A 142,484-nucleotide genomic window follows, 5' to 3' on the forward strand; every position below is an offset into this window, starting at 1 on the left:
TATTTGATACTATCAAGGACTCGCTTCAAGTTTTCTCCTTTCGCAACATTGCGTTTTCTTGGCTTCATAGTTTCTATAATGTTGCCTTTATTATCCCTACTGCTTCACCCTGTGCCTCCTCTTTCTCTTTGATTCATAACTCTCTCTGCATTCTTGTTCCTGGCAATTTGAACCTGTCTGAAGTTTATTTGTAAGTATGTTTCTTGAATCTATAGTTCTAGCCTCATGTAGAATCACCTGCAAGGCAGTCCTTCCCTTACTTGACCTCTTGGCACTGGCCATTCTCTCTTTAAACTCCCCTTTGCATTCTTGGTTTTGATGCTCTGTCTCTGGCTGATACTTCTCAAACTCTTTCATAAGCCCCTGTTCCTCTGCTTAGCCCTTAAATCTTGGTGTTCCCCAGGGTCTAGACTCTCTCCCAGACTAGTCCAGGCTACTCCCATTCCTTGATCTGCCACCCACATGCCAGTGACTCCCAGATGGATTTCTCTCATCTAAACCTCCCTTGTGCTCCAGCCTCATACATAATGCTGGCTACTGGACAACTCCACCTATCAATCCTGTTCTCCCAGAATGGAACTATGCATCTTTCCCACCGTCTACCTGGACATGCAGTCCAGAATGCTGTTAATTACTATAGATTCCAGTAGAAGGAACTTTCTCAGACTTGTCATTGCTCTCCTTAATATCCTCAATAGATCTCTGTCACCTTCGGAATGAAATCCACAAATCTTTTGCATAGCATAGAGGACCTTTCATGATCTTTCCTCTATTTCTCCAGCTTCTTTTCTCTCTACTGCCTACCTTGAACTATATTCCAGACATAGAGAACAACTTGTCCTTCCTTGAGTATACAGAGGTGGCTATCCCTGCCTGGCTTTCTTACCTGACCCCCTACCTTCATTTGCTGGTAAATTTCAAAATGTCCTTTAAAAGATCTCAGAGTTCAGTTATGACTAATTTCTAGGAAGCCTACTCTGACCTCTCAGACTGTTAGACTCTTTGCCTTACAGTGTCTGTTGTCTTTACTGGTTTCCATATAGGTCTGTCCAACCCAACTGTGACCTTAGATGGTAGAGACCTTGTCTTATTTCTTTGTGAAACCCCTACACCTAGCAAAGCATCGGATACATAGTAGGTACTTTGTTAGTGTTTAATAAATGAATGACATCCTCACTTTGATTTTGTCTAACATTTCCTGGAACTTAAGATGGTGAAAGCATGTTCCTGTTTATCCTTTCAACTCTCCTGTCCTCTCCTAGCTTTTCCTATCAGTGAGAACTAGATTCCCAGGCTTGAAATCTGTCAAGTTTGACTCTTCTTTTGTCTCTTATTTAGACATCAGTCTCTTCACTTATTTCTTCAAAATGCTGGCTACACTGTTCATTACATGCCGCCATCTTAGGCTAGATCATCATCTCTTGCTTGAACACTACAGATGGATACTATTTTTGAATTCATTGTACTAAAAGTAAGAGATTCTGTCTAGTAATTTCTGGATTTGAGGTCTTTAGGATCTATTGCAGCTAACTTCTCAGACTGACACCGTAATGTTGATTGTCCCTTCCCATCCCATTTACTCTGTCATTACATGTCAGCATAAATGCTGTAATCCAGTCAGGTGATACTCCATGTGGCTTCGTGAATCCTTTTCCTACTGAAAAGCCATTGCTTGTATTCTTCCTTCTCCTTTCCAGCTATTCAAACTCTGCCTCTCCTTCAGAGCCCAGTTTAGGTTCCACCTCTTTGCTAATAAGATTTTCCTCAAGACTACTTGCCATTTTATTTCCCTGAAGGTCTTTTAGTATTTATATTCTGTCCCCATTCATTGTGACGCTTAATCATCCACTTGCCTTGTTTTGTTGACAGATGTATGAACGTAGAGTGAGGATTTCTTGAGGCCAGGAATGTGTCTTATCCTTCCTTTTGTATCCTTCTCAGTACCTGAGATAGCACTTTGCACACACTGGGCAGTCAATGAATACGTGGGGGGTTCCTGTAGTCATCTTTGAGGCTCTGTAGCCAGAGCATTCATTCTCATAGGACTGTGCTCAATGGATAGACTGAGGATGGTCTGGGGCTGAGTGATTTAGCTCAGGGTTAAGGTTGGGGCAATTCCACTGCCTTGTAAATAGATACAGCTTTAAGTTGAAATTGTTTCCAGGCTGTTAGGGGATACTTACCTAATGTCAAGGTAATTTTTAGGGAATTTTTACCTAATGTTAAGGGTGTTATATAATGTGAAGATTAACTTTTAGTTAATCACTCAGTTTTAAAGATGATCACATTTTCACTTTACATGTGATACCTTACAGACAAGTGAAAGTCAAAGTTGTTTTCATTATCTGGTGGGCTCTTACAGATCCTCACTTAGCTCTTTTTTTTTTTTATCTTGTCTTTAGGCTTTAATGACGGATGAAACAATATCCAATGTGCCAATCCTTATCTTGGGTAACAAAATTGACAGGACAGATGCAATCAGTGAAGAAAAGCTACGTGAGATATTTGGGCTTTATGGACAGACCACAGGAAAGGTAAGAAAATCTTCAGGGGCCATATTGTAAAGGAAATGCACGGCTTTTGAAACATTTATGTTTTGCTGTCTAAATTTTACTTTTCTTTCAAAAGTGTACCTGGGCTCAGGATTTGTTTTACTCTAGGTAATTGTAAACTCTCTGAAGGCAGAAGCATGTTCTTTCTTTAACCATTTTCCAATGAGATACATTCCTTGGGTATTTGAGGGTGAAGGGAATGGTAGAAAAGGCAAACTTAACTATTTTAAGACTTTTCTGACTGTCTTTCAAATCTGATTCTGGGAAATCTCTTCTGAAAGAGCCCTTCTTAGCTAGAAATCTTTTTTTTTTTCCCCACTGGAGATTTCAGGTTATGAAGAAGAGTGATCATTTCTATCACTTTCCAAGCGTTGAAATCAAAGCACTGATTATCCTCAGTGCTCCTTGCTGAGATCAGTATCACTGTTGTCCCATTTTGAAGATGGGGAAACTCTGAGAGTGGTTTGTTCAGGTCTACATAGCAAGTTGGTGGATAAAACCAGGAATAGAACCTGAGTCTTCCAGATGAGTAGGTTATGCTATCTCCAGTTGGAAGGGGAACTCTGTTGCAGAAAAGTGTACTCATGAGAGAGAAGAGCTAGATCAGCTATAATTAATTATGAATCCTGGTCTTTTCAGCTTGGGTTTTGGCATATTTAATTTTTGAAATTTTCCTTTTCTGGGATCTCTGATAACTTTCTGACTTTTTTACTTGGTTCTTTAGTCTTTCTTCTTCTTGGTTATCTGTTTTCTTTCTAGAAATGCTGCCTTTAATTCACTTAGTTTCCCCTCTTCTGCGTGATTGTTACACACACATGAATTCTTAATTTCCTTGATGTAACCTGTTATTAGTGTCTATTTCTGAATGCTTGTGTTAATGAGAATGTCCTTATTTCCAAAAAGTCCCAGACGCTTTTTGTCCATCAAAGAGCATGCTGGTTCTCTGGGTCCCAGTGGCCTTTTTCTTGGTTTGCTGCCATAACTTTCCAGATGAATGTTGACGTGTTCAAAGCAAATGCTCTTCTCAGAGAGAGAGAGGCTGGGAATGAGAGACTGTGCTGTTTATTCTATCCTGAAAGCATGAAGCCCTGGGGAAGTCATCTGTATGGCCTTGACCACATTTCCATGATTAATCCCTACTTAGATTTGCTTTTGAGGAATGGAGAAAGTGAGAGATGCTAACAGGCGTTACTTGGTTTTGTCTCCCTTAGGGAAACGTGACCCTGAAGGAGCTGAACGCTCGCCCCATGGAAGTGTTCATGTGCAGTGTGCTCAAGAGGCAAGGCTACGGCGAGGGCTTCCGCTGGCTCTCCCAGTATATTGACTGATGTTTGGACAGTGAAAATAAAAGAGTTTTACTTCTCTGGACTGATCCTATTCACAGCTTCCTCATGAACTTTTCTAATAGAACAAGGAAAGCTCTCCAACCATGTCTGGCGTTGAGAAGCCAAGAGTCTCTGTCAGCTCTCTCATCGCCCAGTGGTGACATGTGCTCTTCTCCACACTATTGGGAGGTAACGCTGCCCCACGTGCTGGTGCAGGTCAGCATCCCGGGACTTGGAAGCTGGCAGGATTTGCCGGGTAAAGCTGTGTGCCGTCATGGGGCACCTGAAAAGAAAAACACGTCTCACCACTGTGGTTGATTTCAAAAGAAAGTGATTCTATTTTTTAAAGGTATTGTTAACATAATTGGTGTCCCTCCTAACTTTTTGAGTTCACAATTTACTTGGTCCAGAGTTTTCTATTCTTTTTTTTTTAAATCTAGTGAATGCCATTTAGATACTTCATAAAATTATGCACAAATACATCTTGGAGGGCAGAGCTCAGCCGAGTGAACTTACTCCTGTTGAGTTAGCAGGTAGGTGAGAGAAGCGCCCGTCTCTCACTGCCTTGTAGTAGGCGGGATCACCTTGTGCACAGAGAACAGGAAACGGCAGAGCCCTGGCCGCACGTTTGCGGCAGGTTTCCACTGGGGAGCTAGGGTCATTCCTCATCACGGACTGTACAACAGATTGTTCACTGCGGAGGAGTTAATTGTAGAGTGGGTTATTGTTATTATTTTTACTTATAGAGTTACAGATTTCTGCCAGTCTTTGCTTTTATACTGTTGTGAAATTTCATTGCTTTCTAGCACCTTTTTCATTTTTGGTTATAAAAAGTGACTTTCGCCTCATAAAATTGAGAACATCTGTCACGTTGTCATACACTGCAGGTATGTCTCAATTACTTTTGCACAGATTCTAGGGGAATATTTTCTGAATAGGCAAGTCACACAAGACAAAGTTAACAGCTTAAGAGCTCTTAATTCTGTGAGTTGAGAACTTAAAAATCTGGTATTGTAGCATTTGCGTGAATCTAGGAAAGATTTACTCATTGGGCTTTAAAATTTCCACTTGCAGAATTTGGTCTCTTTATTGGACTGTTCATGAGCTCTGTCTTTTGATCAGTTATCAGTTTTTTTGGTGTTTAAAGTAAAGGTTAACATCTGTAGCTTTTCCAGATTTTTTTTTTTTTTGGTATGAAATTGCCTTTCTCCATTCCAGAAATCAGCTGGGGAAACTCTAATCCAAGAACTTTGTGTGGAGCTGTTCCTTTTGAGCCCAGCATCCCTTATTGTCAGTAAGCACCCCAGCATCCCCCGTAGTGTGATGAGGACTATTTTTATAGCATTCCATTTTCTTAATGCCACGAATGAAATTGGATTTTCATGATCTTAACCAATATTCTACCCTTGTGCTAAAAGATGAAGGGATAGGAGATGGTCTTAAGATAGGAGAGTATCTTCATTTTTTTTTCCTTTAATGACAGATTAAAAGTTTCCTCAAAATTGAAAGTGATAATGATGATGCTTATTTACAGAGGATTGAACTAAATTCAGTGGATTCTTGCTTCTAATGTGAGGGTGGGGAAAGTGTGGATAACATATTCCAGGAATGAGAGTATCATTCTTTAGTTGGATTTCTGCTTGTGAGTCTGCAGTACTGACCTGTTGGGAAAGCATACTTTTTTTTTACAGGTACCAAATGCAGAGGCTCAATGAAGTATAAATCTGGGAAGAGCATGCCTGTCATTTATTAGCAAGCATAGCTGGATTAAGACACAATGGTTGTTGTGTTGGAAAGGGGTTAAAGCCTTAAGTGAACAAATCTAGCCAATGGGGAATGAACTAGGTAGTTAACTTGCATACTTTTAATTTCCTTTGGCTAAAGGTAACCCATACTTCTCTATCCAGAGACATGAGAAGTATGATTGCTTCAGTGTTAGTTTTCCTATTTTTGTTTTTGTTTTCCTATTTGTCCCTAATCACTTTGTAGCAAGCGAGAAAACTATGGATTCTAGACAGGGCACCTTTTTGTGAAAGTGGCTTATTTTGGCTACTGGAGAAAGAGGGGATTGAAAAGTCAAGTGGCACCAGTCTATTCCTTGCCCCAAAGAAAACACTGTTCCTGTAGTAAGATAGTGGAAAGAAGCTGCTGTGAGGAGCTTGGCTCCTAACAGTGAGGATCAGAGCTTTGTACAGGAACTCCCATGAATTGAGACTTTTCATTCTGTTTTATCAGAGTGCATATATGTCCTATTTCAGGAAAAGTAAAACAGTCATTTACAAAAGAAAGTCAGTCTGTATCCTTAGCATTTTAATAAAAAGTTAAAACAAACTTGCTATCTTGCTCCTCTGTGTGTGTGTGTGTGTGTGTTGGTTTGTTCTGAATTTGAACATACTATGACATTTGTTGTGGGTGGGGGTGGGGGGGAAGTTCTTTCCTACTTATGGGAAGAAATATTTACAATGGATGTGATAGACTTAAGTTTTGCTGCCAGGAAAAAAAAAAAAAGGCTAGGCCAGTTCATACATTGCACTAGGAGTAATAAATTTTGTACTGTCTGAGAGCCTTGGAGCTTGCGGTGGTCCCAGGTTTGGTGCTCATCTCTGCAACAGGATAGACATGGCAGACTTTTGAACAAAATCTCATATTGACGTGCTAGCAAGGACTGGGTCCAGTTTAGCTGTGATGAGTTTTGTATAAAACTCATGATTTTATACAAAATTGGAGAGATTCAGTGCAATGCTGTATTTGGCAAAATAGGGGAAGGAGTGAAACCTGTGCTTGTGCATTTGCTAGGCTTGCAGGAAGCCTTGCTTTTAGAAAACCCAAATGAGGTTCTAAAACTAAGGAACTAGGACAAATAGATTGGGAAGCAAAATGGAACAGTTTCTTTTTGACTGAGTATTAAAATGATTGGAGGCATCTTATGATTGAAACGAATGTCCCTCTTGCTATGAAATGATGCCATGGGTTCTGTGTTTGTGTGGGTTGGTCTGTGTTTGTATGGGTTGCTTTGTGTTCCATTTGGAGTGAAACAGGAGAATTAAAGGCTGGATCAATGAGCCCAGCACTCAAGAGGTGTCACCTTGGCTGTTGGCTGTGACTTGGGACTCTCTACTGTGATGCCGTAAACACACACAAATCTGACGCAAGACAGTTCATGCTGGAGGCTTGAGCGTCATTAAGGAAGAATCACTGGACTTGAGGGAGACACTCTTGAGGGAGACACTCTTAATTGCTATGAAGTTGGGATAGCTAAGAGATTTTAGTGTGATCAAGCCATCTTATGTGTTACAGAACCAAAAGAAGACGGTGCCTGCTCTGGGAAGACTGCTAATTTCACTCCTGCCTCACTATACTGGATCATCATTTCCCTTTCTCAAACAGGTTTATGTCCCTGGGAGCATTGCGAGCATTATCCTGTTAGTTTTATTCAAAAGTTTGAGGCAGAAAGGTTATATAATTTAAGTAGTAATTGAATATTTTTTCATTAATGCTGACATAAATATGTACTAAAATAATCTCATTGAAAATTAATGTGCATTTTAGTGATATAAACAGACCTTTGTAGAATTTCTTGCTTGTGGTGACTGCTTTGGGGATAGCCTGAAGCCCCCCAAAGACATAATTGTTCATGCTCCTCTGTCCTTAGGGATACTCCTTTAGAAAAGTAGGGACGTGTGTGTTAGCTTAGATCAGGGATGGCAGACCATAGTTCATGGTCCACATCTGGGCTGCTGCCTGTGTTTGTATGGCCTGTGAGAAAAAAAAGAATGCTGTTTAGTGACGTGAAAATTATATGAAATTCAAATTTCATTGTCTATAAATAAAGTTTTATTGGAACACAGCCACCCCATTCCTTTAGCTTTTGCACGCTATAGCTGCAAAATATTTCAGACAAGAATGTATGGTCTGCAAAACCTGAACTATTTACACTCTGGTCCTTTACAGGAAAAGCTTTTCGCCCCTGACCTAGATATATCCTGGGTGGTTGTTAGAAATGTCATTATGTGAAATGTGCATACTGCAAAATATAGAGTTGTATGATTAAAAACTTTGACTTCAGCTACTGTTCCTCATAGTCACTTTTTTTTTTATTTTGTTTATTGCAGTAACATTGGTTTATAACACTAAAAATTTCAGGTGTACATCATTGTACTTCTATTTCTGCATAGATTACATCATGTTCACCACCAAAATACTAATTACAACCCATCACCACACACATGTACCGAATTATCCCTTTCACCCTCCTCCCTCCCCCCTTCTCCTCTGGTAACCACCAATCCAATCTCTGTCCCTATGTGTTTGTTTATTGTTGTTATCTACTACTTAATGAAGGAAATAATACGGTATTTGACCTTCTCCCTCTGACTTATTTCACTTTGCATTATACCCTCAATGTCCATCCATGTTGTCACAAATGGCTGGATTTCATCGTCTCATAGTCACTTTTTTTTTTTTTTTTTTTTTTTTGTGAGGAGATCAGCCCTGAGCTAACATCCGCCAATCCTCCTCTTTTTTTTTTTTTGCTGAGGAAGACGGCCCTGGGCTAACATCTGTGCCTATCTTCCTCCACTTTATATGGGACGCCGCCACAGCATGGCTTACCAAGCAGTGCGTCGGTGCGCGCCCGGGATCCGAACCAGTGAACCCCGGGCCGCCGCAGCGGAGCGCGCGCACTTAACCGCTTGCGCCACCGGGCCGGCCCCTCATAGTCACTTTTAAAGGGCACTTTTATATTGAGCAAATCCAGCTTCCATGAGATTTGCGTGGTGGGCTTTGGCATCAAAAGGCCCGCGAGGTAATCTTGTGAACTCCATGTCCCCTAGTGGATTGCTGTAGGTTTTTCTTTCAACATTTCAAAATACTGAATCGGCCAAGGATTTCCTTGCCCGTATTATCCTAGGAGTCAGAGGCCAAATCGCCTAGACCTGGGCAGATGCTGACAGGTCCTGTCATGGCCTGGGCAAGCCTAGGCAAGTCAGCGCTCATTTCTGTTCCCTTTCCCGCAGCCCAACAAGCGGAGAAGAGACTAGGTTCCGAGGGACACTCCCCACCCCCACCCCCACCCCCCCCCCCCCGGTCCCATCTCCCGGTAAAGCCACACGCCTGTCACTCTGGCGTGTTCTCCGGGTCTGCTTTGCCCTCTACATTGGCGCACAGGTGTCCTGCACCGGGGCGGGGAAGGGGGGGGAAATCAGCCTCAGCAGCCAATCAGGACTCGGCCCCAAGTCCAGCCAATCGGGCCCGGCCACTTGGGGCTTAGCCAATCCGGCCCGACAAGGAAGACCTGCGTCAGGGCTTGCGCCTCTCGCTTCCAGCTCTGGGTGGCGCTGCGTGCGGTCAGCGAGTCTCCCGGGGTCCTCGCTCGCCCCCTCGTTCTCCGCGAAGCCCCTGGTGCACCGTCCCGAAGGCCATGGGGCGGCAGTGGGGGCCCGCCATGAGGGCAGCTGAGCAGGCGGGCTGCGTGGTGAGCGCCTCCCGGGCGGGGCTGCCGGAGGCGGACTCGTGGAGCTGCAGCGGGGTGATCCTGAGCCGCAGTCCGGGCCTGGTGCTGTGCCACGGGGGCATCTTCACGCCCTTCCTGCGGGCCGGCAGCGGGGCGCTGACTGCGGCCGGCGCCGCCTTCCTGCCCGGCGACAGTTGCGGCGACGACCTGCGCCTGCACGTGCAGTGGGGTCCAACGGCCGCGAGTCCCGCAGGCCGCGCGGAGCGGGGCCGCCCCGGGCTGTGCACGCCCCAGTGCGCCGGCCTGGAGCCCGGCCCGCCGGCGCGGCCCCGCGGGCGGCCCCTGCAGCCCCCGCGCCCCGCCGAGCTGCTGCTGCTGTTGAGCTGCCCGGCCTTCCGGGCCCACTTCGCGCGCCTCTTCGGGGGCGAGGCGGCCGAGCAGTGGCACTTCGCGAGTGCGGCGCCGGACGACGAGGTGTCGGAGGACGAGGAGGAGGATCAGCTGAGAGCGCTGGGCTGGTTCGCGCTGCTGAGCGTGCGGCCGGGTCCGGAGGAGGAGGCGGAGGAGCGCGGGCCGGCCATGGCCGTGGCGCCGCTCGGGGCCGTGCCCAAGGGCGCGCCGCTGCTGGCCTGCGGCTCCCCGTTCGGGGCCTTCTGCCCGGACATCTTTCTCAACACGCTCAGCCGCGGCGTGCTCAGCAACGCGGCCGGCCCGCTGCTGCTCACCGACGCGCGCTGCCTGCCGGGCACCGAGGGCGGCGGCGTGTTCGCGGCGCGACCCCCGGGGGCTCTGGTGGCGCTGGTGGCGGCGCCCCTCTGCTGGAAGGCCCGCGAGTGGGTGGGCCTCACGCTGCTCTGCGCCGCCGCCCCTCTCCTCCGCGCCGCCCGAGCCGCGCTCGGCCGCCTGCACCCCGGCGCCGCTGCCCTGGCCGCCCTCCTGCCGCCCGAGATGGGCGCCCCGTGGGGCATGCCCCTCCGAGACCCGGGGCCCCCGTGGGCAGCTGCGGCTGCGATGGTGGAGTGCGGCACTGTGTGGGGCTCCGGGGTGGCCGTGGCGCCCCGCCTCGTGGTGACCTGCCGGCATGTGGCTCCTCGGAAGGCAGCCAGGGTTCTGGTGCGCTTCACCACCCCCAAGTAAGGCCCGCAAGGTTGTCCCCACTCTACCTCCTCTCCAGGTCTCAGGTCTCAGGTCTCAGGTCATAATTCTGAGGATTAAGGGGGCCTTCTAGCGTCACGCTGGTGCTTTGGTGGTGTAGTGTGTGTAGAGACCTGGGACCCTCCCCTCATCCTTGGCACCCAGAATCCCAGTGTAGGGGGCTCTGGGCCGCCTGGCAGGGGATGAATGGGGCATGGGCAAGATATCAAGCAACTCTGGATTTGAGCACTCTGGGGCGTCCCAGCATCCCCTACTGGGCACCTTGGAGCTCTCCCTGCCATTCTGAATTCCTTCTGGGCGGCTTGTCTGTCTCATAGCCCTGCACCCGCACACCACTGACCCTTTGAATGGAAACCTCCTAACCCTGCCCTCTCTCCCCTGAAACGTAGTGAGGTCCCAGGGGCCCAAGATGCTACCCTCTTGGGGTAATGAGAGGGGCCTGTTACTCATACTTGATTTATCTCTTAGATCTTAACCAGAGCTTCCCTTCTGGATCAAAATTACTGATGTGGGTTTCCACCTAATTAGAATGTGGGAGTAGGGCCCCGGCAGAGAGAGAGAGATATTTTGAACAATATTTGGGTGATCCTGGCAGCCAGGTTGGGACTTCAGACAGTCATCTGTTCCTTCTCTGTAGGGAAAAGCACTCTTGCCTCCTTTACTTCCACTTGCTTTGACAGTGGGGACAGTGACCTACGTGTTCTTTCTGTTTTCTCTGTAGTCCCAGGTGCTTAATTTAGCCCAGAGCAAAGCACCTTGGTGTTAATGCCTGATGTTCTCCTGTACCTGGCTCAAGCCAGCCTCGCAGCCCAGGCCTTTCCAAATCTCTCTACTGAATTTCTAAGGTTAATCCAGCCCGGCTTTGCCGTAGAGGTCCACACTGGCAGCCCACAGGACAGCCGTGACTTTACAGAGAAGACTGATGATGAGAATTTCCCTATGTGTGTGGCCCCCAAATCCTTAACCTACTCCTGCCCCCCCCTCCCCACACACATACTCTTGCTTCTAGGGAAACCACCAGCTCTGCTGGAAGCTACCCCTGCAGAGTGTGTAGCAGGAAGCCCTGTGTGATCTTGGGCAAGTCACTTAATCTGTCTAAGCTGCCTCCCCATGAGTTGACATGTAAAGTCTTGAAGCACATAGTAAGAGCTATAGAAGTGCTAGCTTTTATGTAAACAGGGATCCAGAGGGATGAAATCATACCCACCAACTGACAGGATTGTGGGTATCAAATGAGGCAGTGAAGGAAAATACTGGAAATGTTTGCCCTGGCTCCTACAACTTACTCTGTGACCTTGAGAAAGTTACTCAACCTCTCTGGGCCTCAAATGCACCATCTAAAATGGAGATAATACCAGTACCCAGTTCATAGGGCTGCTGTGAGGACCGAATGGAATGATGTCCACAGAGCATTAACACCAGGCCTGGCTCACAGTGCTCACTAGGTGGCAGGGGTCTACGATCATGCTGAGGTGCAGGCAGCTTTACGTAGAAGGACTCTACAGGTAGGTGGTAAAGCATGTTTGGGAATAACACAGAATGGTTAAGTGACATGCCCTGAGTTGCTGCCTGGTAGGTTTCAGGGCTGACACCAAGTCCATGACTTACTGTCACTCATCTCCTTGCTTCCTCCCAGCACTAAAGGGTCAGAAAGCTAGCCTGTCATTTTGCTTCCCTTGTTCCCAGGAGTGCCATGATCTGGGGACGTGTGGTGTTTGCTACCCAGGAGACATCTCCGTATGATATAGCAGTGGTGAGCCTGGAGGAAGACCTAGATGGTGTCCCGAAGCCTGTGCCCACTGAGCATTTCCATGAAGGTAAAGGACAAAGAGGCCCTCTGGTGTGGGGTGGGGCTCGGGAAGGAAGGTCAGTGTGGGGCACTCCAACCCTGCAGATCAGGGGCCAGTCCCCCAGACCAGCTCCCTTCCTGGTCTGGATTCCTCTGGATTAATTCCTCTGGATTAATGAGTCAGGGTGGCATCAGGCTGGCGTGAAATCATCTGGTTACAGTGCCTGGGCTGCTCTTGGAGGCCTCCCTGCTCGTGCCCAGCATGCCCAAGGGCCTGGGGGGCAGGTGGAAGGTCCAGAGAAGGGTAAGGCACGCCTCTCTCCTGAAGCCCTGCAGCAGTGTAGTCTGGAGATGCTGAGCCTTGGGGGCTCCTTATAACACTGCAGACTGGCCAGAAAGGTGTTGTACCCTCGAGGCCCCAATGACATAATTTGAGTAGAAGGCTCTGTGATGCTGCCACAGGAGTAACAAGGGGTCTCACTCTGTGGATGCAGGGTGATATAATGACAAAGAGTACAAGCTCTCTGAGTTGGCATCTCTTCTGCCACTCACTGGCCCTGTGTCCTTGGACAGGTAATATAACGTTCCCTGCCTCAGCTTCCACATCCGTAAAGTGGGGAAAATGCTCCCTCTCCTGGGCATTGTGGGGTGTGGGTGAGATGTTGCCTGTAAAGCACTTGGCTCCATGCCCCGTGCATTCAAAGTACTTGCTAAAGGAAGATGGTGGCCACTTTGTAGTTGTCATCACCATTTTTTTTTTCACCAAGAGACTTCTTAGTCCCAGCAGGAGATAGGTATTAATTCCACAAACATTTATTGAGCACCTGGCTAGGTGTAAGAACCCTAAAAAGTGGCTGCCCAGTCCAGCAGGGAAGTGAAGGCTGGAGAACAGCCTGATGCTGAGGAGAAGTGACTGGGCAGGTGCAGTGCTGGGAGCTCAGGGGGGGTCCTGGCCTCTTCCCGTGGGGACCTGGGGAAGGCTCTCTGGAGGCAGGAGTATCTGAGCAGAAACTCGAAGGACAGAGAGAGTTTAGAACATTGGAGAGGGCAGGGACGGGTCGGGGAATGTGAGTCCTGCCGGACGAAGGGGCTCCCCAGCCTCACCCTCTTTCCCTCCCTGGCAGGCGAGGCTGTCAGTGTGGTGGGCTTCGGCGTCTTCGGCCAGGCTTGTGGGCCCTCAGTGACCACAGGCATCCTGTCAGCTGTGGTGCAGGTGGATGACACACCGGTGATGCTGCAGACCACGTGTGCTGTGCACGGCGGCTCCAGCGGGGGACCCCTCTTCTCCACCTGCTCAGGGGACCTCCTGGGTAACCAGCTCCTTGGCCCTCTCCCAGCTTCCCCTTGCCAGAGCCTCAGTCTCATCTTGTGATGCTCGGTGTCCAGCCCTGAGTGCCACCTCTCTCTGGAAAGAGGTGGTCCTTATGCCCAGGAGGGAGGTAGCCAAGGTTTTCAGGCTGTTTTGCTCCTGAGGGGGGAAAGGGAAGGATGCTGAGCTGGGAGGGAAGAGATCTGGGTTCTGGTCCCTTCTCTGCCACTAAGCTACTGCATGACCTTAGGTAAGTCACTTAATCTCATTTGATCTGTGACACTCAGGAGCTGGATTAATCAAAGGGTCACAAACTCAAAAGTCTACGGAGGCTGGGCAGGTAAAGTGAATGAATGAGTGATTGAAGACAACAGGAAGTAGAGGGTCAAGCGTGAACTGGGGTGAACACCACTCAGCGCCAGCACACTGTTGCCTCATTATGAAGGAATGTGGGCCTCGCGCTGGCTGATTCTCTAATTTGTCACCGGAAGCTGTGAACCTTTTCTATTTTTCTTTTAATATGTAGTTGTTAAATCTTAACATTTTTACATTTTGGTAACTAATTCAGATTTTTCTTTTTTTTTTTTAAATCTGTCTGTTAAAAAAAAGCGCCAACCATGAGTCCATATGAATACCTCCAGTTGTAGTCCAGCACACAGAGTTGATGTGAGCTTCCCCTTCTCTTATTTCTGACTGCTTCCTCCCAAAGTGAGAGACCTTGCTCTTGCTGGCTACAATAGATTTACTTATTTCTTCAACCGTAGTATACAAATAAAGTCAACTATGACTTTTTAAAGTATATGTACAGATAAGTGGATACAGAAATAAATATAGATTTGTGTGTATGTATGAGTTAGGGTGTGTGTGCATATATATATATATGTAATATATATAGTGTATATATATGTATCCTAGCTCTGCTGAGAAGGGCTAGAAGCAGTAACACCCCAGCTGCAATGAACACACCAAGAGCCCAGATCTTGGTTTCTAAGTGCTATTCTCTAATGAAAGGAACCAGGAACTGGTTGATTCCAGGACTGGGAGAGGGAAAATCCAAGAGGAGCCTGGAGCACCTTGTGGTGCTGGAAAGGAAGGAAATGCTAACAACAAGAACAAAATGATGGGCATATCAAATGTTGAGAGAACCAAGAGACAATTAGAAGGAGCTCCCATTGGAACAACTTGAGCCACAAAACAAACAATAGTATTGGATTATAACCCCCCCAAAAAGAAAGACTATCCATGAGTCCACATTGATATAAATAAGTAACCAAATCAATTTAAAAATGGAGACAAGTGACAGCTCTTCCTTACAGATTTCCAATTAGTAATTTTAAAAGAAATGAGGGAAAGAGAAGCTCACTATTAGGAAACCACAGGAGGATCTACTGATGGATACTAAAACCGGTTGGCAAAGTTTAAGTAGAAACAGGATATTTGCATAACTCTAAAATATTTAGCACTTTACAAAGGGGAAAATAGTAAATCCACAGTGGAGACACCTTGCAGATAGCACCTTAGCCAAGTGATCAAAGTTAACATCACAAGTAATGCCTACAGACCTCACACCCCTGCTGATACGATGCCCTGAGAAGGACGCGTCACCTCCATGGTGTTCTCAATAATATATAACCTCAGTCTTATCACGAGGAAACATCAGGCAGACCCAAATGGAGGGACATTCTACAGAATAACTGACCTGTATTCTTCACGGTCTCAAGGCCATGAGAGAGAAGGAAAGACTAAGGAACTGAGCTGGATTGGAGGAGACTTAGGAGACGTGGCAACTGAATGCCATGTGGGATCCTGGGACAGAAAAAGAGTTAATGGAAACACTGGTGAAATCCAAATGAGTCCTGTACTTTAGTTAATACCATTATATGAAGGTTAATTTCTTGGTTTTGATAAGTGTTTTATGGTGACATAAAATATTAACGTAAGGGAAAACTGGATGAAGGATATACAGGAACTTTTGGCAAGGCTTCTGTAAGCCTAAAATTGTCTCAAAAAATACATACATACAGATGTACTAAGCAGGCCAAACAAAACTTGTCTGTGAGTCTGATTCATTTATTCGTTCCCTAGACAAGTGTTTGTTGAGTGCCTCCTCTGTGCCAGGCACTCTCCTAGGTCCTGAGGAGGCTGCATGAACAAGACAGCAAAGTCCTGCCCTCATGGAGCTGACACTAATTGGAGAGAAAGATAATGAAATACCGTCACATGCCACATAACGACGTTTCGGTTATGCGTATACAACTGTGTTCCAGTAAGATTAGTACCATATAGCCTAGGTGTGTAATAGGCTATACCATCTAGGTTTGTTCTGTGATGTTCGCACAATGACGAAATCGCCAAACGATGCATTTCTTAGAACGTATCCTCGTCATTAAGCAGCACACAACTGTAAGTGAAACATAGTGTGTTAGATATTGATAATGTTAAGGAGAAAGTAAAGCTGGGAAGGCGACCAGGGTGTGGGTAGCCGGTGTCCACGAAGGGAAGCCTAGCGTCAGTCACTCGGAGGGGCCTTCAAGCCCCCCACAGCCGTAGGGCCTCCAGGATGGAGGTGGGCCTCCTTTCCCATCCGTCTGTCTGTCCCCTGGCTCATGCCCTCTTTTCCTCTCTGACTCCTCAATAGGCATTGTCGCCAGCAACACCCGGGACAATAACACAGGGGCCACCTACCCCCACCTGAACTTCAGCATCCCCATCACAGTGCTCCAACCAGCCCTGCAGAAGTACAGTCAGACAGGCGACCTGGGCGGCTTCCTCGAGCTGGACCGTGCGACTGAGCCGGTGAGGGTGGTGTGGCGGCTGCAACGGCCCCTGGCAGAGGCACCGAGGAGCAAGCTCTGAGGCTGTGTCACCCCTCTGGAGGGAAGAGCAACCCGTTTATGCCATGGGAAGTGCTGAGGCTGGCAGCGTCAGGATCCTGACTCGGCACACCCCAGCTGGGCCGCCTCCCCATCACCCCACCGTGGTCAGCTCCGGAGTCGGGATCGAACTTCTCTTCAGCCCCATGGGTCTCCAGCTTGCCAGCCGGTTTTGGGGTGCTTTCTGGAGCCCCCACCTCTCTCTGCCCCCGGCACTAGGCTCAGCTGTGTTATTTCCCCTCTGGGGAGCCCAGTACAGTTGCACATCAGCCCTGGTGCTGACAGACAGATGCTGGCTGGAAGGCAAGCCCAGCTCTGGTTTTGCATCTGTTCACTGTCTCCTGACGGCCACAGGCCACGTAGAGCCGCTGCTTCACGGAGGCCTTGGCTTCTCTCTGCTCTTAAGTCAGAATTGGGCTGACAGAGCCCTGGGACTTCCTCAGGAAGCTTTGGCAGAGAGGCTCTGCTCTGAGGGCCAGAGACGAAAGGAAATGAGCATCTTCCTGTTCTGCTAGACCTACGGGGAGGTGGAATCCCTGAAAGTCAGGACTCCTGGGTCTCTGTATGTCAGATGTTGCTGACCTACAGGGGCATTCTGACAGTGCCTTAATTTTCCAGCCCATAAAATGGGCCTCAGGAACCTTGGGAGGTAGACTGTGGTTGGGGTTTGGGAATAAACAGGACCTATAGGAGGACCTCTATTCGTCTATAGATCAGATTCTTTTTTTTTTTTTAATGAATTTATTTATTTTTTTTGTGAGGAAGATCAGCCCTGAGCTAACATCCATGCCAACCCTCCTCTTTTTGCTGAGGAAGACTGGCCCTGGGCTAACATCCGTTCCGATCTTCCTCCCCATTATATGGGATGCCGCCACAGCATGGCCTGACATGCGGTGTGTCGGTGCACACCCGGGATCCGAACCCGGGCCACCAGCAGCAGAGCGTGAGCCCTTAACCACTACGCCATGGGGCTGGCCTCTAGATCAGATTCTTTTTTCTCTTCTTTTTTTGGGGAGTTGAATTGGGAATAGGAAAGTGCCAGGCACAGAAATACACCTTTTCTGTCCTGCTGTCTCGTCGGGCTTTGATCTCACTGGATATTCTGGTCCAGACGTCCTCATAGCTGGTCATGGCACCAGTCAGCACTGGGTGGGGCTTGCAGATCCCACAAGGTGGTGGTCTTAGCCTGGCAGCCAGTGTTTACAGAGTGCTGGATGTGCCAAGGCCTATGCTGGGCCCCGGGGTGGGTGGGAGTTGGGAAGTTCAAAGGCAGCCCCTGGGAGCCAAGACCAACCTTGCCAGTGAGGAGCATGCACTGTGTGCCTACGGCCCTACACATGCAGGACCTCAAGAAATGACTGTTAAATCATTGACAGGTTGGATGCCATTTAGGGGATGACTGGGCCGCTAATTCTAAGCAGAGAGAATTGCTGGGAGTACCTTGTTTCTAACATTTATTTGTGGAGTGCCAGCTCTGGGCAACCATAGAACACTCCTGTGATGGTGGTTCTCCCCTTTATGGATGAGGAATGGGTCCAGAGGGCCGTGTTATCTTGAGAGAAATCCCATAGTAAATTAATGGAGGCAAGGGGTGAAGGCTGAGGTCTAACTTTGCTGGAGTGGGAGAGGGAGGGTTTATTCTGGCATGTGTGGGTACCAAAGAGCTCAGGCTATCATGGAGAGACTTTTGTGTCAGCCCGTTAGTGCGATGAGCAGGGCAGCCCTGGCCTGCTCAGATGGAAGACTATGTCCAGGGGCCCAGGGAGGGAGGATCAGGCAAGGCTTCATCAAGGTGACTCACGAGCTGAACCCCAAAAGGAGAGTAGGTGTTTACCAGATGGGCTGGAAACAGGGAGGGTGTTCCAGGTTGAGAGCAGGAGCTGGGACAAGGAAGTGTAAAACCACATGCACCTTCTGGCAGTGCTAAGCGGGAGAAAATTGGAAAGGAGCAAGACTGGAGGCTGGAGAACCAGTTACAGTGGCCCTGGTGAAGGAGAAGACGGTTAAAGTAGGACCAGGGGGCATGGAGATGAAGTGACGACACAGGAGGTGGAACTGCCTGGATGTGGGGCAATGCAGAGAAAGAAAGGTCAGATGGTGCCTGGATTTCTGACTAGGATAATGAGTGGCTGAGTTTAGGGACAAGTTGTTTCCCTTGGGATGTCTGTGGGACCTCAAGTAGAGAGGTACAGCAGGCTGCTGAATAAGTGCATGAGGTAGGATAGCGCAGTAAAAGATCTCCCTTCCCCCATCTCAGTGGCTTAAGACAATAGAAGTTTATTTCTTGCTCATATAAAGTCCAAGGTATAGTGTTCCTGACTGGGAAGGGAAGGGTGGCTCTTGTGCAGTAGTGGTGAGGAACCCAGGCTTCTTCTCTCTTGTGGCTCTGTCATTGGGTCTGGGACCTCAGAGTCCTCTGCCAGGGCCTCTGTACCTGGCTGGTGGATGGGGGAAGAGACAGAGGAGAAGATATTCCTGCTTTAAAAAAAAAAAAAAAATTTATTTTGAAACAATTTCAAACTTACAGAAAAGTTGCAAGAATCTTCATACACCCTTCACCCAGACACTCTGTTCCACTTTTGCTGAATGCCCCAGTGAAGGTCTTTGTGACAAAATGTTCTAATTTGGGATCATGAGTTGTACCCACCTGCCAGGGCTCTGTTGCCCCTTGACTTGGAGCAGCTGCTCAGTCTTTCCTTGAGTTAGATGCCCTTGACCTTCCTGAAGATAGCAGGGCAGTCATTTGTAGAATGTGCGTTAGGTTGGGTTTCTCCACGCTTCCTCAGGATTAGATTCAGAATGTGCATCTTTGGCTGGGATGTCACATCAGTGATGTCTTCTTGTCAGTGTCCTACTGGGAGGCACACGATGTTTCTTTGTCCCATTACAGATGATAACATCGATTATTTGAATAAGGTGGTGCCTGCTAGGTTCTCCACCGTAAAGTTCCTTTTTTTTCTTGGTACAGTAAGTATTTTGTGCGGAAATACTTTGAGACTATATAAATATACTGTTCCTTACCCCACTTTCTCCTACTATGTTTATCATTCATTGATGTCTCTTGGCTGAATAACTTTAATGGTTGCCAAATGGTAATTTTTTATTATCATTATTTCTTGTACATTTATTAGTTGGTATTGTATTGTAAGAGCTTTCCCTTCTCTCTGTTTAATTATCTGTGTGGACTCATGGATTCATATTTTATTCAATGGATTATAATCTGTTATTATCATTATTTATTTTGATGCTCAAGTTGTCCTGTATTGGCTGGTGAGAGCTCCTTTCAACTAGCGTCTGTGTTCTTTTGGCACCTCCCCATCGTTCTTTGAGTCCTTCCTTCAAAACAAAATGTTCTGGGCTTACCTTGTACTTTCTCTGGAATCAGCCATTTCTCCAGGGTTCTTTTTACTGGAGAATGGTATTTAGAAGCCAAGATCTAGGAACTAAGTGTGCTTATGCTGAGGTGTTGCTAGGCCCTCCCAGTAGACAGACCTTACATCTATATTTATTTCTATCTCTACATAGCATAAGCCATGAGTTAACACAAATAGTTCCAATTTGAATTCAATACCACAAGATTCATTCTAGCTCTCCCCTTGTCATATTTGTACCTCCCTCCTGTCAGAAACCCGGCTCCATCTTCCTCCATATGTTTACTTGTTTGCTCCCTCACCTGCATGTGGTCAATCTTCTAACACCATCAGGCTGCCCCTGCCACCCTGCTCTGATGCTTTTCTTACACGGGCCAGCATTACTGCTCCCCACAAGCCTGCCTTGGTTTTTTGACTTCACTAGGAAGAGGGAAGGAAGCCACCCTTCTTCACTGCTGCGGCCCAGAAGTGACATATATCATCCCTGCTCACATTCCTTCCGTGAGAATTTTGCACCACCCAGAAGCAAGGGGTAGTGGTGGGAAATGTAGTCCCTGGCTGGGCAGATGCTTCTCAGCAGGACCTCTTCCCCATAGTAGGGGAGAATGACCTTTGTAGAGAGCTGGCCAGCTCTGCCAAGCTGGATCTTGTTCTAGTGCTGCTTTGGAAACAAAGACTCACTCCTATTACCTAAATAAAAGTAGATTTAGTGTTCACACCCTCCTGGACAGGTGCAAGAAAGCTCCTTGACCTGGGGAGGCTCCAGGGGCTACTAGGTATAAGTGATGACTCAGCATCCCTCTCTGCTTTGTTCACTCTCTTCTGGCCTCTGCACTCAGTCTCTCCTTCCTCATAAGTGCAGTGTGCATTTGGCCATCCAGTCCTTTCTGGCCCTGCTCTCCATGACCTTTTATCTGTAAGTGTTCTTATCACATGCCCATTATCAGATTTCCTCAATAAATGCCCAAGAGAGCAAATATCTGATTGGGCCCATCGTCTTCTCATGCCTTGCTATATCTGGGGCTGCCCCTTCAGAGGAGCAGTGGTCAGGGTGGATTCATTCAGGCTGGGAGAGGATCTACACCGGGCTCTGGGTTGCAGATGAAGCTGAGTGCTGTCAGCTGAAGCTGTGGGAGCAGGTGCAGTGAAGGGCCTGGGGCCGCCAGTGTTTAAGGGATAGAGGCAGAGTGGGAGCCTGCAAGGGGGCCGAAAAGAGACAAGCAGAGGCACAGCAAGAAACCCAGGGAGGCTAAGACCTAGGGCACCAGGGCAGACACCAGTTAGCCCCTCACCAAAATCTGTTTTCCCCTTTCTTTCTGAGCATACACTAGACTGCATTCCTGGCTACCCTCAGTTAGGTGTGTTCATGCGTTCCAGCTCATGGAATGAGGGCAGAAGGGAGGTGTGCCACTCCCAGGCCTGGCCTATAAAATTACCTTCTACCTGGTCTTCTGCGTGCTTGTACCCCTCCCCCTGGTGGGAATGGAGGCAACCCCTAAAAGAGACCTAGTGGGGCCGGCCCAGTGGCCCAGCAGTTAAGTTTGCGCACTCCACTTCGGCAGCCCAGGGTTCATTTGTTCGGATCCTGGGCATGGACCTATGCATCACTCATCAAGCCATGCTGAAGCGGCGTCCCGCATAGAGCAACTAGAAGGATGTACAACTATGACATACAACTATCTGCTGGGGTTTTGGGGACAAAAAAGGAAAAAAGGAGGAAGATTGGCAACAGATGTTAGCTCAGGGCCAATCTTCCTCAAAAAAAATAAATGAAAAATAAAGAGACCTTGGAAGCCACTTGTTAAAGCTAGCCTCTGTCAGTCTAGTCCCTGGATGACTGTGTGGAGGTGGCAGCCTCATTAACCAGTCCACTGGCCTGTACTAATACCCAGGCAAGAAATGCACTTCTGTTGTATTTGAGCCATTAGGCTAGGGGGTCTATTGTCACAACAGTAGAACTTATCCTCACAGGTATAGTCCTTTCCTAGCTGGGAGTACTATGCTAAACCACATTTTGGGGAGAGGCTCATGAATTTAGCTGGAACTACAGATGGAAAAGGAAAACACTTATGAGGCTCTTCAGAATTAAAGGGTGCCTCTTCTTCAAGTGGGGACACTGCCTCTGTGTCTCTGGGCCCCTGAGTTGACCCCAGTACCTTGGAGCTCCCCCCAGCCCTGGGAGCCCGCAGTAAAGTCACCTGTTGTCTGTCAAGGAACGTCCTCAGGCCTGGCTGAGCTCGTTATGGCTGAGAGCTAGCAAGGCTTTCTCCTCTTAGGTTCTGTGATGTTAGACAATCTGCCTGCCATTCCTACTAATCATTAAAGTTCCATAGAACTGCCAGTGTGTCAGCATCCAAACTGTACCTTCCCACTGCCTCTGGCACCTGGAAATTCAAAGACAAAGTCCTTTGTTAGGCAAGGAGCCCTGATTTTCAGTTCCAAAGCTATGGGCACTATTGAGTGGGAAGAGAGGAGGGATGTGGGGTAAACTGCCTGGGAAAGGGCACAAGAGGGGTTGACTGAGACCCTCTCCCCCTCTTGGATCAAGGTGTTCTCTGGTTGTCAAGAAGGTGTTGAATGACCTTCCCTGATTGTTGTGGTCTGTGGCAGGTCCTTGGAGAGGGACCACACTAGCTCAGACAAGTCATGTCCCAAGGCCAATATGGGGCCACCCCACACCTCTCCTCCCTCCCAGTGTCAGATTTGGCTGCGATTTTTAGAGCTCTTTCCTTGCATCCTGCCAGTTGGAATCCTCTTAATCTGCCTAGGCCTGGCGCCTCTGTGAAATCTTCCTTGACCTTCCCAAGCCCCAGGGCTGTCTCCCTGACCTGGACAGGCTGCAGTGCTCTCTGTTCATCTCTCTGCCTCCCACAGGGCCAGGGTGATACCGAACCTCTTAATCTCAAGTTTGTGTGCCCGATGCCCTGCAAGCCAAATACCGAGACATCGGTGCTTAGAGATGAGAAAGGTTTATTCAAATTGGCCAAAACGAGTAGGTGGGAGGCTAAGTTCATTCAAATCCACCTCCTCTAGAACAGAAAGCAGGGGGGTTTTATAAGCTAAGGGACTTGGCAGGAGGGACTTCAGGGAAACAAAGGGGTCACTCCAGATAAGCCTCTGGGCAATCTGATTTCTGGGCTTCAACAGCTGCTGAGGGCCGGCCATCTGGCCATCCAGCCATCCGGTGATCGCAACCTCCCCGAAGGCATTCTCTTTCTCCTGCAAAACAAGCTCACAAATCTTCGAGACCCCTGAGTCACCCCTCAAGTTAAACAGGAAAATCAGCAAATTGGTTTAATATCTACAGTACCCCTCAGATACCCGGCTTCAAGGGCATGTGTCCAGTAAATTTCCGATGCTTGCTTGACTCACAGTTGAGACTCCTCTTGGCCTGCTCAGTGACCTCTGGCTCCCTTAGGAATGATGCCCTGCTGAGGGGTTTCCTGGCTTTAGGTCAAGGCCCAGCCCCTCTCCTTTACTAGCTGCATGATTTTGCCTAAGTTCTTAGCCTATGAGCTTCAGTTTCCTTATCTGTGAAATGGAGATTAATAAAACTTACGTTGGAGGACCCACATGAAAAGTAAATTTGAGAAGCTATCCAAAGCACTTAGTTTGTGTTCAATAAATCTTAGCTATTATTTTTCTAAGAGTACTGGTAGGATTGTTTCATTAGAAACAGATCTTTCTGGTTGCCAGGAGCTGGGTGGAGGGAGGAGTGGGGATTGACTACTAGTGGGTATGAGGTTTCTTTTTGGATGAAAAGAATTGGATGAAAATGTCCTGGAGTTAAATAATGGTGATGGTTGCACAACTTTAACACCACTAAATTGTACACTGTAAAAGAGTGAATTTTATGATATGTGAATTATATCTTAATTAAAAAGAAATCATTCATTTAAGCAAACATTAGTGAACTCCTAGGGAACCAGGTGCTGGGGTCAGGGTCAGACACCCCAAGCCCAGCAGAGCGGGGTCTCTGCCCCAAAGAGCTGGTCAAAAGTGGTCTGTGCCCTGCTCAGTGTGAGAGTTTAATCCCCACCCTACTTTCCTCTCAGGGTTTCAGGAGGAAAAAAAGGAGATAAAACTATTTGGAAGTTTGCAAAGCCCAGGACAAACGCAAGGCTCGCTGCGCCCGGAGCATCAAATCCAGCTCATGGCTCTCTGACGGTTCCCCGTGAGACAGGTTTAGGATGGGCAGGGCCCATGCTCTCTATGCACCCACACTGTGGCCCCAGGGGCTGAGAGAGGAGGTGGAGACTCCCACACCTCTGACTGTAGTCCCTCCTTCAGGCCGCGTTCACGGGGCGGGAGACAGCTGGGATAGGAAGAGAGGCAAGGATTCTAGAGAACTGGAAGATGCAGCCTGGCGGTGTGGGCTAATAACAAGAGCAGAATGCTGATGAAAGGACACCAGCTTCCCTCGCAGCTTGAGATGATTCCGGGTACCAATGTCTTCTTGATGGAATTGATCACAATGCTCCCTATACCAGGGGTATGGGGTACAAAGTCTTTGACCACAGCTTTTGGAAAAGGTATAGAAATGGATACTTCTAGTATAAACATTCATGAAAACCAGGAAGGTGAAGGGCAGCATTGAAAAAAGCGTTGGGCTGTGAACAAGGAAGCTGCCAATGTACTTCGTAGCCTTGGACAAGCTAATTTGCCCATATAAAATATGTATTTTATATGGCCCATATGGCTATAATAAATGCTTGCTGTGCATTTGCTGCTGCTGTGTGCCAAGCACCATGTTAAAACACTTCATATAAATGATCTCATTGAATCTTTTCCATAACTCTTAGGGTAAGTGATAATATTTGCATTAAATAGATGGAGATGGCTTATCTGTCACCAAATCAGCTTGATCCTACCTCCAGATTGCGGCTTCCATCAGTCCATTTCTCTACAGATCCTAGTCCAAGCTCTTTCTTTTTCTCCCTGGACTCCCCTCCTAACTAGTTTCCCTCATTTCAGGCAGCCCTCCCACTCCCCCATCCTTTCCCCACAGGACATACTCAGACCTGTCACTCTTCTGCTGAAAACTCTGCAGTGGCATCCCATTGCCTTGGGATGACACAGTCTTCACCAGGGCCTGGAGGCCTGAACCACATGCCCACACTGGCCACTCTGGCCTCTGGCCACCTCTGCAATGCCCCGGCCCCCAGCTCTTTGTCCTGCCTCTGTGTCACTGCACACCCAGAGCACCCTTGCCTCCTCTCTGCCCATGGCTAACTCCTTCTCACCCTTGGAGAGAGGCCTTGGCACCCTGCCTTTGCCCCTAGTCTTTCCTACTGCAATTAGCAATACATGCTTTTGTTTGTTCGTTGTTTAATATCTGTCTTTCCCGGGCTATCACCTCAACGGAAGCAGAAACCATGCCTGTTTTGTTCTCCATTTTATCCCCCAGCACCTAGCAAGGCGCCAGGGATACAGTGGGTGCTCAACTGGGTCTGCGGGATTATTCTTCACATGCGTGAAGGCAGGAGGTTGGTAATCCGCCCGAGGTCGCAGAGTCAGCGCCCGGGGGCCCGCGCTCTGAGGTCCCGGAGGCTTGAAACATGTCTGGCAGAACTGTGAGCTACGCCAGAAGGCGTTTCGGGGCTCCGAGGGCTCGCGCGGGGCCGCGGCACGGCCTCGGGGGCGTCTGCCCCACCGTGGGCTCGCGGCCAGGCGGGCGGGGCGCGCGGGCGGCCGCAGTTCCCGGGGGGCCCGCCGGGGCGTGGCCTGGGCTGGGGGCGGGCGCGCGCTGAGTCACGCCGGCCCGGGAGGGGCCGGGGACCCGCGGCGGTAACGGGAGCGGCCCGCCGGAGCCGGAGCGGCGGGCGGCGGCCGGCAGGTGAGGGCGCCGGGCGGGCTCTCGGGGCCCCGCGCCCGCAGGGCCCACAGACGCCCGGCGCAGGGGCGCGCCGGGGCCGGGAACACGCAACGGGCGGCGTCGGGAGGTCGGTGCGCCGGATTGTGGCTTTTGGGGGAAAGAGTGGTCGTCTAAGGTACAGGGCTCAGGCCTGCACCACCCCAGTTCCCCCGAAACACAAGCCAGGGAGGTTTGTTCTGGCGAGGGCGGGGCAAACTCGCCCCCCTCCCCGTCCGCCCCCCGAAATCCCTGCTAAGTCTTACCAGGTAAGACAGGCTTGCCCCCCGTGTCTGGAAGTGCTCCGAGGGTCGCCGCCGGGTGGAAGCTGGTGTCACAGGCAGGGGGAAAGCCTCCGTCTCTTGGAGGAAAATGCCTGGGTTACCCGAGTGTCCATAGGCTCCGGGGCACTAGGAGGTCCGCTTCTCCCCTCTACGAAGCCCAGGTTCCACGGGGACAAAGGATCGCTGAACTAACTCTGACGGGGCTGGGGAAGCCTGGGACGCCGGAAATCCACCGTGTTTACTTTCCACCGGGAGCTTGCTTTCCACCACCACGCACTAAACACAGCCAGCCTTTCCCCTCCAACAGGAGTCTCTGACCCTGGGATGTACTGTGGGAGTGGGGAGGGGTGAGGCGCTTGGGAGCTCATGGTCCCCCGGGAGGACAGGCACAGGCCAGAGGGTCAGACATAGTTTGGGAAGGGGCTTCTAGGTGTCCCAGCTCTGCGCCTTGTGTTCAAAGGCCATCAGGAGAAATATATAAATATGTGAAATAACAGGGAAGCCTGCTCAGGTTCTAGTGTGTGTGTGTGTATTCCTGTGCACACGCCCCACGCTCTCAGACCCCACCTGCCCTCACCCTAGCACCTAGAGAGGACCCCTCCAAGGAGCAGTGTGTGTAACCCTGCATCTGGAATGCCTCCATTCCAGGGGAGGAGAGGAGGGCCCGGCCTTGGTCAGGACCCAGCGGTTAAGCGGTGGAGTGGGGCAGAGCCGGTATACTCCAGGGCCAGCCTGGTCACGGTCTGGTGCTGAAATGAGGAAGCCAGGGTCCAGACATAGGCAATGAGCAGACCCTGGGGATGTTAAGGTAGCCACAAAGTGACCGGCTCTCAGGAGAATGGACAAGTTTCATGGCCTAGGTTTTCGGGCCGGGAGTGTCTATGACACCCGAATGAGCCTGTCTGCTCAGAGCTGCCCTCTCCTGGGGCATGAAAGGACAGCCCCCTCTTCAGGCTTAGAGTCCATTTCAGAAATTGGTCTTTTTTTGAGTTATGTTTAGCCTGTCTTCCCTGGGGGGCTGGCCCCGGAATGCCCACTCTCAGCCTGGTCCCAGTGTCCAGTGAGGGAGGTGGCCCACCCCTCCCCCCGGGTGGAGACGGCATGTTCATGGGGCTTGGAGTCACACTCTAGCTGTCCTCTCATCCAGGACAGCCACTCTGGAAACATGGCTGTGGAAACCTACCGTCGGTGTCACCAGTGATGACTCAAAAAGCCACATGTTTTATTTGTAATCTCTATGAAGCAGTGCTGGGGCCACGTCCTTGCTTTGAGCAGAACCCACATGGTTCCTGCTGTACATCTCTGAGGCGTGACCTCTCTACAGCTTTGGCATAAATGTAACTTCCTGGTTTTTCATTAGGTTCCTAAAAGCCCCGGGTCTGTATTATTAGAGAAGAATCCGCCTGGGATCAGGCTGGGTCTCTTTGGCAGAGAAAACAGGATTTACTGAAAAAATCTGAGTGTAAACCAGATTGTGTGTGTGTGTGTTGGGGGAGGGGGCAAAGGTACAATTACTTAAGCATTGCCGGGCAATGAGGATGTGTTTTCTTGGACCTTCTTTTAGGCAGATTTAGTTAAGATTCTCTGTACTCTCCCCCTTGGCTTGATGTTCAGTTCAAAATCAGATGGTAGGTTTGGCAGTTCCTCAAAAAGTTAAATCTAGAGTTATTATAGGACCCAGCAGTTCCTCTCCTAGGTATATATATATACTCAAGAGGATTAAAAACATATGTTCACACAAAAACTTGTACACAGATGTTCATAGCAGCACTATTCATAATAGCCAAAAGGTGGAGACAACCCAAATGTCCATCAACTGATGAATGGGTAAACAAAAGGTGGTCTCGCTACACAATGGAATATTACTCAGCCATGAAAAGGAATGAGACAGTGATATATGCTATAGCTTGGATGCATCTTGAAAATATTATGCTAAGTGGAAGAAGCCAGACACAAAAGGTATGGAATAGGCAAATCTACAGAGACAGAAAGATTAGGGGTTGCCAGGGGCTGGAGGGAAGAGAGCATGGGGAGTGACTGCTAATGGATGTAGGGTGTTTTTGGGGAGTGATGAAAATATTCTGGTATTAGATTGTGGTGATAGTTGTACAACTTTATGAATGAACTAGAAACCACTGAATTGTCACTTGAAAATAGTGAATTTTAGAATATATGAATAATATCTCAATTTAAAAAAATTAGATAGTAGAAAGTCTGCCCTGTTTTTAAAGCTTTATTATTTCTGTAAAAATGACACGCTCATTTTAAAATATTCAACCAATACAAAAAAAATGCTCAAAGAAGAAAGTAAAAACATCACCTGGCGACCACTATTAGCGTTTTGGTTGAGAGCGCAGATCTGGTCAGACTGTTGAGGATTGAATTTGAGCAAGTTACTGAACTTCTTTCAAAGATGAGGAGAAAAACCCACGGCTACTCAGTGCAAAGAAAAAGCAGTGAACGCCAGCTGCTGTGATCATTACGTGCATGTGCGTGATGTCCATAAGTGTGATTAGGCTCTACATGCTGTTTTTTTTTTTTTTTGTGAGGAAGATCAGCTTTGAGCTAACATCCATGCCAATCCTCCTCTTTTTGCTGGCCCTGGGCTAACATCTGTGCCCATCTTCCTCCACTTTATGTGGGACGCTGCCATGGCAGGGCCTGACAAGCGGTGCATCGGTCTGCGCCCAGGATCCGAACTGGGGCCGCCAGCAGCAGAGCGCGCGCACTTAACTGCTAGGCCACGGGGCCGGCCCCACTACATGCTGTTCTATTACTTGACTTTTTTGTGAACAAAAATTTTTTTTAAGACTTTACCTTTTTTAGAGTAGTTTTAGGTTCACAGCAAAATTGAGGAGAAGGTACAGAGATTTCCCGTCTATCCCCCGCCCCCACATATGCATAGCCTCTCCCATTGTCAACATCACTTATCAGAGTGGTCCATTTGTTAGTTGACGAACCTACATTGACATAATCACCCGAAGACCGTAGTTTACATTATGGTTCACTCTTGCTCTTGTACATTCTAGGGATGTGGACAAATCATGGGTAAATCATCCACTCCAAAAACAAATGGCTCCAGAATATTCCATTTTATGGGTGTATAATAGTGTATCCTGTAGTCTCCCATTGATGGAGGGTTCCATTGATTGATGGATTCTCCCATTGATTGAGGCTGTTTGCCCAGCTTATTACTACATTAGAACATATAATCCAACATCATCAATTGCGCACATGCTTTTTGAGCACCTACAGGGTGTATGGCTGAAGCCCATGGTTTAGGTGTCTGGCAAAGCAGGTCGTGGCTGAGCAGAGGGAAGTCCAGTTGTCCTCGGTGGTCAGGCAAGACTTGGCACTGGAAGAGCCAAAGGAGAGTTGGCGTGTCCAAGCGTATTGGGCAAGGGAGGCTGCTGAGGAGGAGGGTGGAATCTGCTGGAGAGCCGCCAGCCCCCCGTTCCCCAAGTGGGAGTATCAGAGGTCAGTAGAGGAGAGAGAAGAGCAGATTCCCGGAGAGGCCTCAGGAGGCTTGGAGTGTAAAAGTGCCTCCCCTCCCCTGGCCCAGCTATGGCAGCCCCTCATGGGCCTGGGTGTGCCCTCAGGCCTCAGACCTACCACTGGGAACTCCAGAGAAGCAGTTTGCCTTCATTGAGAGGTGTGTGCAGTTGGGTGGGGCCAAGGTTTGCCCTTTGGAGAAGCCGGTTGATGATTCTGTGGTGTTGAGGGAGCAGGGGTTCAGCTCCTTTGGCCAACCCACTACCCATCAGGCCTGTGCTGGAATCACCTGGCTTTCTCTCTTCTGCAGGAAGGAGACCCTGTGAGGGGCTCAGGGTGGGCCTGGTGGTTAGAGCTGCGAACATGTAGGGCTGAATGCTGCCCTGCTGTAACAGACCCCCTGTGTGTGCTGGCCCCATCACCTACTCTCCTGACCTCCCCACCTTGTTCCCTGAACTCCTCCCACTCCCTTCCCTCTCTGCCACTGGACTTCTTGGCCTAAGCTGATCCCTCTGTGGAGAAGGCCCCTGGCCCCAGCTGTCCAGTGTGACCTGACCCATGGTGGACCCCCTCTCCCCAACAAGCTGTGTAGCCTCTTTTGGGCCTGTGCCCAGCCAGCTTGGAAGCAGAACTTGCTGAGTGTTTTCCTGACCTCCTCGCTGGCTGCTGGCCCCGAGGGCAGGCTGGCACAGAGGGGGCCGTGCTGAACGGGGCAGGTGAAATGTACCGCGTCCATAGCCTGCCTCATCGCCTGCCACATTCCCAGGCCCTGCTGAGCTCCTGGTGTCCACTCCTGACCTCTGGCTGGGCCTCTGGGCTCTCTTGGGTCCTGGCCCCCAGGAGACCTTCTCCTTCTGGCCCACTTGGCAGATTCAGCCTGATGAACACTTACGTGACCAGCTCTGGACAACTTTCTGAGGGCCTGGAGCAGTGAAGGTGGCACTGCTTGCTAGGGACTTGTCCTGGTCCTAGCCCTGCTAAGGGCTCAGTGTCTTCATCTGTAAAATGGGTAGAAGGCACAAGCCTCAATGCAATGGGGACCGTTTAGCCAATGAGGAGCAAAGTTAAATTCCCTCCAGTCTCCTGTGCCAGATCTGCCCTCCCTTGCCCGGGTTCTCCCTTCCCAGGGGAGAAATTAGGCAATGGGCATTCAAATACTATGAGGACAGTGCCTGGAGGTCCAACCATAAGCTGCCCCCATAGTGTGGGAAGATCTGGGACCATCTTGGGGGCCTCCATGTTTTGGAAACCTGTGTGTGCAAGGACATCTCAAGGTGTCCCCTCCCACGACAGGGGTAGATGGAGGCCCAGAGAAGGGAGGGGTTGTGCCCAGGCCACACAGATGATACAGGACAGAGTGGTGGCCTTCCAGCTGCTGTGGTGTCACCCGAGAGGGTTCCAGATGGGCTGGAACCTGCTGCTCCGTCGAGCCTTTTGGCAGCTTGCTGTGTGTCCTTCAAGGTTGGCCTGAGTCCAGTTCTTCCTTCCTTTCCCCCCTCTGCCATCCCCCACTGTGAACCACTCCTCCCTGAAGCCCACTGCAGCTGTTGGGCCTCTCTTGCTGCTTTCTCTGCGGTGTGAGCTTTCTTTCTTTCCTTTGCGTCTCTCCCCTGGTGGCCTGGTTTATTGCTGCGTCCCGTTAGAGCCGGGCACAGGCCAAGAGGTTTGATTGCCTGTTGCCCCTGAGCCAGCATCTCCCAGCAATCCCTCACCTGATCTCAGGATCTCAGTTGCAGGCAAGATTGCTCCTCAGACAGCTGGGCTCCGACCCCAGAGAGCCCTGAGGCCTGCATCATGAGCGTCCTTCTCTGGGGTTAAGCTGGGTTGGGGACACGGCCCCAGGCCAGCCCCTCGGCCCTCTGTGGGGGCAGGCTCCGGGGTGCAGCAGGTGACCCGGGCCTGTTGGAGGGCGAGCCTGGTACACAGCCTCCCAGGCTGGCTGGGGGAAGCCCAGGCAAACTTTGCTACCTTCTCCTTTTTCCTCTGCTCAGTGGTTTAGCGTCTAGTGACCCAGCCCAACGCTGTCCTCTCCCTCAGATGTCTCCAGTGTCTGGCTCTGGGCCAAGGGTTCTCGGATTTTAGCTCCTCAGAGACTCAACCAAGGTTTGTTTTCAGTTTGCTGGGAACTGGTCAGGCTGCCCCCGTCCACGTGTGAGTGTGAGCCTGGGCCGCATTGGCCTGCAGACCTGACCCTCTGCCCTCTGCAGACACTCCTGGACGGCAGCTGCCCTGTCCCGGGCATCGACCTGGACCTTGCTCCTCCTCCCCCTCTCACTGGAGCCTGCGTGATCAGGGCTGCTCCTCAGCCCTCTTTCTTACCAGCAGACGTTCCTTTGAGGTCCTTAACCAGTGCTGTTTCTTCTCCTGGGAGACATTTCTTCCGTCCCCCGGTCTCCTGGGGAGTGTCGTGCAACAGTCCCAGTGTACATTCGCTGTCCCAGGAATGCTCAGGGGAATGACCTGCCCACTGCAGGCCCCTCCTCCCCACCCCACTGTCATGGCCTTAGTCACACCACATCCTGTTTTGCAGGCTGATTGTCACACTTGCTAATTGATCTCCTTAGACCTGGAGCTCACGCTGGTGACCTGTGAGCTGGGCAGAATCTGGTCACCGTGTTTCCCTAGTGCAGTGCCTGAAGAATTTTGTTTAGTTCTTCTAGAGTGGCCTGTGCTCGCCAGTTCCCCACAGGTGTGCCCCCCCTTTCTTGTGACTGTGCACCTGTCCAGCTTCCCACATCTGCACCATCCACCTGGCCTTTTGAGTTTGCAAGCCCTTTACAAGGGCAGGGACCATATCTGTCTGTCTGTCTCTCTGACCACAGGATCCACAGCACTGAGCATGGCAAAGAGCAGGAGCTCAATTAATGTATGTTGTTGAGTGGACAGATATATTGAGTGAAAAAAAGTACAGAACAGTTTGTTTAATATGTGCAAAACATCATCATGACTGGGTGCACAGAATATCTCTGGAAGGATTCTTATGAACTTGGTAACAGTGGAAGCCTTGGAGAAGGGAACTGGGTGGTTGGGGGATGGGATGGAAATAGGATACCCCTTGTTCTTTAGAATTTAATTCAAATTTTACAAAATTGGAATTTCATTAATAGACAATTACATAATTTAAAAAGATCAAGTCTTGGCATTCGAGGCCTTTCTCGCCGTGGGCTCACCCCAGCCCTCCCGGCCCTCGAGCCCCCTGACTCCCGTGTGGTCTCTCTTCCTATCCCAGCAGTGTCTGGTTCGAGATGGGGTCCCAGGTCTCGATGAACGTGGGAGCTGTGCACGTGGTGATCGTGGGCGGGGGCTTCGGCGGGATCGCGGCCGCCAGCAAGCTGCAGGCACTCAGCATCCCCTTCGTGCTGGTGGATATGAAGGACTCCTTCCATCACAACGTGGCAGCCCTTCGGGCCTCCGTGGAGAGTGGTAACGGGCTCTTTTCTGGGGCTTTCTTCGTGAGAATGGTCTTGTCCCTGCTGTGGGTCTGGGAATGCTTTTCTCCGCTTAGGGCAAGGTGCCTAAATTCCATAGTTAGACGAACGCCGGAGAATCTCAAGGTCACTGCCCTTAAGCAGCTACCATGTCAAGGCCCCAGAAGTAAGAGCTTGAGCTTCCCTAAGGATCTGAGGCCCCAGCTGGCACTTTATGGGGTAATGGTACCCCGGACAGACCATTGGCCCAGCTGTTTGGCCAAGGGCGCCCCTGTTGGCATGCAGCTCAGGAAAGGTTCTGAGTTACTCTGGCCTACCGTGGGCAGCCCAGTTTTACACTGTGACCTCCTTTGTGTCCATTCTCCAGGGTTTGCCAAAAAGACATTCATTTCCTACTCGGTGACCTTCGGGGAGAGCTTCCGGCAGGGCCTGGTGGTTGAGATAGACCTGAAGAATCAGAAGGTGCTGCTCGAGGATGGGGAGGTGAGCACAGCGGGTGCTGAGCCGTCCATCAGTGGTCTTCAGGAGGCCCTCTGGAGGACGAGGCTGCTGGTGAAAGGAGACCTGGGCGGGTCTCCTCAAGGGTCAAGAGAGTCGTCTGTGGCCCCCAAGCCCTGCTCAGTGCTAGGCAGGTAGCAGATTCCTCATAAGCAAAGGCCTGACCACAGCAGCCACAGGAGTGTGGTGGCAGACATTCCTGTATGCCAAGCCCAGTTGTAAGCCTTACATAATCTAATGCCCACCATGACTCTGTGAGGGAGGTGGTGTAGCCTCACTTTACTGAGAGGCTCAGTGGCTTGCCCAGGATCCCCCAGTTGGTAAGAGACTCAGCTAGGATTTGAACCAAGGCAGTCTCACCCCAGAGCCCACACTCTGAAAGCCAGTGTCCCGGACCAGAACCAGGCCCGGCCAGGTGGGCCCTCCTCGCTTTCTAGAATCAAAGGGTGCCACACACATGATCCCCTGGATTGGGAAGTCTTTAGGGGCAGAGGTTTCCTTCACGCATCTGTGCATTCCTCAGCCCGGGTAGAGGGCGGGGCCTGGCATATACGTGTAGTCACTTGAGTGCCATCAGTGAGCTGCCACCAGCCCACTCGTCGTATTGAGGGTCACCTCCAGCCTGGCCCTCTACTCCGTTCAAAGCTTGGGGGGTTGGAAAAAGGGAACACAATTCCTGTCCTCAGTGAGTATGCGATTTAGTGCGAACCAGACCTCCTCGAATTGACTTTATGGCCCGAGAATCTCCCGGGGGGAAAGATTACTGTGAGTCTCCTTGTGCTGTGGCTTTGGGCTGTGCTTTTCAGAGTCCTGGAAGGGTCCATGAGGGCATCTCAGGCCTCCGCTGGGGGAGAGGGGACTGAGTGGGATACAGACCCTCCAGTCCTCCTCCCATCAGAGCAGCTCTGGTTTTGTCAACTTGATATATTCGGGCTCCAAACAGGATTTCTCTCCCGCTCTCCTGTCCTTCCTTTTTTTTTGCGGGGCAGGGGGAAGTTGCTTCTGAAATACCTTGGCAGTTCTAAACTAACTCCACGTTGGAGGCTAGCATCCTGCTTCTTCCCCACGAGCAGTTTGCTGTCCCCTGCTTGCTGGTCCCCCACTGTGGGGAGCTCACCCGCCTGTTTCCACGTTGGGTGGCTCTGGCAGGAGGTAAAATCTGCTCCCTTAGGTATTTCCTGGGTTCAAGGGCCACCCCCTGGCCTAACCAGTGTGATGGTTTTGCTCCTCTCAAAGGAGGGCTGCTTGGTGTGCCCAGAGGGACCTCTCCCATCTGGTGCCCCTGCCCACTGGGCCTGGGGTTGGACGCAGACACCAGGCCCGCCCTCACCTTTCTTTCCCCTGCCCCTCACAGGCCCTGCCCTTCTCGCATCTTATCCTGGCCACGGGTAGCACAGGGCTCTTCCCTGGCAAGTTTAACCAGGTTTCCAGCCAGCAAGTTGCCATCCAGCTCTACGAGGACATGGTGAGGCAGGTGAGCTGCCCCCTGACCAGGGGCAGGCCCCCTGGGAGAGTGGGACAGCAGTGGTGACACCTGGGGCCGCAGCAGGGAGACCCCTGGGAGGTGTTCGGGGCTGCAACAGCAGCCGTAAAGGTGGAGGATGACTAGAACAAGGTCCCGGGGGGAGGCCTTTGGACCCGTCCTTGAGGTCTGGGCGTGAGCACCCCCGGCCTGCTCATGTAGTGATTGGTGCGACCTGACTCACCCCTCTTGGGGCTCCTGTTTGCCCAGGGCTTTGTGTTTTGTAGAGCAGGCTTGGATCCACAGTCAGTTTTCACGAGGGTCCGGGGGGGGGGTGGGCCGGGGCCTGCTGTCACCCCTGAACAGAGGAATGGAGGCCCACAGCAGGATCCCCAGGGGAGTGCTGCTGCCTGACGAAGGCGGGTCCTTCCCTCTCTGCAAAGATGCTGAGAAGCCCGGAGCCTCTTGCACAGCCATGAGCAGACGTTAGGGTGGCGGTTAGGAACCTGGGCTTTGAACTCACGCAGATGCGGGCCATGGTTGTCCGGAAGGTGGGCAGGTGGTGAAACCTGCCTCATGGGGCTGTCGTGAGAACCGAGTGAGAAAATGCAGGGAGACAGCCCGCAAGTGCCTGGCCCTAGGAAGCACATCTGATTGCACGTTTGGAAAGGGTTCTCTACCGCTCTTTGCCTGAGGAACCCACCCCCTCGGCTGCACCCTGGGGCAGGGCGGATTTGAGGGTGTGTTTTGCATCTCTCTCTTCCCCAGGTCCAGCGCGCACAGTCCATCGTGGTGGTGGGAGGAGGCTCTGCGGGAGTGGAGATGGCGGCGGAGGTTAAGACAGATTACCCCGAGAAGGAGGTGGGCTAGCAGCGTTGGCTTTGAACTCTCAGCCATGGCTTCTTTCTGCATTGTCTAGTGAACGTCAGGAATTTGCTCAGGGCCGGGAGGTGGAGCTCCCTTAGCAGAGAGTGGGGGCTGTGTTTCAGTCTCCTGCTCTCTGCTCTCTGCACTGGGGAATCCCCCGAAGGCCTATTCTGCCGGGAATTTTTCCTGGAGAGCCAGGGTGTGTCCTGATTCAGTGAGGGGTCCTGCCCTCTGGTCCAACCCGGGAGGATCAAACCCAGGGGAGACACCTCACAAAAGGTTAACTCCGGTGTCCCCTGCAGTGTTCCACCTTTGTGATATAGATGAAGACTTTTTTTTTGAGGGAGATTGGCCCTCAGCTAACATCTGTTGCCAATCTTCCTCTTTTTCTTTTTTCTCCCCAAAGCCCCAGTACCTAGTTGTACAGCCTAGTCGTAGGTCCTTCTAGGTCTTCTATGTGGGATGCTGCAGCAGCATAGTTTGATGAGTGGTGAGTAGGTCCATGCCCAGGATCCGAACCGGGGAACCCCAGGCCACCAAAGCAGAACTTGAGAACTTAACTGCTACGCCATTGGGCCGGCCTCATAAATGGAGACTTTGATGACCTCTTCTTGGTGATGACTAACTTGGTCAAAGACACCCTAAGTTGGTTTTTTGTCTGGGGCGAGCAGCAGCTTTTCTGTTCCTTAAGCGATGGTAGCCCTTGTCCTGGACAGCCACATGGTGGTCCATGCCCTGTGACAGTGAAGGGAGCCTGCAGTGCAGCCCCTCGACTGCTTATGCTAGGGAAGGACTGGCCAGTGCTGCCTCCTGCCCACGGTAGGGTGGCCCTATTCCAGTCTAATGATGGAGGGACAGAGTTCCTGCCTGGTGACCTGGAGAAAAAGAGAACATCCTGGCAGGTCGTAAGGCTCGGTGAGGCGCTGAGTGATGATTGGTATTTACAGGTACTCGAGGCAACAGCTTGCTTGCAGCTGATGCCAGATCAGCTTCTGAGAGCCACACGGGGCCTGTGGATGGTTCTTTTTCCCTAGGCAAAGGCAGGTTGGTTTTGAAAAGTAAGATCGATATGGGCTAATTTAATTATATGGCTGTTCTCTGACAAATCATTGGAAATTATTATAGTGATTGATATAACAAAGTGTAATTTTGATTTATGGGTAAAGACCAGTCAGAAGTAGTAAGTAACTCAGTATAATTTCCATATGTTTATAATTAGTAAACAGATAAGAGCCATAGTAGCCACCCTTTACTAAGGACTCAGTCTGTGCTGAGTTATGTGCTTTAAACATGTTTTCTCATTTTGTCATTACAAAATTCCTCTGACTGGGACTGTAATCCCTGTTCTACTGAGTCTTTGGGAAGTGTCCGAGTATCTGAGATGGGATTCCAACCCAGGCAGTCTGATTTCAAAGCCCAAGCTTTGAACGTCATTCTAGGCTGCCCCCCACTGCCCTGTGCTGACCCAGACAGCAAGTAGATGTGCCTGGAGGCACCAATTTTAGAACCAGCCTTAATGTAAATGTCAGCTTGATTTATAGTTAGGATGTCAATGGTTTATATATAGACTGCATAATTATAAGTGCCCAAGGAGGCTTGAAAATAATTTCCCACATGGCCCCGGGTGGAGTGTGGCTTGTGGAGCACTGGTGCGTTCGTGGTCGTCAGGTCCCGGGGACAGGCTGGAGCTGAAAGAATCCTAGACCAGGAGGCGTGGGCTCCAGCCCAGCTTGCTGTTAACTGTTCTGACGTTGGGCACATTACTTCTCCGGGGCCTCAGTTTCCTCGCCTGTAAACTGGAGGCAGGGGAGGAGGTGGAGGAGGCGACTGATGTGTTTTTAAGCCTCTTTGTGTGAGGAGACTCAGAGGCTCCTTCTCAGGCCCTGTGGTCGTTTGTCCCCAGGTCACTCTCATTCACTCCCAAATGGCCCTCGCTGACAAGGAGCTCCTGCCCTGTGTCCGGCAGGAAGCGAAGGAGATCCTGCTCCGGAAAGGCGTGCAGCTGCTGCTGAGTATGTGCAAGTCCCCTCCTCTCCCCCGCCCCGCCCCTCTCCCGCCCTGGTGAGATTTGGCTCCGAGGCTTCGTCACTGCCTCCAGCTTGAGGGTGACTGTTCTCATCCCTAGGTGGTCCCTGTGTCCTGGGCTTGAACAAAGCCCGTTAGAGCCTTGCTGTCCAGCTGGAGGTTGTGTCTGTCCTCGGGCAGGGCGGAGGGCTTGGTACTTATGGGATTTCGATGCTATGGAGGCAGCACTGTCCTGGCTGTTGCTTTGGACACAGTACATACAGGTAGTACTTATTTGTTGAATGATTAAAAAAAGAAAGCATCTCAAGGATTTGACCTGAATTATGTCTCTGTGGTAGAGAGAATAGGTTTGTATTTTGAGGGTAGTGAGGAGTGTGGCTCGCATCCAGAGCGGGAGGGAAGAGATCCACCCAGCATGTTAGAGAGTGGGGCTCTAACCCCAGTGACGTGACCTCCTTGCTTTTTGTGGTGTGGAGGCGGGTGTCTGTTCTATGAAAGCCCCTCCTGGCTCCCGGTCCCCTTGTAACTAGCTGTGCAGTGCTGTGACCACCTTTACTCTCAGGTGGTGAGGAGAGTGGGCTGGCTTCTTACTTTTCTTGCTCTCACCTTTGTTGGGAGTGTGCCCGGAGAGCTCGTTCTGCCTGGTTAGGGTGGTGTAGCTGACAGGGGGGTGTGGTTGAGGTTTTCCTCAAATAGCTTTTCCCAGAACTTCTTGGGAAACTCAGCCTCACTTGCCCAAATTGCTTCGTGGAACTTTCCTTCCATTGGATCTCTTGGGGCCAGATGTCCAGATTGTGCTTCTTGGGGCAGCAGAGTGGACTGGGAGGGTGGGAGGGAAGGCGGGAGTAGAGGGATTGCCTAGTTGGGCCACAGCAGTCCAGGGCTTCCCCAGCTTCCACGGGTCTCCAGCCTTCCCCAGCCTTGATGATGTGCCCACCCTCTGCCAGCCTCCTGGTCACGGATCTCTCTTGACAGGTGAGCGGGTGAGTAACCTGGAGGAGCTGCCTCTCAATGAGTGTCGAGAGTGCATCAAAGTGCAAACGGACAAAGGCACGGAGGTGGCCACCAACCTGGTGATTGTCTGCAATGGGATCAAGATCAACAGCTCTGCCTACCGCAGCACGTTTGGTAAGCAGGAGGCTGCACTGTGGCCCGCTCCCAGGCTGCTGCCTCTCTCCAGCTGCCCAAGGAGGCCCTGCAGGATCGGCGCCTCCCTGCCTTCCCCCTCGACCTCAGCAGCTTATTGGTCTCTTCTGAATGGTGACATCAAACTTGAAATCCAGGTTCAGGTCTACTCTTGCTGTGCTTTCCTCAGCTGCCACCGTGACTTAGCCCAAGGTGGCCAAAGTGATCAAAATCTTCCAAAATCGGGGCCCGCCCCCTAGTGATGAGAGATGGGATCAGGTTTCAGAGAGACGAAAAAGATCCGTTTTCTGTCACTTTCCTTCCTACATGGATGTGGGGGAATTTCCAGGTCAGGTCTTTCTCTGTTCACAGGTGTACTGCTCTCCCCAAACCCTGACCCAAACGTTTGGCCGCTTGAGCTTGGAACGACCATTTGGGAGCGGGGCCGACAATGTGGCCCGTGTTCTAAAGCTCAGTGTTGAACTGTCTAGCTAACTGGAGGTGGGGGGCGTGGAGGACGGCCACCATCTGTGAGCTGGAGATTCAGTGGCTCCTTCTCAGGCTCCAAGAAGCCTGTGTCCCCACGTCCCCATCGTCTATTCCCACGTACCCTTCCTGGACAAGGAGCTCCTGCTTTGTGTCCTGCAGGAAAGAATGACCTGATCCCAGAAGAAGGGAGCTGCTCCAGGCCCTGTGTGGGGTGGGACTGAGAGCGTATAGTGAAAAGAGATCTCAGAATTTAACACCTGATTGTCCTAACGTTCTATTTTCAAAGATGAATTCTTTTAAGTCCCTTAAAAAGAAAAGCAGTTTATCATTTATTAAAGCCCTACATTTATCCTAAAAATATGATCCATGTTCAGAAAGAAATTCAAGACTTGGCTAAGTTGTAACTTAATCATTGTAAGTTAATCGTTGTTAATCATGGTAACTTAGAAAGAGTTAGACGCATTAGACAAAATGATACTTGCTGTCTTTCTGACCAGTTTCCGCCCTGGAATAGTAACCTTGCCTCTGCAGGAAGAGTTCTGAGGTGGGCACTTCAGGCAGGAATCAGTTAGGTGGGAGGCTCACCTTGGAGGGTGGCCTGACCCGCATCAGAGCTCATCTTCACCGCGTTCTGGTGGCCGCGGAACATGGCAGCTCAGGATGCTGGTTTTGGTGTTGGTTTTGCCCGGCAGAGGGCCGCCTGGCCAGCAATGGTGCTCTGAGAGTGAACCAGTATCTCCAGGTGGAGGGCTACAGCCACATCTACGCCATCGGCGACTGCGCTGACGTGAAGGAGCCCAAGATGGCCTATCATGCCAGCCTCCACGCCAATGTGGCCGTGACCAACATTCTCAACTCCACGCAGCAGAGGCCCCTCAAGGCCTACACGCCAGGTGAGGGAAGAGAGTGGGGGTCAGACGTGGGGAAGCCTTTTTGACTGCTAGAACAAACTCTCAAAGCTGGTGACAGAAACATCCCCCTAGAGCTCTTTAAAAATAAATCAGGGACTCACCCACCTTCCTAAAAGTCTTATGCATTTTCCAGGCCTGAGACTGAAGGCTCCGGGAAGGGGTAGCGCTCTGGGAACTGCAGGCCCATGAATGCTGGGCAGGACTCTAGTTTGTGCGTGTGTCTCTGCTCCGCAGGCTCGCTGACGTTCCTGCTGGCCCTGGGGAGAAATGACGGCGTGGGCCAGATCAGCGGCTTCTACGTGGGGCGGCTCATGGTTCGGCTGGCCAAGAGCCGGGACCTGTTGATCTCCACAAGCTGGAAAGCCATGCGGCAGTCTCCACCCTGACGGGCGGCCGGGCGGGAGATGAGGTACTGCACTGCCAGGTGAACGAATGGTTGACAAATGGCACCTGCCTGACAAGTGCCTGAGGGCAAAAGCGCTTTTTCTGGAGTAAAACGCTAGTGATTTACTGACCAGAAACACAACTTATGGAAAACCAAAACCTAGGAGAGAGAGGCACTTGAAAAAGACATGTCCTAGAGGATTCTTTCTGGGTTTGGACAGTTGTACTGGCTGAATGGCTCACTTGGTCCTGGGGAGGGCACAGCAGGCCTTCTCTCCCCCAGGTGCCTCTTGGATGTGCACGTGTGCCTGTGTGTGCGTGTGCGAGCACCTGGGTGTGCATTCAGAGCTCTCAGGCTAGGGGAGAGAGCTGGGTGTCTTGGTGGCTGGCATCCTGGCTGCGAGGGCAGGAAGGAGAGCCTGCCAAGTGAGACCAGCTAGGGAAGGGGGGCTGGGGTGGAGATGGCCTGCACCCCAACCTCTCCCATCGCATCAGGAGTGGGGAAGCCCACACATTCTGCAACACCCAAGCGCTTAATAGGAGCCTAATTTTAAACTGTTAGTCCCTATAATCTTTAATCTTCACGAAACCTCTATATTTCCCTTTTTAGATCCTGGTTATATACTAGAGGTTACATATAAGAAGAAAGAGGCAGATAAAGTTTCCCTCCTGGTTAGTCCATCCTACCAGAGAGTGAGTTTTTACAAAGCCTGGCCTGCCCAGCCGCTGGAGGTGTCCGAGGAAAGGCAGCTGAGCTAATGTGGCTCTCGGGTGGGTTGCCATCTGGCTGACATTCAGGGAGCAGAGCGAGGTTCTGCGGGTGAACCTGTGTGCGTCCAGGCTGCTGTCATGGGCAAGTCTGTAAGGGACAAAACTCGAGCTGGGGGCAGGGGACCCTGTGGGAACCTTTGTGGTTTTGTGCTTGTGGTTTCCTGGCCAACCCCAGTGTCACTTATCTGGAGGCCCAGCCATGTGGCAATAAAGCTGGCCACCAGCTGTGTTAAGACGTATAAATGACCCCTCTACTTGGGAGAGACTTCCAGTCGGGAGGAGCCTGTTGTGGACCACATAGGTTAAATATAGCCGAAGTGGTTGATGAGTTCATGTGAATAAATTCAGGCCCTGACCTGCCCACCCTGCCCCCTTGTGAGGTGCTTGGCCAGAGTCCTCAGATACCAGCCGCACTAGGGTTCTCAGTCTGTCCCGTCTGGGCCGTGGCCCAGGTCTGTTCCGTTTTGTTGCCCAGGCCTCCGTGAGACATGTGCCTCTCTCCTGAAGGATGGCTACCCCACTGGAGGCTTCACCAGGGCCCCGTTCCTGTGGACCAAGGTCAACCAGGCTCCCCTTCTGGAAGCAGGACCTGCCGCCTGAGAAACACAGGCCATTCTGGTGCTGTCTGACCTGGGGCCTAGCATGGTGGGAGTCGCAGCCCATTAATGACAGGCTTGGTTCTATTTATAACATTCTAGAAGTGTCTACCCCTGGGGACACAGTTTTCCAAACCGAGGAAAATGTTACAATAAAAGAATATATTGTAAGAAAGACACTGGATCTTTTATTTTTTTTTCTTTCATTTTCTTTTTCTTTAAAAAACCCAAAAAACAAAAAAAAAAGCCTGAAGCAAAACCTTTGTAGGAGTAGTTACAGATATTGGGGAGGGGGGTTGTCACTAAAACAGAAAAGAAAAGCACCAGTGAGATGCCTTTCCCATTTTCTTCTCATCACGAGTACAGCCAGCCAGCAAAGCCCAAGTCCCGTTCATGCCCTCTTTCCTTGCAGAAAGGAGAAACAGAAGAGTTGAAGAGTTTTGAAAGGATTCTCTGTATGTGTGTGTACAAGTCAATGCTATAAATCTAAAACGAAGTCTGTTTTTTTAAAAAGTTCTAAAACAACAGAAAGAAAACACATGGAAAGAACCCCTGGTGGAGACCTGGTTATTACGGACTGAGGCTCTTTTTAACGAGAATATAAAATGCAGAGGGTCCTTGCACGGGCAGGAGTCTGCTGCCCGCTTCCCTTTCTGCCACCCTCCGCTCCCCTGCCGTCACCCTTCCTCTCTCCTTTTAAAAAATAAAACCCCGCTTCTCTGACTCTGCTTCTCCTCCGATTCCCGTTGGCAAGTGCAGCCGCGGGCACGGGGTGGCTACTTGGTGTCGAGCTTGGCCATCTCCTGCACGTAGATGCCGATGCTCTCGCTGTCGAAGAGCAGGAAGTAGACGTTCTTCAGCGAGGACGCGCTCGAGTCATCAAAGTGGGCAGAGATGGCTTTGAGGGTCACCTGGGCTGCTGTCTGTTTGGGGAAGCAGTTTCTGGGCCAAAGGAAAAGAAGAGCCAATGTCACTTTGGTCCCTGGGACCCACAGAGTAACTTTGCCCTGAGCCTGGGTCGGGGGGCAAAGTGTTTCCTTCTTACCTTGGCGCTGGGCCCTTGTTCTCACCATGTGCAGGCTGGTCCACACATGGGCTCTTTGACCCTAGTCAGAGGGGCAGCCTGGGAGGGGCACAGGCAGGGGGACGTTGTCTCCACTTTACAGGTGCCACGCTGACCCAGAGAGGCGCCATGGTTTTAGCCAAGGTCATAGGACTGACCAGCGAGTGGTGCCCTGTGCTTGAATCTATGTCACTTGACTCAAGTCGAGCTCGGCTTTAAAAACACTACCAATGCAGCATTTAAAATACCTATTCTTCAAAAAAAGCAAATATAGGTTTTATTAGCTCCCTTAAAACTGGTTTGTTGGCTAAACACATTGTTTATTAAAGGGCAAAAATGTATGCTCACAAGTGCACCTTGATATGGACGTGCCAATGTACTTTCAGCAGTGGTGACTCTGGGCCACAAGCACAAGGAAGCCGTGACAGAACTATCCACCAGGCTGGACCACGGCACCATGCTCCAGGGACACAGCCATTGTGTCATTTGGGGTCAGCTGCCAAGCCCCCTTGGGCAGGCCCAGGATGTGCCTTGCCTAATATGAATTCTTCTCACTTGTATGTAGAGTCCCAGTCCAGAACATCATAGCACGCGGTCCCAGCTGTGCAAAGAATCCAGCCTGAAGTGCCTCTGGGCCCAGGCTGTGGAGACCAGTGCTGATTGCTTAGGTTGAGATAGGATTACAGCAGGAAGCTAGGCTCATTATTTCCCTCTTAGCCTTCGCCTGGCTCCAAACAGAATGTCTTGAGAGTGTAAATCATATCTGTGTTACAGAGGGGCATCTCAAGAGAGAAGGTGTTCAAAATTAAAGCAATAACTCGTGTTGGCTGTGAGCGTGAAGCAGGGGGATATGCTGCATGTGAGGACAGATAGCCTCATTATTTACCTAAAATACTGCCCTTGCACCCAGGGGGGGTCTGTGACAATTAAAAAAATCATTTCTTCTAACCTCCCAAAGCAAACCTTCGGTGAGAACCTTTCACTGCTCGGGGTATATTTGTCACAGCCTCAGCCTCCTGGCTCTCCTGCCCCCCAGAGCAGCACAGGAATCCCCTGGGGATGCTGAGGCAGTGGTCTAGGGTGGGGTCTGAGATTCCACATTCTAACCTGGTGGGGTTGCTGCTGCTGGCTGTGGACCATAGCCAAGGCTGAGGCCTTCGAGCCTGGTGTTTTCTGATCTAGACAGGGACAGCTGGTAGGAACGTGGGCTTTGAACATGACAGACTCTCCAAAAATCACTCTGCTCTCTGCTCCTCCCCGAAGCTGCCCTTTACCGTGTGTTCTGAAGGATGGAAACTGGGTTTCTTGCCCTGTCACGTGGCCAGCATGCTTGGCTGCACCAGGAGCCCTTGCTTATGTCTTCTGGAATGGCCAGACTGGATGTGAGTAAGTGGGAGGGCAGCTGGTTCCCAGGGAGAAGGCTGGATGAACAAGCTCAGAGCCCCTCCCGCCCGCCTGGAGAGGGGCATCTTACCTGCCGCTGGGGAAGGGTGGGAACGCCAAGGACTTGAGCTTCTTGTCCTCTGCTGCTGACAGGCAGTTTTTGATGGTCTCTTCAAGCTGTTCTTCACATTTATCGGATCCCCACTGAGGGATGTGACAGTGGATGACAAATTTGGCTGCAAGTCCGCTGGACTGGCTGACGGCAGCTGGGACATGAGAGAGAAATGCTGCAGGTAATTTCCTATGTCTTCACCTTAGGCCAGGGGATTGGGCTGGACCTCACGTGTACCTCTTAGATGCGCGGGGGACTAGGAAGCGATTGAGAAGTTGGCTGGACAACGTTCCGTGCTTCTGATGGGGACTGTACGTTTACCAGAAAGCAGGAGCTGTGTCAGAATTGCTTTGAACAGTCAGCGCAAGCTTCAGATAAACGTGTTCAATGCCAATGTGGAGCATGTGACTTTCACACGGTCTGCCAACTAGTCACTAGGTTAGGCTACCTAATCAGAGGTACACATCAGAAGCATCGCTGGCAGCTGTGGTAGGCTGAGGAATGGCCTCCCCACAGAGTCGATGCCCTAATCCCTCGAACCTGTGAATGTGACCTTACGTGGTAAAAGGGACTTTGCAGATGTGATTAAGTGAAGGATTTTGAGATGGGGAGATTATCCTGGATTATCTGGGTGAGCCCTAAATATAATCACCTGGGTCCTTGTAAGAGGGAGTCAGGAAGGTGAAAGGTAAGGAGAAGGCGATGTGACAATAGAGTAGATTGGAGTGATGCGGCCAGGAGCCAAGGGATGTCGAAACCTAGAAGCTGGAAGAGGCGGGGAACAGCTTCTCTGAGAAGGAACCAGCCCGACCAGCACCTTGATTTCAGTCTCTTAAGCCTCATTGTGGACTTCTGACCTCCAGAACTCTGAGAGAAGAAATTTGTGTTGTTTGAAGCCACTAAGTTTGTGGTAATTTGTTACAGCAGCAATAGCAAACCAATACAACAGCTGTTAGGCTTTTAACAATAGAGGTGTGTGTGTGTGTGTGTGTGTGTCCCGCCCCTCCTGACTCAGTGGGTCTGGTCTATGACTTGTGCTTAGTGATTTTAGGATCCACTGCACTTGGCTGTCCGCTCCCGCGGACAGGGACTGCGTTTTGATCAGCTCTACATCCCTGAGGAGCCTGCAGGGAGCAAGGGTTCAAAATTGGTGGTGAAATTGAATTTTGCCGGCATTGTCCCATAATTTCAGATCATAGTCCTTACTTTAACTTTTTACTCCCCCAAACCTATTTCCCGCCAGTGATAGAGATGATAAGCTCTGTGGGGGCTGAGGAGCTTGAGGGAAGTCCCGTGGCTGTTGACCCCCAGAGGAGGGGTTCGGTCTGACCCACTGGCCGCTCCCCAGCCCCTTGGGGCAGCTGCAGCTGCAGCCACGTGCTGCTTGCCCCTAAGCCCCCTGCCCGGTGGAGCTGGGGCTCTGTGCCACTCAAGGAACCACTCTGTGTCCCTGGCCTTCCTGAAGTGGCCAGGCTCTGGTCCCTACGGGCAGCATTTATAACATAAATGTGTGTCTGCTGCCTTCTGGAGCCATGTGTGGGGTTGGTTTCAAAGATTTATCTGAAATAGACGATGCCCACCTAGTTTATGAGCAGTTTTCCTAGCGCCGTCCACGGTGTTAGAGCACCTATGCCTGCATAGGTGGGTGCAGACGAGATGCGTGGGACCCCTGGTGTGTCAGCTGAGCCTGTAAGCTCCTGGCCTTCCCAGTGCCTTGCTGGGTGCCGACTCTCTGATTAGTGAATGAGTGAGTGAAAGAATCAGTCAACGCCTCCCATACTAAGGAGGTAGCAGTCACGACTGGGTGACTCTACGACCACGTACATTTGTACACCAGAAGCAGAATGTCCCTGTTGGCCTTGCAGTCTGGGGGCTGTTCTGCAGAGACCCCAGCACCCTGGGGATTGGCCCCCCTGCTTGGGGCAATTCCCTCGAGGCCGTTACTGCTCTCAGATGCTGGAGAGATTCCGGCTCTTGACAAACTGGGTTGATTTATTTTATGTATATTTAAAATATGATCATGTTACCAGCTTTTTAATGTAAAGTCCTTTTTAAATAAGAGGAATATACTCCTAATGGCAGTGTTAAGTCAAACATTTAATCAAGAAAAAGTGGCGTGCCTCTCATCCCTTTGACACCCTCTATTTACACTAGATCTTGAAGGGAGCCATGATCACACATCAGCCTAGAACAAATACTGCCATGGCCGTTGGAGATGGAGAGTATGGCTTGCAGCTGTGATGATTTGTAATGTTCTCTGGAGGTGCTGAGGGCAAGGGTCTGGTTATCTCGGGGACTGGGACACTGATATTTGGTAGAAGCACCTACTAACACTCTTTATCTGCTATGATGTCACCTGGCAAGTCACCTTCACCTGGTGAAGATCTGCGCTCTGAGGACGGCAGTGCTGCTGCAAGGAGCCTCCAGAACCTTCTCTCGGGCCAGCTCATCACAGGATGGAAGGCCCGGCACCTTCTCAGAGTCACCACAGGGAAAGGGGACTCCAGGGGGGCCCCCCTGCCCCGCTGGGCAGCTGCTACTGCTAATCCTGGTGTCCGAGACACCGCAGTTTTCCTTCTGCCTCAGTTTCCTGCAGCAGGCCCTCTTCTCCCTGCCTGTCCGGGCCCAGCGCTCGTCTCTCTGCTGCAGGTGCTGGCCCTGGGCCTGGGTGAGGGGCTCTCTGCTACCCTAGAAAAACAGATTTCATGTAAGCCATAGCCCTGGGTGGAGGCCAGAGTTTCGGCTTCCTGTAGAGGCCGTTGGAGTTTTATCCAGCCCTTGCTTAGAGCAGTGAGCTTGGCTCTGGTCCCCTCCGCACATGAGGTGACTCCGGTCCCATCACCATGTAAGAGTAGACCTCTGATGGCCCTGCATATTACTAGACCACCCTCCCCCCCACACTGCAGCTGCATGCAGCTCTTCTATCCTTGTCTACACGTATGTTTATACTTCAGTGTGGCTCTGTCTTAAAATTTTAAAAAAGAAATCCTATCTATTATTGCAATATGGTCCCCGGCTTAAACTTTCAAAGATGCCCACGTTGTCTCTATAGGGTCAGATCCAGATCCTTAGCACAGCCCGCGGGCCCAGGCTCATCTCTGGCCACTGTTTCTCTCCTCCTACCTGCCGACTCCCTGCTGGCTCATGACCCGAGCCTTCTCACACACAAAGCCCTTACTGTCACAATGTCCCTGCCCCCAAGTGGGTCTTATATCCTCATGGAGCCTCCTCTCCGCCCCAAGCAGGGCAGAGCTCTGCAATCCTGTTCCTACCTCTCTGCGCCTTCTGTGTGCCCATGTATGTGTCTGTCTTCCCTCCTAGACTGTCTAGTGCTTGAGAGCAGGAGTGGGATTTATTGTCTTCGGAGGCCCAGCATCAGGGCAGCACTTGGCACCGACTAGACGGTCACTGGGGATGGTGTGGTGGGGACACAGATCTGAAGTTGGGCCTAACCGTGAAAAAGTTACCCAATAGCCTTGAAAACAGGTGTTCAAAAAAATGTGCACAAATGTTCATAGCAGCTCTAGACACAATAGCCAAAGGTGGAAACAACCCAAGTGATGAATGGATAAACAGAATGGAATGTTAATCAGCTATAGAATGGAATGAAGTGCTGATACATGCTACAGCACGGATGAACCTCAAAAACATTGTGTTAAGTGAAAGAAGCCTACTCAATGTTTCAAGGTTGTATAATCTTGCTTATATGAAATGTCCAGAACAGGCAAATCCATAGAAACAGAAGGCAGACTGGTGGTTGCCAGTGTCTAGGGGAGGGCCTGACTGCTTAACTGGTTTCTACTGGGAGTGACAAAAAAGTTCTGGAACTAGATAGTGGTGATGGCAAACAACATTATGAATGTATGTCATGCCACTGAACTGTACACTTTTAAATGGTTACAATGGAAGATTTTATGTTATGTGTACTTTACCACACACACACAAAAGTTACCAATAGCTCCAGACCATTTTTGGGTGATCTGATGCAAACTGAATTGAACTATCCAGATGCTTTATAGTCTCTAAAGCATATGAAGTGATCTACACAGGCCTTCTCAAATGATCTGAGAGATGCCAAAGTAGCTCTCTCATTAGTTAAGGCATATTTTGCTTTGCAAACTGAATATGCACGAAGCAGGTACTGCTGGAGAGGAGGGTGGTGAGGCCGTGCTGGGAATATGGGCCCAGTTCCCCACTTACCTTCAGCTACTTCCAAAGGACCTTGGGATTTTCGAAGCTCCTTTACTGTTTCCAAGAACTCCTTCCCCCCAGCCTTTTCCAAGGCCTTCCCTGTGAAGGAGAACAATGGAAAGCCATTGTAGTTGCTCTTTTCAATGTCATTAATTACACTATTTGACATATTTTTACTAGGCCTTAAACAAACAAACAAACCATGCTTAGAAAGTAGGAATCAAACTCTGTATTTGAAATCTTGATTGCCAGTGGTCATTGGTGGCACTGGGGTCTCTGGGCTTCTGTCCAGCAGGACTTAGGTTCTAGTCTTAGAAACTTAGATTTTAGTTTTAGAAACTCTTTTAAAGGAACTTTTTAGGGAGTGATTTGGCCATAAAACAGTCACACAGCATGAATCCTAAAGGTGATCTTTTTAAAAAGTTGAGGCTCCAGTGTTGTGTGCTTGGGGTTCAGTATCCATGTTGTGTTGGTTAAATTCAGTGTCCTGATTTGATGGCAGCACCCCACACTGGGGGCAACTCACAGACCCTGCAGCCTGCCTCGTGTCACCAGCTCCTAAGCCTGGTCCCAGAGCCACCCTTGGGGATGCAGTCACATGGGGAGTCCAGGCCCTAGGTGACAGATGGCTCAGCAGGAACCTCTGGGTGAAGAGCTCTGGGATCCTGTTCCCATCTCATGACCACCTGTGTGTTGTAAGTCCTTGGGGCCACAGGACAGACACAGGCCCAGGGCAGCCAGGAATGTTGTTCCCCCAACCTGGGCCTCGATTTTCAAAGGAAAAATGCAGAAATTTGTGAGGTTAATCTCTAAGGACCTTCCTGCTGGGAGATCCCTCAAGTTTTTGATGTTAAGATAATTCCTTACTCACTATTTCAGGGTTGTGCTTCCACAGAGGTCAAGTGGGACCCCCAGAAGATGGCAGGACTCCCCCTCTGGCCCAGCAGGAACCCCACCTCTGTGCAACAGGGGATCCTCATGCCTCAAGATGACATATGGGTGTTTTGTCCAGACTAGGATGACCTGCTCTCCAGTGGGCGGTGAGGTATTTTTTCTTCCAATGAATCTGGTGATCTAGATGTCTTGGGCAAGTCTCAGCTCTCTCTCTATGGTTATGAATTGTTGTTATTATTATTCAGTTCATAGGCTTCCCTAGAGGCTGGGCAAGGGAGCTCCCCCACTCCACACTCAGACACTCAAGTATATTTGGAAACCACAGTACATTGTGCAGATCATTTAGGAAAAATGTCTATCCCAGCAGTCACTTCCCACTGGGATGGGGTGGAGAAGGGAGGGGGTTTTTTCATGAATGCGCTTGGGTTTCAGTGACACAATGTGGACACGGTGATCACAGGCTATGCCAAGTGCTTCTCAGTGCCCTTTCTGGCCCTCAGACTCCTGGCCAGTGTTGGTCTGCTGTGTCACAGAAGCCTGGAGCAGGCTGGGACCCGCAGCTGGTGGCCAGGTTCCCACTGGGCAGCAGGGGAACTAGGTCTGAGTGGCTGCACTCTGCACTCACGTCAGAGCCAGATGGGGACGTGTGACAGGCAAGGTGAGTCCACCCACTTCCCTTAAGACCTTTAAGAAGACAGCAGCCTGGAGAGCTGATGCGGGACTGTCTGTCTGTGGAAGCCTCCAGTGAAGAAACGAAGAAGGAATGCTTGAATTAGAATAGTCCCACCTTGACAAACCTGGAGAAGGAGCATCACTGGGAGACAACTGGGCATTATGTGCCTCCTGATGGCAGAACATTCCATCACTGGCCAAGTAGTTTTGCCAAAAATGTTTGAACCTGAATCTCATTAAGCCTCTAGATCCAACTACCAACTTATAAGAAAGACAGAGAAGAGACATGTTTAACGACACCAGGAAGATGCAATCAGCAAAATCCAGACTGCGGGAAACCCTACAGGACAAATGGCCCGGCTTCCTCAACAAATAAATTGTAAAAGTGAAAAAAAAAGAGAGAGAGATGAAGGGGGAACCTGTGGGTTATAAGAGACTTATCAACCAATTGCAACGTGTGGACTTATTTGGATCCTGAATCAAATAAACAAATAAAAACAATAAATTGACGTTTATGATGCAATTGGAATTTGAACACATACTGGATATTTGATGATATTAAGTTAATTTTTTTAGTTGTGCTAATGGTGTTGTGGTTATGTTGTTAAAAAAATAGCCCTTGTCATTCTGAAATATTCACAGAGAAAATAATACGATGCCTGGTGGGGGAGGGGAGGGGGAGAGCTGAAACAAACGTGGTCTTGGGTTGATGATACTGCAGCTGGGTGAGTGGAGTTTCATTACACTCGTCTGCTATTTTTGTGTATGCTCGAACTTTTCTGTAATAACATATAATGGTTTAAAAAGAATAAATCAGGGCCTTATCTGCATGGGGTGACTGGTTTGGGTGACAGTAGTGGAGAATGGAACCATGATGGGAGGGATGCCTTCTGACAACTCAGCAACAATAAAGACTATCATTTATCAGATGCCTAGGAGCCCTGCACTGTGCTGAGCCCCATCCATGCGTTATCTTATTTAGTCTTCACCATACCTATGGGACACATACTACTGTTATCGTCACTGGTGAGGAAACTGAGGTTCAGAGAGGTTAAGAAACCTGCCTAAAGTCACACAGCTAGGAAGTGATTCATAAAATCCAGGACACAGACCCTTGCTGGCTCCAGAACCTCCACTGCTGGAATCTGAGCTTGAGATTTTGCTTGAATGCCAGCATTCTTTCTCTTCTACTATCACCACGCCACTTAAAAAAATAGAAATATCTTTATTGTTTTCCTGATATGAAAATGCAAATACCATAGAAATGATAAAGTAGGAATGTTGCAACTTGTTTTGTTTGTGAGAAGCTAGGACGCACTTCCAAACAGAGCTCAAGATTAAGGCCACCAGGGGGAGTCTTCCCACAGGGGAGGCGTTGAGGGCAGTTGGTAGGGCCTGGCCTGGGTTTGAAGAATGGAGAGCGAATTTTCACCGTCTCTGTTTGTGTGTGAGAAAAGTCCTGTTGCTCTGTATTGCTGTTTGTCCCCCCGCCCTCTCCCTGAGTGCTGTCCTATCTCCTTTTCAGCAAAGCAGGTGGCCTCTGACGCCAAGAGGGAAGCATAGGTGAACCCAGCAGCCTGGGGCCCTGTGCTATCACACAGGGCTGGGCTACTAGTAACTGCCCGACATCGCCCACCTCGGAAGCCAGCCCTGCATCCTAGGGACAAAGCCCTTTGCTCACTTCACTCTCTCAACGGAGAATTTCAGTCACTTCTGTCTTATAAAATGGATGAGATGGTGACCATTTCGTATGTTATTATTTCTAGTGCCCTTGATAGCTTACCCCCCCAAGCTCCTCCACCTAGCCTGGGGACAGCTCCCCTACCACTCGTGGGACAGGGGGCAATCCAGTGGTAAAGTAACTCAAGGTGTAGCCTTTCAGACAGCCTAACTTTCCCCAGATGTCCATTTCCTTTTTACCAATGGGGTTCTCAATAGTTAAGCTTAAAACTTATGTAAAGTTTTACCGGAAACATGTACAGCAATGTTCATAGCAGTATTACTGATTATAGCCCAAACTGGAAACTACCCAAATGCCACCAGTGGTAGAACAGATCAAAAACTGTGGTATATCCCTACAGTGGAATACTGCACAGCAAAGAAAATGAATGAACTACACCACACTCAGCAACACGGTGGGCTTCACAAATACAAAGTGAGCAAAGGAGCCAGACACAAAAGAAGACATAATGTGTGATTTCATTTCTATAAAATCCACAAAAGATGACACCCTTTGATGCTGTCAGAAGACAGGACAGTGGTGACCCTTGGAGGGAATGGCAACTGGGAGTGGAGGAGAGGGGAGAAGGGGGACTTCTGGGGTGCTGGTAAGGTTCTGCTCATGATCAAGGCACTGGTTACAGTTGTGTTCACTTTGAGAAAAATTCATCAAGCTGTGCATGAATGATCGGTTTTTATATAATACTTCAATAAAAATTTCAAAAATATATGCAGACTTAAAATTAGTTATCCTCTAGTAATGATGTTCAATTACATACAAAGGCAGAGTTTCACATGGTCCCCCAAGCAGGAGATATCCAGTTGACAATGACCACCTTCACAAGAATCCGCCTGAACACTGGGCTATTCTACGGCACGTCTACCGAAGTCTCAGGACCTTACCTATATCTTCCTTGAGGTCGATTTCGGCTGTAGTTGGGTGGACAATGCCCTCCACTCTCATGGAGCCAATATGGCTGATGTCACTCTGGGTCAAGGAGAGCTGTGTTAGGAAGAGAAGATGGAGAGTGTGGGAAAGATCAAATCCTATTAAAAATCTTGCCATGGTACCTCACGTCTGTTAATTCTCTCGATTATTTATACTGAATGTCAACAGAAAGGGCTGCATGCCGGAGCAACCGTATCAAGTTTCCCAGGTGTTTGGTTTTCAGTAGGCTCTTCTGAGCTCAGTGGACGTGATTTTCCCTCTGAGGCTAGCAGCAGGCAACAGCTCTGCCCCCTTCCAGGAGCAGGAATGGGACCTCCCCTCCCCTTCCTGTCCCTATAGCTGTGCCTTCATTTCCCAATCCGGGTGGCCTTGGTGTCGGTGACGTGTTCTCTGAGTAGCTCCTGCAAGGGAGCAGGGCTTGCTCTCTCCTGTGCCCTCAGCACAGAACTTTGGGGGCAGGAATGCGAAGCCGACGACCTTGCTTGAGAGAAGTGACGGGCTCCGGGATTCTGACCTGCCTGTGTCTGGCCACCTTGCCTTCTGGGGACCACATTCTTGGCTACACTTGTGAAATGCTGCCCTATGTGTTCATAGCTGAGGGGAATGGAAGGCATTCTCCATCGTCTCCCCATGTGAGCAAGAACTTTATGCTCCCCTAGAGAAGTAAGAGAAAGCTAATCGTCATGGAACTATGGACGGCCCCTAGAGGGGACATAAATTCCACCTCTTTGCTTCCCTGCCTTCATCAGCGATGAATTAGGAACCTGCCACGTTTATGCTCTCTTCCTATAACATGCTCTTCCCAGCTGCTTCAAGAGCGGTTCATACTATTATCAGGCTGCAAACATTTGGCTACCAGAGACATGATTAACCGACGGTTTCCTCGTGTATCTTATTTCAGCCCCAGTTGACTTGGCAGATAAATGATCTGTTCCGTAAACTTTATGCTTGTGGGAATGAATTATTTGCATGTCTGGCTAGGCTGCTGTTGTGCTGCTGAAAACTGTTCAAATGTATAGCCCTGTTCGTTTTCTTTCTGCCGTCGAGAAAGGCAAGCGGACTGAATTATTGGCAAATAATTCATTTCTAACACCAGGGATATTCAGGAAACATATATTTCTATTTTCTTTCTTTGATACATGACATTGAACCATGTAAGGCGGAGCTCCCAAAGCCTGCTGGAGACAGTTGGCTATGGATTTTTCGGTGGGCACAGAAATAACTGAAGCATGAGGAATTCCCAGCAAAACCAGTCATGCCGTCCCATCCACTGACTAGAAAGATTCCCTCTGCTTACCTTTGGCTGACCAATGTCTGCACAAACAATTCTCAGCACTAAAGAGCTTGTTTACTCTCACGATGCAGACACTGCCATAGCTCTTTAGTTTAAAAATGAATAATTCAAGAGCAGAGTGAAAGCCGTATTAGGGGAGCAGGGGATGAAGGCGGCATCATTGCTCGTAAACAGTAGGTTATAAAAATGCAGTAGTGTTTTACGACAGCACATCACGATTCTCTTTATTACCTTCTGCCCTAGAACAAGGCTCTTTGAAGACAGGATGGTGAATCCATCGCCTGGCCCATCCTCAGAGGTAGAATTTGAAGTTCCTTCCTTATCGCTGTCCTTCGGTTTGGACTGTTGGTGGAAATCAGAAGGACAAATGGGAAATAATCCAGAAAAAGCCTGAAGTGCCTTTATTAGGTTCTTCCCATGGCTCCCACCAACTTGGATGGGAAAGGAAGTGTTTAGGCGTTAAGATGTGCCGTTTTGATGGAGGGGAGCAAGGGAGAGCAATATGAGGGGAGGAAAGAGTACCGCCAAAACCAGAGTGTGTAAGGGCTTCCCACGGACCTGGAGGCCTCCCTCAGACCTGGACACGGCGCGTCATTCTGCTGTTTTCAGTGCCTGCCGCTCATGACAAGCGTCAGAACCAAGTGGGGTCATTCATCGCACACTGCTCAACCTCCCTTCTCCCCAGGATTTCCCTGGGGTGCGGTGGCAGTGGGGGAACTCATGCACTCTTTTGTGTTATCACGGAGGTCTGTGGAATGAAAATCTGATTGCCTCTGGAGCAGCGCTGTCCAATAGAACTTTCTGCCACCATGGAAATGTTCTATGTTGGTGCTGCTCAGTGCTTCTGAGCACCTGAAATGTGGCTGGTGCATCCGAGGAACTGTATTTCGAATTTGATTTAGTCTTAATTAATTTTAATTCAAATGCAAATAGCCACATGTGGCTAGCGGTTATCGTGTTGGGCAGCACATGAAAGGATCGTTCCACAAAGGGCGTTGCCGAGCTCTAGCTATGCAGCGTATCAGGCTGTCTGAACACCTGAAATTCCACTGGCTGGACCCAGACAACCATCCAGGGGAGACTGGAGAGATTTTAGTACATAACACGGGGCTCTGTAGGGAAATGAAAGTGGAGTTCCAGGCTAGCCCCTCTCACTTAAGATTTTGGTGGGGGCAGTGGAAGGGATCTGGAAATATGAAAACTAGCCATGGTTTGGGTTTGGAAACTTCTAGTGAACCCTGCTGGATGATTTGAGCTCCAGTTGCAAAGGCCCTTTATTCTACATACACATTCCTGTCATTTTCTCCCAGCACCAAGCTGCGGAGAGTCCTCAGTCCCTCAGCGATGCTGCCTATGCCCTCATCTTTAGATCATTCGACTTTCCTCCTGTTCTGAAAGTCCCTCGCTCACAGATGCAGCCGGGCTCACCTTTTTGGATGTCCGTGGTTTGGCAGCCTTGGATTTCTTGCCCCCCTTCTTGCCTGACGTGGCCTTCCTTCCTCTTTTCTCTGGGGGAGGAGAGAGGATAGTTTCCGACTTGCCTTTGGTCCCTCGCTTTTTGGCCAGCAGTTCAGGGTGAATTCTGGGCAGGACGCCTCCACTGGCGATGGTCACTCCTTTTAACAGCTGAAGAGAGAAAACGCACAAGCTCAGGCGGCAAAGACCTTGCTGGTGCTGGATTTAATACAGTTCTGACTGTTGGCAAAACAAGTGTTAAATCTGGTCTTTGCTTTCTCGAAGACGCTGCAGAATATGCAGTTTAATTCGCTTTCCCCTGTTTTGCTTGTAGAGCCTGTCTTTGTAGGTATCCAGGCATCCTGTGATTTTGTCCAGAAAGCAAAATAAGCAAAGCAAAGTGAAGGGTTATAGAGGTTGAAACCAGGGATGTTGCCCAGGGCTCTGGAATTCCAGACATAACAGAGGATAAAGAGCTTCACACATGGGAAGCACAGCTTGACAAAACTGGGTTCAAAAGTCAATACTCAGACTCGACCCAGCTGACAACAGACCAGTGGTCTCCACACTTTGGACCATGCATTCCATCAGTAGAATATGTTTGACCGTGTACCTCCCAAATGATACATGTTTCCTTTCACAAATCGACATGCGCCACCACGCAAATACACTCTGCACATCCTAAGTGGCACCACTCCAAGTGTGGTCTGTGACCAGGGCTGGTCCACAAACTGCCAGTTACCTGTCTGAGGCAAAAGAAGTACAGAAATTGCAAGGCAGAGTCTAGAAACTTTTATAGCAAACTGACAGAGTTATTGGATATCTATTGGATCTAATAAAAAATTGAGGGTTGTAGTTTGTATGTCTTTGTTTTTTATTTTTATAGTGATTATTTTTTACTGTATTTTTGGAAATTATCAGTCCACAATGGATTGAAGATGAGAACTGATTCTTCACCACAGACAATTTGAGAAGAATGAGATTAGAAAATAAATATAAATAAAAATTCTTATCCTATTTACCTGCCACTTTGCACATCCTTGGAGGGGATTCACTCTACTTTGGAGTCAGTTCTAAAATACAGAGGGTCAGTCCTAATATATAAAGACGGACTCTCCTGCCCTCATCAGAATAAATCATCAACAAAGTTGGGGCAAAGAAACCGTAAAGAGAATAACATGTGTGCGCTGCACATTTGCCAGCAACACACAGAGCTTGCTTTAAAGAGGAAAAGAAGGTCTGGCGGGACCCAGAATATATAACAAGACCTATTCCAGAGGCAATTTTCTTTACAATCTGAATGATATAGCTGGAAGAACTTCTTCTCTTATATGATCAGAATTCTTTTGTATAAAAGTGACCTGGAACTGAGGCAGTAACGGTTTGTAACCGGCAGAGTCCACATGCAGTGGCGTGTTTGGTAAACCCATTCTGTGGCCTGTCTCCAGGCTCCACACGTACCTGGTTGAGCTCCTCGTCGTTGGCAACTGCCAGCAGGATGTGTCTCGGGGCTATCCGGGCCTTCTTGTTGTCTCTCGCGGCATTCCCAGCCAATTCTAGAATTTCCGCTGAAATGACAAGGGGGAGTTAATATGCAATCACAGAAAAGGGTCTGAGCTTTCTAAAGCTTTCTTTTGGAAATGGACTTTGAGTTTGATCACATTTATTCATTTGTGAGTTTTATGTCTGGGCCTGAAAAGAAATCCAGAAGACTGAAAAGAACTCAGGTCATAGACAAGTAAGATATTTTAGCAAGACCTGATACATGATCCTGTGGCAAAGTCTTCTGGTTGTCCCTCAACATTAATTCTCCCTCAGTTTCCTCAGTATATGGACCTCTGACTTTTTGCTGAGCCCATAACCATAGGAAGGAAGACAGTATTTCCCAACCTCCCTTATTGATAAGTGTGGTCATGTGACTAAGTTCTGGCCAATGAAAGGCAAGCAGTTGTGTTGTATGGTACTTGTGGGAAGTGTCCATCAAAGAAGGGACTGTGCCCTTCTTCCCTTTCTACTGGTGGATGGAGGACATGATGGCTGGAATTTGAGCAGCCACCTTTGAGCAAAAGGAAGAAGTTGTAAATGAAAGAGCAACAGATAGATGGGACCTGAGTCTCTTATGGCAGTGGAGTCTTCTTATCAACCTGGACTGTCTTCTATAGACGTCTTTTGTGTGCGAGAGAGACTTGCTTGTTTAAGCCACTGTTAGCAGAAGTTAATCCTGACCAAAACAGAACCGTAACATAGCACCTGAGTTTCTTCCAGTCTACAGAGAGCAGGACCATCTCTAAAAAGATTAGCGATAAAGGTAAAGTCTGTCTTTGGTACTCATTGGGATCCCTGTCAGAATTTCCTTTTCCTCGTCACTTGATACCCTAGATCCCTCCTGTCCTAAAGGAAAGTGGATGGGAGGAACTGACTTATACTGTGGGATGAGGAAATGCTTAACCCGAAAAGTGAATTCCTAGTGAAGGTACCTATGAGACCTGGGAAAGAAGGTAGCTTGGGGCTCAAGGGATTTTCACATATCCCTCAGGACTTAGGCATGACTCTGACGTTAACAAACATGTCATTTGGTAAAAAGTTGATAAAAAGGAATTTTCCTAAAACTATTTCACATGCTATCAAAATTTTTGAGTCAAAATTTAAAAAATCTATAGAATTGGTTTACACCATCTGTATACTTTTCCCCTTCCTCATCTGTCTTATTTTGTTATTTTTCTTTCTTCCTCAATTTTAAAGGATGGTCTGCTAAATCAAATTTGTCTGCCTTCAAAAGTATGAATGAGCCTTTAAAGACAAATTCTTGCCTTTAGAAAGCTGGAGGCAATGTGCCAATGTCTTGTCTCACTGATAACGTGGGGGAAAAAAGTATGTGTGCATGAATATCTTGTGTATGTGTGTATGTGTGTGTCGGGGGGATATTCTGGTACCATGGCATAAATACTAAACCCTAAAATTAACAGGCGATTCTGTATGAGTCTTTACAATCAGCCTAATTTGAAACAAAATAGCACATGAAATTGACATCATTCATAAAATCTATGGCAATAAAGAAAACCCTTGGCATAAGTATGCCATATTAACTAAGCAAATGTGATTAATAAAAAATTAGAATAAAATAAGCATTAGAGTTAAATATTTGTATGGCATTTCCATAAAGAAAAGAGCTAAATCACTGCAAATTCCTTCTCACGCCATCTTTTCCAGGTTATCAGGCAATGACTATTGTGTTTACCAACAATTCATTTATACAGTGACTGTGTTTGCTGAGTCAAAGATTGAGGCACTGTAGGTTGAGATGTAGGAGCATGCTCGTTGGGACAATGGATAGAGTATTTGAAATTAATGCTGTATTAGATAATCTGGTTTGCTGCATTCAAGGCTGCTGCCCAACCCTTTATTTCTCTTAAAAAGGGTTCCCTTCCAAAAGGAATGTCGTTATAAAGCGGTCACACATAGGCTTGCTTTATGACTCTAGGTTAAATGTACAGCTCCCCATTCTGCTCAATATGAAGAGGTTTCTTGCCCCTGCTCATCTTGGGGGCCTTCCACCTGGCAGAAAGGGGCACTCCGCTCACCTTTTTCTAGATAGGTGGTTGGGTGGGGGTCAAGGAACCTCCCAATTTTAAGCTTCTGAGCAATAGAATTTAATGGAGCATCTTGGACCATCACTTGCCTGCCTCTGTGACCTGCACTTGGAGGAAGCAGTTGGGCATCCTCCCAAGTTCATCAAATTAGCCGTCAGTGTGAGAGCAGGGCTAATGGGAAGCCTGCATGCTTGCAGCCTTCAGGAAGGCCCTGAAGGTCAGGTTATTTTCAGCCTGACAGAGAGATGCACAGACATTGGATTCACAGAAGGAAAATCTGGCAGCACAGGAAGAGACTAAAGGCAGTGATTCAGCAGGTGGCACGATGCAGGGCCTACAGGTGAGGCTCAGCCTCAGGTGAGGAGCGTGCACCTAGGCTCCTGGACCAGCCCTTCTGAAATAAGTTATGAGAAAGAAACCTTGACTTTGTGCTCTAGTGCAAAAGCAGAGGTAGAACTTTTTTCTTTAGAGAGAAAAACTTCCTAGTAATACACAGCAGAAAATCTAGACCAAGGAGTTCTTTTCTCTGTTGGATATTTAGTCTGAACACTCCTTGGGACAGGGACTTTACCATTTAAATGTCTGAAATAACATTAATCATTATTAATGTTTTCAAATGTTATTATGACAAATACATTCACACTAACTATAAAAGTTTGCTACACTCTTGAGTGATTTTATTGATCTTGGGAACACAAGTATCCTTCTATTGGCAATCAATAGGAAAATGGGATTTATATAGTACAAATTTGTTTCACTGCAAATTTTGTGGGAAGATCATTATTCTGTGAAGTGGTGGAGACTTCTATGGAAGTCTCTAGACTTCCACAGCAAACCCCTCACTTCTTGGAAGTCACACTTCCGGCAATAGTAACCATCTGGAATACAGCTGAAAATCTGTAGAAAAGGAAAATGACTTCTGTAGCTAAAAGGGATGTTGGAAAGCTCATCATGCACGTTATTTTGGGAGAGGCTGTGTCCTCTCATTTTGTACACAATCGAAACCAACACTGGCTATCCCAGCCCACAGGAGATGGGAAATACCACATTAAATGGAGAGTTGAGACAGAGGGCACGCAGCGGCCACTCCTTCAAGACTGTCTCCTCCCTGGCCCTTCCTGCTTGTCCACTTGCCCACCAGGTGACGCTGCCCCTGGGGCTCCGTCTGGGCCCCCTGTTCTGCTCGGGCCATGCAGTCTTCCAGGGAAATCCCATCCATTCATGGCTCCAGCCTCCACCCACCTGCCCATATTACCAGATCTGCACCTCCAGCCCTGCTGTGATGGCACCGGGACAGCCTCACCTGGGCGCTCCACAGGTAAATCAAACTCATCACATCCCCAAACCCAACTCACTCCCCTACACCTGCTCCTCCCATTGCCCTTGGGACTGACAGCTCCTCCAGAGACCTGGGAGGCATTCTCTACCCTGCCCTCTCCCTCTCCCCAGCTCCTCCTGCCCTGGACAATCTCATACAGCTTTGCCCCTCTTCTCCACGCTTCTTGCCTGCCATTACCTGAGTTAAGGCTCTCCTCTCTTGGCGCCCAGATAATTGCTACGGGTGTCTAAACGGTTTCCCCGCCCCCAGTTTTGTTCTCCTCTAGATCCCTGCCAACAAGGCCATCACTGGCCCATAGGTACCTTTGTGCAAATTAGAAAAAGACATCCCTTCCTCAAGACACTTGACTTCCCTGATTTTGTTAGCACAACACCCTTTACTGCCATCTGCTGGAAATGCTCATAATAATATACAAATCTTTGAGGTCTATAATGTGAAAGACAACTTCCTTAAATACATGTCCTCACGCAGCATATAACTTGCACAATCATACACATGGCCCTGGCTGCCAAAGCGATCTTTTCAAAACACAAATGTAATAAATGAAAATCATTAGATAAAAAAATGCTTGTGTTAAATAGATAAACCCAATGGTCTGGAAATGATGTGTAAATGATGGGTTTCTATGTTACACAATGATTTCATGAGGTGCCTTGAAACTCAATTCTGTTTTAAGACTTATTTGTCCTGTCAATTAAAAATATATTATAGGGCCGGCCTGGTGGCATAGTGGTTAAGTTCGTGTGCTCCACTTCGGAGGCCCGGGTTTCAGAGGTTCACATCCCTCCTGGGTGCAGACGTACCCACTGCTTATCAAGCCAAGCTGTGGCAGGCGTCCCACATATAAAGTAGAGGAGGATTCTCACATATAAAGTAGAGGAGGATGGGCACAGATGTTAGCCCAGGGCCAATCTTCCTCAGCAAAAAGAGGAGGAGCTAACACCTGACAACAGGTGTTAGCTCACCGCTGATCTTCCTCACACACACACAAAATATATATTATAGAACATTTTCTCACCATAAAATGATTATATATTATTCATTCTCAATATCTTACATTTATTTTATATCAATTATTGATAAATACAAAATCCTTTTCTGGAATTTGAGTTGCTTCTTCAGTCCATTATTCCTCACTTTAATTGGAGATGTGACCTGGGCCAACATTTACAGATGGACGAACTGAAGTATGAATGCATGTCCACTCTGGGAGGCTCAAGGCTGGCTCAGGTGGACGGGATAATCTAGACAAGCAGTTCAGCATGCATTCATTGCCGGACTGTGCAACCTCCTCAAGCTGGGACTAGAGACTGTCTGGCTCTAACATCATGATGATGTGTGAATCTGGGGCCAACCAGGCAGCCAGTCCAGAGAAATCAGGCAAGGCAGACTGCTCTCTCTCGTCCACAGTTGCTGAAAATTTGTGCAACTTTCTTTTTGGCTAAATAGCCCCCAGCCTTCTCTTACTGACCATTCCTGCGGCCCCAGGTTCCCTCTCAGAGGCAGTAAGTGGGAGAGAGGAACTTCAGAGACCATAGACATGAATCCAAGAGGAGAAGTAAACTGGCCAGAGGAAATCACCGATCAGGCTAGCGGCTCCCAGGACATCAGCGGGAGAACCACAGCTCACTGCAGGGATGAAGAGATCTGTCTGCTACTGAGATTTAGGCAGGAGGTAACAGCTGAACACTGCAACTTAAAATCATGTTATAAGGGTCAATTAGGAGGGACTGTGATAGTATACGTGTGAGAGGAGGGTGGCTGCGAGAGGCTGACATCCCTATATGGGGACAGTGTGGTGTGCCATTTGTTCCCAGCTGCTCCTCCCTGAGAGCTGGAGGAGGTGCCTTCCACTCTTGGCAGAGCCTCCACCCAGCTCTGGAGTCCCCAGGGCCTCACTTCTCCAACAGGCTCCTTGCCTCTAGCATCTATAGCTTCTCTCCCCCTAGCAGGGATGCTGTACCTTGTTAGGACCAGGAATCCCTTTGGTAGCCTGGTGAGGCCCATGGACCCCTTCTCAGAACAATGGTTGATTTTTTTCTTATTGTAGTAGGACACACATAACATAAAATTTACCATTATAACCATTTTTAAGTGAATAACTCAGTGGCATTAATTACATTCACAATGTTGTACAACCATCACCACTATCCATCTCCAAAACTTTTTCATCATCCTAAATGGAAACTCCATACCCATTAAACTATAACTCCCCACCCCCAGTCCTCCTCAGCCCCTGGCAACACCATTCTACTTTCTGTCTCTATGGATTTTCCTATTCTAGATAACTCATATAACTGAAATCATGAAAGATTTCTCCTTTCATGTCTGGCTTATTTCACTTAGCGTAATGTCTTCAGGGTTCAGCCATGTTGTAGCATGTGTCAGAATTTAATTCTTTTTTATGGCTGAATAGTATCCATTGTATGAATAGACCACATTTTGCTTATCCATTCATCTGTTGGTGGACACTTGGGTTGTTTCCACTTTTTTTTTTTTTTAAAGATTTTATTTATTCATTTTTTCCCCTCAAAGCCCCAGTAGATAGTTGTATGTCATAGGTTCACATCCTTCTAGTTGCTGTACGTGGGACCCGGCCTCGCGTTGGACGGAGAAGTGGTGCCCTGGGGTGTGCCCGGGATCCGAACCCGGGCCGCCAGCATCAGAGCGCGTGCACTTAACCGCCAAGCCACGGAGCCGGCCCGGGTTGTTTCCACTTTTTGGCTGTTGTGAATAATGCTGCTATGAACTTTTGTATATAAGTATGTGTTTAAGTCTCTGATTTCAATTCTTTTGGGCATATACCTTGGAGTAGAACTGCTGGATCATATGGTCATTCTGTTTAACATTTTGAGGAACCACCGAACTGTTTTCCACAGTGACTGCACCATATTACATTCCCACCAGCAATGTACAGGATTCCAATTTCCCTACATCCTCATCAACACCTGCCATTTGTTTTTTTTATAATAGTCATTCTAATGAGTGTCAGGATAAAGTTTTAAATGCATAAAATAAAATATATAGGATGACAAAGAAAACCAATTACACTGAAATATAGTTTGAAAGTATTAAAAATCTGGGTTATAGTAGTCTATATGCTTCTTTATTAATGCATTAAATAACAAGATCTGGTGGCAGGCGATTTTTCCTTCTACTGTGATTCTGAGGTAAGGAAAAATGTGAATGATATTCTAGATATCTATAACCATGGGAATATAATAAGAAAATGTCAGTGATTTCAAGGGGTGAAAAGTCCCAGGAGTTGCCGTAACTACCATGGTTTGTTGCCCACATTCACACAGGAAGGAAATGCTCAACTTCAGGTTTGGTTAGTGAAACTAGAGATGGAATCTGAGGACCCGGCACAAGCCTCTTCTGTGTCACACCCTGTCCCTCCTCCCTCCCCACCAGCTGTCGTCCCTTCTTTTCCCTTCTTCTGGGCCAAACTTCCCAGAAGAGTCCCCACCCCCTTTCTCTCCCGTCCACACCTCCCACTCCTCAACCCACTGCCTTTGGCTTTGACCACCCACACTGTCCTCGCCAAGGTCACCATGGCCTTGAGGTGGCTAGATCTGTTGTCCTTCTCTGGTTTTATCAGCGTGACCTCTGAGGGTTACTGACTCCCTCTCTCTTCCCTTGGTCTCCAGGGCACCAACTCTCACACTTTTCCTCCTTAACCTCTGGCTGCCCTCCTCAGCCTCCTTCGCTACCCTTTCCCCACTACCTGGGCATGATGGTGCCACTTGGGCTGGTCCAGGGCTCTCCAGTCTTGTCGCTGCACTCTCTCTGGGTGACCTCACTCACTCCCGTGGCCTTCACTGCACCTGCCCATGGTGCCTGCATCTGCCCCTCCAGCCCACAGCTTCCTCCTGGGCTCCGGACACTCAATATTGGCAATAGCCGCACTGACAAGATGCTACCATGTGCCTGGAGCGGTGCTCAGCACTTTTCATGCATTATCTTATGTGACCCCACAATGACACTATGAGCGTAAGGCAACATACCTAACGGTTCTTAGGCAGAGCCAGAATCCAGTGTTCCTAACCACTCTGCCCTCCTGGGCATCCTGTAGACACCAAAACCCTCCAGGTCCCAAACTGAGCCCCTCACCCTGCATCCTGTTTCTCCTCCTTTGTTTCCTACTCCAGCTACAGGCACCATTCTCCATGCACCAGCTACTTTCCTCTCTTCTCTTCCTCTTGGCCAGACTCTTTATACGAATTCTCCAAGCCTTGTGGAGTGGAGTCCACATCTCCACTCCTCAGCCCATGGCAGCCCAAGGCTGAAAGGTTCCTGCCATCCTTGATGCCCCTCCCCCCTCATCCAATCTATTATTGGGCAGAGCTGACCTTACCCTCCAGATATCTTCCAAATTTGTCCATTTCTTCTCATCATCCCCACTGTGTACCCCAGTCCTGGACACTGTCAATTCTCAAAAGTGACACTAAAACAGCTCCCAGTGGTTTCCTGGACTCTGATCTTGCTTCCTACCAACTGTTCTCCACCTAAAGGCTAAGTGATGCCCCCAAAATGCCACCTCCTCCTTAGATGCCTTCCCCTGGCATGTGTGTGCAAAACGTGCATGTTCTCATCATGGCCTCAAGGACCTGCCTGCCCATGTCCCCCATCTCATTTCTCACCCCCACCCTCACCTCTTTCCCAGCTCTGCTCCAGGTACATGACCTTCCTCCAGTTTCTGGAAGGGGCCACACACTTCCTCCAAACTCTAGGTCTTCACCCTTGTTCCTCTCCAACCTGACAATCTCCCCCTAGTTCAACCCCCCATCTGAATCTAGTTAATTCCTACTAATTACCCATCCTAGCTGCCATCAGAATCATGTGGGGAGATTTAAAAAATCTTGATGCCCAGAACATAGTCCAGAATCTCTGGGGGTGAGATCCAGGCATCAGGATTTTAAATCAATCAACTTGAGAACAACCAGGGTTGAGAACTTGGTTTTGGTCCTAACAACCCTTGCTTTATAACAGGCTGTCCCCCCCACCCCCCCGCCCACACTCACACATTTCCCAAAGCACCTCTGACTTCCCTGCCCACCATGCATGTCATCTTATTGCGATGTGTTTAATGCTGTAGGAATGTCAGCCCAGTGAAGGCAGGATCACGTCTGTCTGTTTTCCACTATATCTTCAAGGCCTGATCCAAAGGAGAAACTCAGTCAATATTTGTGTCACGAAGGTTGAAGGTCATTTCAAAGGTGACAGGAGACTTTCACACTTTGAACCCCTTTTTTCAAACAAAATCAATTGATGCCCCCTCCAAAAAAATACAACTAACAAAAATACCCCTTTTATTTACTCAACAATGGCCTGCAATTCCGCTAATAATGATTCATTCTTTTGGCTTAAAACTCCTTGTCTTATTATTATTTATTTTTTTTGCTGAGGAAGACTGGCCCTGAGCTAACATCCATGCCGATCTTCCTCCACTTTATGTGGGACACCGCCACACCATGGCCTGACAAGTGGTGCGTCGGTGTGCGCCTGGGATCCTCCGAACCGGGCTGCCAGCAGCGGAGCGCAGGCACTTAACCGCTTCGGGGCCAGCCCCTCCTTGTCTTATTAAAATGCAAATACAGCCCCAAAATACAACGTCTTAATGGAATTAGTCATTATACTTTGTCCTGAATGATTTCATCAGCTCTTAATAGAAAGGGGAAGAGAATAATTACCATTTATTAAGTGCATCTTATGCACCAGGTATTTTGCATACACTGGCTCAGTTAATGGAATTAAATGAGCTAGCTCTAGAAACACTTGAAGCTCAGAGAGGTTCAGGAATCAGCCCAAGGTAACAGAGCTGGTAAATTGATAAACCAGATTTACACTGACATCTAAGCCTCTGCTCTCTCAACTTCAGCCTGAATTTGGAGGGGAGAAAAAGCACAAAAGATGGGAAGGAAGGGACACCGAGAAGACAGGCTGGGGCCTCAGAAGACCAACTTTACCTTCCCGTTTGACCCAGGACGGGCCTGGCTGCTGGGACTGGACCAGGGGAAGGAGTGTCATTGGTAATGGCATCCTTCCAGGTGCTCATCCTCTCTGCTATTTCATGTCCAAACCATCAGCAAATCCTGTTGGCTTTGCCTTCAAAATACATCAGTACTCTGACCACTTCTCGGTACCTTCAATGCCCACTCCCCAACCGCATGGCTCTCAACGGATCTCTGCAATAGCCTCTTGCTGCTTTCCCTGCGTCCGCCCTTGAAGCCCTCTCCCCCAGGGTCAGCTCACTTCTGCCTCTGCTCAGAACCCTCCAGAGCTCCCATCTCAAGCTCCCTCGAGCCTCATTTACAGTCCAAGCCCCTCCACGACCCCTCAGCTCCAGCCCTCAGCCTCTCTGCTGCTCCGCCAGCACTCCCAGCACCTGCCTTCCTTCCACCTGGGCGCTGCCCCCAGACAGGACACGCTCACTCCCTGCCTCCTTCACGAGCCACCCCCCCAGGGGCCTTCTCAGATGGGCACTATTAACAACCACCCGCATCCCCCTTCCTGGAACACCTGTCTCCTTTCCTGCCGTGCTTGTCTCCTGGCACTCATCACCATCTGAGGTGCCACATACACTCATTTGCTTGCTGTTTCTCCCCTCCAGAATGCACCCTGCCCCAGGGCAGGGACTCCTGTCTGTCTTGGTCTCTGCTGTATCCTCAGCATCTAGAACAACACCTGGCATATAGCAGGTGTTCAGTAAATGCTTGTTGAGTGAACGGAGGATTATGAGAAATCAATTTGAAAAGTAGGGTGACGGTCTACTTTGGGAGATAAATAAATCTTTAAAGATGTGCTGGCTCAAAGTCCAGAGTGTGGCGTTCAGGCTAGAGTACGCATTGCAGTCGGGTCTGGCGCCTCTAATCCAGGATATATTAGAAATCATATAATGGCCCAATTGTATTACCAGGGAATAGTCTAAGGACTTCCTGTGTGCACTGACATGTAGATGCTGACAAATATTTGTTGAATGAATGAATAGGAAAATGTAAACTTTTACCTGAACCAAAGACTAACAGCGATACCAGTGATTCAAAAGGCCAAAGTTTGTTCTATTATGCATGAAGTTTAGACTTTTGCCAAGTGGAGGCACAGGAAGTACTTAATTTTTTGATTATACAAACATCATAATGGGTCGGTAGCAGAAAGTGCACGGCTGGGGGTCACAGGACCTCAGGGAATCCCAGCTCGCCACCTGGAGGCTGTGGGACCTCTGGGTTACTCAGGGTCTTCCAGGTTCAGTAGGTGATAGGACCTCATAGGTTGTTTTAAAGCTTCATTCACCCCCTCTCAAAATCCTTCCTCTGCCTCCCTAACCTGAGAGTTTTTTCTATCAGATTCTTGGGTCCCCAGACCCAGGGACTCAGATTCCAGTGGGTAGGGGGGAGTGTGCAGCCAGGAATCTGCGTTTTAAACAAGGCTTCAGGCCTGCTGCTAAAAGACTGGCTTTCTCCTCTGAGTGGTCCCTGGAGCAGCAGCCTCAGCATCATCTAGGAGCACACTAAGAAATGCAGAGTCTCAGGCCCCACCCCAGACCTTGTCAACAGTGCCCCCAGAGTGGAAAAGCCCTGCTCTGTCACACTTGACTGCATCGACTTTCAGAGCCTTCTCTCCAACCCCCTAAAGGATCCTCCTGAAGAACTTTTAGCCCAGGAATAAGCCTTTCATTTGCAGGAAGAGAAAGGCCCAAGACACCGAGGTCTGCCTGATGGACGCTCCAGGGGGAGGTTTCCACGAGTGGATCAAGGCAAACCTTTCATCAGTAATGTTGTTCGGTGAGCGACACCGAAAGGGCAGGACAGAACCAAGCATCTAAAGAGGTGGAAGGATTGCTCTGGAGGGAGAAGCAGGAGAGGCAGAGGGGCCTGGGGACAGAAGCTGGGTCCAGCCTTGCCACGCCCAGGGGTTTGCATGCCGTGGCTGCAGGGGCCTCAGCTTCCCAGGTAGACAGTTTGAGGAGGTTTGCTTTTTACTCCGCCAACTCCCCAAGGGATCTAACCCTGGCTCCTGGGGAATTTGTTAACCTTGGGCACGGTCAGACACTATTTCTCACGGATAAAATGACCCCTCAAGGAACTAATCACACTTATTTATATATATCTTTATTTTCATATATTTTATATATATTTTTAAAAAGCATCTTTGAAATTGTGAAGTTTGGTTTCTGTTTACGACATAAAAGAACAACAACAAAAAAGCTAAATAGAAAGTCACTCAAATATATAAAGACCACACAGCAAAAATCTCATCTTTTAGCAAAAAAATAATTTTAACAACCAGTGTGGAAAACTATTTCCTGTGTGTCCGTTGTAGACAGAAACCACCTCCGTAAAGGAGAGCAGAATTAGAACATTATTGGTATCGGCTTCATGGAGCCCACTGAAGACGCTTTTGATGCTCAGGTCAACGTTATTTACGGACATTGAGTCCTAGCGTCAATACACCAGGAGAAGTGATGTTTAGTGAGGACCTTGAAGTAAAGTGAAGACCCCGTGTTACAAAATGAATAGCAAGCCCCGATCCTCTCCATGGTTTCTGTAGGAACCTAGATTTTTACATATTGCATTTGCCTAAAGCAATACACACCTTTTTCGAGGCTAGTCTCGAAAGGCCACTTTATTGTGGGTTCTCTTCCTTCCATACTGAGGATCTGTCCTTATGCCCTCTTCCCTCCCCTAAAGCCTGCAGAAACTGATTTTAGTCAAGCAGGCAAGCTGAAACCCTGTTACCACCCATGGCAGCCTTGAGATGGCCACAGGGTGAATCAGAGCATCCCTCCCAGCCTGTGTGAGAGGGGCCGAGGGGAGGCCGGCGGTCTGGGAGTGGGTTCCCTGCCCCGCGTGTGCACGTTACCTGCCAGGTACTCGATGACTGCCGCCATGTAGACGGGAGCACCCACGCTAATCCGGTACTTGAACGTCCCTTTCTTCAGGTAACGCATCAGCCTCCCCACCGGGAAGATGACACCGGCCCTGGCTGAACGGGACAGCTTGGACATTTTCTTCTTCCCACTCCGGCCCGACATCTTGCCTCAGTTTCCCTCTCAGCTTGCTGACACAGTGGCCTCCCGGCACTAACTCAGTGCTGAAAAGGAAAGAAGGCAGGGTGAGGAAGGGTGATTGGCAAACATCTTGGGAACAGTGGTGTGGCCCTAGGGCACCGTGACATGCCTGGTGGAGGCAGTGAGACCTGGCTGCCACCACAGGGCGATGCAGGCAGGGAGCAGGGCCACCCACATACACCTCCCCACCTCATCAAGCCAGCCCAACCTTACTGGGAGAGGCCAAGGGAACGGTCACTAGAGAGCAAGGTCACAGTCTGTAGTCAGAAGAATGATGGCCTCCAAAGATGTCCATGACGTCATCCCCAGAACTGTGCATATGTTACCTTGTATGGCAAAGGGACTTTGCAGATGTGATTAAGTGAGGGATCTGGAGATGGGGAGATTATCCTAGCTCATGTGGGCAGGCCTGATGTAATTGCAAGGGTCCTTATAAGAGGGAGGCAGGAGATCAGAGTGAGCAGTAAGAGAGGTGGTGACAGAAGGATTCTCCCCTCAGAGCCTCCAGGAGGAACCAGCCCTGCCGACACCTTCACTTTAGCCTAGAGAAACTGATTGTCCACTTCTGACCTCTAGAACTGTAAGAGAATAAATGTGTATTGTTTTAAGGCACTAAATTTGAAGGTAATCTTACAGCAGCAACAAGAAAACTAATACGGCTCCTTTTTGCCCTCTTTTGCTTCTGCCTATTTTAATACATAGTACTTAGTTAACCTGGCCACGCCTATTATAAGGTTAGCTTTGACCAACAGCTCAGAGCTGGTATGCACTTCTCAGATGGAAACACTTTTCTAAATTCTCCAATAATGTAGCATTCTTAAAAACAGAAACATGCCCGAAGAGGTAGTTTTATTGAATATGCTGATGCAGAGTAACCGAACATAGCAAATTAAAAGCTATAGTGCAACCCAAGCTTCTGCTCCTTGGAATGGGGAATCCAGACTGATTTGGAGGGAGAAACTTCAGAATCAGCACGAACAGGTGACTTCAGTACAATGCACTGAGGGACGTGAACATAATTCGTTGTTATTTCAGGAAACTATCTTTTGTGTGGAGATAAAATTATTATATACTTCTAAAAAGTCTTTGTAAGGCTAAAACTAATTCAGAGAATGGTAATAGAGCTTACCCTGTTGGTTGAGGGAGTAATGTGACCAAAAAATGCAATATAATCCAGAATAAGTAAAAGCAATTTACAAAGGGCAAACAAGCAGGAGCAAAGAAAAGGAAACAAAACTTCTAGGAAATGTGTTAATGACTCAAAGCTCTTTGCCGCCAGGGCAATGTCATTCTCAGCGGCCATGTCCTTTGGGGATGGAAAACGAGAAAGTCAAAAATAAATTGAAATTGGTTCTCTATGTTGAGGCAGCCATCTCAAATTTTGGCTAGGTCAGCTTACCAACAGCCAAGATGGCAATGAAAAGATCAAGAAAGTGGCTAAAAATATGACCGAAGAAAGTGCTAAATGACTGCATGGCTAATATGAAAGATACAAAACCGGGATTTATTTAATCTGGATGGAAGAACAAACATAGAGTTCAATTTTCTGAAGTATCTGATTACTCCATTATGACTGAGCAGTTTTATATAAAAACTATAGAATTAGCCACAAACCCCATTCTCAACACCTTCCTGTCCCCGAGGCAAACGGTGCAAGTTTGAGGCATTTTATTACCTACTTTACATGCGTTATTTTTAAAGGCTCTTACCTACTTACTACACTCCTATTTTATGTGTCGTTTTGCCACCAAAAGATATAAGTATTCATCAAAGTTAAGTATAAGCAATGATGAGCAAACAGCCTTCAAACATCATCTCTTTGAGCATAAGGCACAGGGATAAGACAATACCACCGTTTTTAGAACTTTCATATTTTCCGTGCTTCTGCTGCCCAAGGCTGCTAAGTCTCATAAATCCACTCACAGATATCTCTCTTGGAGGGAGCACGTAACTGCACATGAGGATTATAACCATCAATTTACATTAAGGGAACTTAGGGCAGGCATCGGTAAATGTCCGGAGAACCTGCTGTTGGTCATCACTGTCCCAGGGGCCAGGGACACATAAGGCAATGTTAAACGGCCCCTGTGCTCAGACAGAGCTACACGGCTCATGTCTGCTGGCTGGTGGTGGTGTTCAAAATGCAGGTGGCTCCTGGTACAGTGGAAAGAGCCTGGGGTTCGGAGTGGAAAGCCTGGACGTGGTTCCACTTCTACATAACCAGCTATGTGAGCTCCGCATGTCATTCATGTGGGCCTCATCTGTAAAACAGGGAGGTGACTACTAGATCCTGAAGGTCCTTCTGGTCTTAAACATTCCAGTTTTTGTGAAATGCACTTTCAAATGGTTTTGGAAAAGAAGCTTAGTCCCTATAAGAAATGAGTTCTAAAGAGTTAAGAGCCTGTGCAGGTTCATGGCGGTGTATTAGTATTGGTGACTCCACTAGGCCAATTGTGTGCTTTTTTTCAGCTACTGGTAAGTGGGGGGAGGGGGAGGATTAGTAGGTCTGGTTGCCAAGGAAACCACCAGAAAAGCCCATCACAGGGTGGACGTGCCCTGTGGATATTGTGTGTACTGGACGGTCACCGTCTCTCCCACTGGCAGAGAGAACACAGAGCACAAATGCCACAACGGCAGGACCCCCTCAGCTCCCCGCCCCCATTTTTCTCAAACGAAAACATGCAGGGAATGACTAGGTGTGCAGGACAAAGCCACCTAGGGACTTGCCCAATATCAGCCAAGAGGAGTCAAAAATTGCCCTAAAAATTGGAAATTAGGACCGGCAGTAGAAGGAAAACAGGTGACTTTGGGGGATTGATGCCTAAAACTCTCATGAAGATAAACTAGCTGAGGAAGGAAAACCAGGCTTAGATCAAATAGAGAAACACACCAGCTGAAAACTGTAAAATGTAGGGAAGACCTCAAACATAGCACTTTGTAACAAGACTTTCTCTGGGTTCCAGACTTTCCTCTAGGTTAGAGCCTTAGACAGAGCAGGGGACGCAGTTTCATTCGAAGCCTAAGTGGGAGATTGACTGTTGCCTGTGCTTTAACAGGGCTGGAGAGTTCTTTGTGCCTCGGGAACCCGTCTTTTCAGACACTGTGCTGGGTTTAAGCAGCTGGGCACCTAACTCCCGGGCCCCAGGGGCTGGGAGGCCCCTGCACGTTGTAAGACTCAGACCACATCCAGGGATCCCAAGGAGAGCAGGGAGGAAGCTGATGGGAGCTGACATGTCATGCCACCTGGAACCCACAGATGGAAGGAAGTGCTGCGCCTCCTGGGACCACTCCAGAGAAGACCCTGCTTTCCAAAGGGTCTTCCTGCCACCCAGCCTGTGCTGGACTCTGCCTGGAGCTGGGAGAAGTTGTAACCCCTAACTTCCTTCTTTTCCAGGCCACCCTTTTCCTGGACTCTATCCACTCTTGGGAAGTCAGGAGTTAAAAACTTAAAGGGGTTTTTATCTACTTCCTGTGAATCTGAATCTCTCTGTAGGACCACTCATCAAAGGAGAAAAGAACTATTGCAATGTGAAATGTGTTTCCATCAGACTAAGACTTAAATGTTTACATTTATTTACCTTCTGCTCTAAAACAAATTTTGCTCTAATTAGGCAAAGCTTAAGGACTGTAATGCAATATGTTTGTTTACATGTTGGAAGAAAGAATACGGTTGGATGAAACTCTTGGAACGGTTACAGGCACTCTGTGGGTGCCCCCTGGAGGCCACGTGGCCGTGCTCAGGTGGCCCCATCCTCCAGGCTGCTGCCCGTGAGATACTTAAGAGGAATTGGGAACCAGACCACATACAACCTAGATCTGCAATATAGCTGTCCTTTCACATCCGAGACACCAAGAATAACCAAGGTATAAGTCTTGTAATTATTCGCAAACTGAATGGGAGAATTTTAAGCATGTTAACAGTGGGGGACAGGACAATAAAACTCAAAACTCAGTGAAGAAGGGGGGAGAATGCAGTGCTGTCTGCTCATTCCATTTCACCTCCGAGAGCACAGCAGTCAGAAGAACAAAACTGGTTTGTGTGTGCTGGGGAAGAGGGCATATGCGGACTCTGTTGTTTTAGGATTTATTTCTGTGATGGAGTTTTAAGCCCATGAGGACACCGATGAGTTAGATTTTACAGATATCACAAGGGTAAATATTAAATTGCAGCACTGATTCAGACACGGGCAATAAACTCACACCAGCCTCTTCAAATAACTACTGTATTTCATTGAGTTTATGATGCTCTTTTTTTTTATTATTTACATTTTACTATCTCTAGAAATCAGTATGCATCTTGCAATCTATGACATCATAGATTCAACGAAAGACAGTATTTATGGAGCATTTATTATTGAACAAGAAACTACATTAGATGTTGTGAAATATACACGGCTCTTGTCTTCAAATATTTTCCAATGAAGTTGCGTGATAGACCATAATAAAGTTTCAAATGGATGCTAGAGACATGGTTCCCAAACTGTGTGCCAAGGCACTCTGCGACACAGCAAGCTTTCAAGGGAAATACAGTGATACTTAACCTCTGTTGGACCCCACAACTACCAGCTCACAGTGATTCTACCAGTGGTTCACGGTGGATTGCACTATCTTCCTCCTGATGATGTCCTATCTTTGCAAAGCTGAGTTTTTGGCTGTTGCTGTGATTAAAAAAGCAGGTGTTGGGTGAAAATCAGTGTGGAACAGAAAATGAGAGTGGCAGTGTCCAATCTGATTCTAAGGTTTGAGAAATTGTGCAGTGCCCAATAGGTGCACACATCCTATTTGTAATTCATTGTGGTTATTTAAGAATGGGATACAAATATTCTTTTTTTCTTCTAATTCATGTGTTAATATTTTTTCAAACAGCTACTAAATCGTTAGGACATGAATACTTATTAAGTTGTTTGGACCTAACCCCTTAATAAATGGAACTGATAGGCATTTCTTCCGGCCTAGGGGCTCTGAGAAAAAATGACTGAGACACTAAATTCTCTGTGAACTGAGAAAGTTCGAGAGCTTCTCTGTTAGGGTCCACCACCAACAAGCTGAAACAGATAATTATGACTTGCTCAAGGTCACCTTGAAGCAAGGTAAACAAGAAAGTTAAAGGAATTATTTAAAATCTTGAGTTCATTATACCTTTAAATCCAAGAAAAACTTGCACAGAGTAAAATAAAGCAAAAAGGTAAAGAAATGTGTAAAACGAAAAGCAACAGTCTCCCACTCCACTCTTTCCACCCCCAACTCACTTCCACAGGCCATTCCACATAACAATTTTTAACTTTAGTTCTGGTGGTTACCTCCAAAACCGCTAATGTTTATACTTCTACTTCTCGATTTATTTTCACTTTTTGATGGTCTCTATCAATGCCTGTCTTGAAAGGATGAGAACTTAACTTATTTTTCTCCTCCCTTTTCTGATTGTTGACAGTATATTTTCATTTCCATTTCCTCCACCGATTGCCTTGGGACCTTTAAATAATATACTTCGATCTCTATTTCTGACTCCACTAACTTTAGGGATTCTCTCTGAAGTCATTGGTGTGTAACATGAGGACGTGCATGCCCAATATGTCGCTGGTCCTCTCCTCCCTACTTTATCATCCTATCTCCACCTCTGTCTTCCCTACTTTCCATTGCCCCGATTCATAACGTTTATATTTTGTTCTATAATTACAGTGAGATATTCATTTTGTCTCTAGGTTTATTTTGAAAATTAAATGCCCATAAGCAGCATTTATACGATCAAGACTTTGTAAACACTGTTCCCTTCAGAGTCGAGTGGGGTGCTAGCCCCACATTTCCTTCTCTGTGGGCCAACACTAGGACTCCTATGTCTTTTTTTTGTGTGTGTGTGAGGAAGATCAGCCCTGAGCTAACATCCACGCTAATCCTCCTCTTTTTGCTGAGGAAGACCAGCTCTGAGCTAACATCTATTGCCAATCCTCCTCCTTTTTTTCCCCCAAAGCCCCAGTAGATAGCTGTATGTCATAGTTGCACATCCTTCTAGTTGCTGTATGTGGGTCACGGCCTTAGCATGGCCGGAGAAGTGGTGCATCAGTGCGCCCCTGGGATCCGAACCCGGCCCGCCAGTAGCGGAGCGTGTGCACTTAACCGCTAAGCCACGGGCCGGCCCCGTATGTCTTAATATCAAGAAGTGGATTCTCTTTGTTCTGAAAAAGTGTTGTTCAAAATCATTCCACTTTTTGCTTGGCTTCACATTTGGATCATGTCTTTCTTGTATAGCTACCCCCCGCCCTGACATTACTAATTATGGACAATTCTATTCTATAAAGTAGCTGGGAACACTGGAGTCATGAATAGTCAATATTCTTTCTCGGGTTAACAGGGTTAGGGTGCCGTGAGGCTCTGGTCACAACTTTTTCATCAGCGGATCAATACACAAACTTGTTTTATGCGTGTTTCTATTTAAAGACACCTTATTTAATATGTATTGTTGATTCATTAACATTGAATTCACAGCAAATAGCACTTCAACTTATGCCTGAACGAACCTTATCTAACACATGTATTTTCTCCAGAAGGCACATGGCAGCCTTCTTGTGCTTAGAAACGCTAGACAGCACTTCAGCACTACTCTTGGGGGCCATTTTAAACAGTGAAATCAGCAACACCAAGCACAAAAATGTGAAGAACATGGCACTAAATAGACCATGAAAAGCACACTTGTTTACAGTGTGAGATGAAACAGGAAGGCCGAGCGTGGCCTCGTTTGATCTCAGCTGGGAAGGTGCGCAATGGGTGGCTCAATTTTTTTGCTGCTCTGTGGCATGTTCTTGAATGACCGCAAAAGCACCATGAGTATTGATTTTGGGGTTGCAAATACATTTTAGTGAGTAGGTGAATTTGCAAATATGGAATCCATGAACAATGGGGATTGACTGTATTTTTCTTTGTTCTTGTTGACAAAAGAGAAATGTGCCTTTACTATATCTTAAAAATCACCCAGCTCCTCACATACACTGCTGTTCGCAGGGGCTGCTTTCTTTCCAGAGACATTTACCCTGAAGCCCTGTGACCTCGGGCTCGTGTGGAACGGTCGTCTTACCCAGCGGTTGTCCCAGGACTGTCTTCCCGGCTCATCCCTGACCCCACGACTTCCTTTCTTGGCTTTCTCCCTTGTTTTCTTGGTATCTGCCTCATGTAACTCTTCCAAGACAGTACAGAGAAGTAAACCTTGTTTTCTTACACAAATGGAACTGTCTTTATTGAATGATCTTTGGATTATTGTTTGGTGGGGTATATAATTTTTAGCATCAAAATCATTTTGCTTCAACACTTTGCAGCCAATGATCTATTGTTTTTAGCAACCAGTGTTACAGAGAAGTTTGGTGCCCCCCACCCCCAAGCTTTTATATTTTATCTTTATGTTCTAAAGTTTCACAAGGATGTGTCTAGTGTGGGTCCTCCCCCACCCCATTCATCCTGCTCAGCACTTGACAATAAGTTCGTTCAATCTGAGGACTTGTGTTTCATAACTCCAGGAATTTTTTTCTGTTATTATTTGATTATTTCCCCCCATGTCTCTATTTCTCCCACTTTTCTCTTTACTTGTCTCGTACTGGGATGCCTGTAAACCTGGTGTTGGATCTCCTGGATTGCTCCTCCAAGCTCTTCTCCTTTTCCTTCTCTTTTTTCAGTCCTGTTAATATGTAATTTTGGTAATCATGTTATTAATTTCCAAGAGCTCTTTCTTGTTCTGTGACTGTTTCTTTTTTCTAGCATCCTGTTCTTTTATGAATGCAGCATGTCTTTAAATCTCTCTGAAACTAGCCAGGATGTGTTTACATTATCTTCTGTTCTCTTAAATTGTTTTATCCAGTCAGTCGTCCCATTTATTTATTTTTATCTTTCTCTTTCGTGTTGGCTTTCCTGAAATGTGTGCTGATCTTTGGTCACGCATTCAGTTAGGAATGAAAGACAAGGTTGATTATTACAGGCAGATAGTGGAAGTTTTCCTCCACTATGGTTTGGTAGACCTGGTTCCTGTTTGGGACTTCTGGGTGCGTATGTAGGTCTTGCCAATTAGCAGGCATCACCTTAGAGTGCCCAGTTAGGAACTGAGAGCCCCCTAATAGCAGAATGAGGGAGCTTTATTTTGTGGAGGCATACCCATCCTAGAAATTCTAGATCTGCCCTGAGGTTATTCGAGTTCTTTAGAGAGGAAACTTCAGACTGTTAGTTTGGAGGATAAATGCCAGGTTGCCAGAAACTCTACTAGAAGTAGGGGAGGGAGAGAGGCCATTCACCTGGCTGTTCTGGAGACAGACTTCAATGACTCCGCATTTCTCACCTGCCCACCTCCAGGGCAGCTCCCTCCTGCTTTTATTCTTATCTGAGGCTTTCCCTGTGACGCTGTCCTCGTGGTCCTATGGACTTTCAGTCTGCAGCAATTTGTTGAAATCTCCCGTCTGCTGAGGACCAACACCAGCCCCTGCCTCTTTGCTGTGAAGTGTTGATTTTCTTTGTACTTCTTGACCCTGATTTCCGTGGGCTCTAGAGAAGGAGCACACGGGCTCAGAGTCCGTCATTTTGAACTGCAAACTGAAAATGTCATTTTAATTTCACATCTTAACAAACATCATTTGGGAATTAGCCTAGAAATGAGTGTGCTGGTGAGGAGAAAAAGCTCAACGGTTTTATAATTGAGTGATAAACGTCATATTGAAAAATTTAGATCACTTTCACCACCAGGTGAGCCATTAGAAACCAACTGGTCTTGAGATAATTGAAGAGTATAAAATTTTGTACCAAGAGATTACATAGGACTCATTAATATAACAGAATCAAATTCAGTGTGTCTGTATTTGCCTGATTGTAGCCTATGGGATTCCTATAAACAATATTTAAAATTATACTGTAATCCCAGAAGGAAGGAGAGGAAAGAAAGGAAAAATCCTAAGCATTTGCTCTTATTGAATGAATTCCTTTTGGTGAGAAACAGCAAACTTTACTTAATTCACTGACAGCCTTCATGAAAAGACAAAAGATTCTGGTTTCTTTAGACCACAATTTTCTTTTAATTCAAATAAGTTCTTTGTCAAGCATAAAGATCTGGTAAAGAGTAAACCATTGTTTTATGCCTCAAACAACTTGACATTTTTATTATATGTAAAATGATGAGGAACATGGTAAAACTCTAGCCAACAGCAAGATGGTCCGTTAGAAGCCACCAGCAATCCTGAGTTAAATGACCATTTTTCTGCAGTCAAGCTTCTGCAAAGTGGCTTTTAAAAAGACAGAGCAGTCAGTCATTGGAGCTGGAGCAATGATTATAGGCCAGTGTGTCACAGGTGAGGTCTGGCTGGGCCGATGAACACTGACAAAGGATCTGGAATTACAAGACAGCTTACTTTAAAGCACTCATTTGAGAGCATTCTCTTCCAAAGTATACAAATCAAAATGCTTTCATAGATACCTTATTTTAAATCTAGAAATAAGAGGTCTTATAGCTTTGTAATAATGGAAATGAATTAAAAAAAACTCTAAATACTGTTTTCTGAAATATGAACATGAAATTCATAACATCATCCCCTAATGGATTTGTGGACTGTTTTAAAATTGCTGAAATTTATTCACTTTATTCATTTTTAGTCCCCATGATATTTCCCTAACCTGTAGTACTGTGCTTCAGAATATTTTATATTGTAAATATTTATGAAACAATGAAGTAGACACTGCAATGAAGCATCTTTACTCTGTCAGTTCAAAACGATCCTTTGGGAAAATAAAATGAGATGAAATAAAACTAGGTAGGACATAAGGGAATTCAATACAAATATATTAACTATGTGTAGAAATATATTTTTAAAGGCATAAAAAAATCTCTTAGTCTCACACCTAACAGAATTCTAATATATTTTGGTGTGTTACTCTAAGTGCTGTATTAAAATAATGATAGTTTGTTAGTATTATTTTGTAGCTGTAAAAACCATTTTCAGTACTATTAGCTAAATCACTTGCTTTATTACACTTCCATTTATGAACTCCAAGGGCAAATCATTATTGCACAAGTAATACTTTCCAAACCATTTTCTTCCAAGGCCACCTTTAAGTGAATGACAATAGTCAATAATTTTACCATCATACATGTTAAAGCACATTAACAATTTATAACGTAAAGAGCTATATCAAATGGAATTTCATCAAAATGACACGGGGATCAAATTAACCAAATTAACCAACCATGAATGTTAGAACCAAGCATTAACCCAAATTATTTAAATTACACTATTGGATTACAAATCATTCCCTTTTTAAAAAGTATTTCAAGTCATGTCCTGGAATAATCCAGCGGGAAGCTCAACTGCCAGCACATTCTTTATAATTCAGAGGCAGAGAATGTGTGGCCATCTCCGGCATTCTAGAGAGGAGCAGAGCACGGGATGGGAGCAGACAGGGAGTGGACTTAGGCTATCTGCTCCTACCGCAGCACACAGTGACTTTTAACACGTTTTGTTGTTTTTGTTGAACTTGAGCTAAGGTTAAAGTACAAGTCGTTCACATATATTTCATTTCTTTGTTACTAGTCATATGTTATTTTCGAATATAAATATATTTGGCCACCTATGGTACTCATTGGATGAGAAATGAATATAAGTAGATGTAAATGGATGCATAAAAATAACTTTAGTTCTCTTTGAATCTGAGTTAGCAATGCATCCCAGAAGAAAATGAACCCATTTGCCTTCCTGAATCTATTTATTCATTGAAAACAGAATAAAAACAAAACCCTTTACTGGGTCCAGCCTGGTCTCTTGTCTTTTGGCTTTTTTGGGAATTGACAAATAGGAACAGTGGGCAAGATGTCCTGTTTCCTCAAAATCTAACAGTTTCAAATTAGTAGTGAGGTTTATTGTTATACACAGTGGCCTGTCTTGCCTCTCTGAGCAGGGGACTGGCTTTGTCTGAGTCAAGACAAGCTTGTTAGGTGGGAGTGAGGGGATGGGGGAGCTCCCTTTGGGGGTGGGAATGAGTGTACCAGTACGAGACGGCAGGTGGGCTGCAGCCCCTGGTGCTGCCTGACTCACCAGGGGCTTCCAGAGACACCCATGACTGCTGGGCAACTGAGTACATAGGTGGGACAAGTTGTGGGCTCTCAAAGCTAGAAGAGATTGTGTTCTAAGCAGAGGCAGCTGCCCGGGAACCCCTCTTCCTCCATCCCTCCCCCTGCCCGCTCCTCCCTACCCTGTTTTCCTTACTGTCAGTCCTCAGGCAGGGGTTGTACTGTGAGGACAAGTGGCTGGGGGGCTGTGGCTTCAGTTGCAGTGCTCTCTGCTGGTGACATGCACCATAGCTCCCTGGTCGAGGCTGTGTGGGTCCCCCATAGCCCCTGGGCCCTGGCCTGTTGTATCAGCTGCACCAGGTCAGGGCGACCACCAGCCATAGAGTGCCGTTCCCTCTGTGGGTAGAACCAGCTAGACCTCTAGGGGGCATCATGGTGGTGGGACAGAAGGTGCAGTGGACAGAGGGAGTGTGTGGGCGCTCCAGTTCTGCACTGATCAGCTGTGGCCCTTAGGCAAGTCAGCTGACTTCGCAGAATCTCCTTTGCTCAAACAAAACCTTTCAGGAGCTCTAATACATCAAACGATGGAAGGAAGGGGAGCTGTGCTGGTTGGAGTGGGGAGGTGCCTGGGAACCTCGATGGCTTGGTCCCCACCTTTCCCGCCTTGGGCCTCCGAGGAACTCTGGGCTCCGTGGAGCTCCATCTGAGAACCATTGCACCAGTGGACACCTGAGGTCCTTTCTAACCTGAAACATGCTACTATTCTACCAAGATGCTCAAAATGTCACTCATTCTGACCCCCCTCTGTTACTTACATTCATAGAGATGGAACCATTGGGTAGAATTAAGTCACATCTAGGTGATCTTTCCTTTGAAGTCACTATTCCCTTGCCTGTGATAACCACAGAAAAGAAAAACTGGACCTGAAAAAAATCTGCTTTACTTTGTTTGCGGGGCTGCTTCTTCTCCACCCCAAAACAATGATCTAAGCTGTTTACTAAATTACAGCTGAGGTGAAAATCCAGTTTAGTAGTAAGGGGGCAACACTTGAGTTGATTACCACCTCACTGAAATTCTGGAAGACTCATCAATTTGGAAGTTTAGCACTCTGGTGGGGAACCCAGTGAATTATCAACTGATCTAAAAGTTTATGTTGTGTAATGTATAAGCTACTGGAATCTACCTTTTCATAGTCTACCACCACTATTTAATTTTAATGGTTTTATTGAACAGTGAAGGCAGCACAAAATACAAGTTACATAATTCTGTGTATATACCATTAGTAGTGCCAGGGCAGTAAACACAGGGCCTGGGCTTTCCAGGGTAAGTTGGATTTTATTTTGTTTATATTTTTGGTCTGTTGTCATGGAAACACCCCAAATTTAGGCATCTAAACTATATCATCAGGACTGCCTCTCATATCCAGAAACAACCCCCAAATCTTTGGTCAGACCACATGTCACAATTGGGTCACTGTAAACAATATGGTCGCTGTAGCTAATTCTTCTGACATCACAGAGTCAACTGAAGTAAATATCCCCATACCGAGGCTGGTGGTCCTACGCATATTTCCACACACATTTCTGTCAAAGCATGAGAATTTTGATTTGAATTACTCACTCTATTCTAAGTCCAAATTGGCAATGCCAGTCAAATAAATCGGGCAAAGTATGATGGATGGCGAGATGGATAAATGAACAGTAAGGGCTTCAGAGAAACCACCAAATTTATCTTATTTAATACTTCTGACAAGACAGTTTAAAGTACAGTGTTATGTGGCTCAATCTGATGCTCTTTATCTTTCATTTGACATAGATAAAATAGTGATGCAAATAAGGAGTTTTAAAATAAAAATTTGCATATATTAATATTAAAATGAACATAATCTGAGAATCATTGGAATGTTAGCAGCTCCTTGTTTTTACATGGATGTAAGGATATACGGCTGTGAAGTGAGGTTGCCTGGGCTGGAGCCCTAACGCTACCACCCACCAGTTGTGTGACCTTGGGCTTGTTCTTAACCTCTCTTTTCTTTTCTATAAAATGGGTGTAATAACAGTACCTACCTATAGGGCTATTGTAAGAATTAAGTGAGTTAATACATATAAAGTGCTTGGAACAGTACCTGGCAGGTAGTAGGCATTTAGTAAATATTAGCTATTATGACTTATTTCCACAAAGGAAACAGTTTTGGAGAATTATTTTCACAGGATGCAGGCTAACATTGTCCCTCCATTTCAAAAGCAACTACAGTCATGTGTCACTTGTACGTTCTGAGAAATGCATCATTAGGCAATTTCATCATTGTGTGAACATCACAGAGTGAACTTACACAAACCTAGATGGTATGGCCTCCTACACACCTAGGCTATGTGGTACTAATCTTACGGGACCACCGTCATATATGTGATCAGTCATTGACCGAAATGTCGTTATGTGGTGCATAACTGTACTACAATACTATAGCGCTTGATGTTGTGTGTATGATAACGTGAAGCTTAAAACTCAGCAACATCTTTCTATTTCCCTCATTGATCTTAGGAGCTGGTGCAAAGGGGTGGTAATGAAATTTTAACCCTGAGAAAACTCTGAGAGCCACGTAATCCACTGAGAACCTTCACAACAGCAAATACTTTTGTTTTTCCCAAGGCTGGGCACTTTTGGGCCCCTCCTAGTCTAATCCCGTATTTCCCAAATTCCATCTGCCTGAGAATTCACAATCATTGTGATGTTAGAATCATACAATTTCACAAAATCATAATCTTAGACTGAAAGGGACTTAAGTAATAATCATTTAGTCTCCCCTCCTAATTGTGGTCACAATAAAAGGTGTGGCATGGGAGGGGCAGTGGTCATTAAACGACTGGTCCATGGCCACACAGTCTGTGTGAGACCAGACCTAGAGCTAGCCTCCTTACCCCCACTTCAAGAACCCCTGTCTGGGGTTGTTTTTCCTATGCTCTGTTGCATGTTTCATCTCCCGTGGCACCTAGCATAGTGTTATATATACAATTGACATTCAGTAAATATTCCTTAAATGAGTGAATGAATAAAAGAAACCAGCCTTAACTATTTGTCTCAAAAGCAGTTTGGGGTTCCCTGTGTGATTTTTTTGGGAAACGAATTTTCTTCTCAACACTTATCTTTCCCTCCAGCCTAATTCCCAATATAGCTCCCAATGTGCATCCAGGAGGAAAAAATCCACCAGCCTCAAGTTTACACTACATTCCTTTTTAAAATACCGCCTTCCAATACCATTGTTAGAACTCATATTCTCTCCTAGCTCATTTTTTTCTTTTAAGTCTAATTTAAAGTATTCATAGAATCATAGAGATGGAAGAGATTGTGAACTGTTCATTGAGTTTACTCCTCAACCTGAACCTTGGCGGGGCAGGCCAGGACTCAGCCTTGCAAGGGAATTGACATAATCCTGTCGAAGAAACGGGAGGAGCTACCTGGAGCACCAGGCTTCCTCTACCTGCCTCGTCCCTTTTCCCCTTCTCCCTTCAAATCCTACTGCATTCTCTATGAAGCCTGGCCCAATCCCTCCCTCCCAGCCTAGAATTCTCTTGTCCTTTTAAAAATTGTTGTAGCATGTTATTTGTGGCTTTTATTACACATTATCAATCACTTTTAAATTGTTAATTGCATTTAGTTAGCCAAGCAATATGTTAGTTAATTCAAATTGTAAAATTTCAAATAATATAACAATGGTTATGGATGGGTATGACTAATGATATGACTAAACTCCTCCTTGACAATTCCTCCAATTCTTGTCTTCTAATGGGTGTCTTGTTGTACACCTTTCCTATCCATTCATGTATGCATTTTTACTTATAGAAATGCATAGTTTTATTTTGTTTATACATAAATGGCACTATACAGTATGATTGTTCTGCAATTTGCTTTTTTCATTAATAATATGTCTTGGAGACCTTTCTGTCTCAATATATATAGACTGCATTCTTTTTTAACTGCTGCCTAATTTTCCAGAAGACAGATGTGCCAGAGTTTACTTAGCCATTCTCTGTTGATGGCCATTTGATGTTTTCAACTTCAGAACTACCAAATCTCTGCAACGGAAGGGAGTTACATAATCTGTGCACTTGTGTGCTGCTTCCCTAGGATACACACCAAGAAACAGAATTGCTGGGTCACAGAATGTGCACATTATTAATTTTAACAGTGCCAAACTGCCCTCCAAATTGACTATACCAATTTACACACCTGTCAGCAGTATAGAAAAGTATCCGTTTTCCCACTAGCTTGCCAATATTACTCACTTTTTACTTTGTTTTACCTGCATATATATTTTATCTCCTAGGCTTGGGGCTGTAAGCGCTCCGAGAGCAGGGCCCATGACTTCCTCATATTTGCATTCCTTTCCCCATCTGGAGGTGTTTAATAGTTGTTGTTCAATGGTGTTGAATGGTCTCTAACCATAAGGTCTTTGCTCATCTCTCTGCAATACTCACTTTTCCAAAGCATTTACCAAGATTGCATCTAACTTTGAGGTTATTTCTTAAGATTGTAAAAGCCCAGTGGCGTAGTGGTTAGATGTGCGCACTCCGCTTGGGCGGCCCAGGGTTTGCAAGTTCGGATCCCGGGGCGACCACCACTTGTCAAGCCATGCTGTGGCAGGCGTCCCACACATGAAGTGGAGGAAGATGGGCATGGATGTTGGCCCAGGGCCAATCTTCCTCAGCAAAAAGAGGAGGATTGGCAACGGATGTTAGCTTAGGGCTGATCTTCCTCACACACACACAAAATAAAATTCGGCAGAGGATATGAACAGACATTTTTCCAAAGATGATATACAGATGGCCAACAGGCACATGAAAAGATGTTCAACATCACTGATTATCAGGGAAATGCAAATCAAAACCACAATGAGATATCACCTCACATCCGTCAAAATGGCTATTATTAAAAAGAAAAGAAGGGGCCGCCCGTTGGCGTACTGGTTAAGTTCACGCACTCCACTTTGGCAGCCGGGGGTTCGAGAGTTGGGATCCCCCTTGCCGACCTATGCACTGCTTATCAAGCCATGCTGTGGTGGCGTCCCATATAAAGTAGAGGAAGATGGGCATGCATGTTAGCCCAGGGCAAATCTTCCTCAGCAAAAAAGACGATTGGCAACAGATGTTAGCTCAGGGCTAATCTTCCTCAAAAAAAAAAAAAAAAGACAAGAAATAACAAGTATTAGAGAGGCTATGGAGAAAGGGGAACATTCATACACTGTTGGTAGGAATGCAAACTTATGCAGCCACTTTGGAAAACAGTATGGAGATTCCTCAAAAAAATCAAAAATAGAAATACTGTATGATCCAGCTATTCCACTCTGGGTATTTATCCAAAGAACATGAAAACACTAATTTGAAAAGATATATGCACCCCTATGTTCACTGCAGCATTATTCACAATAGCCAAGACTTAGAAACACCCTAAGTACCCATCAAGGGATGAACAGATAAAGAAGATGTGGTATATATACAATGGAATACTATTCAGCCATTAAAAAAAGATGAAATCTTGCCATTTGTGACAACATGGAAGGACCTTGAGGGTATTATGCTAAGTGAAAGATGGAGAAAGCCAAATACTGTATGATTTCACTCATATGTGGAAGATAAAACAAACAGGTAGATACAGAGAACAGATTGGTGGTTACCAGAGGGGAAGGAGGATGGAGGGAGGGTAAAGGGGCACATTTGTACGGTGATGAATGGCAACTAGACTTTTGGTGGTGAACACAATGTAGTCTCTATAGAAGTCGAAACATAATGATGTACATCTGAAATTTATATGATGTTATAAACCACAGTTACCTCAATAAAAAAATTAAAAAAATTGAAAAAAAGAAAGTTGGTTGAATTTTTGCACAGCCCTCCCCTGGAACAAATTACAGACATCTTTCATTTCAAGTTGCCTAAGACAGAATTCCCTCCTGCTTTGCTGGCAGGAGGCAGTGAAAACAGACCTGGTTGTCTCAGACAATAGCTAGCAGGGTGTCTCACCCACTGGGAAACAGCAGACCAGAGGTGCCTCACAATTCCTGGGAACTAGACAGAGAAGGAATAGTGAGGGAGTAAGGTCAGAATCTTTGGAACATTCTGGATCCAAGGAGGTAAATTCTTTTATAGAGTTTTGAAATAGAAGAAACCATTAATAATGTCTAAAGCATGGCAATTAACGAATCCAGGTGAGGAGAAACTGTGGCAGGGTAGGCAAAACGAGTGGAGAACTGGGCATATTTTTAAAGGAAATTAGAATACAGGAAAGAGAGGTTTTAAACGTGTGAATTATGCGATTCAAGATAAGCTTTTCCTCCAGGCGGTGCCTATATTTATTTATATGATAATCTTGGGCTACAGCATTTCTAAAAATCCATGAGCGTGGTTCCAAATTTTGGCGCTCTGAACATTTATTTGAAAATAAGAAGAGTTTTCCAAAGGAGTAAGAGACAACTTTCAGTTAAAGATGAACGCATCGAGAATTAGGTGTAGCTTAGTTTGTGTTTCACAAAGGAACTGTCCTAAATAAGAAACAACATAAACGAAGACACATTGTTGCTCTTAATGTTTCTTTTTCTCTCACCTATTGAACCGTTTCAACAGCAACTGCGCAGCCCAGTGAGGGTCCAATTGTATTTCGACACAAACACAAACGAGGAAAGTGAGGAAACCTTTCGCCATGGTGTATTGATTGCCCCTAGGGGAATGTGCTCCTGAGGTCTGGGGGCTTAGACCTCAGCCCTGGTTTGAATTCCTCTGAGCTGGTCAGAGGCTGGACTGCTTGTCAGTTCACCAGCGCTGTTGGAATACCAAAGCTGCCTGGACCATCAGGGCGTGGGGCCCTGGTTCCCACTGCACCCTCCCCGCCCAAACACCCATGGACCCGCGCTTTGGTTTCTCAGCCCATTTCTTCTCGCCCCTTTCAGCCCTTCACTCACTTGGGCCAGTTGCCAATAAACCCCAGCAGTGACCGGGCCTAAATCAAGCCCGCAGTGGCCCATTTCCCACCAGGAACAATCAAAGCCTGGACTCTGCTGCAAGAAGGCGCATGTGGCCCTTCGCAGGCTTTAATGCCCTTTTGGCCATTGTTGTGTGGAACAAAGAGGGCAGGAGCGGAGAGCGCCCCCACGAGGAAAGGCGGGGAAAGACACTCACGGGCGCGATTTAGGAGGCGGGCGAGGCTGGGAGCCCGGGGAGGCAGGGTAGGTCCCTGGCCGCCGCGCCCCTCACGCGATTCGCACAGCGTCTGGCGCCCGGCGCAACCCTTTCCTGCGTCGCAGCCACTTTACTTTTATTCCCCCTTTCCTTATTATTATTTTTCCCGCGCAAAGCGGGAACCCGGGACTGCCCAAGCGAGCCGCGGAGGGGCCGCCATTTCCCGGGGAAAGCGCTGCGCGCGTCGGCACCGGGCGCCCCGGAAAGGGAACCGGAGGGGAGTGCCCGGCTCCGAGCCCTCCTCCGCGCCCGCCCGGGGCTCACGGCCGCCCGCGGCGCCCGGCTGGCCGCGCAGCAGCCCCCCGTCCTCGTCCCCGCCGCCCCGCGTCCGCAGCCTGACCTTCCCTGGCGCGGCCCGACCCCGGACCAGGTCTCTTTCCTCCGTCCGGCGCCTCCGCGCCCCTTCCATTGTCAGCTTGGAGCAGCCGGCGCCCAACTCGGGCGGGCACCCTCGGAGGCCCCCGATCGGCCCTGCGCGGGATCCCTCGGCCCCTGCGCAGCCCACCGCCCCCGGACCATCCCCCCTCAGCGGCCGGGCGCCTCCCTCCTCCTTCTTCTGCGCCCCAAACTCCGCATCCCCAGGAGCCCTCCGCTCCCTCCGTGTCCAGCCTCGCCCGGGGCCCGCTGCTGGACCCGGCATCCCTCCACCTCCCTTCCTCATCGCCCAAGATGCCCCTGGCTCCTCGCCGGCCGCAGGAATTTTACCGCTTCTTTAGCAATCCCCTCCCCCTCCTTTATTTCCCGAGGAAGCAAGTTGGGCAGCTTGATTTCTTAATTTTTCTTTTTTTTTTTTTTTTTGCGGGGAGGGTCGACTATTCGAGGTGCGCCCGCAGGGGCTGGGTGGCGGGAAGAGGCAGGCGGTTCTCTCCGGCCCCTGCGCTAACCCAGCGGCGCGTTTTGTTTCCAGACCCCGAAGCCCCTGAACAATAATGCCATCGCCATGGCGGGCTCACCTGGTGCTGCGCCGCCTGCTCCGGGCGCCCGTGCCCTCTGCGCGCCACTCCCGGGCGCAGGTTCGGCCCGCGCGGCGCCGGTGCCGGGCAGGAGGACTCTTTGCCTTTCTTTGGGTTCTATCTGTGCGTGTCAATGGCGGCAAGCGGCAGTTCTCCGGGCCGCGGATACTAGCGGGGGGAGGAGGAGGAGGGAGAAGGGATTGCTCCTTCTCCACATAACCACCTCTAGGAGGAGTCGCTCAGCCTCATCCCCCGCCAGCCCAGGCTCCGCGATGGGTCCGGGGCTTTCGGTGGGGCTCGATGAGCTATTGTCCTTCAGGAGCACTAAAGATGAAGCCGCGCGGCCTCCTCGTCGTTGGCGGATCTGCTGGATGCGCCTTGGGCCACTTGCTAAGATGAGGCTTTCCCCAGAGCTGAGGGCAGAGGCTGTGGTCACGATCCTGTGTCTTCTGTTAGCAGGACCCCCCTTTGGTGAAAGAAGGCGGCGTGGGCGTTCATCGGGCAATTCTGGAGAAATTCTTAGAAGGTGAAAGCGAAAAATGCCACCTTCGATGGTCATAATAACAAATGCATTAACGTTTGTGTCCACCACTGGGAAAGTAGCATAGGTAGGGTGGCCACAGCTACAAGAACTGAGAATTTATACCCACGCCCCTGGGCTTTTTATAAATTAAGATCGATTTAGAACCCAGCGTTCTGTAATATGTGGAGTAGCAAATGTATGCTTTGGTGGGTAAGACTGTATGCATGGACATGATCTTTAATTTGGTTGTTTTATAGTGTGTTAATTTGTAATATCGCAGCGAGTATTAAGATTAGCACGAGTCTATTAAGGACCAATTTTTATTAGTTTCTAGAAAATATATTTTTATGGGGTTGTAGTAGACAAAATCAGGTGTGATAATGGGATTAGGAGTTGTTCTGTTCTTACTGGAAGCCAATACTGTCCTTTGTAACTCGAGATGTTGGCCAGGGCTCCATGGCTGAGGGAGGGGGTTGTGTCAAAAGAATTTGTTTATTTCAGTGGGAAATGCTAACTTGCTATGGGCCATTCATAATTCCTCCGATTTCTCCATGATGAATCAAAGGATTGTGAGAGGCAAAATTTTGATCTCTTCTGAAATGAGAAACTGTGAGGAAAACAGAATTCTCTGGTATTGGTGGAATGGATGCTTTTCAAAGTCTTTCCCACTTGGTAGTATTGTGTATATTTGTCCCTGTAAACTTGTAAATGTTTAGGCAATGGGGAACCTTTGGGTGACAGAGCTTCCAGTGAGTGGGAAGAACCAAAATGCCCTCTGCCCTCTGGATTTATACTAGTCAGGGCTATTGCTGGAATTAGTACATAGAGCTTTAGATCATGTGCTTTTTAAACAAATATTTTGCTGACAAATCAATCAACTTTCTAAAATATCATGCATGTATCATAAAGGTATAAATAACTCTCTCTCTGTTTAAATCTCATGTGGCTTCTCAAACTCTCCTGGACCCAAAGGTCTCGGTTTATTGGGACTTCCTCCACTCTTCTTCCTTTTACCCTCTATGTATGACCTCACTGTTCTTTGTCTTTGAAGGTACTCTCCAGGTCAGAAATCTAGTTGGGATAAAGTCCTCTTTTCCTGAGACATATATTTAAAGGGTTTTAAATGACCCCCTGGGGCATCTCATAATGGTTTCGATTTCCCCTTCCTAGAGGAAGTGCCTATCTCCCTTCTTATATAGATTTCTGGTGTCCATTCTTGATCAGAAATAACCTCCAGGCCAACATTCAAGAGGGTTCAGGGGGCTTCTGGGAGTGCTTGAAGAATGTTCCTACCCTGGGACCCGCTCAGCCCGGCTGACTGAGATATAGTTGAGTAATTCATCAATATGTATTAGATTCACATTCTCCCTGTAACTTCCCAATAAAAATGGTACGTGTGGTCATTTTTATGTGCCTTTCATGTAACTCATTTCATCCTAGCATTTTGTTATGTGCTATCCTGAGAAAGGCTGGATCTAAGAGATTCTCCCATATCCTACTGGTTGGTTTCTTCCAATACATGATACACTCGTGACTCAGAGAATCTGAGGGAATGTCAGCTTTGTAATTCTCTTGTTCTTAGACTAGAAGGGATCATAGAGTTCACCTGGTCAAACCCTTTATGTTATGGGAAGAAATCTGGTATTCAGGTGGGTGAAGTGGCTCAGCCAAGATCACACAGATAATTAGTGGCAGAGACTCCAGTGCATTTCCAGATACATAGCCTAACGCAGTTCCACCAACTCCAAACTTCTTAGGATGTATACGGAACAAATATGCCACCTAATATGCAGATCTAGTTAAATCATATATACTTAATATTGAACATTTAACACGTGCACAAAAATTTCACACAGATAATATTGTGTAGTTAAAGTACATTTAAAATAGTCAACATGATTATAAGTTCATCAGTGATCTTGAGTTCTGCAGTGGCCTCCAGCTCAGGGAACCCCTGGCAAGGTAAGTAATAAATAGAGATAATAAGAGTTTACACGTATTGAATGCTTATGTGTGTACTGCGAGTTACCTTTACTAACTCATTTAACCCTCACAAGAGCTCTATGGGGTGGGCACTATTTTCTTCTTTTTACAGATGGGGAAACTGAGGCAGAGTGAATGAGACACTTGCCCACAGTTACAGAGGTAGGAAGTGGCAGATTCATGCTTTTAATCCCTGCCTTAATCTGGCAGTAGGGTTGTGTGCATTTGCTTTAAGCAAAGGAATTTTGCGATTGGTCACGTGATGGAAAGTCCCTTGGATCATTCCCAATACATATCCTCAAGAAGTCATCGAAAAGCCTAATTACAGGAGGTTTGGTGGATTACCATGGCACTGAAAGTATTTTCTTAACCTTTGACCTGTATGTGTGTGTAATATGAATAAATGTATTGATTGTAAGTTGACTCTGTTAGCAACAAGGATGTCTAGTAAATATTTTATTGAGATGCAAGATGAACTGCTTCTCCACTTAGAGACAGGCATGTAGTGTGATTTAGAGATAAAAAAAATCAGCCATGCAACTAGATTCATATTCTATTGAGTCTACAAGTAATTCATCCACAAAATTATCTATTTTAAAAATAGCTTCATCGATTTTGCCCCCCCAAACCTTTTTACTTTCTTATGATCCAAATTTATGATGTTGTGTGAATTGAGTGGGCTTTTATTTTCCATGATTAGTTCTAATCTAATTTATGACACCTATTATAATTTGTGATCATTTTACCCTTCTGAGATCTTGGTATGCAGTTACGCTATTAATTTCCTGACCCTTGCCACTTCCAGAAGGAGTATGTCATGTAGGTATATATTTATATCTGACATAAGTATGTGTGTATGAGATTTATATATCCAGATTAATTTCATTTGAGAATTTCTGATCTCCTTTGAAGTAACCTGAGAGTCCCTGGGAGTGTCATAAAAAACAGATGGAAATCATTGGCTTAAGCTCTTCTTTGAATATAAGTTAGGCAATTCTAGACGCTGTATTAATCCCTTCAAGGCACCAACTGGCATGACTCTAAATAGCAACATGAGGGCCTGAGGTTACGAACACAGACAAGGCACCCAGCTAAGCAGTACCCCACTATTCGGAGAAGTAAATACAGCTTCTAAATGTAGTGCATAGTGTGGAAAATACTAGGCAATCGGACTTTAAAAATTTTTATTAGCTAGAAATGTGCAAAGTCTGTCCTGTTATATTTTAAATGGTGAAAATTATTAATGTTAAACATTTATTTCCTTGATCAGAACTGGTGGCTTTAGGATCTTAATCACTTATGGAAGGGAATAATGTCCTTAAAAGGACACATAGGCAATCATTATGCCAACAAAGCCCATTCCTAGTATCTCTGACTAAAATGAACATCTTCGTCTCCTAACAAAAGAAACATTTTACTAGCCCTGGTTCTTAAAAATAACAACAAAATGCATCCTTTTGGATACTAAGTCCTGACCCTTTGGTTCTGGAAAAGGGGATTTACATGAGTGGGTACGTGCGTGTATAGATGCATATCTATGTATATACATCTCTAGATGAATAAATAAATATTTGACGTGTGTGTCACCTGTGTGTACATTATTGGATGGGTAGTGACTGAGACTGCGGTAGGTTCAGAGTTGAAGGCTGGTTTGGATTTTAAAGAAATCTACCAAATGTTTAGCATTTAACCGATGAACTATATTGTAAAGGAAAAGAAAATGTTTCGGGTTTTTAAGAGAAATGCATTGTCAGCCTCAATTATGCAAAGTTGTGATCAGGACAACAAGGCACGAGGTATCATTAAATTTAATGGAAGCAGAACCTGGAGCGAAGGGGAGTGTGCCAGTAGGTATCTTGCTCTGCTTGGTGCAGAGCTCTCTGGAGATCCTCCCGTTACTTCCAGGCAGAGCTTTTTGCCACAGTTGTAATGGGAAGTGGCAGCACACATCTAGAGAGCCTGGACCTTAGCATCTGCGTTGGGAGATCTGTGCCATGAGGCCTCACACCTAAACAAAATTGCTCTTTACCATTTAGACCCATTCTAGAGAATGGAGGCATTGATTTTCCAAATCCACAAAAACAGAATACCATAGTAAAACTATAATTTATTTATACAAATGTTGTGTTTTTACAAAGGCCATCTGTCAGTTGACTCTCTGATCTAAAACAAATCTGTTTGTTCCCCAGAAGAAATAACATGTCTGTTGAAAAAGGATTTATGGACGACAGGCTGCCCAATCCACCAGCCATTGGTAAAATAGTAACTATTTATGATATATTTACTTCTAAGCGAGTGCTGTGAGTGGAAACTATTACTTGTAAAGTATGGTAATTAATTTTTCATTATCTCAAAGCCAAGAAATGGAGCCCAGTTGCATTTAAGATTGCTGCATGAGAAACACGTTTCTTCTGTAAAAAAAAATATCCAAATAAAAGCATGCAGAGAGCTATGGCCTCGTGGTAGCTCACTGCTCTGATGGGTGGGGATAGGACCATGGGCTTGAACTCAAGCCCTGGATTTGTTTTTGGAGGACAAGAAGACAAATCACTATTGAGTGACTCTGGCCATTTCATCTCCAGGCATCATTGATGGCCCTTATTGAAAATTAGATCTTACCATTAATACTAAAAGAAAAGAGAACTCTAGGCTGGGAGAAACAGAAATGAAAGAGAAGGGAAGGCCCCCTGTCCCCACCCCCCTACACAAAGGAGACACTCGAGTGCATATTTATTTATATTTTAATATTTACTTTGGAATGGAATCTAGTATTTCTTTTTTTTTATATTTTAATTTTTGTTTATTGCAGTAACATTGGTTTATAACATTGTAAAAAGGAATCTAGTATTTCTTAATACGTCTCTCTTCAAGAAACTGGGCTAGGTCACATGAGAGGTACAAAAGACGTGTTCTCTTCTCTCAGGAAGCTTGCAGTCTACCTGATGACTCAGAGCAAGGCAAGAGGTGCAGAAACCACCCCGACATTATCAGCAAAAAACGGTTATCAAGAGTCAGTGGTTATCTTATCACCTAACACCTTTCTTAAGTTAACACCGATTCCTATATTTTGGTTTTCCAAAACATTTTTAAAATTAGCTGAGCCAGATTTTACCCCAAAATATTTTATTTTATTGACTTTGAATTAATTTTTGTTTTTCAAACACTTTAAAAAAATAGATACTACTTGAATATGATACACAAATCAAAAGGTACAAAGGTAGACGATCCATGAGGTCCTTTCCCCTGTGTCCCCCAGGCAGCCAGTTGCCCTCTCCGAGGTAACCAAAGTTGCTTCTTCTGTGTCCTTCCAAGCAAGTACTTTTCTCCTGTGTTTCTCTTTGTGGGCAGAGGTCTGATTTGTCTTTTCCAGGGAACACTGGAGGAGTCTTAATATTCGAATCCCAAAGGGGACAGATTCTAAGACAGCACATTTGCTCCTCTCTGCTGAGGTTTCAGGCAGGAGAGGACACAGGCTCAGAGGCAAGATCTTGGTGAATGTCTCAATGCGGGATCTCCTGCTGGTGCAGTGGCACAGTGAAAGGCTCCCCACTCCTGATCTAGGAAAATCCCCCCAAGACATAAGTCGAAACCCAGGGACACAGCTGGCACTGAAAGACACTTTCTCTCTCAGGCTGACAGTGCAGGATCCCAGCTCTGAAGATAAGAGGACCCTCTCTTTACCTCTTGATGGATCCTTGAAGATGCTCAGATGCCATTCCACTTTATTTCCCACAAATACCTCCCAGTCGTGGGGCTAGAGATGAAGTGGACATGCTCCTGACCCCCATTATGTAGACAAGTCTCTCAGGATGTTTGGACTCAGCCTGTTTGCCTCCAAGCTCCACACTGCAAAGGGCGTCAGAAATGATGACGTGGTTGTTGGCTGGGATCATGTCCAAGCTCATGTGTGCTTGGGAACTCCTCAGCCTGGGGTCCATGGGCAGGGTCACCTTCAGCTGGGTCTGCTGCTCTCTGGTTTGGGCTGCCAACCTTCCCATCTGGAGGATGGGTGTCAGCTCAGCCTTGGGGGATCTGAGGGTGGTGAGCCAGGGCATAGCACTGCCCCCGGGCTGCATGGACACGAGGTTGTTACAGCCAACATACTCTAGGAGCTTGGGTTTCAGGAATAGTATGGGTGAGGCTGCTCGTGGCTTCCTGCAGCCGTTCAGCTATGGCCTCCTCAGGCCTGGTTCTCAGCAACCCTCCTGCCTACCCCCCTTCGCAACCCTTTATGGAGGAATTCCGATGTCCACTCCTGGGCCTCAACACACCACTCCCTGCCTCACCTAATTATTCCTTCCATTTCATTTGGGTTGGGGAAATGTGCTCAGAGTGAGAGGGGAGAGAGTTCACACCAAAGGAGACTCAGTCATCCACACCTTTGCTGTTCGTAGAGGTTTCCACCTTGATTTCTCTCTCTCTTTCTTTCTCCCTCCTTCCCTTTTCCCTTCCTTCATCCTTCCTCCCTCCCTCCCCCCCCCTCCTCCCTTCTTTCTTCCTTCCTTCCTTCCTCCCTCCCTTTCTCCCTCCCTTCCTTCCTTCCTTCCCCTTTGAAATTCTTAGCTTGGGTTCTTGGACACTCAAAGGTCCGGCGAGAGCTGGTAGGGCGATTGGGAGATGCTGAGGTCCTGCAACATTCTGTGCGTCTGTGCATTTCTGTTGAGAAGTTCCACCTTATGTTTTTGGCAGACTCTCAAAGGGATTTCCACCACAGAAGATAGCTAATGCCGACTATCTTTCATCTTGCCCCAGGCTCCCATCCTCACCAGCCGAGCCCTGGTTCCTCTGTGCTGTGCTCTGAGAAAACTTCACTCCTCCCTTTATAGTAGAGATTGACAAACTTTTTCTATAAAGGGCCAGATAGTAAATATTTTAGGCTTGTAGGCCAAGAGGAAAAATGGATAATATTATGTAGGTACATATATACCAAGAGAGAAAACAAATGTCCACAGCTTTTTTATTAGTAAAATTCTAAATATAACAATAGTAATATATATATATATTTTTTTGCACTACAGGTCTACTTATGAGAAGAATAGAATTCTATTTTAGGGGTGATAACATTTCTCTTAATTGAGGTTCAGATTTAGTGTTTGCTGTTATCAAAACTGATTGCAAATGTTCATCTATTAATGCTGATCTGTAATGAGATTTTATATATTAAATTAAAAAACAAAATTTGAATATCATGTAATTTTAATGTGTCACAAAGTATTATTTTGTTTGATTTTTATTTAAACATGAAAAAATATAAAAAACCATTCTTAGCCTATGGGCTGTACAAAAACAGGGAGTGGGCTGAATTTGTTCCTAGGGCCATAGTTTGCCGATTTCTGCTTTATAGCACTCACCACCGCTTATGGTATACTCATTTGTTTCCTTCTCCACCTTGCTTTAACTGTTCATGGTTAAAATATTGAATAATCCTAAAAGTCTTTTAGTGAAAAATAGCATCCACCTGCTCTATTTCTCCCTACCGCACTGATGCTCCCCAGAAGCAACCACTTTAGATTCTTAGCTGTTTCTTCTGATATTTATCTACATAGATCTAGGAAGAAAGAAAGAAAGAAAAAAAGAAGGAAAGAGCGAAAGAAAAGAGAAAAGAAAAGGAAAAAAAGGAATATAATGCTGTTTCTTGATTTATCAGTTTAGCCACTGTACCTACTGACTTCTTACTATGGAAGGAGATTTTAGTTCTCTTACACTCTTTCTTCCTCCCCACTTCCTTTCCTCTCATCCCATCAGTATAGTTATATCACAATTTTTGGTTAAATTAATATTCAGTCTTTGTATCATTGTGATCATATGGTTATTACTCTCAGCAGAGCCACGTAGTATACTATAACTACATTTCCTAATTTGTCGAACATTTGTTTTTCTTGAAGGTAATAATTGCCTTTTTTCTTTTTTTTTTGGCTTTGTTGTCTTTGTGCTTGATTGTTACAGTGTTGTAATACAACTGCACATGGGTGATGCCTAGGCAGTTTCACTATAACCCTAGACAATGTAGCAAGATGGAGCTGGTGGTGTAATGTGATGGAATTGTACCTGCAACCAGGTTGTTGGATCCTGTGGCTCGTGCAAGGTGGTTTTGCAGTCATGGATAGTAATGATGTTGGAGTTTCAGGGTGACCAGGCTGGAGGCAGGAGAGACGTGATAAGTGCCCATTTAGGTTTGCTACAACTTGCAGGATGTCACTGGAGACAAGCAGAATATCTTCACCACCTTGAGAACACCTGTGAGGACCTGGAGACTCCAGGAGCCACCTGTACCCCCCACCCTGAAACAACCTGACGTCCTCTTCCCTCCAGCACTGGCATTGTGTCCTTTTAGCTTGCTGCCGTGAAATGTTGCCTATATAAGTTTCCTGACTGAACAAAATTTATCTTCCAAACTCACCACAGATCTTGAACTTCTCTCAATATGGCAAACCAAGCGGGTAATAGAGCAGCTGTTGTTGTTATTTCTCCTCCTTCCCCTCCTTCTCCTCTCTTCCTCCTCCTTCCCCGTCCCTCCTCTCTTCTTCTCTTAGACATTCCTCCTGGATCTCTTTCTTTGCTTACTCTAGGCAGTGCTGGCTGCTTTCTGGGATTGCTGTCTAATTCTTTTAGAGATTTACCTTTTCCATCCCCTTGACAATTGCCTTTAACTCTTTCTTGTGTTGGATCCTCTGTCTTCCTCTTTCTTGATTGACTTCCTTGTTTTGGTGGGGCACATTTTCCAGGAACTTCTTGAGAAAGGGTGCATGGGAGGTAAAATATTTGCATGTCTGAAAATGCCTTTATTCTACCATCATGTTTGATATCTTTCATCTGTGGTTATTTCTCTTACTCTTTTGTCCTTATGGGTTTATGTCTGTAAATTTTTTTACTGTTGTTTTACTAGCATTTTGGGAGGAAGTAGAAATAAACATAGATAACAAAGTTAGTTAATTTTTATCTGCTATTCAGTGTCTTTTTCTTTTATTAACAGAACCCCCAAATTTAGCTAGACAGCCAAAATAACTGCTGCATTTCCCAGCTTCTCTTGCAGCTAGATATGGCTGTATTATGATGTTCTGGCCAGTTCTGCACACATTATGTGTGTAACTTCCAAGTCAAGCTCTTAAAGGCAAAAGGCAGGGCTTCTCCTTGTCCACCTCATTGCCTGGAACGTGGACGTAGTGATGAACCATCCTCAACCTTGCAGAAAAGGGTGACACTCTGGGAAGGCTGAGCAACAAGAGAGAAGGAATATGGGTCCCCAACATAGTAGGGCACCTTATCAGCCTTGGCCTTCTAATGCTCCCTGTGTTGTGGGAGAGAATTACCTCTCTATCTTGTTTAAGTCATTATTAGTCGAAGCTGTATCCTGACTAATCCACTGCATGTGTTCAATCTTCCATGTTTAACTGGAGGAGATCCTTCATTACACTTAGAACAAGTTTCTTGTCTTTTTCACATAAGGGAAATAAAAGGCTCAGAAATGGTAAGCAGTGGAGGAAGAAACACATAGCTCAGTTGGGTGGATAGACGAACTATTGACACACTACTATATTCCCAACTTATTTTATTTTTATTCACATGGTTCATAGAAGGAAGAATGAGCTTAGAGATGAAAGATTTGGTTCTAGTTCTAGCTCCTCCACGATGTGATCTTGGAGGTGATAGAATCTCTTTGAGTCTTAGTTTCCTCAGCTGTAAAATAATAGTGGTTAAGAATGTGGGGAGGGGCAGGGGGGTTTTTACCAAATTCTGCTTTTGTAATTATGTCTTTAAATGTTTGCTCTAAAGTGAATCTAAAATGAATCTTTAAAATGAATATATATATAAGCTTAATGTATTATAATATCGATAGCTGTTATTTATTGAACGTTTTCCATGTGCCAGGGCCTGCAAAGCACTTTAATAATAATAAACTTATTGCATCCTTACGATGTGCCATATACTACACTGACTGCTTTCTATGTATTAGCTCATATACTCCTTATAACAACTACTTATGATAATTCCATTATCAACCCACTTTACAGATGAGGACAGTGAGACTTACAAAGTTATGCAACTTGTCTAAGGCAAGGAATCACACCCATAGCTAGGCCAACTCCAAAGTCTTTGCTTTTTTCTTTTTTCTTTCTTTCCACCTTTCCTAAAATGTATTACCTGAATTTTAAATAAAAAATTAAAACAGGCAGGTAAGATTAGAGAACCATAACTGGACCTTAAGCAAAGTTTGCCTCTAACTTGAAACTTATTGGTTTTTTTTGTTTTTTGTTTTTTTTTTTGGTGAAGAGGATTTGCTCTGAGCTAACAACTGTTGCCAATCTTCCTCTTTATTTTTTTGCCTGAGGAAGATTTTCCCTGAGCTAACATCTGTGCCAATCTCCCTCTATTTTGTATGTGGGTCACCGCCACAGCATGGCTGACAAGCAGTGTAGGTCGACACCTGGGATCTGAACCTGCGAACCTGGGCTGCTGAAGCGGAACATGCCAGACTTAACCACTATGCCATGGGGCCAGCCTGAAACTTATTGTTTTGAACCCATGGCCATGACACAACTTAGAATCATAGAAGGGGTGTGGAGTCATCTAGTCTAATCACCGCCCAGTCTGAGAATTCCCTCTGTGACAGCCTAGACAGATGGTCCCCCAGCCTCTGTTTTCACACCTCAGTGGCTGAACTTTTACTGCTTTATTAGGCTGCCTGTGCCATTGTTAGGGAATCTCAGCAATGCCAGTTTTCAGGTTCAAGCCCCCGTGTATGCTGCTTTTGAAATATGTACGTATGCTGCCTTTGCAATGCTGAAGCCATCAAGTGGTGGCAAATTTGTCTCTGGCTCTCATCTCCCCCCTTTCCCCTATCTTCCAAGCCCTTTGATAGAGAATTTCATGAAGAAGATGGCGTTTGAGCTGAATGTGGATGGCTATGTGGGATTTCAGCAGGTGAAGATGAGAGGAAGTAGAGGATTAGAGGCAGAGGTTGAAGGTGGGCCAGGTGGGGGAGTGGCCAGTGTCCCAGCCTGGTGGGTCATTGGGTGCCCAGAAAGCAGCTTAATAGGAATGGATCTTTGGAATGGCAGGTTGAGGCCCTAACATGAGGAGCCTTGAACACAAGGGTGAGGGCTTGGTATTTACCATGGTAAGCAGTGAGACCTTGCAGCTTCTTATGACTAGGAGAGTGGACAGTCTGAGAGCCCTGCTTTTGGGAGATTCCCCTGACCACTGTGCATGCACAATGGATGGCTTGGCAGGAAGACCTTGGAGCAGAGAGAAGAGCCCTTCCCAACCTGCGGGAGCAGGCCCTCCTTGGCTTCACTCATCAACGTAATCACTTTTCTCTTTATATAGTAGCATTTTTATTTCCCCTACTGTATAACAGAACAGCTGATTACATTTTAAAACTAAAGATGTACATTAAAACAAGGATTTTGAATGAAAAAGTGTGAACAGCCTTTTGCAAAAAATCATTGAAGTTTAGCTGGGGCAGCTTCCTTTCATCTTCCAGCCTTCTCTGAGAATATTTCTGGCAAGAGGCACACTTACATCACAGCCTTGGAGAGACTTGTCTTCTAACCTTGTCTTGGGGGCCCAAAGTCACAAGCTAGTTAGCGGCCCAGGGGGCATCAGTAGAGTATCAGCATTCAGATAGGGATTCCAAAGTTCTTTGCATTCCCCCTCACTGACCCAGTTAATCTCACTTACCATCATTATACGTGTGTGTTTACACGTGTGTATACATCAATTATACCGTATCATACCACAGGCTAGAATCTAAGACTCCAAAATAATTCAACCAAAGAATTTTTGCGATTGAGTTTTATGTGGAGAAATGAGAAGGTCCCAATCTCTTTATTTACACTTGCTTATTTTCATAAATGATTCTCTTCAAAGAGGCATACTAAATAGATCTACCTAGAATCTTATGTCACATTCACAGATTTATGACTGATCGATTGTGCAGTCACCCACTTACTGATGAAGTTATCTGTACAGGGTCTGAGTCCAGTTTTGTTGGGAGGTCCAGTTCTCTTCCTACTTTACCACGCTGCCTTTCTCTCTGGTTTTTCCTTTCGTCCAGCTCATTAGATGAGGATATTCTCCAGTTTGTTCTGCGCTGATGATCATGAAATTGAGTGCTCCCCAATAATATGAGAAGAGAGCAAGAAGAGCCTTACTTAGAGCCGGAGGGGATGGTCACAATTAAGATCTATAAGAACTTTCAAAAAGACACCCCTGCAGAGCAGCTATGACAGCTGCTGCTCATAGGGATGAGAAACCGTTGGCTCAAAACCAGCTGGTTCTGAACAGCGGGGCTTTCTGCACCACCCTCAAGTGTTCATTTCTTTCCGTGGTGGCTGCGGAAATGCAGGCTCTAGGAATCCTGCTTTAAATGTGCCCCTGGGGACCCTGGGCTATTAAGGGTTATAGCTAGTGGTCCTCTGTCTAGGAAATGATTCTAGTTCTACATTATCCATCTCTGAGTTAATTTAAAAGACTGCATGTATTACTACAGAGTGTTGCGGTGGTGTATATGCTAGCTTTGGTAACTCGTATAGTCATTTGTAATGAAAAGTATGTTGAGGACATTATAGTACATAACCCAAAGAAGCAAATGTTCATGCATGAGACGCTCTCATATTTTTTAGAATAAACTCTGTAGACTAATCTTCACATGTACATGTTTCTATTTTCCATGCAGAATGACTGTTCAGATTACATTGAGCTCGCACTTATATTGCCTTAAATGGTTATGTGTATTAATGGTTCAATTGAATTCAACTGGAACTATTTAAATTTTCTTATATTGCTCCAAGGTTAGGTAAAATTCCAGTTTTTGAATTCTGTTATCGTGAAATAAACCCTACACTATACTTAGAGAGAGCACATGACATTTTGTGTGCCATACCATGTTCCTTTTCACACTTGTAATTGTTTTCTTAAAAATCAATAATCAAACTCAGCATTCTTTTATTTTAAGTGCACTATACTCCCTTTGCTAATCTTTTCAATGCGGGAGGCGTTTTCTTGGGAAGTGCTATAAAGCTGATATTCTGTGTGGCTAATCTTAACTTGACCCAGACCTAGTCATTCACAAACAACAGATGTTCATGGTAGATTTTTCACTTTCCTGCTTACTCTGTGAGCAATTACGTCTGTAGTAGGCTGTGTCTTTGTCAGGCCCTCAGATTTCTAGTCAAACCTGGTATTTTCCTTGTGCTGAGTTTTCCTCCCTTGGGATATAGTCTTTTGGTGAGGTTAGAGGTTTGCGGCTGTCTTCATTTAGGTTTGTTCTTGTTTTTAGGAACAGCTAATTCAGAGGAAATTTAGAAGCTCTCTATATTTCTGTTTGGAATACTGAAAACACAGGGATCTTTCTATAGAATTTGTAAATGCAATAGTTCAGTCTCCTTGTTTACAAGACAATCACAGGATCTTTTGGAAAATGCCAGAGCCTCCCAGAGAAACTCTCAGGGTAGCTGACAGTCAGCTCTGGCTTCAGGATAACTGTTCCTCACCCCCATCTCTCAGCCAAGTATTATTATTAATTGGAACAACAGATTCATAAAAATGTGATTTTAGCTGCCTTTAATTCAGTTCTGTACATAAAAGTTTTTGAATGCCTACTCTTTACTATATTCTGGTTGTTAGTACAGACCACAAAGCAATTTGGATGGGAAGGGACAGGACTGATGTAATCAAAGCAAAGAAACCAAGACAGTGAAATGAGTCCCAAGGTATGCATTTTGTTCCCAAGGATCATACATACAACTTGTGGATAAAGTATTTTCGTTCAAAGTATTTATTGGTTTTATTTATTTTTTCCTGATTACAAAAGTAAATAATATTCATTGTAGACATTTTGGAAAAAATAGAAAAGTAGTCATCATCCTTAATGTCAACATCCATAAAATAGCTCATTAACACTTTATTTTATATCCTTCCTCTCTTTTTTCTAAGCATGTCTATATAGTTCACAAAAAAATTCACTTTATATTGTTTTTAAAATCTTTATGTTATCAAATAAAACCTATATATAGAAAATGACACAAATGTATGGATTAATATCAATTATCACAAGGTGAACGTTCTGACAACCAATATCCAAATAAAGAAATAAAACTTTGGCAACAACACCAGAAGTCCCTCAATCTGCCCCGTTACCATCTCAGCCCCCTCACTTCCCACAAAAGTAACCACTATTCTGGCTTTTATCATGTATAACATTTTATCATTTATAATTTCTACATATATTATAAGGCCCATAATAACACTGTTATTATTTTTGCATTAAACTGTCAATAGACTTTTAAAGAGACTTAAAAATATAAGGAAAACACCTTTATATTTACCCAAATACTTACCATTTCTAGTGCTCTTCATTCCTTTGTATAGATCCAGATTTCCATCTGTTAGAATTTTCCTTCGGCCTGCAGGATTTCCTTTAAAATTTCCTGAAGCGTAGATCTGTAGCTAATAAACTCCTTCAGCTTTTTAATGCTTGAAAAAATTTTTACTTCATTTTTGTTTTTGAAAGATTTTTTTTTTTCTGGGAATAAAATTATAGGATGACAAGTTTTTGTTGTTGTTGTTTAGTACTTTAAAAATGTTGCCCTATTGTCTCCTGGCTTGCAGTTTTTCCATCTAGAAGTCAGTTGTATTCTTAGCTTTGTTCTTCCAGCTGCTTATAAGATTTTATCTTTATCACTGGTTTTAAACAATTTGATTATGATGTGCCTTGGTAGAGTTTTCTTCTTCTTTCTTCTGTTTGGGTTCATTGAACTTCTTGCATCTATGGTTTAATAATTTTGATAAAATCTGGAAAAATTTCAGCCATTATTTCTTCAATTAGTTTTTGTCCCCACCCTCCTCTTTCTTCTCCTTTGAGGATTCCAACTGCACATTTTTAGACCACTGGAAGTTAGCCCACTATTTGCTAACGATTGGGGTTTTTTCAGTCTTTTTTCTCTCTGTGTTTCATTTTAGATAATTTCTATTGCTGTGTTTTCAAGTTCATTAATATTTTCTTCTGCAGTGTCTAATATGCTATTTCTCCTGTCCAGTGTGCTTTAAAAATCTCAAATGCTGCAGCTTGCATGTCTAGAAGTTCATTTGGGTCTTTAAAAGTATATCTTTCTTATCTCTCCTTTACATGCTCAATCTTTACTGTCTTGAATATATGGACTATAATTATAATTGTTTTATGTCATTGTCTACTAATTCTATTTGTATCATTGCTGCATATCCTTATTATGGGTCATATTTTCCTGTTCATTTTCATGCTTGGTAATTTTTTTATTTGCTCCAGATACTGTATATTTTAACATGCTGAATATTTTGTATTCCTGAAAATATTCTTGAGTTCATTTCTGGGATTCAGGAAAGTTACTTGGAAACAGTTTGATCCCTTTGAGACTGGCGTTTAAGCTTTGTCAGGCAGGATCAGAGCAGCTTTTGTTCCAGGGCTGATTTTGCCTCCCTACTTAATGCATCATGAATTACAGGGTTTTTCCTCTCTGGTTGGTGAGACCATGGACTTTTCCTGGTTCTGTGTGAGCTCCAGAAATTGTTCACCTTGCTCCTTCTGAGTAGTTCTTTCCCCAGATTTGGGTGGTTTCCTTACATCCATGTGCTGATCAGCACTCAGGGTGGCACTCTGCAGATCTCTGGAGCCCTCTCTGTGCACTCCTCTCCTCTCCGGTACTTTGCCCTGGGGACTCCAGCCACATGGCCTCCTTGAACTCCTAGCTTTGTCTCCTCAACTCAGGAAGACTGTTGGGTTACTCCTCTGCATTCTGGCCTGGACACTTTCTCCAGACAGTAAGCTGGGGCAATTTTAGACCTCACCTCATTTGCCTCCGCTCTCTCAGGGATCACTGTTCTGTGCAGCCAGATAGCCACTGTCTAAAACCAGTTTCTTTTTTTCGTATATTTTGTCTTGTATTTTTGTTATTTCAGGCATGAGGGTAAATCTGGTCCCTGTTACTCCATCTTGATCAGAAGCAGAAGTCCCTTTCCTGACTTTTTTTTTTTGTCATAAATTTATTTTCCTTTCCTAACTTTTATAGTGATCGCTTCCTTATGCTACTTTGTAGTTTTATCACCCATGTGCACATCTCTAGAAACTATAGTTTAGTCTTGCCCTTTAAAAAATTATTATACACCTCTTAAGTTTGTTTTAATATACAGAATCCTTTTCCATGGCTTTCTTTTCTTTTATCTGTGGAAGAACTGGCCTATTTGACCTGCAGTTTCTATAGTTTTGCTGATGCATATTTGTGCTGCAGTTCAACACATTGCTCTAGTCTTTGGTATTTCCTGCAAATGTCCAGAAGTCTGATCAGACTTGGGTTCAATGTCTTTGGCAAGATTATAGTGCTGCTGTGCTTTTTCACCAGGAGGCACACAACGTCTGGTTGTCTCTCTTTTTGTGATGTTAGCATTAATGCTTAATGCCTAAATTTATTAATTCATTGAGGATTGCAAAATGATGACATTCTAATTCTTTAATTTCTTTTTCATTTATTAGATGGAGTACCTTTATAAAGAGACATATATCCTCATTACTATTTGATTACCCATAGTATAGTTTATATGGGAAGGCAGAATAAATGATTCATTTAAGATAATGAATTAGTTTCATATTATTCTTTCAAGATGACCCTTTCATTTTTTAAAGATCATTTTTAATATCATTATTAACTCATTGATTGATGGATTTTAATCAATTGCAATTATTATCCTTTTTGAGGCTCAAATCGTCCCATCTCTGGCTGGGAGGAGCCTCTTCAAGTTGGCCCTAAGCCGTTTTAACACCTTAGTATCTTGGTAACTGCCTCTCTATGTAGTATGACGAGATATTCCAGGCTCGTTTTGTACAAATCCTGCCCCAAACCAGGAGTAGTAACTTCCCCAAGAAGCCCTAGTTTCTTTTTTGTGGAAAATGCTATTTCAAACAATCTGAGTGTCGGGATGATCATTGCTATCAGGTTGCTCATTGTTTTCAGGCTTTTGCAGTGAACAGAGCTAATATTTTACATATATGTATATGTATATATTTTTTCTTTTAGAAGATAAAATATCTCATGAGTTCATGTTGATACTTCCAATTTATAACCACAGAAATGTAAAATTCAGCCTCTTCTATATTACATCCCTGTCTCCTCTCCTCTTCACCAAGAACCTTGATTCTCAAGGACACAGAGATGATAGAATTGGAATATCCCATAATCACTCATTTACTTTAGCCCTCACTCACACAAAACATCCTCAGAATAATAATTGTACTACTACTACCACCAATGTTATTCCTAAGAGCAGTTAAAATACTTTTTTGCGTATCATCTCCCCATTCTATCCCCATTTAAAAATAATTAACTGTATCTACCTTGTTTGAACTTCAGCCATTGCATACTATAAAACTCTCTTTTAGGCCTTGTTTAGTGTTGTTTCTATAAATAACTACATCATTATTACCTATCTTTAGTCCTTATGTAAAATGTTTCTTTAGTCATTTTGCTTGACTGAAGCTCATTCTTCAGTATATTTCTCAAGGAGGGTTCAAGGGATCAATATTCCCTATGTTTTTGCATGTTGATAACATTTTTTGCCCTTTATACTTAAATGTTATTTTTACTGCCTATAAAATCCTTGGCTCATATTTTTTTTCTCTGTCTTAAAAATCATGTCCATTTGCTTCTGAAGAAATACTAGCATTGAAATGTTTCCTGATAATCTAATTTTCTTTTTGTTATAACTTGTCTGTTACTTCGACAAGATGCCCAAAGTATTTTTTCTGTTTTCTTTAAAGTTTAGTAATTTCGTTAGAATATTTTGTGATGTGGGTCATTCTGGTTCAGTAATCTTAGGTACATGGTGTATTCTTTTAAAATGTAGTTTTAAAACTTTTTTTTTAGTTTCAAGAAAGTTTTCTTGAGTTACAGTGTTTGGCATTTATTCTGTTCCCTTGTTTTAGATTTCTTTTTTGGAAACTCCTTTTATTACTCATATATTGAATCTTCTTTGCCTATATTCAATATCTGTTGCCTTTTCTCTAATGTTTTTCATCATTTTCGAAATTTCTTTTTTTAAATTTAGGTGAAATTGGTATATAACATTACATAAGTTTCAGGTGTACTTTATAATTCAACATCTGTGTACACTACAAGTGATCACCATCAAAAGTCTAGATACCACCCACCACGATACAATTGACCTCCTTTACCCATTTCACCCAACCCAAGATCCCCGGCCCCTTTGGTAACCACCAATCTCTGTACCTATGAGTTTGTTTTGTTTGTTTTTAGTTTCATATGAGTGAAATCCTACAGTATTTGTCTTTCTTCATCTGCCTTATTTTACTTAGCATAATACCCTCAAGGTCCATCCATGTTGTTGAAAATGGCAAGATTTCATTCTTTTTTATGGCTAAGTATCCTTTGTATATATATACACACCACATCTTCTTTATCCATTCATCCATCTATGGATACTTTAGTTGTTTGCATATCTTGGCTATTGTGAATAATGCTGTAATGAACACAGTGGTGCATATATCTTTTTGAATTAGAGTTTTTGTATTCTTCAGATAAATACCCAGATATGGAATAGCTGGATCACATGGCAGTTCTATTCTTAATTTTTTGAGGAATCTCCATACTGTTTTCCATAGTGGCTGCACCAATTTACATTTCCACCAACAATGTATGAGTGTTCCCTTTTTTACACATCTTCACCAATACTTTTTATTTCTCGTCTTTTTGATAATAGTCATTCTAACAGATGTGAGGTGATAGCTTTGTGAATTTGATTTGCATTTTCCTAATAATTAATGATATTGAACATCTTCTCATGTGCCTATTGGCCATCTGCATATCTTCTTTGGCAAAATGTCTATTCAGATCCTCTTCTCATTTTTTTATTGGGTTGTTTGTTTTGTTGTTGTTGAGTTGTATGAGCTCTTTATATATTTCGGGTAGTAACCGCTTGTCAAATATATGATTTGCAAATATCTTCTTTCATTCTGTAGGTTGCCCTTTCCTTTTGATGACGGTTTCCTTCACTATGCAGAAGCTTTTTAGTTTGTTGTAGTCCCATTTGTTTATTTTTGCTTTTGTTTCCCTTGCCTTTGGAGTCATATCCACAAAAACATTGCTAAGACTAATGTCAAGAAGCTTACCACCTAAGTTTTATTCTAGGAATTTTATGGTTTCAGGTCTTTCATTCAAATCTTTAATCTATTTTGAGTTAATTTTTGTGTATCGTATAAGATAGTTGTCCAGTTTCATTCTTTTGTGTGTGGCTGTCCAGTTATTGAAGAGACTGAACTTTCTCCATTGTATGCTCTTGGCTCCTTTGTTGTAAATTAATTGTCCACGTATGTGTGGGTTTTTTCCTGGGCTCTCAATTCTGTTCCATTGATCTGTGTATCTATTTTTATGCCAATACTATACTGTTTTGATTACTATAGCTTTGTAGTATAGTCTGAAATCAGGAATTATGATACCTCCAGCTTTGTTCATTTTTCTCGAGATTGCTTTGTCTACTCAGGATCTTTTGTAGTTCCATACATATTTTAGAATTATTTGTTCTAGTTCTGTAAAAAATGCCCTTGGAATTTTGATGAGGATTGCATTGAATCTATAGACTGCTTTGGGTAGTATGGACGTTTTAACAGTATTAATTCTTCTAATCCATGATCACAAAATGTCTTTCCATTTATTTGTGTCTTCTTTAATTTCTTTCATCAGTGTCTTATAGTTTTCTGAGTATAGGTTTTTCACCTCCTTGGTTAAATTTATTTCTAGGTATTTTATTCTTTCTGATGCAATTGTAAATAGGATTGTTTTCTTAATTTCTCTTTCTGATAGTTCATTCTTATTGTATAGAAAGAACAGATTTCTGTATATAGATTTTGTATCCTGCAACTTTACTGAATTCATTTATTAGTTCTAACAGTTTTTTCGGTGGAGTCTTAGGGTTTTCCATACATAGTATCATGTCATCTGCAAATAGTGACAGTTTTACGTCTTTCTTTCCAATTTGGGTGACTTTTATTTCTTTTTCTTGTTTAATTGCTCTGGCTAGAACTTTCAATACTATGTTGAATAAAAGTGATGAGAGTGGGCATCCTTGTCTTGTTCCTAATCTTAGAGGAAAAGCTTTCAGCTTTTCACTGTTGAGTTTGATGTTAGCTGTCAGTCATATATGGCCTTTATTATGCTGAGATACCGTCCTTCTATATCTAGTTTGTTGAGAATTTTTATCATAAATGGGTGTTGAATTTTGTCAAATGCTTTTTCTGCATCTATTAAGATGATCATATGATTTTTATCCTTCATTTTGTTGATGTGGTATCATAGTGATTGATTTGTGGATGTTGAATCATCCTTGTATCCCTGGGATAAATCCCAATTGATCATGGTGTGTGATCCTTTTAATATATTATTGAATTTGATTTGCTAGTATTTTGTTGAGAATATTTTTTTAATAAACTTTATTTTTTGCAGCATTTTTAAATTCACAGCAAAATTGGGTAGAAATTACAGAGTGTTCCCACATGTCTCCTCCCCCACTATCAACATCCAGCACTGAAATGGTACATCTGTTTCAACTGATGAAACTACATTGATGTGTTGTTATCCAATGTCTATAGTTTATATTTGGATTCTCTCTTGGAGTCGTACATTCTATGGGTTTTGACAAATGTATAATGATACGTATCCACCATTATAGTATCATGCGGAATAGTTTCACTGCCCTAATAATCTCCTGTGCTCTGCCTATTCATTCCTTCCTCTTCCCTAACTCTTGGCAACACTAAACTTTTTACTGTCTCCGTAGTTTTGCCTTTTTCAGAATATCATACAGTTTGAATAATGCAGTATATATCTCTTCAGATTGGCTTTTTTCGCTTAATAATATGCATTTAAGATTCCTCCGTGTCTTTTCATGGCTTGATAGCTCATTTCCTTTTAGTGCTGTATAATATCCTATTGTCTGGATGTACCACAGCTCATTTATCCATTCACCTACTGAAGGACATCTTGGTTGTTTCCAAGTTTTGGTCATTATAAATAAAGCTGCCATAAACATTAGTGTGCAGGTTTTTTGTGGACATAAATTTTCAGCTTATTTGGGTGAATACCAAGGAGTGTAATTGCTGGATTGTGTAGTAAGAGTACATTTAGTTTTATAAGAAAATGCCAAATTGTCTTCCAATGTATTTGCACAAGTTTGCATTCCCACTAGCAATGAATGAGAGTTGCTGTCGCTCCACATCCATGCCATCATTTGGTGTTTTGGATTTTTGCCATTCTAATAGGTGTGTAGTGGCATCTCTTTGTTGTTTTAATTTGCAATTCCCTAATGACATATGATGTTGAACATCTTTTCATACGCTTGCTTGCCATCTCTATATCTCCTTTGGTGATGTATGTGTTCAGGTCTTTTGCCCATTTTTCAATCAGGTTGTTCATTTTTGTTGAGTTTTAAGAATTCTTTGTATGCTTTGGGTAACAGTCCTTTATCAGATGTATCTTTTGCAAATATTTTCTCGTAGTCAGTGGGTTGTCTTTGCATTCTTTTGATAGCATCTTTCACAGAGTAGCTTATCGAAGTCCAGCTTATCGATTATTTCTTTCATGGATTATGCCTTTGGTGTTGTATCTAAAAAGTCGTTGCCATACCCAAGGTCATCTAGATTTTTTCCTATGTTATCTTCTAGAGGTTTTTTAGCCTTGTATTTTACATTTAGGTCTATGATCCATTTTGAGTTAATTTTTGTGAAGGGTGTAAGGTCTGTGTCTAGATTCATTGTTTTTTTGCATGTGAATGTCCAATTGTTCCAGCACCATTTATTAAAAAGACTATCTTTCCTCCATTGTATTACCTTTGTTCCTTTGTCAAAGATCAGTTGGCTGTATTTGTGTGGGTCTATTTCTTGGCTCTCTATCTGTTCCATTGATCCATTTGTCTATTTTTTCACCAATATCAAACTCTCTTGATTACTGTAGCTTTAGAACGTCTTGAAGTCAGTCTTCTGACTTTGTTCTTCTTCAATATTGTGTTGACTATTCTGGTTCTTTTGCTTCTCCATATAAACTTTAGATTCAATTTGTTGATCTCCAGAATATAACTTGCCTGGATTTTGGTCAGGATTGGATTGAATCTATAGATCAAGTTGAGAAAAACTTACATCTTGACAACATTGAGTCTTCCAATCCATGAACATGGAATATCTCCTCATTTATTTAGTTCTTTTTTGATATCTTTCATCAGAGTTTTATAGTTTTTCTCATAGAGATCTTTTATATATTTTGTCATATTTGTATCTAAGTATTTCATTTTTTGAGGTGCTAATGTAAATAGTCATTTGTTTTAAAATTCAAATTGCAGTGGTTCATTGCTGGTATGCAATCGCTTTCTAGTGATTGACTTTTGTATACTAATCTTGTATCCTGCAACTTGCTATAAGAGCTTATTAGTTCCAGGAGTTTTTTGTCAGTTCTTTTGGATTTTCCACATAGACGATCACGTCATCTACAAACAAAAACAGTTGTATTTCTTCTTCCCTGATCTATATATCTTTTGTTTCCTTTTCTTATCTTATTGCATTAGCTAGGACATCCAGCACGATGTTGAAAAGCAGTGGTGAGAGGAGATCCTTGCCTTGTTCCTGATCTTATTGGGGAAACTTCAAGTTTCTCACCATTAAGTATGATGTTAGCTGTTGGTTTTTTAGTAGATGTTCTTTATTAAGTTGAGGAAATTCCCCTCTATTCCTAGTTTGCTGAGAGTTGTGATCATGAATAGGTGTTGGATTTTGTCAAAAGCTTTTTTTTTTGGATCTACTAATATGTTCATGTGATTTTTCTTCTTTAGCTTGTTGATATGCTGGATTACATTAATTTATCTTTGAATGTTGAACCAGCCTTGCATACGTGGAGTAAATCCCACTTAGTAATGATACATAATTCTTTTTATACACTGTTGGATTTGACTTGCTAATATTTTGTTGCAGATTTTTGCATCTATGTTTACTAGAGATATTGATCTGTTGTTTTTTTGTGGTAATGTCTTTGTCTGATTTTGGTATGAAGGTAATGCTGGCCTCATTGAAGGAGTTAAGAAGTTTTCCTTCTTCTTCTACCTTCCGAAAGAGGTTGTAGAAAATTGATACAATTTCTTCCTTAAATGTTTGGTAGAATTCACCAGTGACCCCATCTGGCCCTGGTGCTTCCTGTTTTGGAAGGTTATTGATTATTAGTTCAAATTCTTTAATAGATATATGCTCATTCAGATTGTCTATTTCTTCTTTTGTGAATTTTGGCAGATTGTATCTTTCATGGAATTGGTCCATTTATCTGGGTTGTCAAATTTGTAGGCATAGACTTGTTCATAATATTTCTTTATTATCTTTTTAATGCCCATGGATTCTATAGTGATGTCTTCTCTTTCATTTCTGATATTAGTAATTTGCGTCTTCTCCTTTTATTTTCTTAGATAGCCTGGGTGAAGGCTTGTTGATTTTATTAATCTTTTCAAAGAAGCAGCTTTTGGTTTTGTTGATTTTCTCTGTTGATTTCCTATTTTCAATTTCATTGATTCCTGCTCATTTGTTATTATTATTTTTTTCTCCTGCTTACTTTGGATTTAATTTGCTTTTTTCTTCTTCTTAGTTTTCTGAGGTGGGAGCTTAAATTATTGATTTTACATCTTTCTTCTTTTCTAATATATGCATTAAATGCAAAAATTTCCCTCTCAGCACTGCTTTTGCTACATTCCACAAATTTTGATGCATTGTATTTTTATTTATTTATTTATTTATTTGTGAGGAAGATCAGCCCTGAGCTAACATCCGTGCTAATCCTCCTCTTTTTGCCAAGGAAGATCGGCTCTGAGCTAACATCTATTGCCAATCCACCTCCTTTTTTTCCCCCAAAGCCCCAGTAGATAGTTGTATGTCATAGTTGCACATCCTTCTAGTTGCTGTATGTGGGACGCGGCCTCAGCATGGCCGGAGAAGCAGTGCGTCAGTGTGCGCCCGGGATCTGAACCCGGGCCGCCAGTAGCGGAGTGTGCACACTTAACTGCTAAGCCACGGGGCCGGCCCCTTTATTTTCATTTAGTTCAAAATATTCTTAGATTTTCTTAATATTTCTTCTTTGACTCCTGTGTTATTTAGAAGTGTGCTGTTTAATCTCAAAGCATTTGGGGATTTTCCAGCTACATGTCTGTTATTGATTTCCAGCTTAATTCCATTGTTGTCTGAGAGCAGACAATGTATGACTTCTATTCTTTTGAATTTGTTAAGGTGTGTTTTATGGCCCAGAATGTGGTCTATCATGGCTAATGTTCCCCATAAGCTTGAGAATAATGTGTAATCTGCAGTTGTTGGATGAAGTAGTCTACAGATATCAACAATATCCAATTGATTGATGGTGGTGTTGAGTCCAACTACGTCCCTACTAATTTTCTGCCTGCTGGATCTGTCTATTTCTGAAAAACGAGTGTTCAAGTCTCCAACTATAATAGTGGTTCATCTATTTCTCTTTGCCATTCTATCAGTTTTTGACTGAAGTATTTTGATGCTCTGTTGTTAGGTGCATACACATTGAGGATTGTTATGTCTTCTTGGAGTATTGACCCCTTTATCATTATGTAACACTACTCTTTATTTCTAAGACTTTTCCTTGCTCTGAAGTCTGCTCTGTCAGAAATTAGGAGAGTTACTCTCGCTTTCTTTTGATTAGTGTTAATGTGATATATCTTTCTCCATGCCTCTATTTTGTAAAATTTTTTTTGGTGAGGAAGATCAGCCCTGAGCTAACATCTGCCAATCCTCCTCTTTTTGCTGAGGAACATTGGTCCTGGGCTAACATCCATGCCCATCTTCTCCCACTTTATATGGGACGCCGCCACAGCATGGCTTGACAAGCGGTGCGTTGGCGAGCACCAGGGATCCTAACCGGCGAACCCCGGGCCGCCACAGCGGAGCCCGCGCACTTAACCACTTGTGCCACCGGGCCGGCCCCAACCATGCCTTTACTTTTAATCTATATGAGTCTTTATATATAAAATGGGTTTCTTGTAGAGAACATACAATTAGGCCTTATTTTCTGATCTACCCTGACGATCTCTGTCTTTTAATTGGGGTATTTAGACAACTGATATTTAAAGTGATTATTAATATAGTTGGATTAATATATACCACGTTTGTTACTTTTCTATTTGCCCTTGCTCTTCATTACTATTTTTGTCTTCCACACCTTTTTTGCTTTTTGTGGTTTTAATTGAGCATTTTATATGATTCCATTTTCTCTCTTTTTTTAGCACATCAATTATACCTTTTTTAAAAAACTTTTTTTAGAGGTTGCTCTAGAGTTTACAATATATGTTTACAACTAACCCAAGTCCATTTTCAAATAAGACTATACAGCTTCATGGATAGTGCAAATACATTATATAACAAAATAATCCTAATTCCTCCCTCCTGTCCCTTATGTCATTGCTGTCATTCATTTCACTTATGTGTAAGCAAACAGAAACATCAATATACATAAGTACATATAAGCCAATACATTGTTGCTATTACTATTTTGAACAAACTTGTTAGCTGTTAGACCAATTAAGAATAAGAAAAATAAAAGTTTTTGTTTTACCTTCACTTGCTCATTCTCTAATATACTTTTCCTCTTTGTATGTAGATCTGAGTTTCTGACCCACATCATTTTCCTTCTCTCTGAAGAATTTCTTTTAAAATTTCTGGCAAGGCAGGTCTACTAGCAACAAATCCCTCAATTTTTGTTTTGTCTGAGCAAGTGTTTCTCTTTCACATTTGAAGGATAATTTTATAGGGTATACAATTCTAGGCTAGTGGGTTGTTTTTTCTTTCAACACTTTTTATTTATTTATTTATTTATTTATTTATTTATTTATTTATCTGAGGAAGATCAGCCCTGAGCTAACATCCATGCCAATCCTCCTCCTTTTGTTCCCCAAAGCCCCAGTAGATAGTTGTATGTCATAGTTGCACATCTTTCTAGTTGCTGTATGTGGGACGCCGCCTCAGCATGGTGGGAGAAGCTGTGTGTCGCTGTGTGCCCGGGATCCGAACCCGGGCGGCCAGTAGCGGAGCACGTGCACCCAACTGCTAAGCCATGGGGTCGGCCCCTCTTTCAACACTTTAAATGTTTCACTCCACTACCTTTTTGCTTGCATGGTTTCTAAGAAGTCAGATGTCATTCTTATCTTTGCTCGTCTATAAATAAGGCATTTTTTCCCCTCTAACTTCTTTCAAGATTTTTTCTTTATCTTTGATATGCCTAGGTGTAGTATTTTTTTGTTTTTGTTATTGTTGTTTTGCATTTATCCTGCTTGGTGTTCTCTGAGTGTTCTGAATCTGTGGTTGGAGTCTGACATTAATTTTGGGGAAATTCTCAGTCATTATTGCTTAAAATATTTTTTCTGTTCCTTTCCCTCCTTCTTCTTCTTCTTCTGTTCTTCCTATTATGCATATGTTATGTATTTTGTAGTTGTCCCACATCTCTTGGATAGTCTTTTCTGTTTTTTTCAGTCTTTTTTCTCTTTGTTTTTTAGTTTTGGAAGTTTTTGCTGTCATATCTTTGAGCTCAGAGATTCTTTTCTCAGCTGTGTCCAGTCTACTAATGAGTCCATCAAAGGTGTTTTTCGGGCCGGCCCCGTGGCTTAGCGGTTAAGTGCGCGTGCTCCGCTGCTGGCAGCCTGGGTTCGGATCCCGGGCATGCACTGCTTCTCCGGCCATGCTGAGGCCACGTCCCACATACAGCAACTAGAAGGATGTACAGCTATGACATACAACTATCTACTGGGGCTTTGGGGGAAAATAAATAAATAAATAAAATTAAAAAAAAAAAAGGTGTTCTTCATTTCTATTACGGTGTTTTTGATCTCTATCATCCTTTCGATGCTTTCTTAGAATTTTCATCTCTCTGCTTACATTATCCATCTGTTCTTGCATGCTGTTTATTTTCCCATTAAAGCTCTTAACATATTGAGCATAATTTTAAAAGATTCCTTGTCTGATAATTCCAGTATCTCCTGTCATATCCCATTCTGGTTCTGACGCTTGTTCAGTCTCTCGAGATTGAGTTTTTTTACGTTTTAGAATGCCTTGTAAATTTTTATTGAAAAGCTGACGTGACGTGCTGGGGAAAGGAACAGCAGTAAACAGGCCCTTAGTGATGTGGTGAGATGTAGGGCAAGGAATCCTACAGTCCTATGATTTAGTGTCAACTTTCTGGTGAGCCTGTGTGCCTGGACCGTGAACTTGTCAGTGCTTCCAGTTCTCCCACCCCTCTTTAGTGGGACAGGATGGCTAGAGGGGGCTGGAGTTAGGTGTTTCCCTCCCCCCATGTGGAAGGCTAGAGGGAGCTGGGATTGAGTATTTCCCTTTCTCCAGGCTGGTTAGGCTCTGATGAAACCCCCTCAGATTAGGCTTTGATAAATTACTTTCTTCTGAGGGCAGCCCTTGTTAAGAAGAACAGAATACTCTGACATATTTCGAAAATTTTTTCCCTTTCCCCTGCCAGAAGCATGAGGGGAATTTTCTCTGATACTCACTTTGAGGACCTTTCAGGGCTCCTGGAGGTAAAACTCACAAAACGGTGGGGGTTGCCCTACGACTGGGTCCCCCTGGAGTTATTCACACTCACACTTGTCCACATGGAGCCTCCAGCAACTCATCAGTTACAGTTCCGGTTTTCCCAGTCCAGCACCGGTTCCTACAGAAGTGTCCACGCGAGTTTCTGCTCTGGTGCACTGTGATTCTCTGTATCCCCCTGTCTGTGTCTCCAATTTTGGGGAGGTTCACTCTTCCTTTTACCCCTCAGAGTCTCATTTGAAGAGTCTTACCTAAAGACATAAGCTCCAGTTTTCGTGGGCCTGAACTCTAATTTTTGTCCTCCCAGTCAACCGGGAGTCAGTGAGTCACCTGCGAGCTCTGCTCCACTTCTCAACTATTGTTTTCAAGTTGGCAAATAGAAAGTGGGCAAGGTGGGCCCCAGGGTTATGTTCTCCTTTCTGGGCTTTCCTTTATTCTGTGTTCTTGTCTCTCTAAGCGCTAACTACTTTGATAGCTCTCCAACACCTTCAAATAGAAACGTTCAGTCTAGCTTTTGTAGCTGTTTTCAGTAGAAAACACACTAGCTTATCATTTTCCAAACAGAACTCACTTTGCTGAGTTCTAATTTTGGTAAATATTTAAATTTTTTTAAAGGATTTATAATTGTTTATTTTTAAAAATTATCTAATCTGTTTCATAGTGTCATGTGTATTCAGTATAGCTTTTGTGCTTAAAAAATATCTCTTTAAATATTTTAAGCATATACTTTTTATTATGTCTTTCAGAGTGTCCTGTTGCCTTTGCTTCTTAGGATATTATTTCTCCTTTACGGACTTTGTGCCTCATGTGTTCTATAATTTTTGATTGTGAACTAATCTTCACCAAGAGTCATTTCTGTTGGAGTTTTGATATGGTTTGTAGAAGTTTTCTTATGAAGTTTGCATTTGCTTCTGGTAATACTATAGGAGTTTCACTATCTCAAACCAATTTTAATGTTAATTTCAGATTTGTAGGTGGAGGGGAAGTGGGAAGGACTGCTAATAGTAATGAGGTTTCTTTTTGGGGTGGTGAAAATGTTCTGGGATTAGATAGTGGTGATGCTTGCAGAATTTTGTGAATAAACTAAAAACCACTGAGTTGTACATTTTAAAGTGGTATGAATTTTATTATACGTGAACTGTACAATAAAACGTAAAGTTTCTATACTATGCAAGTAGTGTAAATTCAGACTGCATATCCTCACAGAGGCCCAGGTGGACAACAGATTTCTTTGCTGCATCCTTGGCCTGTGGATAATGAGTTTTGGTTCCTATTTTAAAGACAAAGCAGCAGTTCAAGAGATTTTTATTTCAGCTCTTGTCTCAGACAAACCTTAGACCTCTGTGCCTGCCTTTGGTGGGTTTTATAATCCCAACCTTGAGCTCTTATGTCTTAAATCTAATACCCCTTTAAGCCAATATGACTTTTCTTTCTTCCTACCCTTCTAATTTGAATTCTTTTTTCATTTTTGGCCCTGGGGATTTTTTTCCTCTTGCTTTAGAGCTGTCTCTCTGGGTTAGCTAATTATTTTTAAAAGTTGGTTAATATATCATAGTATTACTATAATACATTTGTTTAAAATTTTCCATATTTTTGCCACTGCAGATAACACTACAAGAACCATTCTTGTACTTATGTTATTATGGGATGATTCTTTTCATTTTTTGTATGGTTGAGTCCCATAAGTGGGACTGTTATGTAAAATGTATGTGCATTTTGAATGTCAATAGCTATTGCCAGATAACTTTTAAAAAATATTGTAGAGGGGCCAGCCCCACGGCCTAGTGGTTAAGTTCAGCGTGCTCCACTTTGGTGGCCTGGGTTCAGTTTCCGGGTGCGGATCTACACCACTCGCTGGTGGCCATGCTGTGGCGGTGACCCACATACAAAATAGAGGAAGATTGGCGCAGATGTTAGCTCAGAGTGAATCTTCCTCAGCCAAAAAATAAAGTGTTTTAGACTTCCCCATTCCTACTAGCAATGTATGAGACAACCCTAGCCAGTGTTGTAGAAGCTGCAGCAGCCTTCTCTCAGCTTGGCATGAGAAGGAGGTTTGAAGTGCCTTCACCTGAGTACGCTTCCGTGGAGTTTATGGGCGGTGGAGGGGGAGATGGAGCGGATAGCGAGAGGCTACCTCGAGAGGGATGTATTGGACTGCTTCTAATTGGGCAGGTGATTGTTTGAATAATTAAATTTGAAAAGGGAGAGAGAAAATTTGTGAAATCTGTGAAGCAGGTCTTATCAGTTGTAGAAGCTATAATTCATACTAAATATTAGACTTGTCCATCTTTTAAATCATATGCTTTTAAGTCATACATCATGCACCAAGTGGCCTATAAAGATAACTCCCAGGCCCCAACTAAGGTGGTTCTAGAACTGTTCACTTGTTCTGGAGTTGCTGGAGCTTCAATTCAGTTTTATTAGTCTTACTCTTTGGATCCACTTCTCAATTTTTATCCCCAAAGTCATTGACTTTAGCAACTGTTCTTTCTGGTTTAGGCTCAAGACTTCTCCCATCAAGGATGTTGGCTTTCCTCTTCTCTCCCAGCGTTTGACTGTCTTGGGACGGGACCTTTGTGTACACTCCCTAGTCTGCCACCCCTTGGCCACCCCTGGCCTGCCTCTGGTGGGTTGGATTTGGAAGAGAGTAGACATCTAGTCATTCAAACTTGTGAATGTTTCTTTTGCTATCATGGAAAATACTATTGGGAGTTAAGGAGAAGAAAAATTGTAAAGATGATTGTAATCTTGAGAATATTCATGTATAAAACTAATATTGATGTTTTTGAATGAATGGTAAGGAAATGGAGAGAACTGGCTAATGACCAGTGTGATAATAAGCTGTGAGTTTTTGTGTTTTTTTTGGGGGGAGGAAGATTAGCCCTGAGCTAACATCTATTGCCAATCCTCCTCTTTTTGCTGAGGAAGATTGGCCCTGGGCTAACATCTCTGCCCACCTTCCTCTACTTTATATGTGGGATGCCTGCCACAGCATGGCTTGATAAGCAGTGCTTAGGTCCACGCCCAGGATCCAAACCTTCAAACCCCGGGCTGCCACGGCAGAGCACGCCAACTTAACCACTATGCTATGGGCCTGGCCCATGAAGCTGTGAGTTTGAAGCACAGAGTGTTTATTAGGTAAAAAAGTTATATTGGGCAACATTTTGCAACTTATTTTGATAGTTTTTAAATTAGAAGAGGTGCGGTAGATGCTATATGTGTAAATGTTAGCAACACATTTCAGTGTTTGAGAATTTCGTTGGTAAAATTTAAGATGCCTTGGAATTAGAAACTCAGTCACATGGTTTGCAATCTGCTTGAAAGACTGTAGATTACAAATGGTATTGTTTAGTAGTTGGCTGAGAAGTTTGACAGAGGTCGTAGAGTCTGACAGTTATTGTTGGAATCTATATTTCTTAAGAAAAATATCTAGGAATTTTGGGAGTTTCTGAGCAGTATATCCGTGGGAAAAGAAATAATTTCAGTTCCGTTCTCTTGGAAATCGTGAAGTGTTGGGAGGGTGGACTTTCAACAGAGGTGGATGGTACTTTATGGAAATGGGCATTTGATGTTCAGCCAAGGCAACCAGCATGGCCCAAGAGTTGCTCCATAGGGATTCATTCTCTGTGGTGACTGATGGTTTCCCAATCTAAGTGCTGTAGGGATTCAGGAAGATTGTCCTATAAATTAGGATTGTCTGTATTCCAAACCCATGGTTTATTTTATATAAACTGTTACATCACTTTCTTGAATAACTTTTGGGATTGTTTGCCTGTTGTAGTGATGTTGCTTTCAACAATTAAAAAAACCCCAAATTTTGTTGTTCAGGAATGGACTGCATTCTGTTTTTAATTTCTCCCAGAAAGGGAAATGTTTGACAGACTTCCTTTGGGATGCAATTATCCAGTTAATCTTAGTGTGCTGTAGAAGGAGATTACAAAGATTTTTTAGATCTTGCCTTAGTCAGGTTGGGCTGCTATACCAAAATACCATAGACTGGGGGCCTTAGACAACAGACATTTATTTCTCATCATTCTCAAGGCTGAAAGTCCAAGATCAGATGCTGGCAGATTTGGTTCCTGGTGAGAGCCCTCTTCGCAGCTTGCAGTCAGCTGTCTTCTTACTGTGTCCTCACATGGCTGAGAGGAGAGAGAGAGAGCTGCGGTCTCTATTCCTCTCCTTATAAGCACCATCCCGTCATGAGGACCCCACCCTCATGACCTCATCTAAACTTAATTACCTCCCAAAGGCCCCATCTCCAAATACCATCACATTTGGGGATAGGGCTTCAACATATGAATTTTGAGAGACCACAAACACTCAGTCTATAACAGATCTCATGCCTCCAAATTTGATTCCAGGAAAATGCCACCCAACTCCACATTTCTAATGGAAAAATAATTTATCTATCTATCGATCGATCTAATATTGATATATGATATATAGAGGATATTAAAATATTCTGAAGTTGTAAAAAGGCACTTTCTGGAACCATTGATTAGAATTTTTCTGTTTTTGCTTGTAATAGACAATACCTGTCTTCCAGAGAAATTGTTTCCCCTTTATTTTCTGCACGTTTCTTTTTCTTCCCTTTGGTTTTTATCTATTGTGAGAACAATTTTAAAAGAAACATTGAAAAAAAATCATTCATAATCCTGTCACTTTACCTCAGGAACTTTTTTGGTTGGGAAGTTACATCTGTTAATTTTGTCCACATGTAATTACAGTCTACCCTCTTGTTTCCTGCTTATTTTTATTCCACTTAAAATGTCAAAATCATTTCCCTGTGTAGTTACACAGTTTTTCATCGTCATGTTTATCATTATCCTATGGTTTTATGATTGCATGATAATCTGAAAAGATGAAGTAGCAAATTTACTTAACTGTTCTGATGGAAACCATTCTAAAGTGCAATAGAGAGAGATGTCCCCACCCCTTTCCCCTGAAGACGCATGGGTCTTTAGGTGTCTATTCAGGAGTACTAGGCTATTTTTTGGGATGCCAGTCCGAGAAATAGCAGGTGCTCAGGGGTTTTGCATTCCACCCCAGAGAGAATTTTTTTTAAAAGATTTTATTTATTTATTTATTTTCCCCCCAAAGCCCCAGTAGATTGTTGTATGTCATAGTTGCACACCCTTCTAGTTGCTATATGTGGGACGCGGCCTCAGCATGGCAGGAGAAGCGGCGCGTCGGTGCGCACCCGGGATCCGAACCCGGGCCGCCAGTAGCGGAGCGTGCACACTTAACTGCTAAGCCACAGGGCTGGTCCTATGCTGTATTTTTAAGATGAGAGACAAGGAAAGAAAAGAAACCAAATTGAGGGGTTTCAAAAACAAAAGTGAGAGGAAATACTACAGTGGCATCAATGGTGGAATTAAGGCTAATTTTTCTTCTTTTTTTCACTCCAAATTTTTTGGTAACAAAACTAATTTGCTTTTAGAATGAAAAACTGTTTAAAAAATTCTCTCTGGGGCCAGCCCCGTGGCTTAGCGGTTAAGTGCACGTGCTCTGCTGATGGCAGCCCAGGTTCGGATCCCGGGCACGCACCGATGCACCGCTTCTCCAGCCATGCTGAGGCCGCGTCCCACATACAGCAACTAGAAGGGTGTGCAACTATGACATACAACTATCAACTGGGGCTTTGGGGAAACAAAGGAGGAAGATTGGCAATAGATGTTAGCGCAGAGCTGGTCTTCCTCAGCAAAAAGAGGAGGATTAGCACAGGTGTTAGCTCAGGGCTGATCTTCCTCACACACACACACAAAATACAGCATACATGAGTATATTCTTACTGTAAAAGATTAGAATAATTATTCTAGAGGAAACAGTGGAGCCCCCCTTCATTCTAGTTCACTCATCTCCCCTCACTCTAGTGGTAAATTACTATTAAGTATTTGATGGGTATAATTCCAATTTTATTTCTTTGTAGCTACACACACATAAGTACATATACAGTTATTTCTGTTCTTTTTACAAATAGGATAATTTCCATATTGTTCTTTATCTTGCTTTTTCAATTTACAGTGTATCATAGAACTAGTTTCATGTTAGTACTACATTATTCTCTTTAACAGCCATTTAATATTCTATAGAAGTGATACCAGAATTTTAAAATATTTCCTCTTTTGCTGGACATTTGGGTTTGTTCCTATTTCTTTTTTTCTATAACAATGTTACAGTGATTACTTTTGTACATTCTTTTTCGGAACATATATGAGAATTTTTATGTGGTATGTCCCTTTAAGTTGAATTTCAAGTTCACATAGTACACATGTTAAAAACTTTGAGAGATGTTGCTGAACTGTCTTGAATTTATAACCTCTCTAATAGTATATTGGGATGTCTGTTTCCTCTTATTTCAAATTTCATATCATAAAACAAAATTTTTGGATTATATGATTGGGAATGCTTTATTATCGTTTTAATTTATATTTCTTTGCATTATGGTAGATCTGGCTTCTTTCACTTAGCATAATGTTTTCAATATTCATCCATATTGTAGCATGGATCAGTACTTCATTCCCTTTTTAGGCTGAATAATATTCCATTGTATGGATATAGCACAATTTTTTATACATTTATCAGTTGGTAGACATTTGGGTTGTTCATACTGTTTTTACTATTTTGAATAATGCTGCTATAAACATTAGTGTACAAGTTATGTGTGAACATATGTTTTCAGTTCTCTTGGGTATATTCCTGGGAATGGAATTGCAGGATCATATAGTAACTCTATGCTTAACTTTTTGAGCAGCTGCCAAACTGTTTTCCAAAGTGGCTGCAACATTTTGCATTCCCATCAGCAGTTTATTAGGGTTCCAGTTTTTCCACGTCCTTATCAATACTCATAATTATCCATCTTTATGATTATAGCCATACTAGCAGGTATGAAGTGGTATTTCATTGTGGATTGGATTTGCCTTTTCAAAAAAGCTAATGATGTTGATCATCTTTTCATGTACTTATTGGCCATTCGTACATCATCTTTGCAGAAATGTCTATTAAAATTCTTCACCCATTTTTTTTTTACAGAGGTCATAATAGTTTATAACATTATGAAATTTCAGTTATACATTATTGTTTGTCAGTCACCATATAAATGCTCCCCTTCACCCCTTGTGCCCATCCCCCAACCCCCTTTCCCCTAGTAACCACCAAACTGTTCTGTCAGTGTGTTAGTTTATCTTCCACATATGAGTGAAATCATGTGGTGTTTGTCTTTCTCTGTCTGGCTTGTTTTGCTTAACATAATACCCTCAAGGTCCATCTGTGTTGTTGCAAATGGGACGATTTTGTCTTTTTTATGGCTGAGTAGTATTCCATTGTATATATATATATATATATATATATATATATACCACATCTTCTTGATCCAATCATCAGTTGATGGACACTTAGGTTGCTTCCACTTCTTGGCTATTGTGAATAATGCTGCAGTGAACACAGGGGTGCATATGTCTCTTTGGATTGTTGATTTCAAATTCTTTGGATAAATACCCAGTAGTGGAATAGCTGGGTCATATGATATTTCTATTTTTAATTTTTTTGAGAAATCTCCATACTGTTTTCCATAGAGGCTGCACCAGTTTGCATTCCCACCAGCAGTATATGAGGGTTCCCTTTTCTCCACAACCTCTCCAATATTTGTTATTTTTGTCTTGATGATTATAGCCATTCCAATGGGTGTAAGGTGATATCTTAGTGTAGTTTTGATTTGCATTTCCCTGATGATTAGTGATGTTGAATATCTTTTCATGTGCCTATTGGCCATCTGTGTACCTTCTTTGGAAAAATGTCTGTTCATATCCTCAGCCCATTTTTTATGGGGTTGTTTGTTCAGTTATGTGAGTTCTTTATATATTGTGGAGATTAACCCCTTGTCACATATAAGATTTGCAAATATTTTCTCCCATCTGGTGGGTTGTCTTTTCATTTTGATCCTGGTTTCCTGTGCCATGCAGAAGCTCTTTAGTCTGATGAAGTCCCACTTGTTTATTTTTTCTTTTGTTTCCCTTGTCCTAGTAGACATGGAATTTGAAAAGATCCCTCTAAGACTCATGTCAAAGAATGTACTGCCTATATTTTCTTCTAGGAGTTTTATAGTTTCAGGTCTTACCTTCAAGTCTTTGATCTATTTTGAGTTAACTTTTGTGTATGGCAAAAGATAATGGTCTACTTTCATTCTTTTGCATGTGGCTGTCCAGTTTTCCCAGCACCATTTATTGAAGAGACTTTCCTTTCTCCATTGTATATTCTTAGCTCCTTTGTCGAAGATTAGCTGCCCATAGATGTGTGGTTTTATTTCTGGGCTTTCAATTCTGTTCCATTGATCTGTGTGTCTGTTTTTGTACCATTACCATGCTATTTTGGTTATTATAGCTTTGTAGTATATTTTGAAGTCAGAGATTGTGATGCCTCCAGCTTTGTTTTTTTCTCTCTCAGGATTGCTTTAGCGATTCATGGTCTTTTCTTGCCCCATATGAATTTTAGGACTCTTTGTTCTATTTCCGTGAAGAATGTCATTGGGATTCTGATTGGGATTGCATTGAATTGACAGATTGCTTTAGGTAGTATGGACATTTTTTTTTTTATTGATGTTTTAATGGTTTCTAACATTGTGAAATTTTGGGTTGTACATTTTTGTTTGTCCATCACCCCATATATGACTCCCTTCACCCCTTGTGCCCACCCCCCACCCCCCACCCCCACTGCCCGGGTAACCACAGTCCAGTTTTCTCTGTTAGGTAGTATGGACATTTTAACCATGTTTATTCTTCCAATCCATGTGCATGGGATATCTTTCCATTTCTTTATGTCATCATCAATTTCTTTCAATAATGTCTTATAGCTTTCATTGTATAGGTCTTTCACCACCTTGGTTAAATTTATTCCTAGATATTTTATTCTTTTTGTTGTGATTGTAAATGAGATTGTCTTCTTGAGTTCTCTTTCTGTTAGTTCGTTATTACAGTATAGAAATGCAACTGATTTTTGTAAGTTGATTTTGTACCCTGCCACTTTGCTGTAATTGTTTCGAATAGTTGAAAACTATTTCTAGTAGTTTTCCAGTTAATTCTTTAGGGTTTTCTATATATAAAATCATGATGTCTGCAAACAAAGAGAGTTTCACTTCTTCGTTGCCTATTTTGATTCCTTTTATTCCTTTTTCTTGCCTAATTGCTCTGGCCAAAACCTCCAGTACTATGTTGAATCAGAGTGGTGAGAGTGGCCATCCTTGTCTTGTTCCTGTTCTCAGAGGGATGGTTTTAGGTTTTTCCCCATTGAGTATGATGTTGGCTGTGGATTTGCCATATATGGTCTTTATCATGTCGAGGTACTTTCCTTCTATAGCCATTTTATTGAGAGTTTTTTTTTTTTTTTATCATAAATGGATGTTGGATCTTGTCAAATGCTTTCTCTGTATCTATTGAGATGATCATGTGGTTTTTATTTCTTATTTTGCTAATGTGGTGTATCACATTGATTGATTTGTGGATGTTGAACCATGCCTATGCCCCTGGTATAAATCCCACTTGATCACGGTGTATGATCTTTTTAATATATTGCTGTATTTGGTTTGCCAATATTTTGTTGAGGATTTTTGCATCTATGTTCATCAGCGATATTGGCCTGTAATTTTCCTTCTTTGTATTGTCTTTGTCTGGCTTTGGTATCAGAGTGATGTTGGCCTTGTAGAATGTGTTAGGAAGTGTTCCATCTTCCTCTATTTTTTGGAATAGTTTGAGAAGGATACACTTAAATCTTCTTTGAATGTTTGGTAGAATTCTCCAGAGAAGCCATCTGGTCCTGGACGTTTATTTTTTGGGAGGTTTTTGATTACTGTTTCAATCTCTTTACTTGTGATTGGTCTGTTCATATTCTCTAGTTCTTCTTGATTCAGTTTTGGGAGGTTGTATGAGTCTAAGAATTTATCCATTTCTTCTAGATTGTCCAATTTGTTGGCATATAGTTTTTCATAGTATTCTCTTATATTCCTTTGTATTTCTGTGGTATCCATTGTAATTTCTCCTCTTTCATTTCTAATTTTGTTTCTTTGAGCTTTCTCTCTTTTTTTTTATTAATGAGTCTGGCTAAGGGCTGTGCTAATTTTCTTTATCTTCTCAAAGAAACAGCTCTTTGTTTCATCAATCTTTTCTATGGTTTTTTGGTTTCAATTTCATTTATTTCTGCTCCAATTTTTATTATTTCCCTCCTTCTGCTGACTTTGGGCTTTGTTTGTTCTTCTTTTTCTAATTCTGTTAGGTGTAGTTTAAGATTGCTTATTTGGGATTTTTCTTGTTTGTTAAGGTGGGGCCTGTGTTGCTATGAATTTCCCTCTTAGGACTGCTTTTGCTGCATCCCATATGAGTTGGTGTGGTGTATTTTCATTTTCATTTGTCTGCAGATTTTTTGATTTCTCCTTTAATTTCTTCAATGATCCATTGGTTGTTCAGTAGCATGTTGTTTAGTCTCCACATCTTTGTCACTTTCCCAGTTTTTTTCTTGTAGTTGATTTCTAGTTTCATAGCATTATGGTTGGAAAAGATGCTTGTTATGATTTCAATCTTCTTAAATTTATTGAGGCTTGCCTTGTTTCCCAACATATGGTCTATCCTTGAGAATTTTCCATGCATGATTGAGAAGAATGTGTATTCTGCTGTATTTGGATGGAGTGCTCTAAATATGTCTGTTAAGTCCATCTGTTTTAGTTTTTTGTTTAAGTCCACTATTTCCTTGTTGACTTTCTGTCTGGATGATCTATCCATTGATGTAAGTCGGGTGTTAAGGTCCCCTACTATTATTGTTTTCTTGTAATATCTCCTTTTAGGTTTGTTAATAGTTGCTTTATGTGCTTTGATGCTCCTGTGTTGGGTGCATATATATTTATAAGTGTTATGTCTTCTTGGTTGAGTGTCCCTTTTATCATTATATATTGCCCCTCTTTGTCTCTCATTACCTGTTTTATCTCGAAGTCAACTTTGTCTGATATAAGTATGGCAACACTTGCTTTCTTTTGTTTGTCATTAGCTTGGAGTATCATCTTCCATCCCTTCACTCTGAGCCTGTGTTCGTCTTTAGAGCTGAGATGTGTTTCCTGGAAGCAGCATATTGTTGGGTCAAGTTTTTTAATCTGTCCCCCCACTCTGTGTCTTTTGATTGGAGAATTCAATCCATTTACATTTAGAGTGATTATTGATATATGAGTGCTTAATGTTGCCATTTTTTCACTCATTTTCCAGTTCTTCTGGATTTCCTTTGTTCTTGTCCCATGTGTTTCATACTACCAATTCAATGTGGTAGTTCTCTATGATGGTTTTCTTAGTTTTCTCTTTATTTATCTTTTGTGTCTCTGTTCTGATTATTTGTTTAGTGGTTATCATGAGGTTTGTATAAAAAAATCTCTTAGATGAGATAGTCCACTTTCTGATAGCCTCTTATTTCCTTAGACTAAGTCAATTCCAGCCCTTTCCACTCCCCCTTCTAAGTTATCCTTGTCACAACTTATTCCATCTTGTGTTGTGAGTTTGTGGTTAAGTGATGAGGTTATATTTATTTTTGGTGTTTTCCTTCCCTTAATCTTTGGTGTTTTAATTAAGTGCTAACCTGTTCTGATAGAGAGCTGCAATTTTTCTGATTTTGTCTACCTATTTTTCTCCTTACTCAAGGCTTTGTATCCCTTTTCTCTCTTTTTTTATTCAGATATGAGGGACTTGTTGAGCATTTCTTGTAGTGGGGGTCTTGTGGCGATGAATTCCCTTAGCTTTTGTTTATCTGGGAAAGTTTTTATTTCTCCATCATATCTGAAGGATACTTTCACTGGATAGGGTATTCTTGGCTGAAAGATTTTGTTTCTCAGAGTTTTGAATATATCATTCCACTCTCTCCTAGACTGTAAGGTTTCTGCTGAGAAATCTGCTGAAAGCCTGATAGGAGTTCCTTTGTACATTATTCTCTTCTGCTTTGCTGCCCTTAATATTTTTTCTTTTCGTTGACTTTTGCCAGCTTTGCTACTATATGCCTCGGAGAGAGTCTCTTTATGTTGATATAGTTAGGAGATCTACTGACTTCATTCACTTGTATTTCCAGCTCCTTTCCCAGGTTTGGGATGTTCTCAGCTATTATTTCTTTGAACAAGCTCTCTGCTTCTTTTTCCCTCTCTTCTCCCTCTGGAATACCCATAATCTTCATGTTGTATTTCCTAATTGAGTTGGATATTTCTTGGAGAATTTTTTTATTTCTTTTTAGTCTTAGTTCTCTCTCCTTCTCCATCTGGAGCATTTCTGCATTCCTATCCTCTATATTACTAAATCTATCCACCATATTGTCAGCTCTGTTATTTAAAGACTCCAGATTTTTCTTTATCTCCTCCTTTATATTTTTCATCTCCAACATTTCTGATTGATTTTTCTTTATAGTTTCAATCTCTTTTGTGAAGAAGTTCCTTATTTCATTGAACTATCTGTCTGTATTTTCTTGTAACTCACTGAGCTTTTTTATGATAGCTATTTTGAATTCTCTCTCATTTAGATTATAAAATCTGTGCCTTCAGGATTGATTTCTGGGTGCTTCTCATTTTCCTTCTGGTCTGGAGATTTAATATATTTTTTCATACTGTTTGACGGCGTGGATTTCTGCCTCCGCATAGTGTAAGAATCTGATTGCAGCTTCCACCTGCTGCCACTAGGTGGGGGTCAAGAGCTGTGTATCCTGAGCCTGCCACCATCTGCAGCTCCTGAGCCCGCCACGATCTGCAGCTTGCTGGCTCACAGCTCCTTTTCTATCATATGCTTGGGTGCTCTGGCTGACCAGCTGAGCTGGAATGCCGGGTGGGGGGAGGGGTGCTTTCTTTCACCTGCCCAATGTTGGGGACTTCTCACTCTTCCCTCGCTATCTGCTCTTCTGGGGTGCTAGCTTGATGAAGACACTCCCACAATAGTTCAGTCACCTCCGTGTGGGGCTTTCTCCTGGGCTGTGAGGGAACTTGGAGAGTGACGGTGTTCCTGTGGAGGGCCACCCCTCCCCCTCTCCTCTCAGAGCTGTGCGTGGTCTCAAGGTCACTGACATACGGGGAGGGAGAGGAGCTCTCTTTACCCCCTTACACTTCCTCCGGGGGGCCCAACACCTACACCTTCAAACGTATGGCTGCATGGGTCTCTCACATGTCTTTTGTGTTGTATGAATGTCCTCTGTTGGTTTATGAATGTCCTTTCTGTTGTAACTTAGGGGTGAGAGTCTAAGGGGAGAGCTCACTCCACCATGATGCTGACATCACTCCTCTTCACCCATTTTTAAATTGCGTTATTTGTCTTTTTACTGTCGAGTTGAAGAGTTCTTTATATATTATAGATATAAGTCCCTTATCAGACATATAATTTGCAATATTTTCTCCCAGTTTGTTAGTTGCTTTTTAACTTTCTTGTTAGTGTCCTTTGAAGCACAAAAGTTTTTAATCCTGATGAAGTTCAATGTACCTTATTTTTCCTTTTGTTGCTTGTGCTTTTGAATATCTATAAAGGCTTTGCCTTACCCAAGATCATGAAGATTTTATCCCATATTTTATTCTAAGAGATTTATATTCTATGACCCATTTTGAGTTAATTTTTGCAGATGGTATAAAGTGAGGGTTCAAATCCATTCTTTCACATGTATATATATCCATTGTTGCAACCCTATTTGTTGAAAAGATGATTCTTTCCTTATTGAATTGTCTTGGTATCTTTGTTGAAAATTAGTTTATGTGAGATTTTATTTCTGGACTCTTACATTGATCTATATGTCTACCCTTATGCACTACCACGTAGTCTTGATTACTGTAGCTTTGTGGTAAATTATGAAATTGGGAAGTGTGAGTTCAACTTTGTTCAAATGTTTTTTGGTTATTCTGTGTTCCTTGAATTTCCATATGAACTTTAGTATCAGTTTGTCAATTTCTGCAAAAATAAAGCAGCTAGGATTTTGACAAGAGTTGCCTTGAATATGCCGATCAATTTGGGGAGTATTGCCTTCTTAACATTATTAAGTCTTCTAATCTATGAACATGGGATGTCTTTCCATTTATTTAGATCTTCTTCAATTTCTTTGAATAGTGTTTTGCAGTTTTCAATATAAGAGTCTCATACTTCTTTTATAAATACATTTATTTCTAAGTATTTCATTCTTTTTGAAGCTATTGTAAATGTAATTGTTTCCTTAATTTCATTTTTGGATTGTTCATTGCTAGTTTATAGATATACAATTGGTATTTTACATCTGTCTTGTACCTTGCAAGCTTGATGAACTCATTTTCTAGCTCTAATAATTTTTTTGTGGATTCCTTACTATTTTCTATACTTTACTGTACAAGATCATTTCATATGCAAATAGAGATGGTTACACTCTTCTTTTCCATTTCTTTTCTTGCCTAATTGTTCTGGATAGAACTTCCAGTATGACGTTGAATAGAGGTGGTGAGAGCAGTAATCTTTGTTTTGTTCTTGATCTTATTGAGAAAGCTTTCACTCTTTCATCAAGTATGATTTAATTGTTAGTTTTTCATAGGTGATCTTTATTAGGTTGAGGAAGTTCCCTTCTAACTAGTTTTTGAGTGTTTTTATCATGAAAGAGAGTTCGGTTTTGTTAAATGCTTTTTCTGTGTCTACCGAGATGCTCATATGTTTTTTGTCTTTTATTAAATTAACATGGTGTATTACTTTAATTGATTTTCATAGTTGAACCAATGTTGTATTTCTGGGATAAATCCCACTTTGTCATGGTGTATAATTCTTTTTACATGTTGTTGGATTCAGTTTGCTAGTATCTTATTGAGAATTTTTGCATTTATATTCATAAGGGATATCGGTTTTCTTTTCCAGTTGTGCCTTTGTCTGGTTTTGGTATCAGGGTAATACTGGCCTCATAGAATGAGCTGGGAAGTGTACCTTCCTCTTCTATTTTCTGGAAGAGTTTGTAAAGGATTGGTGTTGATTTTTCTTTAAAATTTTGATAGAATTCACCTGTGAAGCCATCTGGTTCTGGGCTTTTCTTTTTGGGAAGTTCTAAAATTACTAATTTAAGGGGCCAGCCGGGTGGCACAAGTGGTTAAGTGGGCGTGCTCCGCTGTGGTGGCCCAGGGTTCGCTGGTTCGGATCCTGGGCATGCACTGACGCACTGCTTGGCAAGCCATGCTGTGGCGGCGTCCTATGTAAAGTGGAGGAAGATGGGCACAGATGTTAGCCCAAGGCCAGTCTTCCTCAGCAAAAAAAGAGGAGGATTGGCAGATGTTAGCACAGGGTTGATCTCCTCACACACACACAAAATAAATAAAATTACTAATTTAATCTCTTTACTTGTTATAGGTATATTCAGATTTTCTCTTTCTTCTTCAATCAGTTTTGATAGTTTATGTCTTTAGATTTGTCCATTTAATTTAGGTTATCTAATTTGTTGGCATACAATAGCTCATAGTGTTCCCCTATAATTCCTTTCATTTCTGTAAGGTCAGTAATAATCTCCCTCTTTCATTTTGATTTTAGTAATTTGAGTTTTCTGTCTTTTTTCCTTTGTCAGGACAGCTAAAACATGTTTTTTATTTTTTATTTTTAAAAGAACAAATTTTTGTTTTCAATGATTTTCTCTGTTGTTTTTCTATTCTCTATTTCATTACTTTCTGATTGAGTCTTTGTTATTTTCTTCCTTCTGCTTTCTTTGAGTGTAGTTCACCTTCTTTTTCTTTCTTAAGGCAGAAATTAAGTTATTGATTTGAGATTTTTTTCTTTTCCTTTTTTTTTTTTCAATAGTACAGGCATTTGCAGCTATAAATTACTCTCCAAGTACTGCTTTAGCTGTGTCTTATATGTTTTGGTATGTTGTGTTTTCATTTTCATTCATTCAAAGTATTTTCTAATTTCCTTGTGATTTCTTTTTTTTTTTTTTAAGATTTTATTTATTTATTTTCCCCCCCATAGCCCCAGTAGATAGTTGTATGTCATAGCTGCACATCCTTCTAGTTGCTGTATGTGGGACGTGGCCTCAGCATGGCCGGAGAAGCGGTGTGTTGGAGCGCACCCGGGATCTGAACCTGGGCCGCCAGCAGCGGAGCGCGCGCACCCAACCGCCAAGCCACGGGGCCAGCCCTCCTTGTGATTTCTTTATTGATCCATTGGCTATTTAGGAGTGTGTTGTTTAATTTCCTCATATTAGTGAATTTTCCAAGTTTCTTTCTGTTAATGATTTTTAATTTAATTCCATTGTATTCAGAGAATATGGTTTGTATCATTTCAATCTTTTTAAGTTTATTGATACTTGTTTTGTGGCTTAAAATATGGTGTATCCTCGAGAAAGTTTCACATACACTTGAGAAGAACGTGCATTCTGTTGTTCTTTCTCATTTGTCATTCTGTTGTTCTGATGGAGTATTCCACAGATGTCTGTTAGGTCTAGTTTGTTTATAGTATTATTCAAGTGTTCTATTTTCTTGTTGACCCACTACTTTGTTGTTTTATGCATACCAAAAGTGGAGTATTGATGTCTCCAACTGTTATTTTTTAATAGTCTGTTTTTCCCTTCAATCCTTGTCAGTTTTTACTTTATGTATTTGGAGATCTGTTGTTAGGGGCATACTTGTTTACAATTTTTATATCTTCTTGATGAATTGACCCTTTTATCATTATAAAATGACCTTCTTTGTCTCTAGTAACAATTTTTGTGTTAAGGTTTGTTTTGTTTGATGTTAGCATAGCCACTCCAGTTCTCTTTTGATTACTGTTTAGACAGTGTATCTTCTTCCATTCTTTTACTTTCAATCTATTTGTGTCTTTGAATAGAAAATGTGTCTCTTGTAGATGGCATATATTTAATTGTATTTTTTAAATCCATTCTGACAATCTCTGTGTTTTGATTGGCAAGTTTAATTCATTTACATTTAATGTAATCGTTGATAAGTTACTATTTACATCTTCCCTTTTGCTCATATTTCTTTAAATATTCTTTCTGTCCTTTTCACTCTCTCCTCTCCTTCTGAGACTCCCATTATGCATGTTAGTATGCTCAGTAGTGTCCCCCATGTCCCTGAGGCTTGTTTAGTTTTATTCCTTGTTTTTTCTTTCTGTTCATCAGACTGGATAGTCTCAATTGACTTACCTTGAAGTTTGCTGATTCTTCTGTATGCTCAAATCTGCTATTGAATCCCTCTAGTGAATTTTTCATTTCAGTTCTATTTTTTAACCTTAGAATTTCTTTTTGGTCTGTTTTATAATTTTCATCATTTTTTCATATTGTTTATGTGATGAGACACTGTTTTATATTTTCCTTTAGTACTTTAGGCTTGGTTTGCTTTAGTTCTTTTAACATATCTAATATGGTAATTTTAATGTCGTTGTCTAGTAAGTCCAAAATCTGGGCTTCCACAGGGACAGTTTTTATCGCCCAGTTTTTTCCCTGTGCTTTCTTTCTTTTTGCATATCTTTTAATTTTTTATTGAAACAGAATACTTTAAATAATATTATATGCCATCTCTGGAAATTGAATTCTCTCTTCTTCCCAGGATTTGTTGTTGTTGCTGTTTGGTTTTTTATTATTTTTTCTGAATAATTCTGTGAAGTTTGTATTCTTTGTCATGTGTGGCCACTGAAGTCTATGCTCAATTAGCTTAGACATAGCTAATGATTTGACAGAGATTTCCTCAAATGGCTAGAACCAATAAGTCTCCCATTTTTTGCCAAGGGTCTCTGTGTATGTGTTGGGGCATGCCTTCCACACTCAGCCAGGTAGTTGACAACTCTGCCTTAGCCCTAACTTACTGCTGTGCAGGGCCTCAAGGTCAGCTAGAGGTGATAGCCTAGGACTCTCTTAGGTCTTTCTTGAGCACGTGCACAGCGCTATTCATGTGTGTGGCTTTCTACATTACCAGGAATAAGTTAGAGCTTTTGAAAGTCCCTATGGACAACTGATTTCACAGCTTTTCCTTTTAAACATTTTAGTTAGACTGTTATTTGTCCCAATAGTTATCCACCACGCAGGCAGCCACAAGGTTAAACAACCACTGCTGGTGGTTTTGAAAAATGCCCCTGGAGAAGAGGCTTTTACACTGGGATAACTCTGAGTTAGGTCAAATAAGGATAAATCTGTGAATAGGGCCTTCCAGGGAATGACCAGACACATCAGGTAATGACAATTCTCTGGAAATGTATCCTTGAATGAGTTCCAATATAGTTCTATCTCCTACACCCCACATCCCTCGCCCCCCCCCCAACAAGTGGCTGCTAGACTGCTGGTTTTCACTGTGATCTCAGGCTGTTCATTTTCAAGTCCACTGCTGAGCTGGGGAGAGGGATATGGAAATAGGGCAAGTCAAGTGTCAGCCAATTTTCTTTAATTAATGCTCTCTGGATTGCTGCAAACTTTTCATTAATTTCTAGAGTTCTGAAAAAGTTGAGTCTGATAATTTTTGATATTCTTCTAGTTGCTTTTATGGGGAAGAGGGTTTTCCAAATGCCTTACTCCACCATTCTCTCTGATGATATCATAGCTACCTTTAAATTTCTTAGCACACAGCATCTCCTGTGTATGTCCACAGTTAACCAGTATTTCTATCTTCCTCTTTATTCAGAATAAGGAATAACCTGGGGATAATTTTACCTAGGTCTCTGCCACTCTCTTTGTTGAGAAAAAAATTCTCAAAATTGGTAATTTTGTTTGTTCTAGATTGCTATCAATAAAACAACAATAATTATTTAGGCTTAACTATACATTTTACTAATTTTTATATACATACCAGTTTCTTATATCCCATGTCTTTGTTTTTGCTGGAGTACACTTTCTAGTAATAATTTCAATAAGAGTTCATATCCTGGATATCTGAACATGTCTTTATTTCTTTCTAATACTTGAATAATATTTTGATTGGATATAGAAGTCAGGGGCAAAATTATTTTGTCCCAGAAATTTGACATTGTTTTCTTTTTAAATATATTTTTGAAATAATTTCAAACAAAGAAAAATTACAATAGTACAAAGCACCCTGCATACTTTTCACCCAGATTTACCAGTTGTTCACATTTTCCCAGATTTGTCTTATTATTTTATTTTTGTCTTTATCCCTTTCTACTTTTTCTTTTTTTAATTAATTATTTTATTGAGATAGCATTGGTTTAGAACATTATATAAGTTTCATGTGTATATCATTATATTTTGACTTCTGTATACACTACATCGTGTTCACCATCAAAAGTCTAGTTTCCGTCCTTCACTGTACACATGTACCCCTTTAGCCCCCACCCAACCCCCTTCCCCTCTAATAACTACCAATTTGTTCTCTATAGCTGTGTGTTTGTTTGTTGTTGTTTTCTGTCTTCCACTTATGAGTGAAATCATTCAGTATTTGTCTTTCTCTGTCTGACTTATTTTACTTAGCATAATACCCTCAACGTCCATCCATGTTGTTGAAAATGGCAAGATTTAATATTTTTTTATGGCTGAGTAGTATTCCATTGTGTGTGTGTGTGTGTGTGTGTGTGTGTGTGTATATATATATATATATATATATATATATATATATATATACACCACATATTCTTTATCTATTCATCTGTCAATGGGCACTTAGATTGTTTCCATGTCTTGGCTATTGTAAATAATGCTGCAATGAACATAGGGTGTACATATCTTTTTGAATTAGTGTTTTTGTATTCTTTGGATAAATATCCAGAAGTGGAATAGCTGGATCATACAGTATTTCTATTTTTAATTTTTTGAGAAATCTCCATACTGTTTTCTATAGTGGCTGCACCAGTTCACATTCCTACCAGCTGTGTGTGAGGGTTCCCTTTTCTCCATATCCTCTTCAACACTTGTTATTTCTTGTCTTTTTAATAATAGCCATTCTGACAAGCATGAGGTGATATCTCATTGTGGTTTTTATTTGCATTTCTCTAATAATTCGTGATTTTGAACATCTTTTCATGTGCCTGTTGGCCATCTGTATATCTTCTCTGGAAAAATGTCTGTTCATATCCTCTGCCCAGTTTTTAGTTGTATCTCTTTCTATTTTTTCTGAACTATTTGAGAGCAAGTTGTAGATATCCTTCCCCTTTACTTTTAGATGTTTCTGTGTGTATTTCTAAAGTCAGGAATATTCACTTATATAACCAAAATACCATTATAAACACAGGAAATTCAACGTTCATACAGTACTATTATCTAATCCTCAGATCATATTCAAATGTTTCCAATTGCCCTATAATTAATTTTATAGCATTTTTTTTTCTGGCCCAGGATCCATTTAGTTCTCATGTCTCTTTAGTCTTTATTCTTTGTTAATCTGGATCAGTTCCTCAGTCTTTCCTTGTCTTTCATTACATTGACATTTTTGAAGAGTCAAGCCAGTGTTTTTGTTGAATCTCTCTCCATTACCTTGTATTCCATCCACTGTTGCTACTGAGAATTTGGAGGTAGAGGGACTGAATGAGAGTGTATTTAACTCACTATTTAACCCATTCTCACTCTTGAAAAGCCAGAGAGATAAATAATTGACTTTTAGAATATCCTATACCAAACTCCTCAAGGCCTGTTCAAGCTCAGAATCCCTGAAGATGCCACTCAACCGCTCATTGTGGGGAATTTACTGCTCTCTCAAATGGTGCATGAGCTGGGAAAGAGATCTCTGTGTGTTGGCACTACCCAAACCAATCTCTCCTCAGTTCCAACGTTACAAAGCTAATCTCCGAGAGGTTGTACACTGACTTCAACCACACTTACAGCTGTCAACAGCAGCTATCACCATATCGTATTGAAAATACCAGTGGCCACAATGTATCTCAAGTTATCACTGTAGGCCACAATAGTATCAGAAGGGCTTTAGGGTTCAATGACTTCGCTTTATGAAGAACTAGAGGCCTTGGGAGATGGAGAGCTGGTGAAGGCCACGTAACTTGTTAGGGCCACAGCCACATCTTGAATTAATATTCTGATTTATCATTTAAACTTGAAATGATCTGACAATCCTAAGGAAACCCCTGTCAGCAGTGGCAAGGTTGCAGGGGCCACATCAATTAAATTAATACTGGAAAAAGGTTGGGGGACATAGTTCACGTCTCCAGGACTAAGATGCTGAGAATTCGCCAGTCTGATTAAAAAGGCCAGGTGGGTGATATGCATGAAGTACCACTGGAGGGGGCTCTCTGAGGTCAAAAAAAAGAGACTGCAATTCATTATTCCAACAGCATCTTAACTGTCGGCACATTGAATTAAGGGGCCAGTACCAAAGAGGTCCTTCCCAGTTCACAGCCACAAATGTGAAGGGTCAGGGGTCTTTAATTCAGAGGAAAGACTCCAGCCTTATAAACGTAGAGATTTATTGCTCATCCAGCAATGAGTGCAGTGGGATCCAGGGTCAACATCCTTCACTACATCTGCTTTTGATAAGCTCCATAGAGTTAGTTATTTATGTCAAGAGTTCTTAGCCCCAAGCAAAGTAGGGGTGGGGGAGAGGTGGAGAGAGTGAACCGAAGAGGGGAAGAGCATAGAGCTCACCAGGGTCAGAGGTTAATACTCAAATACAGGGCTCCGTCAATATCTGCTCAAGGGTTTTCCTGGTTACACTTTTAGCAGCATAATGTATGAGGTGAAAATGATGATGGGTTTTAATGTCTGTGAAACAGGTCGGGGTATTAAATAAAGCAGAGCATTGCTTTACAATGGTAGAAAATATTTTTGTTTCAGTGGAAAACTATGCTTCATCTACAGCCTATCCTTCCGGGTTATCAGATTCTAGACCTGTTCATTGTCTTTGAACTATTTTACAACTCTTTGTAAATTGCAGGTAACTGATAAATATGTAAATTCTGTCCTGTCTGAAGAGATAGTTTACTTTGTTCCATTTGCAATTCTCCTCAACATTCCTTAACTTCATATAAATTTGTGATTTTTTTTTTTTTTTTTTTTGTGAGGCGATCAGCCCTGAGCTAACATCCGCCAATCCTCCTCTTTTTTTTTGCTGAGGAAGACTGGCCCTGGGCTAACATTGGTGCCCATCTTCCTCTACTTTATATGGGACGCCGCCACAGCATGGCTTACCAAGCAGTGCGTCGGTGCGCGCCCAGGATCCGAACCAGCGAACCCCGGGCCGCCGCAGCGGAGCGCGCGCACTTAACCGCTTGCGCCACCGGGCCGGCCCCTAAATTTGTGCTTTTTTAACTTTTCCTCCGGACTAGTTAAAACATCTATCTGGTTCCCTCATATGAGTCAAATAAAATCTTTAACATATGTTCATTTTTATATCTGTATGAGATTCGTGATTTTACCTTTTTCTAAACATTGTCTTTTTAACACAGAATCCTTCTGTAGTCTGATTGCTTCTGAAAAGTTCAGCCACTCTCCTCTTCCCTGTCTTTCTGAGCTTCAATTACGCAGATCAGCTCTCTGGGGACTTCTTCACTGAAACTTTTAAACATCAGTCATTTAAAACAAAATACACACAGCTGAAACCCTTTTTTTTTTTCTTTTTTGATGCTGTTTTCTAAAATTGTAGGGTTTATTAGTTAGAAATCACAGGACTATGTATCTGTAGTACTCACCTGTTTTACCAATTTTGCATCAAAGAGCTGATAGAGTTGGTGGGGGTGGGGGGACGGCGGGAAAGAAAATGTCAGGAAACAGAAAACAGAAGAGGTACTTTTATATGTTTCCCCGCCAGTGCCAGCATTTCAGAGCAGGAAGGGCTCGTGGTTGCGTTTAACGGCCGACTCAGACGTGGAACCCATTTCTCTTGGGTCACAGGTCTGCCCTGCTCTTCAGAAAAGGAGGAGACATAAAGCCTTTACTTTTAGAAGCCCCCTACTCAGAGCCCCAAACTGTGCAATGCAGTGACTGTCTTTCTGATGCCCTAATCGGAAGACGGAGGGCCGGAAGGTGACTGAAAGGTGAATGCAGCAAGTTTTCTTCCACCTGCCCTCCCTGTACATCATCTTGAAGAGCAGGCAGAGAGGGTGGGGCCACAGCTCCAGAGAAGGGCCCGGATGGTCCCTTTAACCTAGGTCCCTTTCTCATGTGCTGTAAGGAACGCTATGTTGAGTGACCTTGGTTGAGTCACAAAAATTCTTGGTGTCATATATACAAGGGGGGGGGGTGTCCAGATGATCTTAAAGGCTTATTTCTACTCTGACATGGTAAGAATCCAAGGTCAAGCCTTTTGGTCTGTTGAAGTGGGAAGCAACATGCTATTCATCATGGCTTTCTTTTGAGTTGTATAGCTTCAGTTCTGTCGTGCACAAAGGATAGGAACGCACTTTTCAGTTTGATGGACATATGTGTACGATTTCCTTGGCTCTACAGTAGAGTCTGCCTGGGACATTTCATGAGTTTCCTGCCCACTTTGGATGGATTGTCAATTCCAGGACATTTGATTATATTTCTGCCTTGGTAAAAGTCTTCTTCATGGGATGTTAGACACTGATGAGCAAGTTTTGGTCAAACCAAGAACATAGTCAAAGCTTGAGTATTTCGTTAAAAATTGTTGAAACTTATTTCTTTCCTAAATGTTCTTAAAGCTAATAAAATAATTATGGTTATTAATCATGGGTCTTTAGAAGTACCAACAGGAAAAGTGAACTTCATACTCTATTTTTTTGGGGTTTTGTCCCAAAGTAGAATTCAAGCAAAATAAAATATTAAACAGAAGTCTCCCTTATATAGAATGTCCATACTCCAACCAATTGATATAATGAAAATTAAGACAGTAATTCCGTGTGCATCTGTTACCTTTTGAATTTTAAAACGACTATGGCAGCTGTTTTTATTTTTAGATGAAGGTCCAAGAGGTTAAGTGATTTAGTCTCACATCCGTTAATGAAAGAGCCAAAACTAAAACCTACTCTCCTGACCTTTCGTCTTTTCCTCTTTATACAGCACCATCTTACTTCCATTAGTTAGGAATCGAGGCTCCCTTTAATCATGAAACTCTTTTTCCCTTCTGAAAGATATTAAAGTAAAGATATATAATTTCAAAAAAAAAAAGAACAAGGTGTAGATGATTTGTAATTTATTGCTTAGATCAACTTCCATTTTAGAAAAGACAGAAACAAAATATATAATTCATATTTACACTTTTTACATCATAGATATACATATTTACATCATAGATATTAAGTACAAAATAGCATATAAAACTCTAGGACAACATGAAAGTAAGGAGCACAATTTCAGCAGGGAATTTTCTGGCTGTTTTTTTCCTTACAAGTTGAAGCGTATTAGGCTAACTGTTGCCTAACCATTTTACTACTTCAGGCGTTTTTTAGCTTGATGGCCTCTCCAAAAGAGCCTTTGTTCAGTGTAATTAGTAACTGATCTTCCCGCTCTACTCTCTTGGGTTTACCTTTGAGCCTTAGGATACCTATTCCATCATTGTGGTTCAGGCCATCGGCTCTTGTGGATTTCCAGGGAGTAGGGCCCTTACTCTCTGCTCTACTTAAAAGAGCAGTTGTACTCATTTGCTAAAATCCTCCTCATCTGGGCTGCACCACCACATAGAACCAGCCAGTTCCTCTGAGTTTGTGTGGGCAACAACAGTGTATTTCTTGGCCAATTGAAAGCTACATTTCAAGGAATAGGTTGCTTTCTTTAGCTATGTCTCATACAGAATATTCAAGTTGCGAAGAATGTCCAGCTTTACACTTTATAGAGCTGAGGACCAGAAAGGACTGCCATTTAGCATACCAGTGGTAGAATTATGACTAGAACCTGGGTTCTGACCCCCACGCAGGGCCCTTACCCTGGTGTCACACTGACTGGTATGGAATTGTTCAGAATTCCAATTGTAGCCCACCTAGATGAGTCGAAGTGGGAGGCAAAAAGTTTCAAACAGATGTGGGTATGGGTTAGCTGAGGGCTCTGCCTTCTACTTCAAAAACACTTGAGAAGCCATTTATGAAGCCATCTGGCATAGTCCTTAGGCAAACCCTGACCACCTGGGATATTTTCCTTGTGGTTAACGTTTAGCCTGGAGTTACTGAGATGGAGCAAAGACTCCACCATTGAGGAAAAAAAGCTATCTTTGACCTAGTATGTTTAGGCATTGGCAAATTGATTCACTGCAATTAAAAATCAAAGTCAGAAACGGGAAGAACAGAATAACCCAGTGGAGAAACAAGTTTGGTTGAAATAGCACCTGGTAACGGGAAGAAAACCATATAGGTAGCATTTAAAAGGACTCATCTTTTAATGTCAATATCTGTTTATCAAAGAGTTTGCCCACTGTGTAAGCAAAGCGCTCTCCTCTGTCTACACACAGAAATAACTGACATACTTCCAGATTAGAAAAATAAATTGAGTGCACCAGAAAAAATATCCAAAATTAAGAATGATAATAGAATAATAGTGATAATGATCACAATAAAAAAGAGACAGTACTTAAAATATCGAGATATGTCAAAAGGTACTGC

The 142,484-nt window shown here is 44.3% G+C and overlaps 4 protein-coding genes and 1 long non-coding RNA gene across 15 annotated transcripts in view; 4 read left to right on the forward strand and 1 right to left on the reverse strand.

The window, feature by feature from the left end:
* SAR1A (secretion associated Ras related GTPase 1A) overlaps positions 1-3,920 on the forward strand; it is an 11,768-nt gene extending 7,848 nt beyond the window's left edge. The window contains exons 6-7 of the mRNA XM_058543274.1: positions 2,403-2,534; positions 3,764-3,920. Coding sequence (XP_058399257.1) covers positions 2,403-2,534; positions 3,764-3,880 — 249 coding nt within the window. The 3' untranslated portion in view covers positions 3,881-3,920. The remainder of the gene's footprint in view (positions 1-2,402; positions 2,535-3,763) is intronic.
* A 5,276-nt stretch (positions 3,921-9,196) lies between these two features.
* On the forward strand, positions 9,197-20,810 carry TYSND1 (trypsin like peroxisomal matrix peptidase 1). Of its 3 annotated transcripts, none has more exons than XM_058543276.1 (4): positions 9,197-10,462; positions 12,171-12,301; positions 13,398-13,583; positions 14,192-14,446. In XM_058543276.1, the coding sequence occupies exons 1-4, from the start codon at positions 9,297-9,299 to the stop codon at positions 14,227-14,229; spliced, it is 1,521 nt and encodes a 506-aa protein (XP_058399259.1). In that variant the 5' UTR covers positions 9,197-9,296; the 3' UTR covers positions 14,230-14,446. The 3 variants fall into 3 exon arrangements, with proteins under 3 accessions (XP_058399259.1, XP_058399261.1, XP_058399258.1); XM_058543275.1 differs by lacking the exon at positions 14,192-14,446 and adding an exon at positions 16,221-20,810 and having other exon boundaries at positions 9,200-10,462; XM_058543278.1 differs by lacking the exons at positions 13,398-13,583; positions 14,192-14,446 and adding an exon at positions 16,221-20,810 and having other exon boundaries at positions 9,198-10,462.
* A 4,818-nt stretch (positions 20,811-25,628) lies between these two features.
* On the forward strand, positions 25,629-42,186 carry AIFM2 (apoptosis inducing factor mitochondria associated 2). 8 transcript variants are annotated; one of them, XR_009220448.1, is made up of 11 exons: positions 25,629-25,662; positions 32,683-32,876; positions 33,249-33,364; positions 34,734-34,853; positions 35,610-35,702; positions 37,612-37,720; positions 38,709-38,861; positions 40,040-40,240; positions 40,493-40,667; positions 41,253-41,314; positions 41,889-42,186. XR_009220448.1 is itself a non-coding variant. In XM_058543283.1 (10 exons), exons 2-9 carry the CDS (start codon positions 32,699-32,701, stop codon positions 40,642-40,644), a joined length of 1,122 nt encoding a protein of 373 aa, XP_058399266.1. In that variant the 5' UTR covers positions 25,629-25,662; positions 32,683-32,698; the 3' UTR covers positions 40,645-40,682; positions 41,889-42,186. The 8 variants fall into 8 exon arrangements, 7 of the variants coding, with proteins under 7 accessions (XP_058399266.1, XP_058399262.1, XP_058399263.1 ...); XM_058543283.1 differs by lacking the exon at positions 41,253-41,314 and having other exon boundaries at positions 40,493-40,682; XM_058543279.1 differs by having other exon boundaries at positions 41,253-42,186.
* On the reverse strand, positions 42,175-89,014 carry LOC131407141 (core histone macro-H2A.2). Its single transcript, XM_058543286.1, has 9 exons — positions 88,949-89,014; positions 69,533-69,763; positions 57,203-57,309; positions 55,715-55,912; positions 54,518-54,628; positions 52,947-53,046; positions 48,768-48,857; positions 44,547-44,721; positions 42,175-42,951 (listed from the first exon to the last, which is right to left on the reverse strand). Exons 2-9 carry the CDS (start codon positions 69,702-69,704, stop codon positions 42,786-42,788), a joined length of 1,119 nt encoding a protein of 372 aa, XP_058399269.1. The 5' UTR covers positions 69,705-69,763; positions 88,949-89,014; the 3' UTR covers positions 42,175-42,785.
* On the forward strand, positions 88,517-95,921 carry LOC131407143 (uncharacterized). Of its 2 annotated transcripts, XR_009220450.1 has the most exons (4): positions 88,517-91,616; positions 93,644-93,708; positions 94,326-94,732; positions 94,825-95,921. It is a non-coding gene; the product is annotated as an uncharacterized LOC131407143 (long non-coding RNA). The 2 variants fall into 2 exon arrangements; XR_009220449.1 differs by lacking the exon at positions 88,517-91,616 and having other exon boundaries at positions 93,344-93,708.
* Positions 95,922-142,484: the final 46,563 nt, after the last annotated feature.

Source organism: Diceros bicornis, chromosome 6, assembly GCF_020826845.1.
Source record: "Diceros bicornis minor isolate mBicDic1 chromosome 6, mDicBic1.mat.cur, whole genome shotgun sequence".
Classification (NCBI taxonomy): Eukaryota; Metazoa; Chordata; class Mammalia; order Perissodactyla; family Rhinocerotidae; genus Diceros; species Diceros bicornis.

Coding starts and splice junctions, on each gene's coding strand:
- LOC131407141 (XM_058543286.1), bottom strand. CDS start 69,704: ATGTCGGGCCGGAGTGGGAAGAAGAAAATGTCCAAGCTGTCCCGTTCA. Junction 57,310..69,532: donor AGTCATCGAGTACCTGGCAG/GTAACGTGCACA, acceptor TTGTCATTTCAG/CGGAAATTCTAGAATTGGCT. Junction 42,952..44,546: donor CCACCCTTCCCCAGCGGCAG/GTAAGATGCCCC, acceptor CCTTTGGCCCAG/AAACTGCTTCCCCAAACAGA.
- TYSND1 (XM_058543275.1), top strand. CDS start 9,297: ATGGGGCGGCAGTGGGGGCCCGCCATGAGGGCAGCTGAGCAGGCGGGC. Junction 10,463..12,170: donor GTGCGCTTCACCACCCCCAA/GTAAGGCCCGCA, acceptor CCTTGTTCCCAG/GAGTGCCATGATCTGGGGAC. Junction 13,584..16,220: donor CTGCTCAGGGGACCTCCTGG/GTAACCAGCTCC, acceptor ACTCCTCAATAG/GCATTGTCGCCAGCAACACC.
- AIFM2 (XM_058543283.1), top strand. CDS start 32,699: ATGGGGTCCCAGGTCTCGATGAACGTGGGAGCTGTGCACGTGGTGATC. Junction 32,877..33,248: donor TCGGGCCTCCGTGGAGAGTG/GTAACGGGCTCT, acceptor TCCATTCTCCAG/GGTTTGCCAAAAAGACATTC. Junction 40,241..40,492: donor CCTCAAGGCCTACACGCCAG/GTGAGGGAAGAG, acceptor TCTGCTCCGCAG/GCTCGCTGACGTTCCTGCTG.